This window comes from Schistocerca serialis, unplaced genomic scaffold, assembly GCF_023864345.2.
Source record: "Schistocerca serialis cubense isolate TAMUIC-IGC-003099 unplaced genomic scaffold, iqSchSeri2.2 HiC_scaffold_1435, whole genome shotgun sequence".
NCBI lineage: Eukaryota > Metazoa > Arthropoda > Insecta > Orthoptera > Acrididae > Schistocerca > Schistocerca serialis.
This window is the reverse complement of record NW_026047664.1, coordinates 46,128-182,480: the sequence shown is the minus strand read 5'-3', so window position 1 is coordinate 182,480 and position 136,353 is coordinate 46,128. Positions and strand designations below refer to the sequence as shown.

Genomic DNA, 136,353 nt, shown 5'->3' with positions numbered 1-136,353 from the left:
CAGACTTTCCCTCAGACCACAACTCAAACATGTCCTACGGACGTGAACAAACTAAAGAGTGTGACTAAAATATTGGTCAACATTTTTGCCTCGCACGAGAGCTTTTCGCTGGCCAGTACTATACTGCTCCACCTGTGTTCTTCACAAGTACACTGTAATGTCCTTTCGGACATGCATGCAAATACGGACGCATGCACGTCCGAGGAAACATTCCATCGTATTTATGAACAACACAGGAACTGCAGTATTGCATTTATCCGCCAATACCGGACAATCGATTGTCAATTAACATGTCTCACCTGTTGGGGAATATATTTAGTCTAAGTACGAGTGCAAGGGATTGCAGACATATGGTTGACGACATATGGAAATCATGGTCTGGTCTTGAAGAAAAGCACGTGAATTTACGCTAGTGGACAAGATTTTATGCGCCATATCTTTCATAACTATTTGAATGTCAATTAAACAGTTGGTAGGACACTGGCATTTATTCCTGTGTTTGTTTGTGACTGAACCTTCACATTTTTTTCATTTCTTTCCCTGTGCGACTAGCTCGTACTTCCTGTTCCACTCACACACACACACATAGTCAGAAGGTTAAGAGCTGCAAAGACGACAAATTTGTTCTTATTGAGGTAGTGGATAAGTTGCAGAACATGTCAATGAAGGAGAAGTTCCAAGTGAACAGTCAATGAAGGAGAAGTTCCAAGTGAACCCTACTCTTATTGACAAGAAGATGTACTGTTTATGGAAACATTAGGAGCGGCCGGGTTCAGACATCCTGTCCATTTCCTCCAATGTGTTGACCATCCCACCTCAACCATGCTAACCAGACACACCTTGAATCTAGCCATTCCAAAACCCAGGCAATTGTGTAAGACAAACAACCACTTTTCATCCTCATAACTACTGCCTCATGGAAATATGCTATCCAAATTACTAACTCACTAAAATACACAGAACTACGCCTCGACTGTAAAGAAACGTGAAAACTGCAAGTAAAAATCATACAAGAAAAGTGTACAACAGAAAGGTACTTCTGTAGCTACTTACTGACCAAACATGGGAATTGTATCCCTCTAACGCAATCCACACCTCCAAACCTGGGAATTGACTTGTCTCATTTTCCAGAGCTGGTATTTTCTGTGAACGCCCCCTGTGAACATCAAATGAATGACTACTGTCGAATAATGTTCAGAGAAATTTGTTGCCAACGCATTCGTCTGCCTCATTCTATAGACAAGTTGCGTAAATAGTCACTCAGAAATTCGTGAACACTTCCAATGCAACACATTGACCAGAGAAATCTGATTTGCAAATACGACATCATTCTTCTATGTTATTTCTGCAGCCTGGTCCAAGGGTGCATCGAGCACCAGGTGGGGGGGTCGCAAGTTTACTGCCTCACCACAGAACGTGCATACCTGGACAGCTTTCTCTCAGCGTTTTCGTGTCCTCGTGTGTAACAACAGTTTACTTTGGTCTCTTAGAGTGATGTGAGGGGTATACGATGTGAACGCTAGTCCACTCAATATCCTTCACAGAGTTACAGTAGGATCCGTTCAGTGGAGATGGTAGTAAAGAAGAACACTCCTTCCCATCTACAGTTTTGTGAGTACCGCATTCATACAACATATAATGAGGAAGTAGCGACGTTCTTTATCATCACCTAAAGTGTGGCTGGTGTGTGTCCTAGCATCTTCCAGAAACATGCAGGCGTGGGGCAGTCGTTGGGACTTCTGGTGTTGCAATGATTAAACAACAGAAAAACTGAGACGCCTCTAAATTTGTCTGTTCCGTTTAAGTCACCCTTTCCTACGACCTCTTACCGACTTTCTCCTGTTACTGCCATTAAGCCGATTGGTGGCCAGGATGTCCTCCCTCTTTATCCAGATGTGATGCCTGACTCCTCTCATGTGTGCCGATCAGCATTGCAAGACAGAGCGTCTGGTTCAAATTGCTTTTCAGAAAATCTGGCTAATGTTGAAGAACAACCTACGTACCTGACAGCAGTCGCTCTATTGCCTCATAGTCGCTATAAGCAACGCATCTACCCTGAGCAGGTGGTAACTCGTAAAAGGAAGATAATGGGTCCTGGCTCCAAACTAGCTATCAAGTGAATAAAAAAGTGAAATATCCCACATTGTCTGGTTTCTTGTTGCACTGATATTTTGTTTCAGCCAGTATGTTGCTAAAAACGTCCTTAATTTAAGTATTTTTGTCAGGGTCTTCCAGGAAGCCGAAGAATACCTCGCATCAAATGAATTAACTAGTGTCATAAACTTAGTATTATCAACCAAAGAAAATTAAAGGTAAGAGTTGTATCGAGCGGATGGACGTGTACGGGTATAGAGGCAACCTCATGAATCCGAGGACTCTGCATGTCAGCAGGGGCTGTTCATGCTGGTGGAGGCTCTGTAATGGTGTTGGGTGTGTGCCGTTTTTGGCTGATATGGGACCCCTGATGCGTCTAGATTCGACTCTGACAGGTGACACGTACATAAGCCTTGCAACGTGCTGTTCAGAAGAGATCTCCAGCTGCTCGTACTCTCACAGATTTATGGACAGCCCAGCAGGATTCATGGTGTTATTTCTCCCCAGAACTCATTCAGACATGAGTCGTGTTGCGGCGCTTCTGTGAGCTCACGGGGGCCCCACATGATATTAGGCCGGTGTAGCAGTTTCTTTGGCTCTTCAGTGTATAACGTAACAATTCAGAAATGTAATGGGGATGATACAGAAATGCACGACGTTTCAGTGTACAAATATGCTGATTTTGAACGCCAGGAAGAACCTGAACCTGAATGTGGATGTTCAAGGAGTGTACGCCGACCTACATATGAAGAAACGATCACCATAATAAAATAAGGGAAATCAGAGGTCGCACGGAAATATATGAGCGTTGTATTTTCCACGCTCTATACTTGATTGAAATAACAGAGAATTGTGAAGGTGGTTCTATGAACCCTCTGACAGGCACTTACATGGGACTTGCAGAGTATCCATGTAAATGTAGATGTAGATGTAGACTGCTGCTGCAGCACCTGGAGACCTGGTCAAGTCGGCATGACAGCGGCTATGGAGCAAAATCAGAGGGAGTGCTAGGACTGAGCATACGCAGAAGTAACAGAGGTGGTTGTGGCATTCAAACCGGAGTGTTTGGCAGAAGGAGGAAGTTGTTTTCGTGAAATTCTCAAAAAAATGGTTCAAGTGGCTCTCAGCAGTATGAGACAACATCTGAGGTCATCAGTCTCCTAGACTGAGAAGTATTTAAACCTAACCAAGTTAAGGACATCACACACATCCATGCCCGAGACAGGATTAGAACCTGCGACCGTAGCAGCACCGCGATTCGGGACTGAAGCCGCTAGAATAGCTCGGCCACAGCGGCTGGCGTGAAATTCAATTAGGTAAATTTACAGAAAAGGAATTCGAGGCAAAATGTGCTACATTTACGTTGAAACTATTGCACGTCTCAAGCAGGAACCTCGAGAACGAAGTAAGAGAGATTAATGTGCGTACAATGGTATCTATTCTGTCACACACACTCGCTAAATATGGCAAAGAAACAGTGGATACATTCGTTAAGGATGTTACAAAGTACCATTGACCATGCTGAATACTATTCATTGATGAATCGTCAGTGGTTGTTTGCTTAATGGTTCCTCTAAAACATGATACTCAAAAATAAGGCTTGCATGTCACTGCCAGGGGAGCTGATGGACATCAGAACAACTTGTGCCACTTATCGCAGAAAGCGACGGAAAGGCCGGTGTTCTTGTGGAACATCGTCTCCTACTCACCCAGCAGAGGCAGGACAACACACTGGACACCTGCAGAGTTCGGTAATTCCTCAGACACAGGAGGATCGTTTCATGTTAAAGTTCCCCATGCCACGAGACTGAGAGTGTATCTGATTTGTTACTTCCGAGGGAATTGTGGTGCGTATTGGAGAGTAGTGAAAGTGTATAAATGTCTTGTCCTGTTGAAAGATCACCCCCAAAAGTAGCACAGTAGTACAGCTTGGAAGAATCCACCATTGTTTAGTGTTCCCTCAGAGAACGACATGGGTTATTTTAAGTTACAGTTGGCCACAAAGGATATTTAGAAACTGATCCTTTAACCAGTAACACAGGATATGAGAAACATCTCCGTTAGAGCGGCTGTGTGATTCAAAAAGTTAGTCAGTAAGCGCTGTCCTGTTGAAACAACACATCCCAGTATAGTTGTCCAAAATGCAGCAGACCAGGCTTGTTGTATCTAGCAAATTCTGCTATTCCCGACCAAAGACCACTGGTTATTTTGGCTTATGTCTCTGTCCAGCATGAAACGCCAATATATCAGTATGTCTGGGTCAGGTGAACTCCTTGGAGAGCAGATCTGTGTAACACAATAACTGAGCAGGTGGGTGTCGTCCTGTTCAAAGATTAAATCAGCTGGTTTTGTAGGAATGGAGTTGGAACAGGTCTGGTGTATCCTGCTCCCTTCTGGGTGCCCTGAACAAGCCTCATGGGTTACCTGTGGCTACAACTGAACAAGACACGCTACCTGGATTAGCTCTTAGATGTCACAACCAGGTTTGCTGAGATACTTCAGCACGACTGGAGCTATGAGTGAGGCGCACTGTCGTGCTGGTAGATACCAGTGTTGCAGGGTCAGTACAGGCTAACGCTTCTTATGTTCTCCACAGTTCAGCGTCTCCTTAACAAACACCAAGCTTCGTTTGACCTTACGTTTCCGCACAGCATGATATATTAAAGTGGTCTTGCATGTCTTCAGGGTGGGGCACAATGAGCATTACGTCGGCTGTATCACTGCAACAGAGTATGGGAGATGAGGTAAAGCTGATAATGTAACAACGGCACCAGATCAGGCTGGATGCTCCTACTAACTTCCGTTTTACCTCAACGACCACGATATGTGACTGTCGGTTACAGATACACTCAGTAAGTTTCGTGCCATCTCATCAACAATCGGTATGTATACATTTTATGTTAAGAGGTGCTGACTATTTGATTCCAAAGACTGATCTTTTATCTCTGTGCCATAAAATCTTAGAAAATTGTGGGAGGGAGAATCAGTTCCACGCAGTATGTTAGTAAAAGCGCGTCGTCTTGCTGAAAGTAAACGTGTTGCAGAATCTTCATCGGAATCGACAGGATGTATACAGCACACTGCTGTATCATTTCAACATTAGTCTGGTGCGATTTTAGGTTGTGATTTCGCACAGCACGGTACTCAGACTTGGTCGGGTATGTAATGAACACTTCTGAGAGCAGAGCGTGGAAAGCAGTGAGTACAGTCGCGTTGTCTTGCTGGAAGCACACGTTCTAGCGACGACGTAGTGGATGAGGAAACCTAATGGGTTTTGTTTCATCCTGCACCATAAGGATCCCTCAACAGACGATAAGGCTTGTTTTGGGTTACGTTTGCTTGTGGTGTCCCCTCTATGTTTTGTACATTGTCCAGGAAACTGAATGACCAGCGGAAGGTTGGAGCTGTGTGACATGTTCAGTGAGTGATCGAGCGTTGTGCTGCTGGAAGAACACGTGCCACTTGTAACGCAACACCACAGTATGTAACACAATAATACAGCATTACAAGTGAAATACTTAATTTTGTTCTCTCTTGCCAATATGAGTTTTTTTGTTATATATAATCAGTAGCATCTGAAGTTATATACACGCGCGTGTTCTATAAATGTTTGCATTTTTCGCCATTTGGGTACTGCACGGATATGGTGGGTCGACTATTTTTTGATATAATAGAATGAATTTGTAATGCATATTACTTAATTTTTATGGTTTCAGAGTATATATTACAATAACAAACATCGTAACAGCTTTTCTTGACTTTTGGTTTGACGATTTGTGCCGAAATTGCCGAAGATGAATAATTTCGCGAGTTTTATTACAACCTCTAAACTTCACACTTGGCTCCAGCACCACAGTTCTGCACAGTGGGTGTCAGTAGAAATTAATATCCCAGGGGATTATAATTGACGTGCATCTGCTCACGGAGGCGAGTACTGGCTGTAATTATTCCATGGCAGTGAAATTTGGTAGATATGCTAATGCATTAATGCGGAAACCACTTTTTTCATGCAAGATGGGACAACAACTCAAGTCGTTGAACCCATGAAAGATCTGCTTAACGCTGCCTCCGGAATTCCGATTTTGCCCACCCGTTGCAAATCAGCTTTACATTGTTTGTATGAGGCTAATATATCAGCGTAAGAATGGAAATATCAAACCACTGTCATCTCGATTAACATTTTATTTTCAACATGTTGACATTATTTATTATCTTATTAAAACTGTTGCAGTTAAGACAGTTCACTAACGACGCAATATGGACATCACGTCAATCTAGACGTACTTGAAAATGCGACAGAGCCGAAACAGTCAATCGTAAATAAAGATTACTGATTTTTAGCAGCTATTCGGTGCATCTGCTCTAATAATCATGTCGTTACCAGACATTCATTATGCTGCTGGCCCTAAAGAAAATAAAAGAAAAACTTCTATACTTCTTTCTAGCATTCACAGCACCAGAGCTGCATCTGATGGCCAAAACTAGAACTACTTTTTTTTTGCCAGCGTAAATCATTTCTGCGTTAAGGCATTAGAATGTCTACCAACTTTCGTGACCATACGGTAATCACAGCCCACACTGGACCGCTACGAGTAATTACACTGTAATTATAACCACGCTTTACGTTCGTACAGACTATCAGACCAACTGTGTGTCTGGACTGAAGAGTTTCTAGCAAACAGAACACAACATGACACTCTAAACACAGAGAAATCGTCAGACGTTAAAGTAATTTCGAGTATGGTCCAAAAGAGTGCTAAATAACTCTTATTTTTTATCACGTAAATGACCTAGTAGATAACGTCAGAATTTCCATGAGATTTCCAAGGATGATGCTGTTGTATACAGAGAAGTCGCGAATTCAAACAATTACTGCGAAATGCTGGAAGACCTGGAGAGGATCGACGCCTGTTGCAGGGAGTGGCAGCTGACGCTCAACGTAAACGAATGTAGTGTACCGGCAATACGTAAACAAAGACTCTTTATCGTATGACGACATGACCGCGAAACAATCACCGGAAGCAGTTATTTCCGTAATATATCTAGGAGCTATGCTTATGGAGTGATTTGAAGTGGAACAGCACACAAAACAGTTTTCGGGTGAGGGAGACGCCAGAGTGTGACTCGCTGCAAGCCAACGTACTGTTTCCTCCTACATACATCTCGCGAAAAGACCACGAAGATAAAAGTAGAGAGATCTTAGCACAGACGGATGGTAACTAGTGGTCGCTCTTCCTGCGAACCATACACGGCTGGAACAGAAAAGGGGGAGGTGACAGCGTTGCGCAAAGTACCCTCCGCCACACAGCGCAAGGCCGCTTCTGCAGTATAGATGTAGATGTAGTAGTAGATATTACCACATATCGCTAACCTTACTAATTTTTCCTGAATATGCAAATCAATTATATCTAAGGCTTAAGGTCTAATTAGTACTTTAAAATACACCATGCCCAGTTTCTTGATAGTTAAATAAATAAGGCGATAACTTGCGCTATTCCTTGTCTTTCCCACAGCAAATTTATATCGATTACATCCCCCAGGTTGCAGTTCTAAAGGACATACCTTACTACTGTCTCTAGCTCCCTCCACAGCCCTGGATATATTACTTGCCATTAGCATCACGCCGTATCTGTGCTCACTTTTAATGTGCCACAGAAGCCTGCACTTTTAATAATGACAATTATAATAAAATACGCTACCTGACAAAAAAACATTAAATGTCGAGAAGGGGAGGAGAAAACGAATTGAAACTTTAGCGGTAGAGGCAGATAATCGGTGTAACTTGCAAGATCGAGTCAAATTTACAGGGGTGTGGGCATATGAGCCCAGTTATCAGTGTGACGTTCCACCGCCTCTGCTGGGATGGGTGTCATGGAGTCGCTCTGTACCCACCTGGGGCCAGCAGGCGCACAGCTGTTGATGCTGACACTGGGACGAAGCCGGCGTCCAAGGCTGCCCCACACACATTCGGTCAGGGTCAGGGAATACTTCAACACGACACTGCCCGTTCACAGAGAGACGTGTAATATGTGGTCGAGCATTGTCCTGCTGGAAAACAGCACCACAATACTGTCACACTAGAGGTAGCGCATGAGGATGCAAGTTATTTCCATTCATTAAGTAAACAGAGGTAAAATTTGTTTCATTTACGTTATCCAATATCAGTAATGCCCTGGATCTGATGGCAAATTAAAAAAAAAAACTAATAATATTCACTCTCACCTTTAAAGTTATCTTTCTCATCAGACTCTTGCAACGAATTTTGTCAATAATGCCTCACATAATAGGAAAAGTACGGCATGTAACAAATCTGTGGCTTGGGGTGGGGGCAGACACAGTAATACGGGGCGACCTCCAGAACTGGAACCTGGGGGAAGAAATCGACATAAAACTGCAGTCTCAGTACGTCCATCTCTCACTCACTTCCAGCTGTTCCATCTCATTTCATCCTCAAGCCGCGAGTTAACGTCATTCCATTCCAGTCTGGGTATCATCCGTGATATGCGAGCAAACCCAGTAATATACAGGCAGGGACAAATAAAAATGGCGCGGACGAATGGATACGATTGGACGTGAACGTGTGCACATAACAACACCCTGTGACGTATGTGCCGGCCACGTGATCCAGACCAGTTAAGAGCGCAGTGCGAGCTGTGTCAGTGCGAGTGGAGCAGCGCAAAGGAGGCGACGGTGCTCACAGAAGAGCAGCTGGTGTTGGTTGTGGAAAGTTACGTGACGAAATAGGCGGTGGAATGGTCTGGTCAGTTGTTTGTCGAAAACTTTAATAGTGTCAAAGTGCCAGCAAGAAACGCCACGCTAAGCGTAGTCCCAAAATGGCGTCAGACAGTATCAAAAACACTCTGAGACATGCCCGGACACCTGGAAATGTGATTTTAATGCACCAGAAAATACTTTAATGTTCTACAAAATTAATCCGGCGTCTGTTGCAAGAGACTGGAATGACACATCGATTATGCTGACGAATATTCTACCTGTCTCGGCACATGCATCCTTACTGAGCATCTGTTTCTCGCGCGTGATAACCAGCACTCGTTCCTTAGTGCCTCCAGTTTTGTGACTGGATGAGATAACAATGAATGGCTTGGACATGGATCCGTTCTTTATGTCTGACGAAGTGGTTGTCAACTCACAGAATCACAGGTTCTGGGCAGCAGAGAATCCGCACAGTTTCCACAACGATGGGGTTAGGTGTGCAGTGTCTGCACACCATGTTATTGGCCCCATCTGCTTTCAGCAGAGTCTGACTTCGGGGCGTTACATTGCCAACATTTTGAAATCATTTCAGGCAGCACTAACGGAGGAGGTAAACATCTACAGTTAGTTTCAACAGGATGGAGCAGCTGCCCATACAGCCATCCAATGCTAGGAGTCAAGTGTGATAGAGTTGTTAGCGCAGATTAGCCACTTCACCTGATCTAGGGTGTGTTGCAACAACCCTCATAGTCTTCAAGAACTGCAGCAGAGCATTTGGGATGATACTGCAGCAATCCCAGTGGTCCAGCTTCGGTCCACCTTCAGCAACTGAATGACCAGCACCCACAAGTGCCAAGAGCTGGACGGTGGTCACTCGTGATATCTGCCATAGTCTGGTTAGTGCTGTATTTCCTTTCCCCTGCTGTGTTTCTTTTTACCCTGGAACTCCGTTCTGTGGACCACTTTTATTTGCCCCACCATATAAGCTGCTGAACTATCTTGGAGGCTAAATTCTTCATCGAGTCTCATCGTAACGACATTTATCCTCAGATCACTAGTTTGTAGGCCGACGGCATGAAATACCTAACAATTAAAGTGATGGAAAGTTGATGATGTGCCATGAAAACTGCTCTGGGCCTCAAACTCCGTTACAACGTGCAGCTAAGTTCCTGACGATGACGTTCTTGTGTCATACGTTCTCGACATGCCGTCCATGTTCATTTTTGAAAAAAAAAAAAGTTCCAGTTCACAAGAAATATCTCCATCGTCGTTTTCAGAAACAACTGACTACCACTCTGCTACCAGACAAGAGGTCGGTGGCTGCCCCACTCTGTACATTGCCGACCTATCTCGAATGCTGTTTCCACAAGTTGTGATGTTAATAATTTGGCTCAAAAATGGTTTAAATAACTCTGAGCATTAATGGACTTAACATCTGAAGTCATCAGTCCCCTACAACTTATAACTACTTAAACCTTACTAACCTAAAGACATCACACACATCCTTGCCCGAGGCAGAATTCGAACCTGCGACCGTAGCGGTCACGCGGTTCCAAACTTAAGCGCCTAGAACCGGACGGCCAAAGCGGCCGGCAATAATTTGGCGCATTCCTTTATCGTCTCCTAGGAATAAGATAATAACCGTCATTCTGGTTAAAGTTATTGCTCTACATTCTGATGTCTACAGCCTCTTACACAGCAGAGAATGTAAGACATGAATGGTGTGTCGCATTTATTTTTATGTAGAACATCTACGTCCGTTTTCTGAGAGTTACCTGTTTCTTTCTCTTCATCTGTATTAAATATATTTTAGTTTTGTAACGTTCTTTACTTTTTCCTAGTGTATTTCTGTGGTTTTGCAAACAGCTGCATCGTACACATATTTTTATATTCAGAGGAGAAAGTTGGTGACTGAAATTTTGTGAGAAGTTCTCGTCATAAGAAAAATCATCTTTGTACAAATTACTGGCATCCCAACTCGTAGATCATATCCACGACACTCTCCACTATTTTTCGACAGTACAACACTAACTGCCCTTCATTGAACTTTTACGATGTCTTCCACCAACTCAGTCAGCAGATGGTCCCATACTGCAGAGCAAAATTTCAGGAGATATCAAGGAAGGATGTAAAACTCCCGTCATGATGGGACGTTAAGCGCCCCCAACCTGAGGCGAAAGCAAAGGGTGCGTGATGGAGGGGAAGCTGCGTTACGAGAGGCACACCTACTGTCTCTCCTGAGTTGAGTGTGGCAGTTGGGCGAGGCTATGAGGGTAAGTCTAACGACGATTCCGGAACCCCGCGGCCTGGCTGCTGCCGTTCCTCACGTCCTGGACGACGTTAAGAGTCTCCCAACCCAAGGCGAAAGCAAAGGATCCGTCGCACAGGGGGAGCGGCGCAAGAGGGACACAACATCTGTCACTTCTGGGTTCTGGGCTGAGTGGCAGTGTAGGGCCGGTGCGGCACGTTGCTGGCCTTGGCTGCGGCCTGCTGCGCCTCCCAGGCGCTGCTGCTCCCTGGAACACAGGGACGTGCCACCGTCCGTGTCTCTGCTGCTGGTGGCCTGGTTTGCTGTCGTGAAATCTTACCCCAAGTCGGCAAGTGTGCCTCGCCACTCCTCTGTCTTCCGAGGCGTGTTCTGCCAAGCCCACGGGGTGGTAACACAGACAGGGTTGGGCTAAATAGGTCCACACCCCCCAACGACTGCGTGACCAGCCCACCACCTGAGTAAGAGTGGGTCGTTGGCAGCAAGGTGGAACCTCAGGCCAGTACGGGTCGAAGGGCGAGAGGTGCGTCCGCCTCTACGGACTGCGGGCTGTACTTGCCGATGCAGGACGAGTGAAATCGGCGGTGACCAAGTACTGAAAGTGTGCTGGTAACGAGGCGTTGAACGCGGCAGCTGAGGGGTCCTCAGTCTAGGGGCGAGGCCGGCGGTGGAGCTGCAGTTTAGTCCCCCCCGCGCATGCCAGAGGAGTCGGTCCAGGTTAAGAGAAGTGGTTCCCAATCTTAGGGGCCCTGTGGAAGAAACTGACAGCTCTGGGAAAGGATTAGGTAGGGTTCCATGCCATACACGTCAAAAATTACCTCTTGGTATAGCTCGTGGTACCTCATTGCCACAATTGCGGAGACATAGGTCATATACACAAATACTGTAGCAGGAAGCCTGCATGCTCAAAGTCAAAGCTGAGGACCACTTAAGAAAAAACTACAATAAACCAGGCGTCTGTATACCATGCATGCATAGGGGCAAAAAGACCTGTGGTGCATTTGGTACAAATTGCCCAACATATAAAATGTTGGAACAGCACTTAATTTCCAGAATAGATTATGGCTGATGGTGTCACTGAGACCAGGAGAGCCAAAAAAAGAAAGTCTCTCAGGCTCCTATTGGTTTCTCCTCCTACCTCATCTGGGGGCGTACTCAAACTGATAAAGCGGAAAGATATGTTGGGCAACCAGTGGCAGTGGCTGACCAGTCATAATCCAACGCAGCCCAGTATTAGACAACAGCCCACATGCTAATACAATAAACACTGCCATGCCCGTACAAGAAGGACTTTCATAACAAATACTACAGGAAAGCACTGTTACCAGCACGATGCAGCTGCAGGCAGCACAAAGAGCTATGGGAGCAGACCCAAGAAGAGTGTACCCAAGAAGAGTGTAATGTGCTTGACATGCACGTCGTATGCATAGGGTACAAATATGGTAGAAAGGTCACCCTCTCGGCAATGGAGTCTGTAGACAGGATACAACTCAAGTCGATGAATCTCCCCACTGACTTCAGAGCCCTGCGTGACCTCATTGCAAATGTTTTTTGAAAGACGTTGGAGGAAATTTAAATACAGTGTGTCCTAGCAAACGGACACATTGCGTTAGATTGGAAAAAGACCTGACCTGATTGTAACGTACATACTTACTTTCCATAATGTCAAGTGAAATAATGATTGGACAGATAATAGTCACTAGGTCATTCAGGAAGTGCCAAGGGCAGTGGAGGAATGGAGGCTGCTTGTAGGAGCCATACTCCCAAGCTGGACAAATCTCCTTTATGGCTGCCACTTGGCACGTAATGTACACTGGGGAGGAGCCAAAAGCAGCTATAATTGTAGCAAATAAGGCCTTACGAGTTGCTGCCATAGCACAATTATCAAATAGCCACTGCAACATCGTGGAATTACAATCACCTGTAGGACTAGTGTACATCATTAACATGTACTTCCAATATAGAGGTAATTTTGACGACTTCTTGGATCATCTCACTCGAGTCACCACGGCATTGTGGGGGCAAAAGATTATTGTAACCGCCGATATGAATGCCAAATCGCCCCTATGGTAGGGCGGCACTAGAGATGCAAATGGGGAGAAGGCTGAAGAGTTAATCATGGCCTCAGAACTAGTTGTGGCAAACAGATGCGGGAATCCCCACACCTATAGAGGTGGAGGTGGATTTGGAAAAAACATAGATGTCATCCTGTCAACACCCAGTTCCATCAGCAACATCGAACTGGAGAGTCCTAGGTCAAGTCACAATGACCATAATCTGATTCTGTTTAGCCTTAGTGTCAAGGAGTGCCACTGGGACCTGGGGTGGCAGATCCAATACAACTTCAATAAGACATATTGGTAATGCTTAGCTCAGGAGTGTGACATTCATCCGTTGCCTGAGGCTGATGTAGACGTTGATAGGTATGCTGAAAAAATGGTGGGGTCTGTACTTAGAGTGGTGAAAGCTGCTGTACCACCCAGGAGGAGAGCCATTGCAGCCTCCCATCACCATGGACTGCCGAACTACAACGTATGCGCCAGTCTGTGAGACAAGCGAGGAAGTATTACCAGCAATGTGTCATCTGGCACGAAAAGCAGTTCTGGCTGCAGCGACACAGGGCAGCCAGAAAGGTCTTCCAGAAAGAACTGAGGGGGTTAGGGTTACAAGCTGGGAAATGTGCTGTACCAACTGGCCACTGCCCATAGGGGAGGCCCCTATAAGTTGGTCAGAGAGAAAAAATAAGATCTCTCAAGGTTCTCTCGACAATCAGAGATGGCGACCAAATGACAGAGTCCTGGCAGGAGTCTGCCGAGGTCGTTCTACAGATTCTGTTATCAGATGATGAGGAGAATGAGGACAATGAGATTCAATGCCATATCTGTAGGGAACATCATGTAGAGTAGAGCAACAACACCATGGTGTATCCCTTTTAGAGGGAAGAAGTGGCAGTACAAACTAAATCTTTCAGAAGGGGGAAGGCCCCAAAGCCAGATGGCATAGTAGCAGAGGTTGTACAATTCCTCCCCCCTCAGCTAATAGGACCTCTGGCAGGGCTCTTCAATGAATGCCTAAGGCTTGGTAAATTTCCGAAAATTGGGAAAAGGGCAAATTTGGTAATTATAAAGAAAGGAAAAGATAAGGACCATAAGGAAGCCAATTCCTACAGGCCGATATGTCTCCTAGATATCCTGGGGAAATTAATAGAGAAGTTTTTGGCTGACAGTCTGGCGATATACAGGATACTGCGCGGGATGAGTAACAGGCAGTTTAGCTTTTGGCTGGGGCAATCAGTGTCTGACGCAACTGCCCTGGCGGTTGAGGTCTACAGCTCAGCCCCACGCAAGTATGTGACAGGCATCTTGGTAGACATCAGTGGCGCCTTCGACAACCTGTGGTGGCCCTCGCTCTTCTCCCCCTTGTGTGAGAAGGAGTGTTCAGGGCCCCGCTGTGGCTCTCTGAGGAGCTGTTAAGAGGACAGGGAGGTTTGGCTATCATCGCCTAGCGGGAAAATAAGTAAAACCATCACGAAGGGTTGCCCCATGGATCTGTTCTGGGGACACTCTCTTGGAATGTAAATATAGAACCGCTGCTAGAGAAATTATATCTCAGCTAGGACATACTAGACGTGACAGCCTACGCAGATGACCTCCTGCTGGTTGGTGGCCATAGCCGTGAAGACCTAGAACCGAAAGTGAAAAAAAAACAATAACATCACTTTTAGAATGGTGCCGCGAAGCGAAAATAAGGATTGTACCACACAGATCCACGTATCTATTGCTGAAAGGTAGCCTGATTAGAAATCCAACCGTTAGAATGAAAGAATCACCAGTTCCACGGCGCCGCGAGGCCAGATATCTAGGGGTTGTAATTGATGAAAAGTGGAATTATACGTCAGATATAGACACCATATCTCAACGAGCCCAACAAGTTTTAAGCAATCTCATCAACATAGGACATAAAAGATTCCATCTGAAACCCAATCTCATTAAACTCTATCACAATAATATTTCAACATCAATAGTAGGTTACAGGTGTGGGGTCTGGGCACAGAGGGTCACGAGGCCTGCCATGACCGTGAAAAGGGTGCACAGGAATATGCTGTCACGCTCTGTTGGGTATATCGAACTCCTCCTGGGGAGGGGGGGGGGGCGTTGTTGGTGTTAATGGGGCTGTATCCATTAGACATCAACATACGGGAGAAGGCACACATGGTACTGGGTAACCAAAGGAAAGACCAGGGAAATCATGGGGGTACAGTTAGGTGACAAATTTGCTATCAGTGGAAGGGGGGAGGAGCTATGGCAGTAATCATGGGAAAATGAAGAAACGGGGAGTAGGGTATTTCAACTGCTCACTGATAACAAGGAAAGATTACAGATTGGTTACTTTGAGCCAAGTAGAGGAATGCTCCACTTTCTTACAGGGCATGGGCCATATCCGATATACTTACGTCGAGGTGAACGGGCTACACCAGCGTGTGAGTGTGGTGTTCGGGACGGCACACCCGAACATATCATCTATGACTGTCGAACATATGACGACGTAGCGTATGATGTAAGACAACAACCACCGAACAGAGACATCTTCTCCATAATACGACGTGCTGACACCTACCCTAAATAGTTTGGCAAACGAGGTATCACTTAAGATTATGAGGGAATTTATTAGGGACCAAAATAGTCAATAAACAGACCAACAAAGGCTGAGGGGCACCTACCCAATACCGCCGGACGCGGAATGGCCGGCCGCCGTTACGACCGAGATCGGCCGCGCTCCGGGATCAGGCAGGCAGGTGTATCAAATCTCATCAACAGTAACAGCACTTCCAATTTAGAATGTAGATTAACTAACAATACTAACAAGACTAGGGACTCCAGCGAAACGCAGTCTTTGGTTCCTTTCCCGACAACATTTTCTGTAACAGCGTTCAAATTCGAATAGTTCGTAACTGTAATTCCTAGGTATTTAGTTGAACTGACAGTTTTTATATTTGTGTGATTTATTACGTATCCGGTACGTGAAGGATTTCTTTTCGTATTCATGTGTATGACCTACCTCTGTCCATTGTTTAGAGTGAGTTGTCACTTTTGGCTAAATAAATTGGCATTTGGCGATTGGTTCTGATCTTATGTCAACTTTACTAGATGGTTAACGGCAGAATAATGTGCAAACACTCTGACAAAGCTGTTCAAATTGTCTCCTAAATAATTTATACAGATTAGGGACAGCAGACGGTTTATAACCCTTCCCTTTCGTACCCCTAATGCCATTTCTGTTTTACTCGATGACTTTCCGTCAGTTAGTACGCCCAGTGACCCTTCCGCCAGGAAATGATGGATCCAGTCGCACAACTAGGACAAAATTCAATGGGTTTGCAAAATGATTACAAGCCGTTTCTGAGAAATGGTATCAAAAGCCTTCTAGAAATCAAGAAAAGAACCAGTTCAAAGTCCGTTGTCGATAGCACTCGTTACTATGAAAGCTAGGTGTGCCTCACAAGAACGATATTTACTGAATCGGTGCTGAGTATGTCTCAATAGACCGTTTTCTTCGAGACAATTCATAATGTTCGAACCCAGTGAATGTTCCAAATCTTACTGCAGATCGACGCTACTGGTATGGGCCAGTAATTCAGGGAATTACTCCTGTTTGCTTTCGTGACTGTTGGTGTGACGTGTCGAAATTTCCACTCATGAGGGGCTTGTATTTTGTCGAGTTAGTGGTTGTAGATGATTTCTAAATATATATCACCATACGCGTAAGGGGACGTGACTGGTATACAATTCGGCCTGAAAAGTTGCCTATATTAAGTGGTTTAAGTTGCTCCTCTACATCGAGGATATCTACTTCTAACTTACTCAAGTCGGCTGCAGTGATTGACCGAATTTTGTAATATTTACCGCACTTCGTGACTCCGCTTTAGCGGCACTTTGATCAGTAACGTAACCACTGTCATCATACTGAGGTGGCACAGATTGTGTATTGCCTCTGATGTACTTTACATACGACCAGAATCTCTTTGGGTTTTTCTACCAGATGTGTAGGCAAAACTCCGTTGTGGACACTATTAAAAGCATCTCGCATTAAAGTCCGCGCAAAATTTTGAGCTTTTATAAAACATTGCCAATTTTGGTGATATTCCATAGTTTTAAAATTCCCGTGATTTTTTTCCTTTCTTCTTGAATAGTGGTCTGTCCTGTGCGCAATAGGAGATTAGTACCGTCGCTTATTAATATATTTGGTATAAATCTCTCGATCTGCGGGAAGCTACTAACGCAGGATCGCGATTTCTCGCCTCCAAGTAGTATTTGCATATTTGGACCACTACGGATGTGCGCCAGGAATACTCGACGCGTTTACGTGTGTGTGTGTGTGTGTGTGTGTGTGTGTGTGTGTGTGTGGGAAGTGCGTCATGTCTTCACTGCGATTGCATGCGGTTAGCGGTCAGTGGGCAGCTAACATCCCGTTTGTGGTCTGAGCCGCTTCCAGTTTCCGCCAGCCCGGCTGTGGGCGTCACAGCAACACAGGGCGAGGGAGGCCAGCGGGGGACACGGGCCGCGTCCACACAGTAGGGGGTGCAGCGTACGGCCCAACCCAAAATCACTGTAGTGGTGATACGTTACTTCAGGCGACTCTTGCCGGTACGTCGATAAGCAGTACAGAAAACGAAAAATAAAATTCAGAATTTTTATCGTTGTGGAGGAGTAGGGAATCGGAAGGCACTGCACACTTTTGAATCAGCACCCCCCAAAACGTTGAATCCGTCGTCCTTGCATGGCGGCACTGCGTTCTCTGCCACCTAGACCTATGGGCCTGACACCCAAGGATTTCTTGTCGTGGGGTTATGCGAAATACCTTGTGTATATGCCACATTTGCCGAAAACTATTCGCCCATTTCTGAAGCGTCGGTTACTTTACACACACTCCTAATTGTATGGCGTGACATGGTTTGTAGCTTACTTGTTACACGCGTCATCATGGGCTTCATGGAAAATACCTATAAACAATCTAAAATAATTACCTATTGGTAACCATTTCATTAAGTTTGAACTCTACATCTACAAATACATATACATAATTCGACAAATTTACATAACAACAAAACGCAAAAGAGTAATGAAAATATTAATGGGATTAAGTAGACATATAGGTATCAGAGTAGCAAATCTTACCTGGAGATTATCAGTGCAAGGGAGAGCCTGAGAAACTGTCGTACCCCAATGTCATTTGTGCACTAAGTAAAATATTCAACGTTGTAAACTAAATTAGCCCAATCCCGCCTCAACCCGCATTGTTTAGCGAAAAGACCGCCGTGGGGTGGCGTCATTACCTCAGTGATGCAATGTAGATGCAACAACATGGAAAAGGCGTCTATAAAGGAGCCAGACCAACATGGGGTTCCCAAGAGGGGCAGCAGCCTATCGTGAATAACGCTGAAGATCGGTACATCGAGTATTTAATGAACAGGTGCTGAATCGAAGTGATGAAACATATAGAAGGAATCGATTGACAGTACATGACGTGAAGTATCAAGGAATAGTGAATCAGGTAATGGAACGAAGTGCGTGGTACATAAAAAGGGAAGAAGCTAAGCACTGAATGGTTGGAGGTATCGGATATTCTTTACGTCATTAACTACAATTTAAACCATTACTTCTAGATAGTAGCATCGATATATATAATTCTGATACGCAATGCAATTTGGAATACATCGTTCATGATTTACAGTCCTGCTGATTACAAACAACTATACAAACTTTACCTCAGACCTCAACCCACAGGTGTCCTACGGACGTAAACAAACCAAAGAGTGTGCCTAAAATATTGGTTTTCCTCATCAGAATCGACAGCAAACCAACACCTACAACGATAGTTCATCTATACTTGCCGATGTTCCAAGCAGAATATGAAGATATGGAGAACATATATGAGGATACTGAACGGGTAATTCAGTATGAAAGGGGAGGGGAAACAAAATAGTTATGAGGAACTGGAATTCGGTTGTGGGGGAGGGAGTAGAAGAAAATGTTAAAGGACAAAATGGGCTTGGCAGTAACAATGAGAGAGGACAAAGACTAATGGAGTTCTTCAGTAGATTTCAGGTAGTAATAACGAAGGCTCTGTTCAGTATTTACGAGTGGTAGGGGTAGGCCTGTACTAGGAAAAGACTCGGAAATATGGGAAAAGTCCAGTTAGACGACATCATGGTCAGGCAGAGACTCCGAAATCAAAAGAGATATGGAATCCAGTATTAGAATCAAGTACACGCAGAAGCTGATGTAGACTCAGATCGCAATTTAGTAATGACGAAGAGCAGACTAAAGATAACCAATTTGGGCAGGAATAAATAATGCGCTAAGAACTGGGATACAGAAATACTCATGAATAAAGATATATGGTTGAAGATCTCTGAGGCTATAATTACAGCGCCGATGAATAGCTCAGAAGGAAATTCAATTGAAGAGGAATGGACTTTTATAAAAAGAGGGACTACACAATTTGGAAAGAGAAACATAGCTAAAAAGAAGGTAATTGAGAGGAAACAGAATCAAGGTAACAGAAGAAATACTTCAGCAGGCTGACGAAAGGAGGAAGTACAGAAACGAGCAGGCAAAATAAGGAATAAGGTAATACAAGTCACTGAGGAATGAAATAAACAGGAAATGCATGAAAGCTAAAGTGGAATGACTGCATGAAATGTGATGAAAACGAAAAAGAGATAAATAATTGGCGGAAGGAGTGACCCGGGAAATAGAAAAGTTAAAACAGCCTTCGGTGAAATTAAAAGGAAGGGCGGTAAAATTACGAGTCCAATGGGAATTCCACTGTTAAATGCAGAGGAGACAGCTGAGTACAGTAATAGAATCACAAACAGCTATGGAAGATGTAAGTTTGATCTCCCATTTTCGCCAACTGATCTATTTCAGAATTTCGCTACCAGAATGAAGATGATGGTCTCAGATTAGTGTTTGGAGTAGCAAAACAGAGGACGTAGACAGACTGAATTTCAGGAAATGTAATTTCCAGGTCGCTGTTCGGTAATCGCTCTATGGTGAACGATTGACTTGAAAAAACTAAGACCTCTTTTTTGAACGATTGGAGGAGCTGCTCATGTAATCTATAAGAAACAACATTTTAAATTAGGAATAAAATCACGTCAGTGTCGGATGAGTACCACATTGAAATGTGGAGTCTTCCCAGCTAGATATGCTGAAAATTAAAATTGGTGAGACAGTTAATAATAAAATTAAACATGTGGACTGGAGTATTTAAGTAAGTGAAGGTAAGGTAGTATATTATAATATCACTACAATTACAGGCCGTAATGGTTACATTATGGAAGTAGACTGCAGAAAGACAAGAGTCAACACCCAGGTTTTTACTATCTGCTCTTAAAAATTTTACGAGGACACAAATAAAGGTGAACGTAAATTGTGGAACCTCTGTGAAATCTCTAGGCACAGTGAATATGATAAGGTGCAACAAGTAAAACGTTTTATTCTAATCTAATTCTTTCATTTTTTAATACAACTTTTCTGAAAACAATATTATAAGATTTGCTTCTGCTGACTGTAATTATATGAAGCGTCCAAGAATCGCTGCTGCTACTCGGTTAACTGAAAAACTTTCCGAACTAATTGTTTCCTAATTCATATTTTACTCTCTTCACAAATATGCTAGTGAAGCTTGTAAATGTTTTCCCAGAGATTGGGCGACCTAGCTAGGAACATTCATAAACATTTTAAAGCAAGTGTTAGGTGACAGGAGCAACTGCATTAATTTAAAAAGTTTTTAGATATCAAAATTCATAAATTGTTGCATCCATCATAGACAAGATGGCTATCTTTGCAGGGCATGGTAGTGAGAAATTTAGAAGAGTGGAATACGTTGGAGGTGTCTCCTTTGATTCTAAGTGCAACAGCTCTCGGCCAGTCAATCGAGGGCGAAGTCAACCAGTTTCCAAGCGAACATCTTGTACAATAGCTGCACACAGAGAGGAGATGTGGGGCTCGGTACCTGTAAGAAAGCCATCGCTAATAACGCTGCACGTCTCCACTGGGCCAAACAGCACAGGAACTGTCCAGAGGCTGTCTGGAGTGTGTGGGGGGGGAGGCGAGTGCAGTGGGCTCTGAGCGGTCGCATCTTTCAAATGATGTGAGGTGTCAAGGCCACTGACAGTCCAGTGAGTTGCTTAACTCGCCCTGTGTTGAGGGCACTGTTCATGTTGCAGACGCTTCTGTGATGTTATGATAATGTACCATGAATATCACGAATATAAATCAGGTCGTTTATTTCAACATTCATGGTGACCAATTGTTGTCCTTCGTCCTACGCATTCATGACGAGTGTGCTATGAACAGTTACATCTTCCAGGTCTGTACACAAACGTTTCTGCTTTTTAGGAACCTTCAAGCACTCCATCGCACCTTGAATGGTTCACTAAGCAAACAGATCCTAATCCTGCAGATCATGCAGGGGTCATTTGGAATGCCACATCAAACCAAAAACAGTACTGAAATGTAGAGTTGCAGCCTATCTCCACGTTGAACTATCTGTTTACTAAGCAACAGGAAGAGAAGTTTCGTGAGGAACTGAAAGTTCTGGGGCGAGAAGCAAAACCCTTAAGCATTCTGCATGACACAGTCCCGCCAGCAACGCCGAAACTCATGGGGCAGCAATAGAACTGAATGGATAATATCTTGAAAACCGGTTGTAAATGATTTTCTAGCAAAGTAAAAGAGTGATAGTGGAATGTAATGAAATTAGATGAGGCGCTGCTGAACGAATTAATTTACGACACTATGTAGGCATGAGCTTTGCTCTATAGGCAACAGAATAACTGAAGATGGACGAAACAAAGGGCGACAAAATAAAAAAGTAATAGCAGGAACGAGATTTTGAAGAACGGAAAAGCCTATCTGAAAAAGAGGAATATACTACCATTGAATGTAAATAGAAATTATACGAACTTCTCCCGAAGGTATTTGTCTTATGTTGAACAGCAGTTTAGGCAAGAAGGGAGCAGAAGCTTTTAAAAAGTGGCGCCACAAAATACTGTTGACTATTTAATGGGTAGATCGAGTAACTAATGTGGAAGTACTACACTGACATGGGAAAAACGGAAACTTAAGCGGTAACTTGCTTAAGAGATTGGTTGGGTTGAGAGGTCACACTGAGACTTCAAGGAACTGTAGAGTTTCTAATGAGGGAAGTACTGGAGGTTGAAACTGCAGAGGGGGACCAACGCTCGACTACCGTGAGAAGGCTGAGATGGATGTCACGGCAGTGGCTGTACAGAAGTGCAAAGGACGTACCAGCCGGTAAAGTACCATCAGACCAGTGCCTGTACCACAAACAAGTGTTGACCAGATGTAGTGTGTAGGCGGACAACACGTGTACATGGGCACTCCGTAATTGACTCTAAAGTGCCTGGCAGAGGGTCTGTCGGACCACCTCCAGCCTATTTCTGTACACTTCCGCTCTCGAACATCGTGCATGAGAAATGACACTTCTATCTTCCCATGCTACGTCCAATTTCTTGTACGACCATCGTTCCTTCATATGTAGATGGACATCCACAAATTATTTTCATATTCGCAGGAGAATTTGTCTCGCCCCAACGAAAAACATCTTTGTCTGACTTATTGCTACCCCAAACCCGCATATCATATGCGTGGCACTCCTTCCTCTACATCTCGCTGGTACAAAACGAACTGGTTTTGAGCTTATGTTGACCTTACTGGCATCATGTGCATACACACTCAGAGGGCTGCTCAGATAGGCTCCCTAAATCGTATATACAGATCAGAAACAGCAGACGGTTTCTAACACTTCCGTTCCGTACGCCAAATATAATTTCTGTTTTGCTCGATGACTTTCCGTCAGTTTCTGGGAGGGATACACGATTACAGACGAACAACTGGGAGGATACTCCATAGGCACGCACTGTGACTACAAGCCTTTTGTGAGCAACTGTTTCAAAAGCCGTCCAGAAATGTGGAAAGGAATCCGTTTAAGGTACCTTGTCGATAGCACTCATTACTTTGAGTGAGTGAAGAGCTGGTAGTGTTCCAGAGGAGCGGTATTAACTGACTGAATCGGTGCTGAGTAAGTGATGATAAGCCCGCCCGGCTAGCCGCTCGGTCTAACGCGGACGCGTCAGCGGACTCGGAAATGGACCCTGACACAATCTGGTCACGTAATTAAGCCAGCCATGAGATCGAATTTAGCTTCTTGTTTGTTAAAGTGTGCTGGCTCATACGCTTCTTCCTTTGAATATTAATAGGGTTGTATCGGATTTGCGGCTAGCTTCTTCGTGTACATTTTTCTGTCTCTTTTTTTGCATATGTATAATGTGGCTCCCGTGTGTACTATATGTTGTTTTGCGGAGGACATTTCCATTGAAGGAATTGAAATCCTTGATAATGGTAAATGAATAAGATGAACTTTTCTTCACGTGACCATTCTCCTTTATGCGTCGTCCAGCACGTGACGCACTCTACATCTATCCGAATTTTTTTAAGGAACAGGTGATTCATTTGTTACAGAAATGTTTTTATACTATTTTGATAAGTGGTTGTTCTAACTGTGTGTTGCGTCCTGTATACCAGTTTCCTAATTTTTATTTCTGTCGGTAGTAGTAAGATTCAGTCCGTTTGTAAATATCCGACATCCTGTCAGTTTTACTTGTTTTACTGTCTCTTCTAGCAACAGGTGTCACATATTTAGTCTGACCGGACGTGTGAAAGGACTTTGGCTATCGATGTCATCCCCGCCGACCTCACGGAGCACAGTGTAGTGGATGTCACATTACGTCACACACGACTGTCGGTGAGAATGTTTTGATTCCGTTGGGTGTTGAATACGGCGCAAATGGAGATCCTTACCGTATTAAGGTGAACCCAGAAGTGTTGTACCATAGTCTCTGGTCAGCTGCGTGATAAGCCTCCGTTTTGGAATGCTGAGTTCAGAGGGCAAACCCGAGGTTCTGACAAACGTTGATACGACTGTGCGCTGATAGAGCGCGGAAATTTCAGAGGACGCAAGAATTTTACAACTCTCTCTTATGTGGCCTTTAAGAAAGTGCGCATCGGGCTCTGCTACGGACTGCAGACGTCAGGCGTGTAAAGGCGCGATTATTAGGAGTGAAGCGGCGTCAAGTGGGAGGGTTGAGGTGGCGTTCCAAACCACGTCCGCTGGGCTGTGGACCAACTGACTCCTCTGTATCATCTGGTTCGGCATCAGACTCGTCTTCCTCATGCGTGTAACACGTCTCTCCAGATCGACGAGGGCAATGTTGTGACGGCACAAAAGGACACGGTGCATGCTCTGCACCATTTCTACGTTAGGCTAAATTATGTACCCATTAATCTTTTTTTCTTTAAAGTCAGTACCGCCATTAGACTGTTGTTTATTTACAGTGTTACATTTACACTTACACAATCATGATATCGTCTTCAAAGTGCCATTATCAAGTGCCTTTTGAAAATAGGTTAGACAATAACAGTGAAATACATAACAAATGACATGGCCATATAAGAATCTATATTTGTAATGCTTACTTACAAGTGTTATAAATTTCCTAAGATGGCATACTGTCGAATTAAAATGCACTATTAGACACAGAGTCGATGGTTCTGGCAAGGCCTACTGCTTTGCTTCATAACTGAGTACACCATCTTGACTGAATGACAGTTGGCTAAGTGTCAAATTGTCTTGGTCAAAGAAATTCCTCTTACCCACACGTGACTTTTTTAAAATCTTTGGACTCAGTGTCCTGTAGGATATGATAGGTTAGGAGAAATTTATTTTCTTTGGTAGCTGTTACATCTTTGCAGTACCTGTTTATCTCAGTATACCATGAAGTTGCCAGCTCATAAACATAAACCGTAACAAACCTGTCGATAACATCCGCTGCATCCATAAATATAGCAGTCCAGTTAGTCATTGATGTTCTTTAAAGTACCCTTTCCTCCCTCTGAGATATACTACTTTAATGAGGAATCAATATACCTCACCCCCAAACTTCTGTCAATAACCAAAGGACAATCTGACTGTCTCAATAAAACCTTTTATTTTATTAAATTTATGGAATAAATTTTAGTATCACAACTATTTAACACATAAAATACTATGATACACGAATCCACACAGAGAATATACCGATACACACTTGAGCCATACCTCCACTTTGGACACATCATTCCCACACAATGACCCAACATATGCTATATTTGGTCCTAGCTTTAACATTTAAAAGTGCCCATTTACCATAGGTCTATCTTAATTTTAAAAAAGTCTGTCACTTCACATTTTTATTCTTATTCCTATAATTGTAACCCTTTTGTCCCCCCCCCCCCCCCCACTATAATAGCTTCTTCATTTTATTAGTCAAAATGGCTCTGAGCACTATGGGACTCAACTTCTGAGGTCATCAGTCCCCTAGAACTTAGAACTAGTTAAACCTAACTAACCTAACTACATCACACACATCCATGCCCGAGGCAGTATTCGAACCAGCGACCGTAGCGGTCTCGCGGTTCCAGACTGCAGTGCCAGAACCGCGCGGCCACTTCGGCCGGCTTTTTATTAGTCATTTTATAACCCACCCCCGATCCATCCTTCTATACCCTCCTCCCTTACATTTACACTCCATACGCCTACATACGTCAATGAATGATTCATAGTATTCTTGACCTTGTGTTTCTTCTCAATTGTTTATTACCGCTCTAAGTAGTAATTATGATCAATAATGTTACATTTGTGTTTGTTGTTAATGAAATACGAATTAATCCATTTGTTCGGTATTCCGTGTTCACTCAATCCACAGTTCATGTCTCTGTTATTGTGCTGCCTGCGGCTGGGGTCTCACAGCTCTTATATTTGAAGCATTCAAACCTCAGATGATTGAAGTGTTGCGAATTCAATGTAAATGGTCACCTACAATTTCAGTTTAGTATATGGCATTAATTTCCATAACATCGTAGTAGTAGGACACCTGGAATATTACCACTCAGATTTTCATAATTTGCTTCTGTCCTTCGAAACTAAGTTGTGGCATCTTATGAATCTTCAAGTCGTATACCACAGCCTACTGAGAATCAATTACTGGCAACTTAAAAACATATTATAGTATTAAATGCTTTTTATTTTTGAAGATTGCAATATTGCAGATTTATGTTCCAGATGTTGGACAGCCTTCAAATGTGCCCAATGACATCAGTCCTACAGAGAACTTGGACACAACAGAAGATGAAGTCAGCATCCTGAAGAACCTAGTACAACAGCTTCAGGCTGGAATTGAAGCTTTAAGGAGAAAACTCATCCTCTCTCAGAAAAGGGAGAGAGGAGTGTGTTTAGAAAAAGACAACCTCCTCGCCAGTGTGCATGGTTTATTCGGTGCAGAACAGTTTGCAGTATGAACAAAGGGGACACGTAAAGGTAGCAAATGGTCAGTGGAAACAACGCAGAAAGGGCTAAATATTGGACTAACTTGTGGTAGTATGGGGTACAAAGTCCTGCTGGAAAATAAATTTCCATTTCCTTCAGACAGAACCCTGAGAAGTTCACTACTGAATGTAAAATTTAGACCTGGTGTGCTGAAGGAGCTAATGAGTCCCCTGAAAGTCGAGCTTGCCCTCATGTTACCGGTGGAGAAACATCGTGCTCCCACGATGGATGAAGTTAGTATCGCTCCATCATTTGAATACAATTGAAGCAATGGCTGCTTCATTGGTACTGATATGGCACACCTCCATCAAATCTTGCCCTTCCAACTACTATAGCTTCTCAAGTATTAGTTTTTATGCTGGGTGGTACCACCTCAAGATGGAAACAAATCATAGGTTACCATTGCCTCAGATGTTAGGTCACATAGTGCTTAGAGCCATTTTACCATTACACGTGGCCATCTTTTTTCCAGTTCTCATGTCAAAGACATCATTATAAACATTATTAGAGAATCTCGGGCACTCGAACAATGTTCACTGCATCGTGTCAGATACGGCAGGGCAAAATCGAGCTGAATGGCGAGAATTTGGAATTGTTGTCGAAAGGTTTTCGAAATTAGTTTCTACCAGTATTCTTTTTTTTTGAACTGTTGAATTGGAAGATCCCTGATATGTTGTGATATGGCATTAAAAACTTTTATGGACTTGTAACTATAAAAAACACAAAAGTGCTTCTTATACAAGTCCATCAAAATTTTTAATGCCATACCCCAACATATCAGGGATCTTCCAATGTTACTTGTCAGATTCCTGTGTATTTTATCTACATTACCAACCCCTTTTGCTTTCTGTTTTAACTTTCCGCAATTTTACACTTTAAATCACCATTTTATCGCCTGTTTATCCTTGTTTCTTTCTTCTTCCTATATTTAAAAAAAGTCTATAGACTGTAGAGCAACGTAGTAAGCTGCTGCCAGCCCGCCCCCTTCGGGGGGGAATTGAAAATCAATAAAGAAAAAAAAAAGGGGGGGGATCCACTACGGGCTGGTGGTTTTTTGTGTGCGCTATTCTTTTACGGTTTTTATCTCCATTTTACAGTCGCCCCTTTTTTGTCTATTGTCTTCCATGATGTTCCCCCTTTTTTATATCTATGTTCACAATGTTTTCTCCTTTGTTTTTTTAAATGTCTTCTATTGTTTGTTCTATGTCTTTTGGCTGAAGAGCAGCGCATATGATGCTGCCAGCCCACCCCGATGGGGAACTGAAATACAATGAAGGGGGGAGGGGGGGGACATAGCGTAGTCAGGTGAATTTCTGTCATGAAAATGATCTAAAAGGAATCGACGATACCACAGTTCATCAAGAGTAGTGACTGGCATATTGTGATGAGCCAGTTGCTCGGCCACCATTGACCAGACGTTTTCAGTTGGTGAGAGATCTGGAGAATGTGCTGGCCAGGGCAGTAGTTGAACATTTTCTGTATCCAGAAAGGCCCGAGCAGGACCTGGAACATGCGGTCATGCATTATCCCGCTGAAATGTAGGGTTTCGCAGGGATCGAATGAAGGGTAGAGCTACGGGTCGTAACACGTCTGAAATGTAACGTCCGTTCCTCAAAGTGCCGTCAATGCGAACAAGAGGTGACTGAGACGTGTAACCAATGGCACCCCGTACCATCATGCCGGGTGATACGCCAGTATTGCAATGACGAATACGTGCTTCCAATGTGCGTTCACCGCCATGTCCCCAAACACGGAGGTGACCATCGTGATGCTGTAAACAGAACCTGGATTCATCCGAAAAAATTACGTTTTGCCATTCGTGCACCCAGGTTCGTTGTCGAGTACACCATGGCAGGCGCTCCTGTTTGCACTGCAGTGTCAAGGTAACCACAACCACGGTCTCCGAGCTGATAGTTCGTGCTGCTGCAAACGTCGTCGAACTGTTACTGCAGGTGGTTGTCGTCTTGCAAACGTCCCCATCTGTTGACTCAGGGATCGAACCGTGGCTGCACGATTCGTTACAGCCGTGCGGATAAGAGGCCTGCCATCGTAACTGGTAGTGATACGAGGCCGTTGGGATCCAGCACGGCGCTCCATATTACCCTCCTGAACCCACCCATTCCATATTCTGCTAACAGTCATTGGATCTCGACCGACGCGAGCAGCAGTGTCGCGATACGATAAACCGCAATCGCGATAGGCTACAGTCCGACCTTTATCAAAGTCGGAAATGTGGTGGTACGCATTTCTCCTCCAGGTAAGTGTTTATACGAATGTCTCGAGTGACATTCAGAAAATTCGTATATCAAATCAATGTGTACTAAATTCACTCCTTATTATTAGTCACAAGCACAGTTAGGGAGTAAATGGTTTAGGATGTAAGTATAAGAATTTCAGTGTTAGAATGGACAATTTTTAGATTCTAGCTGCGCTGCTTAAAAAGAAAATGCTGTAGGACAGATTTGAGTAAAATTATGCTGTCAGTCCTGTTTGTGGGCCAGTACAGTGAGAAAGATTTCCAAGTGCAAAGCAGGCAGACTGACATTCTTCGGTTGTACCAAAAGACTTAGACACTGAACAAATGTTCCAACAGTAACTAAGCTTCATTCTAGATAATTTGGTGCTGTTTTCTTGCCAATTGGCAGTCTTTGTCACCATTTACTATCAGGGGATAACGTAAGGTTATTCACACTCGGTCAGGTACTGATGCTACACCCATCTGCTTAGGCCCGTGACGTAACCGTGATGTGGTGTGTGATTTCATGCTGAGATTTGACGTTTTCGACTCTGTGAAAGGAGAGCATCGGAAAGTGGTTAATTTGTAATTACATGTGACGAAGAAGTAGCTTTTGCGTGAGTTTGTGTAATCGGTTTTTCTTTTCGGTTTGCATTTGCGTCTTTGAGTGCGTTTTTGCCTGGGACAGTAAGGTGGTATCGAGCTGAAATTGATATCACGTACTGAGGTCGGTAGTCGCTTGGCGGTGTGAGAGTTTGAAAATTGTAAGTGAAGGCATCGAGGAGTTACGGACGTTTATGCAGCATGATTTGAAACACGAAGAGCAGAGACGCGCCGCGCCGCCTGGCCCAGTGAGCGTAGTTTGCTTTGATATAGGACCGTGTGGCGACGTAAAAAAATACTAGTTTCCACAGTAGAATGAAAGGAGAGCATCGGAAAGTGGTTAATTTGTAATTACATGTGACGAAGAAGTAGCTTTTGCGTGAGTTTGTGTAATCGGTTTTTCTTTTCGGTTTGCATTTGCGTCTTTGAGTGCGTTTTTGCCTGGGACAGTAAGGTGGTATCGAGCTGAAATTGATATCACGTACTGAGGTCGGTAGTCGCTTGGCGGTGTGAGAGTTTGAAAATTGTAAGTGAAGGCATCGAGGAGTTACGGACGTTTATGCAGCATGATTTGAAACACGAAGAGCAGAGACGCGCCGCGCCGCCTGGCCCAGTGAGCGTAGTTTGCTTTGATATAGGACCGTGTGGCGACGTAAAAAAATACTAGTTTCCACAGTAGAATGAAAGGAGAGCATCGGAAAGTGGTTAATTTGTAATTACATGTGACGAAGAAGTAGCTTTTGCGTGAGTTTGTGTAATCGGTTTTTCTTTTCGGTTTGCATTTGCGTCTTTGAGTGCGTTTTTGCCTGGGACAGTAAGGTGGTATCGAGCTGAAATTGATATCACGTACTGAGGTCGGTAGTCGCTTGGCGGTGTGAGAGTTTGAAAATTGTAAGTGAAGGCATCGAGGAGTTACGGACGTTTATGCAGCATGATTTGAAACACGAAGAGCAGAGACGCGCCGCGCCGCCTGGCCCAGTGAGCGTAGTTTGCTTTGATATAGGACCGTGTGGCGACGTAAAAAAATACTAGTTTCCACAGTAGAATGAAAGGAGAGCATCGGAAAGTGGTTAATTTGTAATTACATGTGACGAAGAAGTAGCTTTTGCGTGAGTTTGTGTAATCGGTTTTTCTTTTCGGTTTGCATTTGCGTCTTTGAGTGCGTTTTTGCCTGGGACAGTAAGGTGGTATCGAGCTGAAATTGATATCACGTACTGAGGTCGGTAGTCGCTTGGCGGTGTGAGAGTTTGAAAATTGTAAGTGAAGGCATCGAGGAGTTACGGACGTTTATGCAGCATGATTTGAAACACGAAGAGCAGAGACGCGCCGCGCCGCCTGGCCCAGTGAGCGTAGTTTGCTTTGATATAGGACCGTGTGGCGACGTAAAAAAATACTAGTTTCCACAGTAGAATGAAAGGAGAGCATCGGAAAGTGGTTAATTTGTAATTACATGTGACGAAGAAGTAGCTTTTGCGTGAGTTTGTGTAATCGGTTTTTCTTTTCGGTTTGCATTTGCGTCTTTGAGTGCGTTTTTGCCTGGGACAGTAAGGTGGTATCGAGCTGAAATTGATATCACGTACTGAGGTCGGTAGTCGCTTGGCGGTGTGAGAGTTTGAAAATTGTAAGTGAAGGCATCGAGGAGTTACGGACGTTTATGCAGCATGATTTGAAACACGAAGAGCAGAGACGCGCCGCGCCGCCTGGCCCAGTGAGCGTAGTTTGCTTTGATATAGGACCGTGTGGCGACGTAAAAAAATACTAGTTTCCACAGTAGAATGAAAGGAGAGCATCGGAAAGTGGTTAATTTGTAATTACATGTGACGAAGAAGTAGCTTTTGCGTGAGTTTGTGTAATCGGTTTTTCTTTTCGGTTTGCATTTGCGTCTTTGAGTGCGTTTTTGCCTGGGACAGTAAGGTGGTATCGAGCTGAAATTGATATCACGTACTGAGGTCGGTAGTCGCTTGGCGGTGTGAGAGTTTGAAAATTGTAAGTGAAGGCATCGAGGAGTTACGGACGTTTATGCAGCATGATTTGAAACACGAAGAGCAGAGACGCGCCGCGCCGCCTGGCCCAGTGAGCGTAGTTTGCTTTGATATAGGACCGTGTGGCGACGTAAAAAAATACTAGTTTCCACAGTAGAATGAAAGGAGAGCATCGGAAAGTGGTTAATTTGTAATTACATGTGACGAAGAAGTAGCTTTTGCGTGAGTTTGTGTAATCGGTTTTTCTTTTCGGTTTGCATTTGCGTCTTTGAGTGCGTTTTTGCCTGGGACAGTAAGGTGGTATCGAGCTGAAATTGATATCACGTACTGAGGTCGGTAGTCGCTTGGCGGTGTGAGAGTTTGAAAATTGTAAGTGAAGGCATCGAGGAGTTACGGACGTTTATGCAGCATGATTTGAAACACGAAGAGCAGAGACGCGCCGCGCCGCCTGGCCCAGTGAGCGTAGTTTGCTTTGATATAGGACCGTGTGGCGACGTAAAAAAATACTAGTTTCCACAGTAGAATGAAAGGAGAGCATCGGAAAGTGGTTAATTTGTAATTACATGTGACGAAGAAGTAGCTTTTGCGTGAGTTTGTGTAATCGGTTTTTCTTTTCGGTTTGCATTTGCGTCTTTGAGTGCGTTTTTGCCTGGGACAGTAAGGTGGTATCGAGCTGAAATTGATATCACGTACTGAGGTCGGTAGTCGCTTGGCGGTGTGAGAGTTTGAAAATTGTAAGTGAAGGCATCGAGGAGTTACGGACGTTTATGCAGCATGATTTGAAACACGAAGAGCAGAGACGCGCCGCGCCGCCTGGCCCAGTGAGCGTAGTTTGCTTTGATATAGGACCGTGTGGCGACGTAAAAAAATACTAGTTTCCACAGTAGAATGAAAGGAGAGCATCGGAAAGTGGTTAATTTGTAATTACATGTGACGAAGAAGTAGCTTTTGCGTGAGTTTGTGTAATCGGTTTTTCTTTTCGGTTTGCATTTGCGTCTTTGAGTGCGTTTTTGCCTGGGACAGTAAGGTGGTATCGAGCTGAAATTGATATCACGTACTGAGGTCGGTAGTCGCTTGGCGGTGTGAGAGTTTGAAAATTGTAAGTGAAGGCATCGAGGAGTTACGGACGTTTATGCAGCATGATTTGAAACACGAAGAGCAGAGACGCGCCGCGCCGCCTGGCCCAGTGAGCGTAGTTTGCTTTGATATAGGACCGTGTGGCGACGTAAAAAAATACTAGTTTCCACAGTAGAATGAAAGGAGAGCATCGGAAAGTGGTTAATTTGTAATTACATGTGACGAAGAAGTAGCTTTTGCGTGAGTTTGTGTAATCGGTTTTTCTTTTCGGTTTGCATTTGCGTCTTTGAGTGCGTTTTTGCCTGGGACAGTAAGGTGGTATCGAGCTGAAATTGATATCACGTACTGAGGTCGGTAGTCGCTTGGCGGTGTGAGAGTTTGAAAATTGTAAGTGAAGGCATCGAGGAGTTACGGACGTTTATGCAGCATGATTTGAAACACGAAGAGCAGAGACGCGCCGCGCCGCCTGGCCCAGTGAGCGTAGTTTGCTTTGATATAGGACCGTGTGGCGACGTAAAAAAATACTAGTTTCCACAGTAGAATGAAAGGAGAGCATCGGAAAGTGGTTAATTTGTAATTACATGTGACGAAGAAGTAGCTTTTGCGTGAGTTTGTGTAATCGGTTTTTCTTTTCGGTTTGCATTTGCGTCTTTGAGTGCGTTTTTGCCTGGGACAGTAAGGTGGTATCGAGCTGAAATTGATATCACGTACTGAGGTCGGTAGTCGCTTGGCGGTGTGAGAGTTTGAAAATTGTAAGTGAAGGCATCGAGGAGTTACGGACGTTTATGCAGCATGATTTGAAACACGAAGAGCAGAGACGCGCCGCGCCGCCTGGCCCAGTGAGCGTAGTTTGCTTTGATATAGGACCGTGTGGCGACGTAAAAAAATACTAGTTTCCACAGTAGAATGAAAGGAGAGCATCGGAAAGTGGTTAATTTGTAATTACATGTGACGAAGAAGTAGCTTTTGCGTGAGTTTGTGTAATCGGTTTTTCTTTTCGGTTTGCATTTGCGTCTTTGAGTGCGTTTTTGCCTGGGACAGTAAGGTGGTATCGAGCTGAAATTGATATCACGTACTGAGGTCGGTAGTCGCTTGGCGGTGTGAGAGTTTGAAAATTGTAAGTGAAGGCATCGAGGAGTTACGGACGTTTATGCAGCATGATTTGAAACACGAAGAGCAGAGACGCGCCGCGCCGCCTGGCCCAGTGAGCGTAGTTTGCTTTGATATAGGACCGTGTGGCGACGTAAAAAAATACTAGTTTCCACAGTAGAATGAAAGGAGAGCATCGGAAAGTGGTTAATTTGTAATTACATGTGACGAAGAAGTAGCTTTTGCGTGAGTTTGTGTAATCGGTTTTTCTTTTCGGTTTGCATTTGCGTCTTTGAGTGCGTTTTTGCCTGGGACAGTAAGGTGGTATCGAGCTGAAATTGATATCACGTACTGAGGTCGGTAGTCGCTTGGCGGTGTGAGAGTTTGAAAATTGTAAGTGAAGGCATCGAGGAGTTACGGACGTTTATGCAGCATGATTTGAAACACGAAGAGCAGAGACGCGCCGCGCCGCCTGGCCCAGTGAGCGTAGTTTGCTTTGATATAGGACCGTGTGGCGACGTAAAAAAATACTAGTTTCCACAGTAGAATGAAAGGAGAGCATCGGAAAGTGGTTAATTTGTAATTACATGTGACGAAGAAGTAGCTTTTGCGTGAGTTTGTGTAATCGGTTTTTCTTTTCGGTTTGCATTTGCGTCTTTGAGTGCGTTTTTGCCTGGGACAGTAAGGTGGTATCGAGCTGAAATTGATATCACGTACTGAGGTCGGTAGTCGCTTGGCGGTGTGAGAGTTTGAAAATTGTAAGTGAAGGCATCGAGGAGTTACGGACGTTTATGCAGCATGATTTGAAACACGAAGAGCAGAGACGCGCCGCGCCGCCTGGCCCAGTGAGCGTAGTTTGCTTTGATATAGGACCGTGTGGCGACGTAAAAAAATACTAGTTTCCACAGTAGAATGAAAGGAGAGCATCGGAAAGTGGTTAATTTGTAATTACATGTGACGAAGAAGTAGCTTTTGCGTGAGTTTGTGTAATCGGTTTTTCTTTTCGGTTTGCATTTGCGTCTTTGAGTGCGTTTTTGCCTGGGACAGTAAGGTGGTATCGAGCTGAAATTGATATCACGTACTGAGGTCGGTAGTCGCTTGGCGGTGTGAGAGTTTGAAAATTGTAAGTGAAGGCATCGAGGAGTTACGGACGTTTATGCAGCATGATTTGAAACACGAAGAGCAGAGACGCGCCGCGCCGCCTGGCCCAGTGAGCGTAGTTTGCTTTGATATAGGACCGTGTGGCGACGTAAAAAAATACTAGTTTCCACAGTAGAATGAAAGGAGAGCATCGGAAAGTGGTTAATTTGTAATTACATGTGACGAAGAAGTAGCTTTTGCGTGAGTTTGTGTAATCGGTTTTTCTTTTCGGTTTGCATTTGCGTCTATGAGTGCGTTTTTGCCTGGGACAGTAAGGTGGTATCGAGCTGAAATTGATATCACGTACTGAGGTCGGTAGTCGCTTGGCGGTGTGAGAGTTTGAAAATTGTAAGTGAAGGCATCGAGGAGTTACGGACGTTTATGCAGCATGATTTGAAACACGAAGAGCAGAGACGCGCCGCGCCGCCTGGCCCAGTGAGCGTAGTTTGCTTTGATATAGGACCGTGTGGCGACGTAAAAAAATACTAGTTTCCACAGTAGAATGAAAGGAGAGCATCGGAAAGTGGTTAATTTGTAATTACATGTGACGAAGAAGTAGCTTTTGCGTGAGTTTGTGTAATCGGTTTTTCTTTTCGGTTTGCATTTGCGTCTTTGAGTGCGTTTTTGCCTGGGACAGTAAGGTGGTATCGAGCTGAAATTGATATCACGTACTGAGGTCGGTAGTCGCTTGGCGGTGTGAGAGTTTGAAAATTGTAAGTGAAGGCATCGAGGAGTTACGGACGTTTATGCAGCATGATTTGAAACACGAAGAGCAGAGACGCGCCGCGCCGCGTGGCCCAGTGAGCGTAGTTTGCTTTGATATAGGACCGTTTGGCGAGGTAAAAAAATACTAGTTTCCACAGTGGAATGAAAGGAGAGTAACGGAAAGTGTTTAATTTGCAAGTACATCAGACGAAAAAGTAGCTTTTGCGCGAGTTTGTGTAATCCGTTTTTCGGTTTGTATTTGCGTCTTTGAGTGCGTTTTTCTCAGGGACAGTAAGGTCGTATCGAGGTGAAATTTGTATGACGTACTGAGGTCGGTGGTCGCTTGGCGGTGTCAAAGTTTTAAGATTTGAAGTGAAGGCATCGAGGAGTTACGGACGTTTATGCAGCGTATTTTGAGACGGTGAGAAGAGACGCGCCGCGCCGCCTGGCCCAGTAAGTGTAGTTTGCTTTGATATAGGACCGTTTGGCGACGTAAAAAATACTAGTTTCCACAGTGGAATGAAAGGAGAGTAACGGAAAGTGTTTAATTTGCAAGTACATCAGACGAAAAAGTAGCTTTTGCGCGAGTTTGTGTAATCCGTTTTTCGGTTTGTATTTGCGTCTTTGAGTGCGTTTTTCTCAGGGACAGTAAGGTCGTATCGAGGTGAAATTTGTATGACGTACTGAGGTCGGTGGTCGCTTGGCGGTGTCAAAGTTTTAAGATTTGAAGTGAAGGCATCGAGGAGTTACGGACGTTTATGCAGCGTATTTTGAGACGGTGAGAAGAGACGCGCCGCGCCGCGCCGCCTGGCCCAGTAAGTGTAGTTTGCTTTGATATAGGACCGTTTGGCGACGTAAAAAATACTAGTTTCCACAGTGGAATGAAAGGAGAGTAACGGAAAGTGTTTAATTTGCAAGTACATCAGACGAAAAAGTAGCTTTTGCGCGAGTTTGTGTAATCCGTTTTTCGGTTTGTATTTGCGTCTTTGAGTGCGTTTTTCTCAGGGACAGTAAGGTCGTATCGAGGTGAAATTTGTATGACGTACTGAGGTCGGTGGTCGCTTGGCGGTGTCAAAGTTTTAAGATTTGAAGTGAAGGCATCGAGGAGTTACGGACGTTTATGCAGCGTATTTTGAGACGATGAGAAGAGACGCGCCGCGCCGCGTGGCCCAGTGAGCGTAGTTTGCTTTGATATAGGACCGTTTGGCGAGGTAAAAAAATACTAGTTTCCACAGTGGAATGAAAGGAGAGTAACGGAAAGTGTTTAATTTGCAAGTACATCAGACGAAAAAGTAGCTTTTGCGCGAGTTTGTGTAATCCGTTTTTCGGTTTGTATTTGCGTCTTTGAGTGCGTTTTTCTCAGGGACAGTAAGGTCGTATCGAGGTGAAATTTGTATGACGTACTGAGGTCGGTGGTCGCTTGGCGGTGTCAAAGTTTTAAGATTTGAAGTGAAGGCATCGAGGAGTTACGGACGTTTATGCAGCGTATTTTGAGACGGTGAGAAGAGACGCGCCGCGCCGCCTGGCCCAGTAAGTGTAGTTTGCTTTGATATAGGACCGTTTGGCGACGTAAAAAATACTAGTTTCCACAGTGGAATGAAAGGAGAGTAACGGAAAGTGTTTAATTTGCAAGTACATCAGACGAAAAAGTAGCTTTTGCGCGAGTTTGTGTAATCCGTTTTTCGGTTTGTATTTGCGTCTTTGAGTGCGTTTTTCTCAGGGACAGTAAGGTCGTATCGAGGTGAAATTTGTATGACGTACTGAGGTCGGTGGTCGCTTGGCGGTGTCAAAGTTTTAAGATTTGAAGTGAAGGCATCGAGGAGTTACGGACGTTTATGCAGCGTATTTTGAGACGGTGAGAAGAGACGCGCCGCGCCGCGCCGCCTGGCCCAGTAAGTGTAGTTTGCTTTGATATAGGACCGTTTGGCGACGTAAAAAATACTAGTTTCCACAGTGGAATGAAAGGAGAGTAACGGAAAGTGTTTAATTTGCAAGTACATCAGACGAAAAAGTAGCTTTTGCGCGAGTTTGTGTAATCCGTTTTTCGGTTTGTATTTGCGTCTTTGAGTGCGTTTTTCTCAGGGACAGTAAGGTCGTATCGAGGTGAAATTTGTATGACGTACTGAGGTCGGTGGTCGCTTGGCGGTGTCAAAGTTTTAAGATTTGAAGTGAAGGCATCGAGGAGTTACGGACGTTTATGCAGCGTATTTTGAGACGGTGAGAAGAGACGCGCCGCGCCGCGCCGCCTGGCCCAGTAAGTGTAGTTTGCTTTGATATAGGACCGTTTGGCGACGTAAAAAATACTAGTTTCCACAGTGGAATGAAAGGAGAGTAACGGAAAGTGTTTAATTTGCAAGTACATCAGACGAAAAAGTAGCTTTTGCGCGAGTTTGTGTAATCCGTTTTTCGGTTTGTATTTGCGTCTTTGAGTGCGTTTTTCTCAGGGACAGTAAGGTCGTATCGAGGTGAAATTTGTATGACGTACTGAGGTCGGTGGTCGCTTGGCGGTGTCAAAGTTTTAAGATTTGAAGTGAAGGCATCGAGGAGTTAGGGACGTTTATGCAGCGTATTTTGAGACGGTGAGAAGAGACGCGCCGCGCCGCCTGGCCCAGTAAGTGTAGTTTGCTTTGATATAGGACCGTTTGGCGACGTAAAAAATACTAGTTTCCACAGTGGAATGAAAGGAGAGTAACGGAAAGTGTTTAATTTGCAAGTACATCAGACGAAAAAGTAGCTTTTGCGCGAGTTTGTGTAATCCGTTTTTCGGTTTGTATTTGCGTCTTTGAGTGCGTTTTTCTCAGGGACAGTAAGGTCGTATCGAGGTGAAATTTGTATGACGTACTGAGGTCGGTGGTCGCTTGGCGGTGTCAAAGTTTTAAGATTTGAAGTGAAGGCATCGAGGAGTTACGGACGTTTATGCAGCGTATTTTGAGACGATGAGAAGAGACGCGCCGCGCCGCGTGGCCCAGTGAGCGTAGTTTGCTTTGATATAGGACCGTTTGGCGAGGTAAAAAAATACTAGTTTCCACAGTGGAATGAAAGGAGAGTAACGGAAAGTGTTTAATTTGCAAGTACATCAGACGAAAAAGTAGCTTTTGCGCGAGTTTGTGTAATCCGTTTTTCGGTTTGTATTTGCGTCTTTGAGTGCGTTTTTCTCAGGGACAGTAAGGTCGTATCGAGGTGAAATTTGTATGACGTACTGAGGTCGGTGGTCGCTTGGCGGTGTCAAAGTTTTAAGATTTGAAGTGAAGGCATCGAGGAGTTACGGACGTTTATGCAGCGTATTTTGAGACGGTGAGAAGAGACGCGCCGCGCCGCCTGGCCCAGTAAGTGTAGTTTGCTTTGATATAGGACCGTTTGGCGACGTAAAAAATACTAGTTTCCACAGTGGAATGAAAGGAGAGTAACGGAAAGTGTTTAATTTGCAAGTACATCAGACGAAAAAGTAGCTTTTGCGCGAGTTTGTGTAATCCGTTTTTCGGTTTGTATTTGCGTCTTTGAGTGCGTTTTTCTCAGGGACAGTAAGGTCGTATCGAGGTGAAATTTGTATGACGTACTGAGGTCGGTGGTCGCTTGGCGGTGTCAAAGTTTTAAGATTTGAAGTGAAGGCATCGAGGAGTTACGGACGTTTATGCAGCGTATTTTGAGACGGTGAGAAGAGACGCGCCGCGCCGCGCCGCCTGGCCCAGTAAGTGTAGTTTGCTTTGATATAGGACCGTTTGGCGACGTAAAAAATACTAGTTTCCACAGTGGAATGAAAGGAGAGTAACGGAAAGTGTTTAATTTGCAAGTACATCAGACGAAAAAGTAGCTTTTGCGCGAGTTTGTGTAATCCGTTTTTCGGTTTGTATTTGCGTCTTTGAGTGCGTTTTTCTCAGGGACAGTAAGGTCGTATCGAGGTGAAATTTGTATGACGTACTGAGGTCGGTGGTCGCTTGGCGGTGTCAAAGTTTTAAGATTTGAAGTGAAGGCATCGAGGAGTTACGGACGTTTATGCAGCGTATTTTGAGACGGTGAGAAGAGACGCGCCGCGCCGCCTGGCCCAGTAAGTGTAGTTTGCTTTGATATAGGACCGTTTGGCGACGTAAAAAATACTAGTTTCCACAGTGGAATGAAAGGAGAGTAACGGAAAGTGTTTAATTTGCAAGTACATCAGACGAAAAAGTAGCTTTTGCGCGAGTTTGTGTAATCCGTTTTTCGGTTTGTATTTGCGTCTTTGAGTGCGTTTTTCTCAGGGACAGTAAGGTCGTATCGAGGTGAAATTTGTATGACGTACTGAGGTCGGTGGTCGCTTGGCGGTGTCAAAGTTTTAAGATTTGAAGTGAAGGCATCGAGGAGTTACGGACGTTTATGCAGCGTATTTTGAGACGATGAGAAGAGACGCGCCGCGCCGCGTGGCCCAGTGAGCGTAGTTTGCTTTGATATAGGACCGTTTGGCGAGGTAAAAAAATACTAGTTTCCACAGTGGAATGAAAGGAGAGTAACGGAAAGTGTTTAATTTGCAAGTACATCAGACGAAAAAGTAGCTTTTGCGCGAGTTTGTGTAATCCGTTTTTCGGTTTGTATTTGCGTCTTTGAGTGCGTTTTTCTCAGGGACAGTAAGGTCGTATCGAGGTGAAATTTGTATGACGTACTGAGGTCGGTGGTCGCTTGGCGGTGTCAAAGTTTTAAGATTTGAAGTGAAGGCATCGAGGAGTTACGGACGTTTATGCAGCGTATTTTGAGACGGTGAGAAGAGACGCGCCGCGCCGCGCCGCCTGGCCCAGTAAGTGTAGTTTGCTTTGATATAGGACCGTTTGGCGACGTAAAAAATACTAGTTTCCACAGTGGAATGAAAGGAGAGTAACGGAAAGTGTTTAATTTGCAAGTACATCAGACGAAAAAGTAGCTTTTGCGCGAGTTTGTGTAATCCGTTTTTCGGTTTGTATTTGCGTCTTTGAGTGCGTTTTTCTCAGGGACAGTAAGGTCGTATCGAGGTGAAATTTGTATGACGTACTGAGGTCGGTGGTCGCTTGGCGGTGTCAAAGTTTTAAGATTTGAAGTGAAGGCATCGAGGAGTTACGGACGTTTATGCAGCGTATTTTGAGACGGTGAGAAGAGACGCGCCGCGCCGCGCCGCCTGGCCCAGTAAGTGTAGTTTGCTTTGATATAGGACCGTTTGGCGACGTAAAAAATACTAGTTTCCACAGTGGAATGAAAGGAGAGTAACGGAAAGTGTTTAATTTGCAAGTACATCAGACGAAAAAGTAGCTTTTGCGCGAGTTTGTGTAATCCGTTTTTCGGTTTGTATTTGCGTCTTTGAGTGCGTTTTTCTCAGGGACAGTAAGGTCGTATCGAGGTGAAATTTGTATGACGTACTGAGGTCGGTGGTCGCTTGGCGGTGTCAAAGTTTTAAGATTTGAAGTGAAGGCATCGAGGAGTTACGGACGTTTATGCAGCGTATTTTGAGACGGTGAGAAGAGACGCGCCGCGCCGCGCCGCCTGGCCCAGTAAGTGTAGTTTGCTTTGATATAGGACCGTTTGGCGACGTAAAAAATACTAGTTTCCACAGTGGAATGAAAGGAGAGTAACGGAAAGTGTTTAATTTGCAAGTACATCAGACGAAAAAGTAGCTTTTGCGCGAGTTTGTGTAATCCGTTTTTCGGTTTGTATTTGCGTCTTTGAGTGCGTTTTTCTCAGGGACAGTAAGGTCGTATCGAGGTGAAATTTGTATGACGTACTGAGGTCGGTGGTCGCTTGGCGGTGTCAAAGTTTTAAGATTTGAAGTGAAGGCATCGAGGAGTTACGGACGTTTATGCAGCGTATTTTGAGACGGTGAGAAGAGACGCGCCGCGCCGCGCCGCCTGGCCCAGTAAGTGTAGTTTGCTTTGATATAGGACCGTTTGGCGACGTAAAAAATACTAGTTTCCACAGTGGAATGAAAGGAGAGTAACGGAAAGTGTTTAATTTGCAAGTACATCAGACGAAAAAGTAGCTTTTGCGCGAGTTTGTGTAATCCGTTTTTCGGTTTGTATTTGCGTCTTTGAGTGCGTTTTTCTCAGGGACAGTAAGGTCGTATCGAGGTGAAATTTGTATGACGTACTGAGGTCGGTGGTCGCTTGGCGGTGTCAAAGTTTTAAGATTTGAAGTGAAGGCATCGAGGAGTTAGGGACGTTTATGCAGCGTATTTTGAGACGGTGAGAAGAGACGCGCCGCGCCGCCTGGCCCAGTAAGTGTAGTTTGCTTTGATATAGGACCGTTTGGCGACGTAAAAAATACTAGTTTCCACAGTGGAATGAAAGGAGAGTAACGGAAAGTGTTTAATTTGCAAGTACATCAGACGAAAAAGTAGCTTTTGCGCGAGTTTGTGTAATCCGTTTTTCGGTTTGTATTTGCGTCTTTGAGTGCGTTTTTCTCAGGGACAGTAAGGTCGTATCGAGGTGAAATTTGTATGACGTACTGAGGTCGGTGGTCGCTTGGCGGTGTCAAAGTTTTAAGATTTGAAGTGAAGGCATCGAGGAGTTACGGACGTTTATGCAGCGTATTTTGAGACGATGAGAAGAGACGCGCCGCGCCGCGTGGCCCAGTGAGCGTAGTTTGCTTTGATATAGGACCGTTTGGCGAGGTAAAAAATACTAGTTTCCACAGTGGAATGAAAGGAGAGTAACGGAAAGTGTTTAATTTGCAAGTACATCAGACGAAAAAGTAGCTTTTGCGCGAGTTTGTGTAATCCGTTTTTCGGTTTGTATTTGCGTCTTTGAGTGCGTTTTTCTCAGGGACAGTAAGGTCGTATCGAGGTGAAATTTGTATGACGTACTGAGGTCGGTGGTCGCTTGGCGGTGTCAAAGTTTTAAGATTTGAAGTGAAGGCATCGAGGAGTTACGGACGTTTATGCAGCGTATTTTGAGACGGTGAGAAGAGACGCGCCGCGCCGCCTGGCCCAGTAAGTGTAGTTTGCTTTGATATAGGACCGTTTGGCGACGTAAAAAATACTAGTTTCCACAGTGGAATGAAAGGAGAGTAACGGAAAGTGTTTAATTTGCAAGTACATCAGACGAAAAAGTAGCTTTTGCGCGAGTTTGTGTAATCCGTTTTTTCGGTTTGTATTTGCGTCTTTGAGTGCGTTTTTCTCAGGGACAGTAAGGTCGTATCGAGGTGAAATTTGTATGACGTACTGAGGTCGGTGGTCGCTTGGCGGTGTCAAAGTTTTAAGATTTGAAGTGAAGGCATCGAGGAGTTACGGACGTTTATGCAGCGTATTTTGAGACGGTGAGAAGAGACGCGCCGCGCCGCGCCGCCTGGCCCAGTAAGTGTAGTTTGCTTTGATATAGGACCGTTTGGCGACGTAAAAAATACTAGTTTCCACAGTGGAATGAAAGGAGAGTAACGGAAAGTGTTTAATTTGCAAGTACATCAGACGAAAAAGTAGCTTTTGCGCGAGTTTGTGTAATCCGTTTTTCGGTTTGTATTTGCGTCTTTGAGTGCGTTTTTCTCAGGGACAGTAAGGTCGTATCGAGGTGTGAAATTTGTATGACGTACTGAGGTCGGTGGTCGCTTGGCGGTGTCAAAGTTTTAAGATTTGAAGTGAAGGCATCGAGGAGTTAGGGACGTTTATGCAGCGTATTTTGAGACGGTGAGAAGAGACGCGCCGCGCCGCGCCGCCTGGCCCAGTAAGTGTAGTTTGCTTTGATATAGGACCGTTTGGCGACGTAAAAAATACTAGTTTCCACAGTGGAATGAAAGGAGAGTAACGGAAAGTGTTTAATTTGCAAGTACATCAGACGAAAAAGTAGCTTTTGCGCGAGTTTGTGTAATCCGTTTTTCGGTTTGTATTTGCGTCTTTGAGTGCGTTTTTCTCAGGGACAGTAAGGTCGTATCGAGGTGAAATTTGTATGACGTACTGAGGTCGGTGGTCGCTTGGCGGTGTCAAAGTTTTAAGATTTGAAGTGAAGGCATCGAGGAGTTACGGACGTTTATGCAGCGTATTTTGAGACGGTGAGAAGAGACGCGCCGCGCCGCGCCGCCTGGCCCAGTAAGTGTAGTTTGCTTTGATATAGGACCGTTTGGCGACGTAAAAAATACTAGTTTCCACAGTGGAATGAAAGGAGAGTAACGGAAAGTGTTTAATTTGCAAGTACATCAGACGAAAAAGTAGCTTTTGCGCGAGTTTGTGTAATCCGTTTTTCGGTTTGTATTTGCGTCTTTGAGTGCGTTTTTCTCAGGGACAGTAAGGTCGTATCGAGGTGAAATTTGTATGACGTACTGAGGTCGGTGGTCGCTTGGCGGTGTCAAAGTTTTAAGATTTGAAGTGAAGGCATCGAGGAGTTACGGACGTTTATGCAGCGTATTTTGAGACGGTGAGAAGAGACGCGCCGCGCCGCGCCGCCTGGCCCAGTAAGTGTAGTTTGCTTTGATATAGGACCGTTTGGCGACGTAAAAAATACTAGTTTCCACAGTGGAATGAAAGGAGAGTAACGGAAAGTGTTTAATTTGCAAGTACATCAGACGAAAAAGTAGCTTTTGCGCGAGTTTGTGTAATCCGTTTTTCGGTTTGTATTTGCGTCTTTGAGTGCGTTTTTCTCAGGGACAGTAAGGTCGTATCGAGGTGAAATTTGTATGACGTACTGAGGTCGGTGGTCGCTTGGCGGTGTCAAAGTTTTAAGATTTGAAGTGAAGGCATCGAGGAGTTAGGGACGTTTATGCAGCGTATTTTGAGACGGTGAGAAGAGACGCGCCGCGCCGCGCCGCCTGGCCCAGTAAGTGTAGTTTGCTTTGATATAGGACCGTTTGGCGACGTAAAAAATACTAGTTTCCACAGTGGAATGAAAGGAGAGTAACGGAAAGTGTTTAATTTGCAAGTACATCAGACGAAAAAGTAGCTTTTGCGCGAGTTTGTGTAATCCGTTTTTCGGTTTGTATTTGCGTCTTTGAGTGCGTTTTTCTCAGGGACAGTAAGGTCGTATCGAGGTGAAATTTGTATGACGTACTGAGGTCGGTGGTCGCTTGGCGGTGTCAAAGTTTTAAGATTTGAAGTGAAGGCATCGAGGAGTTACGGACGTTTATGCAGCGTATTTTGAGACGGTGAGAAGAGACGCGCCGCGCCGCGCCGCCTGGCCCAGTAAGTGTAGTTTGCTTTGATATAGGACCGTTTGGCGACGTAAAAAATACTAGTTTCCACAGTGGAATGAAAGGAGAGTAACGGAAAGTGTTTAATTTGCAAGTACATCAGACGAAAAAGTAGCTTTTGCGCGAGTTTGTGTAATCCGTTTTTCGGTTTGTATTTGCGTCTTTGAGTGCGTTTTTCTCAGGGACAGTAAGGTCGTATCGAGGTGAAATTTGTATGACGTACTGAGGTCGGTGGTCGCTTGGCGGTGTCAAAGTTTTAAGATTTGAAGTGAAGGCATCGAGGAGTTACGGACGTTTATGCAGCGTATTTTGAGACGGTGAGAAGAGACGCGCCGCGCCGCGCCGCCTGGCCCAGTAAGTGTAGTTTGCTTTGATATAGGACCGTTTGGCGACGTAAAAAATACTAGTTTCCACAGTGGAATGAAAGGAGAGTAACGGAAAGTGTTTAATTTGCAAGTACATCAGACGAAAAAGTAGCTTTTGCGCGAGTTTGTGTAATCCGTTTTTCGGTTTGTATTTGCGTCTTTGAGTGCGTTTTTCTCAGGGACAGTAAGGTCGTATCGAGGTGAAATTTGTATGACGTACTGAGGTCGGTGGTCGCTTGGCGGTGTCAAAGTTTTAAGATTTGAAGTGAAGGCATCGAGGAGTTAGGGACGTTTATGCAGCGTATTTTGAGACGGTGAGAAGAGACGCGCCGCGCCGCGCCGCCTGGCCCAGTAAGTGTAGTTTGCTTTGATATAGGACCGTTTGGCGACGTAAAAAATACTAGTTTCCACAGTGGAATGAAAGGAGAGTAACGGAAAGTGTTTAATTTGCAAGTACATCAGACGAAAAAGTAGCTTTTGCGCGAGTTTGTGTAATCCGTTTTTCGGTTTGTATTTGCGTCTTTGAGTGCGTTTTTCTCAGGGACAGTAAGGTCGTATCGAGGTGAAATTTGTATGACGTACTGAGGTCGGTGGTCGCTTGGCGGTGTCAAAGTTTTAAGATTTGAAGTGAAGGCATCGAGGAGTTAGGGACGTTTATGCAGCGTATTTTGAGACGGTGAGAAGAGACGCGCCGCGCCGCGCCGCCTGGCCCAGTAAGTGTAGTTTGCTTTGATATAGGACCGTTTGGCGACGTAAAAAATACTAGTTTCCACAGTGGAATGAAAGGAGAGTAACGGAAAGTGTTTAATTTGCAAGTACATCAGACGAAAAAGTAGCTTTTGCGCGAGTTTGTGTAATCCGTTTTTCGGTTTGTATTTGCGTCTTTGAGTGCGTTTTTCTCAGGGACAGTAAGGTCGTATCGAGGTGAAATTTGTATGACGTACTGAGGTCGGTGGTCGCTTGGCGGTGTCAAAGTTTTAAGATTTGAAGTGAAGGCATCGAGGAGTTACGGACGTTTATGCAGCGTATTTTGAGACGGTGAGAAGAGACGCGCCGCGCCGCGCCGCCTGGCCCAGTAAGTGTAGTTTGCTTTGATATAGGACCGTTTGGCGACGTAAAAAATACTAGTTTCCACAGTGGAATGAAAGGAGAGTAACGGAAAGTGTTTAATTTGCAAGTACATCAGACGAAAAAGTAGCTTTTGCGCGAGTTTGTGTAATCCGTTTTTCGGTTTGTATTTGCGTCTTTGAGTGCGTTTTTCTCAGGGACAGTAAGGTCGTATCGAGGTGAAATTTGTATGACGTACTGAGGTCGGTGGTCGCTTGGCGGTGTCAAAGTTTTAAGATTTGAAGTGAAGGCATCGAGGAGTTACGGACGTTTATGCAGCGTATTTTGAGACGGTGAGAAGAGACGCGCCGCGCCGCGCCGCCTGGCCCAGTAAGTGTAGTTTGCTTTGATATAGGACCGTTTGGCGACGTAAAAAATACTAGTTTCCACAGTGGAATGAAAGGAGAGTAACGGAAAGTGTTTAATTTGCAAGTACATCAGACGAAAAAGTAGCTTTTGCGCGAGTTTGTGTAATCCGTTTTTCGGTTTGTATTTGCGTCTTTGAGTGCGTTTTTCTCAGGGACAGTAAGGTCGTATCGAGGTGAAATTTGTATGACGTACTGAGGTCGGTGGTCGCTTGGCGGTGTCAAAGTTTTAAGATTTGAAGTGAAGGCATCGAGGAGTTAGGGACGTTTATGCAGCGTATTTTGAGACGGTGAGAAGAGACGCGCCGCGCCGCGCCGCCTGGCCCAGTAAGTGTAGTTTGCTTTGATATAGGACCGTTTGGCGACGTAAAAAATACTAGTTTCCACAGTGGAATGAAAGGAGAGTAACGGAAAGTGTTTAATTTGCAAGTACATCAGACGAAAAAGTAGCTTTTGCGCGAGTTTGTGTAATCCGTTTTTCGGTTTGTATTTGCGTCTTTGAGTGCGTTTTTCTCAGGGACAGTAAGGTCGTATCGAGGTGAAATTTGTATGACGTACTGAGGTCGGTGGTCGCTTGGCGGTGTCAAAGTTTTAAGATTTGAAGTGAAGGCATCGAGGAGTTACGGACGTTTATGCAGCGTATTTTGAGACGGTGAGAAGAGACGCGCCGCGCCGCGCCGCCTGGCCCAGTAAGTGTAGTTTGCTTTGATATAGGACCGTTTGGCGACGTAAAAAATACTAGTTTCCACAGTGGAATGAAAGGAGAGTAACGGAAAGTGTTTAATTTGCAAGTACATCAGACGAAAAAGTAGCTTTTGCGCGAGTTTGTGTAATCCGTTTTTCGGTTTGTATTTGCGTCTTTGAGTGCGTTTTTCTCAGGGACAGTAAGGTCGTATCGAGGTGAAATTTGTATGACGTACTGAGGTCGGTGGTCGCTTGGCGGTGTCAAAGTTTTAAGATTTGAAGTGAAGGCATCGAGGAGTTACGGACGTTTATGCAGCGTATTTTGAGACGGTGAGAAGAGACGCGCCGCGCCGCGCCGCCTGGCCCAGTAAGTGTAGTTTGCTTTGATATAGGACCGTTTGGCGACGTAAAAAATACTAGTTTCCACAGTGGAATGAAAGGAGAGTAACGGAAAGTGTTTAATTTGCAAGTACATCAGACGAAAAAGTAGCTTTTGCGCGAGTTTGTGTAATCCGTTTTTCGGTTTGTATTTGCGTCTTTGAGTGCGTTTTTCTCAGGGACAGTAAGGTCGTATCGAGGTGAAATTTGTATGACGTACTGAGGTCGGTGGTCGCTTGGCGGTGTCAAAGTTTTAAGATTTGAAGTGAAGGCATCGAGGAGTTAGGGACGTTTATGCAGCGTATTTTGAGACGGTGAGAAGAGACGCGCCGCGCCGCGCCGCCTGGCCCAGTAAGTGTAGTTTGCTTTGATATAGGACCGTTTGGCGACGTAAAAAATACTAGTTTCCACAGTGGAATGAAAGGAGAGTAACGGAAAGTGTTTAATTTGCAAGTACATCAGACGAAAAAGTAGCTTTTGCGCGAGTTTGTGTAATCCGTTTTTCGGTTTGTATTTGCGTCTTTGAGTGCGTTTTTCTCAGGGACAGTAAGGTCGTATCGAGGTGAAATTTGTATGACGTACTGAGGTCGGTGGTCGCTTGGCGGTGTCAAAGTTTTAAGATTTGAAGTGAAGGCATCGAGGAGTTAGGGACGTTTATGCAGCGTATTTTGAGACGGTGAGAAGAGACGCGCCGCGCCGCGCCGCCTGGCCCAGTAAGTGTAGTTTGCTTTGATATAGGACCGTTTGGCGACGTAAAAAATACTAGTTTCCACAGTGGAATGAAAGGAGAGTAACGGAAAGTGTTTAATTTGCAAGTACATCAGACGAAAAAGTAGCTTTTGCGCGAGTTTGTGTAATCCGTTTTTCGGTTTGTATTTGCGTCTTTGAGTGCGTTTTTCTCAGGGACAGTAAGGTCGTATCGAGGTGAAATTTGTATGACGTACTGAGGTCGGTGGTCGCTTGGCGGTGTCAAAGTTTTAAGATTTGAAGTGAAGGCATCGAGGAGTTACGGACGTTTATGCAGCGTATTTTGAGACGGTGAGAAGAGACGCGCCGCGCCGCGCCGCCTGGCCCAGTAAGTGTAGTTTGCTTTGATATAGGACCGTTTGGCGACGTAAAAAATACTAGTTTCCACAGTGGAATGAAAGGAGAGTAACGGAAAGTGTTTAATTTGCAAGTACATCAGACGAAAAAGTAGCTTTTGCGCGAGTTTGTGTAATCCGTTTTTCGGTTTGTATTTGCGTCTTTGAGTGCGTTTTTCTCAGGGACAGTAAGGTCGTATCGAGGTGAAATTTGTATGACGTACTGAGGTCGGTGGTCGCTTGGCGGTGTCAAAGTTTTAAGATTTGAAGTGAAGGCATCGAGGAGTTACGGACGTTTATGCAGCGTATTTTGAGACGGTGAGAAGAGACGCGCCGCGCCGCGCCGCCTGGCCCAGTAAGTGTAGTTTGCTTTGATATAGGACCGTTTGGCGACGTAAAAAATACTAGTTTCCACAGTGGAATGAAAGGAGAGTAACGGAAAGTGTTTAATTTGCAAGTACATCAGACGAAAAAGTAGCTTTTGCGCGAGTTTGTGTAATCCGTTTTTCGGTTTGTATTTGCGTCTTTGAGTGCGTTTTTCTCAGGGACAGTAAGGTCGTATCGAGGTGAAATTTGTATGACGTACTGAGGTCGGTGGTCGCTTGGCGGTGTCAAAGTTTTAAGATTTGAAGTGAAGGCATCGAGGAGTTACGGACGTTTATGCAGCGTATTTTGAGACGGTGAGAAGAGACGCGCCGCGCCGCGCCGCCTGGCCCAGTAAGTGTAGTTTGCTTTGATATAGGACCGTTTGGCGACGTAAAAAATACTAGTTTCCACAGTGGAATGAAAGGAGAGTAACGGAAAGTGTTTAATTTGCAAGTACATCAGACGAAAAAGTAGCTTTTGCGCGAGTTTGTGTAATCCGTTTTTCGGTTTGTATTTGCGTCTTTGAGTGCGTTTTTCTCAGGGACAGTAAGGTCGTATCGAGGTGAAATTTGTATGACGTACTGAGGTCGGTGGTCGCTTGGCGGTGTCAAAGTTTTAAGATTTGAAGTGAAGGCATCGAGGAGTTACGGACGTTTATGCAGCGTATTTTGAGACGGTGAGAAGAGACGCGCCGCGCCGCGCCGCCTGGCCCAGTAAGTGTAGTTTGCTTTGATATAGGACCGTTTGGCGACGTAAAAAATACTAGTTTCCACAGTGGAATGAAAGGAGAGTAACGGAAAGTGTTTAATTTGCAAGTACATCAGACGAAAAAGTAGCTTTTGCGCGAGTTTGTGTAATCCGTTTTTCGGTTTGTATTTGCGTCTTTGAGTGCGTTTTTCTCAGGGACAGTAAGGTCGTATCGAGGTGAAATTTGTATGACGTACTGAGGTCGGTGGTCGCTTGGCGGTGTCAAAGTTTTAAGATTTGAAGTGAAGGCATCGAGGAGTTAGGGACGTTTATGCAGCGTATTTTGAGACGGTGAGAAGAGACGCGCCGCGCCGCGCCGCCTGGCCCAGTAAGTGTAGTTTGCTTTGATATAGGACCGTTTGGCGACGTAAAAAATACTAGTTTCCACAGTGGAATGAAAGGAGAGTAACGGAAAGTGTTTAATTTGCAAGTACATCAGACGAAAAAGTAGCTTTTGCGCGAGTTTGTGTAATCCGTTTTTTCGGTTTGTATTTGCGTCTTTGAGTGCGTTTTTCTCAGGGACAGTAAGGTCGTATCGAGGTGAAATTTGTATGACGTACTGAGGTCGGTGGTCGCTTGGCGGTGTCAAAGTTTTAAGATTTGAAGTGAAGGCATCGAGGAGTTAGGGACGTTTATGCAGCGTATTTTGAGACGGTGAGAAGAGACGCGCCGCGCCGCGCCGCCTGGCCCAGTAAGTGTAGTTTGCTTTGATATAGGACCGTTTGGCGACGTAAAAAATACTAGTTTCCACAGTGGAATGAAAGGAGAGTAACGGAAAGTGTTTAATTTGCAAGTACATCAGACGAAAAAGTAGCTTTTGCGCGAGTTTGTGTAATCCGTTTTTCGGTTTGTATTTGCGTCTTTGAGTGCGTTTTTCTCAGGGACAGTAAGGTCGTATCGAGGTGAAATTTGTATGACGTACTGAGGTCGGTGGTCGCTTGGCGGTGTCAAAGTTTTAAGATTTGAAGTGAAGGCATCGAGGAGTTAGGGACGTTTATGCAGCGTATTTTGAGACGGTGAGAAGAGACGCGCCGCGCCGCGCCGCCTGGCCCAGTAAGTGTAGTTTGCTTTGATATAGGACCGTTTGGCGACGTAAAAAATACTAGTTTCCACAGTGGAATGAAAGGAGAGTAACGGAAAGTGTTTAATTTGCAAGTACATCAGACGAAAAAGTAGCTTTTGCGCGAGTTTGTGTAATCCGTTTTTCGGTTTGTATTTGCGTCTTTGAGTGCGTTTTTCTCAGGGACAGTAAGGTCGTATCGAGGTGAAATTTGTATGACGTACTGAGGTCGGTGGTCGCTTGGCGGTGTCAAAGTTTTAAGATTTGAAGTGAAGGCATCGAGGAGTTACGGACGTTTATGCAGCGTATTTTGAGACGGTGAGAAGAGACGCGCCGCGCCGCGCCGCCTGGCCCAGTAAGTGTAGTTTGCTTTGATATAGGACCGTTTGGCGACGTAAAAAATACTAGTTTCCACAGTGGAATGAAAGGAGAGTAACGGAAAGTGTTTAATTTGCAAGTACATCAGACGAAAAAGTAGCTTTTGCGCGAGTTTGTGTAATCCGTTTTTCGGTTTGTATTTGCGTCTTTGAGTGCGTTTTTCTCAGGGACAGTAAGGTCGTATCGAGGTGAAATTTGTATGACGTACTGAGGTCGGTGGTCGCTTGGCGGTGTCAAAGTTTTAAGATTTGAAGTGAAGGCATCGAGGAGTTACGGACGTTTATGCAGCGTATTTTGAGACGGTGAGAAGAGACGCGCCGCGCCGCGCCGCCTGGCCCAGTAAGTGTAGTTTGCTTTGATATAGGACCGTTTGGCGACGTAAAAAATACTAGTTTCCACAGTGGAATGAAAGGAGAGTAACGGAAAGTGTTTAATTTGCAAGTACATCAGACGAAAAAGTAGCTTTTGCGCGAGTTTGTGTAATCCGTTTTTCGGTTTGTATTTGCGTCTTTGAGTGCGTTTTTCTCAGGGACAGTAAGGTCGTATCGAGGTGAAATTTGTATGACGTACTGAGGTCGGTGGTCGCTTGGCGGTGTCAAAGTTTTAAGATTTGAAGTGAAGGCATCGAGGAGTTAGGGACGTTTATGCAGCGTATTTTGAGACGGTGAGAAGAGACGCGCCGCGCCGCGCCGCCTGGCCCAGTAAGTGTAGTTTGCTTTGATATAGGACCGTTTGGCGACGTAAAAAATACTAGTTTCCACAGTGGAATGAAAGGAGAGTAACGGAAAGTGTTTAATTTGCAAGTACATCAGACGAAAAAGTAGCTTTTGCGCGAGTTTGTGTAATCCGTTTTTCGGTTTGTATTTGCGTCTTTGAGTGCGTTTTTCTCAGGGACAGTAAGGTCGTATCGAGGTGAAATTTGTATGACGTACTGAGGTCGGTGGTCGCTTGGCGGTGTCAAAGTTTTAAGATTTGAAGTGAAGGCATCGAGGAGTTACGGACGTTTATGCAGCGTATTTTGAGACGGTGAGAAGAGACGCGCCGCGCCGCGCCGCCTGGCCCAGTAAGTGTAGTTTGCTTTGATATAGGACCGTTTGGCGACGTAAAAAATACTAGTTTCCACAGTGGAATGAAAGGAGAGTAACGGAAAGTGTTTAATTTGCAAGTACATCAGACGAAAAAGTAGCTTTTGCGCGAGTTTGTGTAATCCGTTTTTCGGTTTGTATTTGCGTCTTTGAGTGCGTTTTTCTCAGGGACAGTAAGGTCGTATCGAGGTGAAATTTGTATGACGTACTGAGGTCGGTGGTCGCTTGGCGGTGTCAAAGTTTTAAGATTTGAAGTGAAGGCATCGAGGAGTTACGGACGTTTATGCAGCGTATTTTGAGACGGTGAGAAGAGACGCGCCGCGCCGCGCCGCCTGGCCCAGTAAGTGTAGTTTGCTTTGATATAGGACCGTTTGGCGACGTAAAAAATACTAGTTTCCACAGTGGAATGAAAGGAGAGTAACGGAAAGTGTTTAATTTGCAAGTACATCAGACGAAAAAGTAGCTTTTGCGCGAGTTTGTGTAATCCGTTTTTCGGTTTGTATTTGCGTCTTTGAGTGCGTTTTTCTCAGGGACAGTAAGGTCGTATCGAGGTGAAATTTGTATGACGTACTGAGGTCGGTGGTCGCTTGGCGGTGTCAAAGTTTTAAGATTTGAAGTGAAGGCATCGAGGAGTTACGGACGTTTATGCAGCGTATTTTGAGACGGTGAGAAGAGACGCGCCGCGCCGCGCCGCCTGGCCCAGTAAGTGTAGTTTGCTTTGATATAGGACCGTTTGGCGACGTAAAAAATACTAGTTTCCACAGTGGAATGAAAGGAGAGTAACGGAAAGTGTTTAATTTGCAAGTACATCAGACGAAAAAGTAGCTTTTGCGCGAGTTTGTGTAATCCGTTTTTCGGTTTGTATTTGCGTCTTTGAGTGCGTTTTTCTCAGGGACAGTAAGGTCGTATCGAGGTGAAATTTGTATGACGTACTGAGGTCGGTGGTCGCTTGGCGGTGTCAAAGTTTTAAGATTTGAAGTGAAGGCATCGAGGAGTTAGGGACGTTTATGCAGCGTATTTTGAGACGGTGAGAAGAGACGCGCCGCGCCGCGCCGCCTGGCCCAGTAAGTGTAGTTTGCTTTGATATAGGACCGTTTGGCGACGTAAAAAATACTAGTTTCCACAGTGGAATGAAAGGAGAGTAACGGAAAGTGTTTAATTTGCAAGTACATCAGACGAAAAAGTAGCTTTTGCGCGAGTTTGTGTAATCCGTTTTTCGGTTTGTATTTGCGTCTTTGAGTGCGTTTTTCTCAGGGACAGTAAGGTCGTATCGAGGTGAAATTTGTATGACGTACTGAGGTCGGTGGTCGCTTGGCGGTGTCAAAGTTTTAAGATTTGAAGTGAAGGCATCGAGGAGTTAGGGACGTTTATGCAGCGTATTTTGAGACGGTGAGAAGAGACGCGCCGCGCCGCGCCGCCTGGCCCAGTAAGTGTAGTTTGCTTTGATATAGGACCGTTTGGCGACGTAAAAAATACTAGTTTCCACAGTGGAATGAAAGGAGAGTAACGGAAAGTGTTTAATTTGCAAGTACATCAGACGAAAAAGTAGCTTTTGCGCGAGTTTGTGTAATCCGTTTTTCGGTTTGTATTTGCGTCTTTGAGTGCGTTTTTCTCAGGGACAGTAAGGTCGTATCGAGGTGAAATTTGTATGACGTACTGAGGTCGGTGGTCGCTTGGCGGTGTCAAAGTTTTAAGATTTGAAGTGAAGGCATCGAGGAGTTACGGACGTTTATGCAGCGTATTTTGAGACGGTGAGAAGAGACGCGCCGCGCCGCGCCGCCTGGCCCAGTAAGTGTAGTTTGCTTTGATATAGGACCGTTTGGCGACGTAAAAAATACTAGTTTCCACAGTGGAATGAAAGGAGAGTAACGGAAAGTGTTTAATTTGCAAGTACATCAGACGAAAAAGTAGCTTTTGCGCGAGTTTGTGTAATCCGTTTTTCGGTTTGTATTTGCGTCTTTGAGTGCGTTTTTCTCAGGGACAGTAAGGTCGTATCGAGGTGAAATTTGTATGACGTACTGAGGTCGGTGGTCGCTTGGCGGTGTCAAAGTTTTAAGATTTGAAGTGAAGGCATCGAGGAGTTACGGACGTTTATGCAGCGTATTTTGAGACGGTGAGAAGAGACGCGCCGCGCCGCGCCGCCTGGCCCAGTAAGTGTAGTTTGCTTTGATATAGGACCGTTTGGCGACGTAAAAAATACTAGTTTCCACAGTGGAATGAAAGGAGAGTAACGGAAAGTGTTTAATTTGCAAGTACATCAGACGAAAAAGTAGCTTTTGCGCGAGTTTGTGTAATCCGTTTTTCGGTTTGTATTTGCGTCTTTGAGTGCGTTTTTCTCAGGGACAGTAAGGTCGTATCGAGGTGAAATTTGTATGACGTACTGAGGTCGGTGGTCGCTTGGCGGTGTCAAAGTTTTAAGATTTGAAGTGAAGGCATCGAGGAGTTAGGGACGTTTATGCAGCGTATTTTGAGACGGTGAGAAGAGACGCGCCGCGCCGCGCCGCCTGGCCCAGTAAGTGTAGTTTGCTTTGATATAGGACCGTTTGGCGACGTAAAAAATACTAGTTTCCACAGTGGAATGAAAGGAGAGTAACGGAAAGTGTTTAATTTGCAAGTACATCAGACGAAAAAGTAGCTTTTGCGCGAGTTTGTGTAATCCGTTTTTCGGTTTGTATTTGCGTCTTTGAGTGCGTTTTTCTCAGGGACAGTAAGGTCGTATCGAGGTGAAATTTGTATGACGTACTGAGGTCGGTGGTCGCTTGGCGGTGTCAAAGTTTTAAGATTTGAAGTGAAGGCATCGAGGAGTTACGGACGTTTATGCAGCGTATTTTGAGACGGTGAGAAGAGACGCGCCGCGCCGCGCCGCCTGGCCCAGTAAGTGTAGTTTGCTTTGATATAGGACCGTTTGGCGACGTAAAAAATACTAGTTTCCACAGTGGAATGAAAGGAGAGTAACGGAAAGTGTTTAATTTGCAAGTACATCAGACGAAAAAGTAGCTTTTGCGCGAGTTTGTGTAATCCGTTTTTCGGTTTGTATTTGCGTCTTTGAGTGCGTTTTTCTCAGGGACAGTAAGGTCGTATCGAGGTGAAATTTGTATGACGTACTGAGGTCGGTGGTCGCTTGGCGGTGTCAAAGTTTTAAGATTTGAAGTGAAGGCATCGAGGAGTTACGGACGTTTATGCAGCGTATTTTGAGACGGTGAGAAGAGACGCGCCGCGCCGCGCCGCCTGGCCCAGTAAGTGTAGTTTGCTTTGATATAGGACCGTTTGGCGACGTAAAAAATACTAGTTTCCACAGTGGAATGAAAGGAGAGTAACGGAAAGTGTTTAATTTGCAAGTACATCAGACGAAAAAGTAGCTTTTGCGCGAGTTTGTGTAATCCGTTTTTCGGTTTGTATTTGCGTCTTTGAGTGCGTTTTTCTCAGAGACAGTAAGGTCGTATCGAGGTGAAATTTGTATGACGTACTGAGGTCGGTGGTCGCTTGGCGGTGTCAAAGTTTTAAGATTTGAAGTGAAGGCATCGAGGAGTTAGGGACGTTTATGCAGCGTATTTTGAAAGAGACGCGCCGCGCACAGCTTAGTGTACGCGGACCTCTCGCTGTCACTTGGTCGGAGTGGCCGCCTTATAACGCAACTGGGACCTAGCGGAGCGCAGCGGAGTCGCATTGCAAAGTCGGTTGCTAAGTCGGGCAGGTAGGAGGGGGACATAATGCATGCTGCCAAGCCAACAGGCTGCGCACTACACTCACCCTCCGCCCTCCCCTCCCACACACACAAACGAAAACGGCCACAAACCACACCAGCGATACAAATGTGACTGTTGCTAAGTCGGGCAGCTAGGAGCGGGACATAATGCATGCTGCGAAGCCAACAGGCTGCGCACTACACTCACCCTCCCCCCCCCCCCCCCCCACACACACAAACCAAAACGGCCACAAACCACACCGGCGATACAAATGTGACTGTTGAAATAATTTGGTTGCGACATCGCTTGTTAAGTTCATCGCTTGTAAATGTGACTGTTGAAATAATTTGGTTGCGACATCGCTTGTTAAGTTCATCGCTTGTTAAGTTGGGAAGCAAGTAAGCAAGCAGTTCGTGCGCTGCCAAGCCATCAGACACACCAGCCCCCAAGCAGCAATTAACATAGTCGCCGTTAATTGTATTAGCAGGCGTGACACCCCCGCCTCTGATGGCGTGTATTACAGCGGATTTTTTTTTCCCCTGGATTTCCTTCTGGACACCCTTTCACTGCTGTCACACAGCACTGCTTGTGGTTTAATTATTATGTAATACTCCAATTATTTTAATACAGCCCAATTGCGACGATTTGTGTGTGTGTGTGATCTGTAAATTTCTGTTTTGCTTTCTCAGTCGGGAAGCTGCTGTTGCAACAATATTACATTGAAGCCTGCTAACTCAGGAAGTGCAGCCTGGAAGCAAAAAGCTGAACATGAATGTTCGCCATGTCGATATGAAAGTGCTGAGTGTGAACAGTCAAAATTTTATGGCGCCTCCAGGCGGCTGTGAGAGGCTGTGCTCATCGCTGGAATCGCACCACGGGATATCGGCCGCGAGCTGCGAATTCCGACGAATGACGGGCCGCATTTTGTGCCCCTTAACCCCCCCCCCCCCCACCACCACTCCCCCTATCGCAATACTGGACCGCGCTTTCCTACGTATTCCGTCCTTGGCGTACAACGTATCGGCTGCCCTGTGTCCCACGCTCTTCACACTTTCCTTTCTTTTATTGTTACAGTCTATAGAAATCCCTCCGCGTTTTCGGCAGGCACTTCATTTGTAACACTACGTTATGTGAATGGGCGGCACAAGTGGCAGCGTGGATTTATGCGGCATTACGCATGTCTAGCAGTTCTGATAAGTCTGTCTCTCATCTATTGTATTACAGTGGATTTATTGCCTTTGATTCTCATCTGACAACTTGTTATTTGGCACCACACAGCACAGCTTATGGTACTGATTATTGTAATGCTCCAGTCGTTGCAGCACACACTATTACTGTTCTATTAGCGAAAACTGCTGAAAGTGAAATTCTTCCTATTCATATCAATATATCTGTACATGCAAGTGTTACTGTATACAGAAAGGTTGCTGCAAATGAAACAGTTACTGAATGTACAATAGTTATGGCACTACAAGGTTAATCACAAGGTCTACTACCCTTGCAAGTTGTGCTGTCCTCTCAAGTTGTGCTGTCCTCTTGAGCTGTCCTCTCTAGTTGAGCTATCCTCTCAAGTTGAGCTGTCCTCTCCAGTTGAGCAGTCCTCTCAAGTTGAGCTGTCCTCCCAAGTTGAGCTGTCCTCTCATGTTGAGCTGTCCTCGCAAGCTGTGCTGTCCTCGCAAGCTGTGCTGTCCTCGCAAGCTGTGCTGTCCTTGCAAGCTGTGCTGTCCTCACAAGCAGTGATGTCCTCGCAAGCTGTGCTGTCCTCGCAAGCTGTGCTGTCCTCACAACCTGTGCTGTCCTCGCAACCCGTGCTGTCCTCGCAAGCCGTGCTGTCCTCGCCAGTCGACCTGTCCTCGCAAATCGTACTGTCCTCGCTAGCCGTGCTGTCCTCACAAGCTGTGCTGTCCTTGCAAGCTTTGCTATCATCGCAACTTGTGCTGTCCTCTCAAGTAGTGCTGTCCTCTCAAGTTGAGCTGTCCTCGCAAGTTGAGCTCTCCTTGCAAGCTGCGCTGTCCTCGCAAGCTGTGCTGTCCTCGCAAGCTGTGCCGTCCTCGCAAGCTGTGCTGTCCTCCCAAGTTGTGCTGTTAGTGCAAGTTGTGCTGTCCTCGCAAGTTGTACTGTCCTCTCAAGTTGTGCTGCCCTCTCAAGTTGTGCTGTCCTCCCAAGTTGTGCTGTCCTCTCAAGTGTAGCTGTCCTCTCAAGTTGAGCTGACCTCTCAATATGAGCTGTCCTCTCAAGTTGAGCTGTCCTCTCAAATCGAGCTGTCCTCTCAAGTTGAGCTGTCCTCTCAAATTGAGCTGTCCTCTCAAGTTGAGGTATCTTCTCAAGTTGAGGTGTCCTTTCAAGTTGAGGTGTTCTCTCAGGTTGAGGTGTCCTCTCAAAATGAGGTGTCCTCTCAAGTTGAGCTGTCCTCTCAAGTTGAGGTGTCCTCTCAAGTTGAGCTGACCTCTCAAGTAGAGCTGTCCTCTCAAGTAGAGCTGTCCTCTCAAGTTGAGCTATCCGCTCTAGTGGAGCTGTCCTCTCAAGTTGAACTGTCCTCTCAAGTTGTGCTGTTGTCTCAAACTGAGCTGTCGTCTCAAGTTGAGCCGTCCTCTCAAGTTGAGCTGTCTTCTCAAGTTGTGCTCTCCTCTCAAGTTGAGCTGTCCTGGCAGGTTGAGCTGTTCTCGTAAGTCTAGCTGTCCTAGCAAGTTGAGCTGTCCTCGCAAGTTGAGCTGTCCTCTCAAGTTGATCTGTCCTCTCTAGTTGATCTGTCCTCTCTAGTTGAGCACTCCTCTCAAGTTTAGCTGTCCCCGCAAGCTGTGCTGTCCCCACAAGGTGTGCTGTTCTCGCAAGCTATGCTGTCCTCGCAAGCTGTGCTGTCCTCGCAAGCTGTGCAGTTCTCGCAAGCTATGCTGTCCTCACAAGCTGTGCTGCCCTCGCAATCTGTGCTGTCCTCGCAAGCTGTGCTGTCCTCGCAAGCTGTGCTGTCCTCACAAGATGTGCTCTCCTCGCAAGCTGTGCAGTCCTTGCAAGCTGTGCTGTCTTCGCAAGCTGTGCTGTCCACGCAAGCTGTGCTGTCCTCGCAAGCTGTGCTGTCATCGGAAGCTTTGCTGTCCTCGGAAGCTGTGCTGTCCTCGGAAGCTGTGCTGTCCTTGGAAGCTTTGCTGTCCTCGCAATCTGTGCTGTCCTCACAACCTGTGCTGTCCTCGCAAGCCATGCTGTCCTCGCTTGCCGTGCTGTCCTCGCAACCCGTGCTGTCCTCGCAACCCGTGCTGTCCTCACACGCCGTGCTGTCCTCGCAAGCCGTGCTGTCTTTGCAAGCCGTGCTGTCCTGGAAAGGCGTGCTGTCCTCGCAAGCCGTGCTGTCATCACAAACTTTGCTGTCCTCTCAAGCTTTGCTGTCCTCGCAAGCTTTGCTGTCCTCGCAAGTTGTGCTGTCCTCGCAAGTTGTGCTGTCCTCTCAAGTTGAGCTGTCCTCTCAAGTTGAGCTGTCCTCTCTAGTTGAGCTGTTCTCTCACGTTGAGCTGTCCTCACAAGTTGAGCTGTTCTCTCAAGTTGAGCTGTCCTATCAAGCAGTGCTGTCCTCGCAAGCTGTGCTGTCCTCGCAAACTGTGCTGTCCTCGCAAGCTGTGCTGTCCTCACAAGCTGTGCTGTCCTCGCAAGCTGTGCTGTCCTCACAAGCTGTGCTGTCCTTGCAAGCTGTGCTGTCCTCGCAAGCTGTGCTGTCCTCGCAAGCTGTGCTGTCCTCACAAGCTGTGCTGTCCTCGCAAGCTGTGCTGTCCTAGAAAGCCGTGCTGTCCCGGCAAGCTGTGCTGTCCTCACAAGCTTTGCTGTCCTCGCAAGTTGTGCTTTCCTCTCAAGTAGTGCTGTCCTCTCAAGTTGAGCTGTACTCTCAAGTTAAGCAGTCCTCTCAGGTTGAGCTGTCCTCTCAAGTTGAGCTGTCCTGTCAAGTTGAGCTGTCCTCTCAAGTTGTGCTGTCCTTTCATGTTGTGCCGTCCTCTCAAGTTGAGCTGTCTTCTCAAGTTGAGCTGTCCTCTCAAGTTGAGCTGTCCTCTCAACTTGAGCTGTCCTCTCAAGTTGAGCTGTCCTCTCAAGTTGAGCTGTCCTCTCAACTTGAGCTGTCCTCTCAACTTGAGCTGACCTCTCAAGTTGCGCTGTCTTCTCTAGTTGAGCTGTCCTCTCAACTTGGGCTGTCCTCTGAAGTTGAGCTGTCCTCTGAAGTTGAGCTGTCCTCTCAAGTTAAGCTGTCCTCTCAAGTTGAGCTGTCCTCTCAAGTTGAGATGTCCTCTTAAGTTGACCTCTCCTTCAAGTTGAGCTGTCCTCTGATGTTGAGCTGTCCTCTCTAGATGAGCTGTCCTCTCCAGATGAGCTGTCCTCTCTAGATGAGCTGTCCTCTCAAGTTGAGCTGTCCTCTCAAGTTGAGCTGTCCTCTCAAGTTAAGCTGTCCACTCAAGTTGAGCTGTCCTCTCAAGTTGAGCTGTCCTCTCAAGTTGAGCTGTCCTCTCAAAATGAGGTGTCCTTGCAAGCCGTGCTGTCCTCGCAAGCCATGCTGTCCTTGCAAGCCGTGCTGTCCTTGCAAGCCGTGCTGTCCTCGCAAGCTGTGCTGTCCTCGCAAGCCGTGCTGTCCTCGCAAGCCGTGCTGTCCTCGGAAGACGTGCTGTCCACGCAAGCCTTGCTGTCCTCGCAAGCCATGCTGTCATCACAAACTTTGCTGTCCTCTCAAGCTTTGCTGTCCTCGCAAGCTTTGCTGTCCTCGCAAGTTGTGCTGTCCTCGCAAGTTGTGCTGTCCTCTCAAGTTGAGCTGTCCTCTCAAGTTGAGCTGTCCTCTACAGTTGAGCTGTCCTCTACAGTTGGACTGTCCTCTCAAGTTGAGCTGTCCTCTCAGGTTGAGGTGTCCTCTCAGGTTGAGATTTCCTCTCAAGTTGAGCTGTACACTCAAGTTGAGCTGCCCTCTCAAGTTGAGCTGCCCTCTCAAGTTGAACTGCCCTCTCAAGTTGAGCTGCCCTCTCAAGTTGAGCTGCCCTCCCAAGTTGAGCTGTCCTCTCAAGTTGAGCTGTCCTCTCAAGTTGAGCTGTCCTCTCAAGATGAGCTGCCCTCTCTAGTTGAGCTGTCCTCTCAAGTTGAGCTGTCCTCTCAAGTTGAGCTGTCCTCTCAAGTTGAGATGTCCTCTCAAGTTGACCTCTCCTTCAAGTTGAGCTGTCCTCTGATGTTGAGCTGTCCTCTCTAGATGAGCTGTCCTCTGTAGATGAGCTGTCCTCTCAAGTTGAGCTGTCCTCTCAAGTTGAGCTGCCCTCTCAAGTTGAGCTGTCCTCTCAAGTTAAGCTGTCCTCTCAAGTTGAGCTGTCCTGTCAGGTTGAGCTGTCCTCTCAAGTTGAGCTGTCCTCTCAAGTTGAGCTGTCCTCTCAAGTTGAGATGTCCTCGCAAGCCGTGCTGTCCTCGCAAGTTGTGCTGTCATCGCAAGCTGTGCTGTCCTCGCAAGCTGTGCTGTCCTCGCAAGCTGTGCTGTCCTCGCAAGCTGTGCTGTCCTAGCAAGCCGTGCTGTCCTCGCAAGCCGTGCTGTCCTCGCAAGCCATGCTGTCCTCACAAGCCGTGCTGTCCTCGCAAGCCGTGCTGTCCTCGGAAGCCATGCTGTCCACGCAAGCCTTGCTGTCCTCGCAAGCCGTGCTGTCCTCACAAGTTTTGCTGTCCACACAAGCTTTGCTGTCCTCGCAAGCTTTGCTGTCCTCGCAAGTTGTGCTGTCCTCGCAAGTTGTGCTGTCCTCTCAAGTTGTGCTGTCCTCTCAAGTTGAGCTGTCCTCTCAAGTTGAGCTGTCCTCTCAAGTTGAGCTGTCCTCTCAAGTTGAGCTGTCCTCTCAAGTTCAGGTGTCCTCTCAAGTTGAGCTGTCCTCTACAGTTCTGCTGTCCTCTACAGTTCTGCTGTCCTCTACAGTTGGACTGTCCTCTCAAGTTGAGCTGTCCTCTCAGGTTGAGGTGTCCTCTCAGCTTGAGATTTCCTCTCAAGTTGAGCTGTACACTCAAGTTGAGCTACCCTCTCAAGTTGAGCTGCCCTATCAAGTTGAGCTGCCCTCTCAGGTTGAGCTGCCCTCTGAAGTTGAGCTCCCCTTTTAAGTTGAGCTCTCCTCTTAAGTTGAGCTGTCCTCTCAAGTTGAGCTATCCTCTCAAGATGAGCTGTCCTCTCTAGATGAGCTGTCCTCTCAAGTTGAGCTGTACACTCAAGTTGAGCTGCCCTCTCAAGTTGAGCTGCCCTCTCAAGTTGAGCTGCCCTCTCAAGTTGAGCTGCCCTCTGAAGTTGAGCTGCCCTTTTAAGTTGAGCTGTCCTCTTAAGTTGTGCTGTCCTCTCTAGTTGAGCTGTCCTCTCAAGTTCAGCTGTCCTCTCAAGTTGAGCTGCCCTATCAAGTTGAGCTGCCCTCTCAAGTTGAGCTGCCCTCTGAAGTTGAGCTGCCCTTTTAAGTTGAGCTGTCCTCTCAAGTTGAGCTGTCCTCTCAAGATGAGATTTCCTCTCAAGTTGAGCTGTACACTCAAGTTGAGCTGCCCTCTCAAGTTGAGCTGCGTTCTCAAGTTGAGCTGCCCTCTCAAGTTGAGCTGCCCTCTGAAGTTGAGCTGCCCTTTTAAGTTGACCTGTCCTCTCAAGTTGAGCTGCTCTCGCAACCTGTGCTGTCCTCGCAAGCCGTGCTGTCCTCACAAGCCGTGCTGTCGTCGCAATCCGTGCTGTCCTCGCAAGCCGTGCTGTCCTTGCAAGCTTTGCTGTCAGTGCAAGCTTTGCTGTCGGCGCAAGCTGTGGTGTCCGCCCAAGTTGTGCTGTCCTCGCAAGTTGTGCTGTCCTCTCAAGTTGTGCTGTCCTCTCAAATTGAGCTGTCCTCTCAAGTTGAGCTGCCCTCTCAAGTTGAGCTGCCCTCTCAAGCTGAGCTGCCCTCTGAAGTTGAGCTGCCCTCTGAAGTTGAGCTGCCCTCTCAAGTTGAGCTGCCCTCTCAAGTTGAGCTGTCCTCTCAAGTTGAGCTGTCCTCTCAAGTTGAGCTGTCCTCTAAAGTTGAGCTGTCCTCTCTAGTTGAGCTGTCCTCTCAGGTTGAGCTTTCCTCTCAGGTTGAGCTGTCCTCTCAAGTTGAGCTGTCCTCGCAATCTGTGCTGTCCCCGCAAGGTGTGCTGTCCCCGCAAGCTGTGCTGTCCCCGCAAGCTGTGCTGTCCCCGCAACCTGTGTTGTCCTCGCAAGCTGTGCTGTCCCTGCAAGCTGTGCTGCTCTCTCAAGCTGTGCTGTCCTCGCAAGCCGTGCTGTCCTCGCAAGCCGTGCTGTCGTCGCAATCCGTGCTGTCTTAGCAAGCCGTGCTGTCCTTGCAAGCTTTGCTGTCGGTGCAAGCTTTGCTGTCGGTGCAAGCTGTGCTGTCCGCACAAGTTGTGCTGTCCTCGCAAGTTGTGCTGTCCTCTCAAGTTGAGCTGTCCTCTCTAGTTGAGCTGTCCTCTCTAGTTGAGCTGTCCTCTCAAGTTGAGCTGTCCTCTCAAGTTGAGCTGTCCTCTCAAGTTGAGCTGTCATCTCAGGTTGAGCTGTCCTCTCAAGTTGAGCTGTCCTCTCAAGTTGAGCTGTCCTCTCAAGTTGAGCTGTCCTCTAAAGTTAAGCTGTCCTCTCAAGTTGAGCTGTCTTGTCTAGTTGATCTGTCCTCTCTAGTTGAGCTGTCCTCTCTAGTTGAGCTGTCTTCCCTAGTTGAGCTGTCCTCTCTAGTTGAGCTGTCCTCTCTAGTTGAGCTGTCCTCTACTGTTGAGCTGTCCTCTACAGTTGGACTGTCCTCTCAAGTTGAGCTGTCCTCTCAGGTTGAGGTGTCCTCTCAGGTTGAGATTTTCTCTCAAGTTGAGCTGTACACTCAAGTTGAGCTGCCCTCTCAAGTTGAGCTGCCCTCTCAAGTTGAGCTGCCCTCTCAAGTTGAGCTGCCCTCTCGTTGAGCTGCCCTCTCAAGTTGAGCTGCCCTCTCAAGTTGAGCTGCCCTCTCAAGTTGAGCTGCCCTCTCAAGTTGAGCTGTCCTCTGATGTTGATCCGTCCTCTCAAGTTGAGCTGTCCTCTCAAGATGAGCTGCCCTCTCTAGTTGTGCTGTCCTCTCTAGTTGAGCTGTCCTCTCAAGTTGAGCTGTCCTCTCATGTTGAGCTGTCCTCAAAAGTTAAGCTGTCCTCTCAAGTTGAGCTGTCCTCTCAAGTTGAGATGTCATCTCAAGTTGACCTCTCCTTCAAGTTGAGCTGTCCTCTGATGTTGAGCTGTCCTCTCTAGATGAGCTGTCCTCTCTAGATGAGCTGTCCTCTCAAGTTGAGCTGTCCTCTCAAGTTGAGCTGCCCTCTCAAGTTCAGCTGTCCTCTCAAGTTAAGCTGTCCTCTGAAGTTGAGCTGTCCTCTGAAGTTCAGCTGTCCTCTTAAGTTGAGCTATCCTCGCATGCTGTGCTCTCCTCGCAAGCTGTGCTGTCCTCGCAAGCCGTGCTGTCCTTGCAAGCCATGCTATCCTCGCAAGCTGTGCTGTCCTCGCAAGTCGTGCTGTCCTCGCAAGTCGTGCTGTCCTCACAAGCTTTGCTGTCCTTGCAAGCTTTGCTGTCCTCGCAAGTTGTGCTGTCCTCGCAAGTTGTGCTGTCCTCTCAAGTTGAGCTGTCCTCTAAAGTTGAGCTGTCCTCTCTAGCTGAGTTGTAATCTCAGGTTGAGCTTTCCTCTCAGGTTGAGCTGTCCTCCCAAGTTGAGCTGTCCTCGCAATCTGTGCTGTCCCCGCAAGGTGTGCTGTCCCCGCAAGCTGTGCTGTCCCCACAAGCTGTGCTGACCCCGCAAGCTGTGCCGTCCCCGCAAGCTGTGCCGTCCCTGCAAGCTGTGCTGTCCCCGCCAGCTGTGCTGTCCCCACAGGCTGTGCTGTCCTCGCAAGCTGTGCTGTCCCTGCAAGCTGTGCTGCTCTCGCAAGCTGTGCTGTCCTCGCAAGCTGTGCTGTCCTCGCAGGCTGTGGTTTTCTCTCAAGCTGTGCTGTCCTAGAAAGCCGTGCTGTCCTGGCAAGCTGTGCTGTCCACGCAAGCTTTGCTGTCCTCGCAAGTTGTGCTGTCCTCGCAAGTTGTGCTTTCCTCTCAAGTAGTGCTGTCCTCTCAAGTTGAGCTGCCCTCTCAAGTTGAGCTGTCATCTCAAGTTAAGCTGTCCTCTCAGGTTGAGCTGTCTTCTCAAGTTGAGCTGTCCTCTCAAGTTGAGCTGTCCTCTCAAGTTGTGCTGTCCTTTCAAGTTGTGCCGTCCTCTCAAGTTGAGCTGTCCACTCAAGATGAGCTGCCCTCTCAAAATGAGCTGCCCTCTCAAGTTGAGCTGCCCTCTCAAGTTGAGCTGCCCTCTCAAGTTGAGCTGCCCTCTCAAGTTGAGCTGCCCTCTCAAGTTGAGCTGTCCTCTTAAGTTGAGCTGTCCTCTCAAGTTGAGCTTCCCTCTCTAGTTGAGCTGACCTCTCTAGTTGAGATGCCCTCTCTAGTTGAGCTGCCCTCTCTAGTTGAGCTGTCCTCTCAAGTTGAGCTGTCCTCTCAAGTTGAGCTGTCCTCTCAAGTTAAGCTGTCCTCTCAAGTTGAGCTGTCCTCACAAGTTGAGATGTCCTCTCAAGTTGACTTCTCCTTCAAGTTGAGCTGTCCTCTGATGTTGAGCTGTCCTCTCTAGATGAGCTGTCCTCTCTAGATGAGCTATTCTCTCAAGGTGGGCTGTCCTCTCATGTTTAGCTGTCCTCTCAAGTTGAGCTGTCCTCTCAAGTTGAGCTGTCCTCGCAAGCCGTGCTGTCCTCGCAAGTTGTGCTGTCATCACAAGCTGTGCTGTCCTCGAAAGCTGTGCTGTCCTCTTAAGCTGTGCTGTCCTCGCAAGCTGTGCTGTCCTCGCAAGCTGTGCTGTCCTCGCAAGCCGTGCTGTCCTTGCAAGCCATGCTGTCATCGCAAGCTGTGCTGTCCTTGCAAGCTGTGCTGTCCTCACAAGCTGTGCTGTCCTCGCAAGCCGTGCTGTCCTCGGAAGCCATGCTGTCCACGCAAGACTTGCTGTCCTCGCAAGCCGTGCTGTCCTCACAAGCTTTGCTGTCCTCACAAGCTTTGCTATCCTCGCAAGCTTTGCTGTCCTCGCAAGTTGTGCTGTCCTCGCAAGTTGTGCTGTCCTCTCAAATTGAGCTGTCCTCTCAATTTGAGCTGTCCTCTCAAGTTGAGCTGTCCTCTACAGTTGAGCTGTCCTCTACAGTTGGACTGTCCGCTCAAGTATAGCTGTCCTCTCAGGTTGAGGTGTCCTCTTAGGTTGAGATTTCCTCTCAAGTTGAGCTGTACACTCAAGTTGAGCTGCCCTCTCAAGTTGAGCTGTCCTCTCAAGTTGAGCTGTCCTCTCAAGATGAGCTGTCCTCTCTAGTTGAGCTGTCCTCTCAAGTTGAGCTGTCATCTCAAGTTGAGCTGTCCTCTAAAATTGAGCTGTCCTCTCTAGTTGAGCTGTCCTTTCAGGTTGAGCTTTCCTCTCAGGCTGAGCTGTCCTCTCAAGTTGAGCTGTCCTCGTAATATGTGCTGTCCCCGCAAGGTGTGCTGTCCCCGCAAGCTGTGCTGTCCCCGCAAGCTGTGCTGTCCCCGCAAGCTGTGCTGTCCCTGCAAGCTGTGCTGTCCCCTCAAGCTGAGCTGTCCCCGCAAGCTGTGCTGTCCTCGCAAGCTGTGCTGTAGCTGCAAGCTGTGCTGCTCTCGCAAGCTGTGCTGTCCTTGCAAGCCGTGCTGTCCTCGCAAGCCGTGCTGTCGTCGCAATCCGTGCTGTCCTCGCAAGCCGTGCTGTCCTTGCAAGCTTTGCTGTCGGTGCAAGCTTTGCTGTCGGCGCAAGCTGTGCTGTCCGCCCAAGTTGTGCTGCCCTCCCAAGTTGTGCTGTCCTCTCAAGTTGTGCTGTCCTCTCAAGTTGAGCTGTCGTCTCAGGTTGAGCTGTCCTCTCAAGTTGAGCTGTCCTCTCAAGTTGAGCTGTCCTCTCAACTTGAGCTGTCCTCTAAAGTTGAGCTGTCTTCTCTAGTTGATCTGTCCTCTCTAGTTGAGCTGTCCTCTGTAGTTGAGCTGTCTTCCCTAGTTGAGCTGTCGTCTCTAGTTGAGCTGTCCTCTCTAGTTGAGCTGTTCTCTCACGTTGAGCTGTCCTCACAAGTTGAGCTGTCCTCTCAAGTTGAGCTGTCCTCACAAGCAGTGCTGTCCTCGCAAGCTGTGCTGTCCTCGCAAGCTGTGCTGTCCTCGTAAGCTGTGCTGTCCTCACAAGCTGTGCTTTCCTCGCAAGCTGTGCTTTCCTCGCAAGCTGTGCTGTGCTCGCAAGCTGTGCTGTCCTAGAAAGCCGTGCTGTCCTGGCAAGCTGTGCTGTCCTCACAAGCGTTGCTGTCCTCGCAAGTTGTGCTTTCCTCTCAAGTAGCGCTGTCCTCTCAAGTTGGGCTGTCCTCTCCCGTTGAGCTGACCTCTCAAGTTGAGCTGTCCTCTGAGGTTGAGCTGTCCTCTCAAGTTGAGCTGTCCTCTCAAGTTGAGCTGTCCTCTCAGGTTGAGCTGTCCTCGCAGGCTGTGCCGTCCACGCAAGCTGTGCCGTCTTCGCAAGGTGTGCTGTCCTCGCAAGCTGTGCTGTCCTCGCAAGCTGTGCTGTCCTTGCAAGCTGTACTGTCCTCGCAAGCTGTGCTGTCCTCGCAAGCTGTGCTGTCCTCGCAAGCTGTGCTGTCCCCGCAAGCCGTGCTGACCTCGCAAGCTGTGCTGTCCTCGCAAGCTGTGCTGTCCTCACAAGCTGTGCTGTCCTCACAAGCTGTGCTGTCCTCGCAAGCTGTGCTGTCCTCGCAAGCTGTGCTGTCCTCGCAAGCTGTGCTGTCCTCGCAAGCTGTGCTGTCCTAGAAAGCCGTGCTGTCTTGGCAAGCTGTGCTGTCCTCGCAAGCTTTGCTGTCCTCGCAAGTTGTGCTTTCCTCTCAAGTAGTGCTGTCCTCTCAAGTTGAGCTGTCCTCTCAAGTTGAGCTGTCCTCTCAAGTTAAGCTGTCCTCTCAGGATGATCTGTCCTCTCAAGTTGAGCTGTCCTGTCAAGTTGAGCTGTCCTCTCAAGTTGTGCTGTCCTTTCAAGTTGTGCCGTCCTCTCAAGTTGAGCTATCCTCTCAAGTTGAGCTGTCCTCTCAAGTTGAGCTGTCCTCTCAGATTGAGCTGTCCTCTCAAGATGAGCTGTCCTCTCAACTTGAGCTGTCCTCTCAACTTGAGCTGACCTCCCAAGTTGTGCCGTCCTCTCTAGTTGAGCTGTCCTCTCAACTTGAGCTGTCCTCTGAAGTTGAGCTGTCCTCTCAAGTTAAGCTGTCCTCTCAAGTTGAGCTGTCCTCTCAAGTTGAGCTGTCCTCTCAAGTTAAGCTGTCCTCTCAAGTTGAGCTGTCCTCTCAAGTTGAGCTGTCCTCTCAAGCTGAGCTGTCCTCTCAAGTTGAGCTATCCTCGCAAGCGGTGCTGTCCACGCAAGCCTTGCTGTCCTTGCAAGCCGTGCTGTCCTCGCAAGCTTTGCTGTCCTCGCAAGCTTTGCTGTCCTATCAAGTTGAGCTGTCCTCTCAAGTTGAGCTTTCCTCTCAAGTAGAGCTGTCCTCGCAAGCTGTGCCGTCCACGCAAGCTGTGCCGTCCTCAAAAGGTATGCCGTCCTCGAAAGCTGTGCTGTCCTCGCAAGCTGTGCTGTCCTCGAAAGCTGTGCTGTCCTCGCAAGCTGTGCTGTCCTCGCAATCTGTGCTGTCCTCGCAAGCCGTGCTGTCCTCGGAAGCCGTGCTGTCCACGCAAGCCTTGCTGTCCTCGCAAGCCATGCTGTCCTCACAAGCTTTGCTGTCCTCACAAGCTTTGCTGTCCTCGCAAGCTTTGCTGTCCTCGCAAGTTGTGCTGTCCTCGCAAGTTGTGCTGTCCTCTCAAGTTGAGCTGTCCTCTCTAGTTGAGCTGTCCTCTCTAGTTGAGCTGTCCTCTCAAGTTGAGCTGTCCTCTCAAGTTGAGCTGTCCTCTCAAGTTGAGCTGTCCTCTCAAGTTGAGCTAACCTCTCAGTTTGAGGTGTCCTCTCAGGTTGAGATTTCCTCTCAAGTTGAGCTGTACACTCAAGTTGAGCTGCCCTCTCAAGTTGAGCTGCCCTCTCAAGTTGAGCTGCCCTCTCAAGTTGAGCTGCCCTCTCAAGTTGAGCTGCCCTCTCTAGTTGAGCTGCCCTCTCAAGTTGAGCTGCCCTCTCAAGTTGAGCTGCCCTCTCAAGTTGAGCTGCCCTCTGAAGTTGAGCTGCCCTCTGAAGTTGAGCTGCCCTCGCAAGTTGAGCTGTCCTCTCAAGTTGAGCTGTCCTCTCAAGTTGAGCTGTCCTCTCAAGATGAGCTGTCCTCTCTAGTTGAGTTGTCCTCTCAAGTTGAGCTGTCCTCTCAAGTTGAGCTGTCCTCTCAAGTTGAGCTGTCCTCTCAATTTGACCTGCCCTCTCAAGTTGAGCTGTCCTCTCAAGTTGAGCTGTCCTCTCAAGTTTAGCGGTCCTCTCAAGTTGAGCTGTCCTCTAAAGTTAAGCTGTCGTCTCAAGTTGAGCTGTCTTCTCTAGTTGATCTGTCCTCTCTAGTTGAGCTGTTCTCTCTAGTTGAGCTGTCTTCCCTAGTTGAGCTGTCCTCTCTAGTTGAGCTGTCTTCCCTAGTTGAGCTGTCCTCTCTAGTTGAGCTGTCCTCTCTAGTTGAGCTGTCCTCTCTAGTTGAGCTGTTCTCTCACGTTGAGCTGTCCTCACAAGTTGAGCTGTCCTCTCAAGTTGAGCTGTCCTCGCAAGCAGTGCTGTCCTCGCAAGCTGTGCTGTCCTCGCAAGCTGTGCTGTCCTCGCAAGCTGTGCTGTCCTCACAAGCTGTGCTGTACTCGCAAGCTGTGCTGTCCTAGAAAGCCGTGCTGTCCTGGCAAGCTGTGCTGTCCTCGCAAGCGTTGCTGTCCTCACAAGTTGTGCTTTCCTCTCAAGTAGTGCTGTCCTCTCAAGTTGGGCTGTCCTCTCAAGTTGAGCTGTCCTCTCAAGTTGAGCTGTCCTCTCAGGTTGAGCTGTCCTCTCAAGTTGAGCTGTCCTCTCAAGATGAGCTGTCCTCTCAAGTTGAGCTGTCTTCGCAAGCTCTGCCGTCGACGCAAGCTGTGCCGTCCTCGCAAGGTGTGCTGTCCTCGCAAGCTGTGCTGTCCTCGCAAGCTGTGCTGTCCTCGCAAGCTGTGCTGTCCTCGCAAGCTGTGCTGTCCTCGCAAGCTGTGCTGTCCTCGCAAGCTGTGCTGTCCTCGCAAGCTGTGCTCTCCTCGCAAGCTGTGCTGTCCTCGCATGCTGTGCTGTCCTCGCAAGCTGTGCTGTCCTCGCAAGCTGTGCTGTCCTCACAAGCTGTGCTGTCCTCGCAAGCTGTGCTGTCCTCGCAAGCAGTGCTGTCCTCGGAAGCTGTGCTGTCCTCGGAAGCTGTGCTGTCCTTGGAAGCTTTGCTGTCCTCGCAATCTGTGCTGTCCTCACAACCTGTGCTGTCCTCGCAAGCCATGCTGTCCTCGCTTGCCGTGCTGTCCTCGCAACCCGTGCTGTCCTCGCAACCCGTGCTGTCCTCACACGCCGTGCTGTCCTCGCAAGCCGTGCTGTCTTTGCAAGCCGTGCTGTCCTGGAAAGGCGTGCTGTCCTCGCAAGCCGTGCTGTCATCACAAACTTTGCTGTCCTCTCAAGCTTTGCTGTCCTCGCAAGCTTTGCTGTCCTCGCAAGTTGTGCTGTCCTCGCAAGTTGTGCTGTCCTCTTAAGTTGAGCTGTCCTCTCAAGTTGAGCTGTCCTCTCTAGTTGAGCTGTTCTCTCACGTTGAGCTGTCCTCACAAGTTGAGCTGTTCTCTCAAGTTGAGCTGTCCTATCAAGCAGTGCTGTCCTCGCAAGCTGTGCTGTCCTCGCAAACTGTGCTGTCCTCGCAAGCTGTGCTGTCCTCACAAGCTGTGCTGTCCTCGCAAGCTGTGCTGTCCTCACAAGCTGTGCTGTCCTTGCAAGCTGTGCTGTCCTCGCAAGCTGTGCTGTCCTCGCAAGCTGTGCTGTCCTCACAAGCTGTGCTGTCCTCGCAAGCTGTGCTGTCCTAGAAAGCCGTGCTGTCCCGGCAAGCTGTGCTGTCCTCACAAGCTTTGCTGTCCTCGCAAGTTGTGCTTTCCTCTCAAGTAGTGCTGTCCTCTCAAGTTGAGCTGTACTCTCAAGTTAAGCAGTCCTCTCAGGTTGAGCTGTCCTCTCAAGTTGAGCTGTCCTGTCAAGTTGAGCTGTCCTCTCAAGTTGTGCTGTCCTTTCATGTTGTGCCGTCCTCTCAAGTTGAGCTGTCTTCTCAAGTTGAGCTGTCCTCTCAAGTTGAGCTGTCCTCTCAACTTGAGCTGTCCTCTCAAGTTGAGCTGTCCTCTCAAGTTGAGCTGTCCTCTCAACTTGAGCTGTCCTCTCAACTTGAGCTGACTTCTCAAGTTGCGCTGTCTTCTCTAGTTGAGCTGTCCTCTCAACTTGGGCTGTCCTCTGAAGTTGAGCTGTCCTCTGAAGTTGAGCTGTCCTCTCAAGTTAAGCTGTCCTCTCAAGTTGAGCTGTCCTCTCAAGTTGAGATGTCCTCTTAAGTTGACCTCTCCTTCAAGTTGAGCTGTCCTCTGATGTTGAGCTGTCCTCTCTAGATGAGCTGTCCTCTCCAGATGAGCTGTCCTCTCTAGATGAGCTGTCCTCTCAAGTTGAGCTGTCCTCTCAAGTTGAGCTGTCCTCTCAAGTTAAGCTGTCCACTCAAGTTGAGCTGTCCTCTCAAGTTGAGCTGTCCTCTCAAGTTGAGCTGTCCTCTCAAAATGAGGTGTCCTTGCAAGCCGTGCTGTCCTCGCAAGCCATGCTGTCCTTGCAAGCCGTGCTGTCCTTGCAAGCCGTGCTGTCCTCGCAAGCTGTGCTGTCCTCGCAAGCCGTGCTGTCCTCGCAAGCCGTGCTGTCCTCAGAAGACGTGCTGTCCACGCAAGCCTTGCTGTCCTCGCAAGCCATGCTGTCATCACAAACTTTGCTGTCCTCTCAAGCTTTGCTGTCCTCGCAAGCTTTGCTGTCCTCGCAAGTTGTGCTGTCCTCGCAAGTTGTGCTGTCCTCTCAAGTTGAGCTGTCCTCTCAAGTTGAGCTGTCCTCTACAGTTGAGCTGTCCTCTACAGTTGGACTGTCCTCTCAAGTTGAGCTGTCCTCTCAGGTTGAGGTGTCCTCTCAGGTTGAGATTTCCTCTCAAGTTGAGCTGTACACTCAAGTTGAGCTGCCCTCTCAAGTTGAGCTGCCCTCTCAAGTTGAACTGCCCTCTCAAGTTGAGCTGCCCTCTCAAGTTGAGCTGCCCTCCCAAGTTGAGCTGTCCTCTCAAGTTGAGCTGTCCTCTCAAGTTGAGCTGTCCTCTCAAGATGAGCTGCCCTCTCTAGTTGAGCTGTCCTCTCAAGTTGAGCTGTCCTCTCAAGTTGAGCTGTCCTCTCAAGTTGAGATGTCCTCTCAAGTTGACCTCTCCTTCAAGTTGAGCTGTCCTCTGATGTTGAGCTGTCCTCTCTAGATGAGCTGTCCTCTGTAGATGAGCTGTCCTCTCAAGTTGAGCTGTCCTCTCAAGTTGAGCTGCCCTCTCAAGTTGAGCTGTCCTCTCAAGTTAAGCTGTCCTCTCAAGTTGAGCTGTCCTGTCAGGTTGAGCTGTCCTCTCAAGTTGAGCTGTCCTCTCAAGTTGAGCTGTCCTCTCAAGTTGAGATGTCCTCGCAAGCCGTGCTGTCCTCGCAAGTTGTGCTGTCATCGCAAGCTGTGCTGTCCTCGCAAGCTGTGCTGTCCTCGCAAGCTGTGCTGTCCTCGCAAGCTGTGCTGTCCTAGCAAGCCGTGCTGTCCTCGCAAGCCGTGCTGTCCTCGCAAGCCATGCTGTCCTCACAAGCCGTGCTGTCCTCGCAAGCCGTGCTGTCCTCGGAAGCCATGCTGTCCACGCAAGCCTTGCTGTCCTCGCAAGCCGTGCTGTCCTCACAAGTTTTGCTGTCCACACAAGCTTTGCTGTCCTCGCAAGCTTTGCTGTCCTCGCAAGTTGTGCTGTCCTCGCAAGTTGTGCTGTCCTCTCAAGTTGTGCTGTCCTCTCAAGTTGAGCTGTCCTCTCAAGTTGAGCTGTCCTCTCAAGTTGAGCTGTCCTCTCAAGTTGAGCTGTCCTCTCAAGTTCAGGTGTCCTCTCAAGTTGAGCTGTCCTCTACAGTTCTGCTGTCCTCTACAGTTCTGCTGTCCTCTACAGTTGGACTGTCCTCTCAAGTTGAGCTGTCCTCTCAGGTTGAGGTGTCCTCTCAGCTTGAGATTTCCTCTCAAGTTGAGCTGTACACTCAAGTTGAGCTACCCTCTCAAGTTGAGCTGCCCTATCAAGTTGAGCTGCCCTGTCAGGTTGAGCTGCCCTCTGAAGTTGAGCTCCCCTTTTAAGTTGAGCTCTCCTCTTAAGTTGAGCTGTCCTCTCAAGTTGAGCTATCCTCTCAAGATGAGCTGTCCTCTCTAGTTGAGCTGTCCTCTCAAGTTGAGCTGTACACTCAAGTTGAGCTGCCCTCTCAAGTTGAGCTGCCCTCTCAAGTTGAGCTGCCCTCTCAAGTTGAGCTGCCCTCTGAAGTTGAGCTGCCCTTTTAAGTTGAGCTGTCCTCTTAAGTTGTGCTGTCCTCTCTAGTTGAGCTGTCCTCTCAAGTTGAGCTGTCCTCTCAAGTTGAGCTGCCCTATCAAGTTGAGCTGCCCTCTCAAGTTGAGCTGCCCTCTGAAGTTGAGCTGCCCTTTTAAGTTGAGCTGTCCTCTCAAGTTGAGCTGTCCTCTCAAGATGAGATTTCCTCTCAAGTTGAGCTGTACACTCAAGTTGAGCTGCCCTCTCAAGTTGAGCTGCGTTCTCAAGTTGAGCTGCCCTCTCAAGTTGAGCTGCCCTCTGAAGTTGAGCTGCCCTTTTAAGTTGACCTGTCCTCTCAAGTTGAGCTGCTCTCGCAACCTGTGCTGTCCTCGCAAGCCGTGCTGTCCTCACAAGCCGTGCTGTCGTCGCAATCCGTGCTGTCCTCGCAAGCCGTGCTGTCCTTGCAAGCTTTGCTGTCAGTGCAAGCTTTGCTGTCGGCGCAAGCTGTGGTGTCCGCCCAAGTTGTGCTGTCCTCGCAAGTTGTGCTGTCCTCTCAAGTTGTGCTGTCCTCTCAAATTGAGCTGTCCTCTCAAGTTGAGCTGCCCTCTCAAGTTGAGCTGCCCTCTCAAGCTGAGCTGCCCTCTGAAGTTGAGCTGCCCTCTGAAGTTGAGCTGCCCTCTCAAGTTGAGCTGCCCTCTCAAGTTGAGCTGTCCTCTCAAGTTGAGCTGTCCTCTCAAGTTGAGCTGTCCTCTAAAGTTGAGCTGTCCTCTCTAGTTGAGCTGTCCTCTCAGGTTGAGCTTTCCTCTCAGGTTGAGCTGTCCTCTCAAGTTGAGCTGTCCTCGCAATCTGTGCTGTCCCCGCAAGGTGTGCTGTCCCCGCAAGCTGTGCTGTCCCCGCAAGCTGTGCTGTCCCCGCAACCTGTGTTGTCCTCGCAAGCTGTGCTGTCCCTGCAAGCTGTGCTGCTCTCTCAAGCTGTGCTGTCCTCGCAAGCCGTGCTGTCCTCGCAAGCCGTGCTGTCGTCGCAATCCGTGCTGTCTTAGCAAGCCGTGCTGTCCTTGCAAGCTTTGCTGTCGGTGCAAGCTTTGCTGTCGGTGCAAGCTGTGCTGTCCGCACAAGTTGTGCTGTCCTCGCAAGTTGTGCTGTCCTCTCAAGTTGAGCTGTCCTCTCTAGTTGAGCTGTCCTCTCTAGTTGAGCTGTCCTCTCAAGTTGAGCTGTCCTCTCAAGTTGAGCTGTCCTCTCAAGTTGAGCTGTCATCTCAGGTTGAGCTGTCCTCTCAAGTTGAGCTGTCCTCTCAAGTTGAGCTGTCCTCTCAAGTTGAGCTGTCCTCTAAAGTTAAGCTGTCCTCTCAAGTTGAGCTGTCTTGTCTAGTTGATCTGTCCTCTCTATTTGAGCTGTCCTCTCTAGTTGAGCTGTCTTCCCTAGTTGAGCTGTCCTCTCTAGTTGAGCTGTCCTCTCTAGTTGAGCTGTCCTCTACTGTTGAGCTGTCCTCTACAGTTGGACTGTCCTCTCAAGTTGAGCTGTCCTCTCAGGTTGAGGTGTCCTCTCAGGTTGAGATTTTCTCTCAAGTTGAGCTGTACACTCAAGTTGAGCTGCCCTCTCAAGTTGAGCTGCCCTCTCAAGTTGAGCTGCCCTCTCAAGTTGAGCTGCCCTCTCGTTGAGCTGCCCTCTCAAGTTGAGCTGCCCTCTCAAGTTGAGCTGCCCTCTCAAGTTGAGCTGCCCTCTCAAGTTGAGCTGTCCTCTGATGTTGATCCGTCCTCTCAAGTTGAGCTGTCCTCTCAAGATGAGCTGCCCTCTCTAGTTGTGCTGTCCTCTCTAGTTGAGCTGTCCTCTCAAGTTGAGCTGTCCTCTCATGTTGAGCTGTCCTCAAAAGTTAAGCTGTCCTCTCAAGTTGAGCTGTCCTCTCAAGTTGAGATGTCATCTCAAGTTGACCTCTCCTTCAAGTTGAGCTGTCCTCTGATGTTGAGCTGTCCTCTCTAGATGAGCTGTCCTCTCTAGATGAGCTGTCCTCTCAAGTTGAGCTGTCCTCTCAAGTTGAGCTGCCCTCTCAAGTTCAGCTGTCCTCTCAAGTTAAGCTGTCCTCTGAAGTTGAGCTGTCCTCTGAAGTTCAGCTGTCCTCTTAAGTTGAGCTATCCTCGCATGCTGTGCTCTCCTCGCAAGCTGTGCTGTCCTCGCAAGCCGTGCTGTCCTTGCAAGCCATGCTATCCTCGCAAGCTGTGCTGTCCTCGCAAGTCGTGCTGTCCTCGCAAGTCGTGCTGTCCTCACAAGCTTTGCTGTCCTTGCAAGCTTTGCTGTCCTCGCAAGTTGTGCTGTCCTCGCAAGTTGTGCTGTCCTCTCAAGTTGAGCTGTCCTCTAAAGTTGAGCTGTCCTCTCTAGCTGAGTTGTAATCTCAGGTTGAGCTTTCCTCTCAGGTTGAGCTGTCCTCCCAAGTTGAGCTGTCCTCGCAATCTGTGCTGTCCCCGCAAGGTGTGCTGTCCCCGCAAGCTGTGCTGTCCCCACAAGCTGTGCTGACCCCGCAAGCTGTGCCGTCCCCGCAAGCTGTGCCGTCCCTGCAAGCTGTGCTGTCCCCGCCAGCTGTGCTGTCCCCACAGGCTGTGCTGTCCTCGCAAGCTGTGCTGTCCCTGCAAGCTGTGCTGCTCTCGCAAGCTGTGCTGTCCTCGCAAGCTGTGCTGTCCTCGCAGGCTGTGGTTTTCTCTCAAGCTGTGCTGTCCTAGAAAGCCGTGCTGTCCTGGCAAGCTGTGCTGTCCACGCAAGCTTTGCTGTCCTCGCAAGTTGTGCTGTCCTCGCAAGTTGTGCTTTCCTCTCAAGTAGTGCTGTCCTCTCAAGTTGAGCTGCCCTCTCAAGTTGAGCTGTCATCTCAAGTTAAGCTGTCCTCTCAGGTTGAGCTGTCTTCTCAAGTTGAGCTGTCCTCTCAAGTTGAGCTGTCCTCTCAAGTTGTGCTGTCCTTTCAAGTTGTGCCGTCCTCTCAAGTTGAGCTGTCCACTCAAGATGAGCTGCCCTCTCAAAATGAGCTGCCCTCTCAAGTTGAGCTGCCCTCTCAAGTTGAGCTGCCCTCTCAAGTTGAGCTGCCCTCTCAAGTTGAGCTGCCCTCTCAAGTTGAGCTGTCCTCTTAAGTTGAGCTGTCCTCTCAAGTTGAGCTTCCCTCTCTAGTTGAGCTGACCTCTCTAGTTGAGATGCCCTCTCTAGTTGAGCTGCCCTCTCTAGTTGAGCTGTCCTCTCAAGTTGAGCTGTCCTCTCAAGTTGAGCTGTCCTCTCAAGTTAAGCTGTCCTCTCAAGTTGAGCTGTCCTCACAAGTTGAGATGTCCTCTCAAGTTGACTTCTCCTTCAAGTTGAGCTGTCCTCTGATGTTGAGCTGTCCTCTCTAGATGAGCTGTCCTCTCTAGATGAGCTGTTCTCTCAAGGTGGGCTGTCCTCTCATGTTTAGCTGTCCTCTCAAGTAGAGCTGTCCTCTCAAGTTGAGCTGTCCTCGCAAGCCGTGCTGTCCTCGCAAGTTGTGCTGTCATCACAAGCTGTGCTGTCCTCGAAAGCTGTGCTGTCCTCTTAAGCTGTGCTGTCCTCGCAAGCTGTGCTGTCCTCGCAAGCTGTGCTGTCCTCGCAAGCCGTGCTGTCCTTGCAAGCCATGCTGTCATCGCAAGCTGTGCTGTCCTTGCAAGCTGTGCTGTCCTCACAAGCTGTGCTGTCCTCGCAAGCCGTGCTGTCCTCGGAAGCCATGCTGTCCACGCAAGACTTGCTGTCCTCGCAAGCCGTGCTGTCCTCACAAGCTTTGCTGTCCTCACAAGCTTTGCTGTCCTCGCAAGCTTTGCTGTCCTCGCAAGTTGTGCTGTCCTCGCAAGTTGTGCTGTCCTCTCAAATTGAGCTGTCCTCTCAATTTGAGCTGTCCTCTCAAGTTGAGCTGTCCTCTACAGTTGAGCTGTCCTCTACAGTTGGACTGTCCGCTCAAGTATAGCTGTCCTCTCAGGTTGAGGTGTCCTCTTAGGTTGAGATTTCCTCTCAAGTTGAGCTGTACACTCAAGTTGAGCTGCCCTCTCAAGTTGAGCTGTCCTCTCAAGTTGAGCTGTCCTCTCAAGATGAGCTGTCCTCTCTAGTTGAGCTGTCCTCTCAAGTTGAGCTGTCATCTCAAGTTGAGCTGTCCTCTAAAATTGAGCTGTCCTCTCTAGTTGAGCTGTCCTTTCAGGTTGAGCTTTCCTCTCAGGCTGAGCTGTCCTCTCAAGTTGAGCTGTCCTCGTAATATGTGCTGTCCCCGCAAGGTGTGCTGTCCCCGCAAGCTGTGCTGTCCCCGCAAGCTGTGCTGTCCCCGCAAGCTGTGCTGTCCCCGCAAGCTGTGCTGTCCCCTCAAGCTGAGCTGTCCCCGCAAGCTGTGCTGTCCTCGCAAGCTGTGCTGTAGCTGCAAGCTGTGCTGCTCTCGCAAGCTGTGCTGTCCTTGCAAGCCGTGCTGTCCTCGCAAGCCGTGCTGTCGTCGCAATCCGTGCTGTCCTCGCAAGCCGTGCTGTCCTTGCAAGCTTTGCTGTCGGTGCAAGCTTTGCTGTCGGCGCAAGTTGTGCTGTCCGCCCAAGTTGTGCTGCCCTCCCAAGTTGTGCTGTCCTCTCAAGTTGTGCTGTCCTCTCAAGTTGAGCTGTCGTCTCAGGTTGAGCTGTCCTCTCAAGTTGAGCTGTCCTCTAAAGTTGAGCTGTCTTCTCTAGTTGATCTGTCCTCTCTAGTTGAGCTGTCCTCTGTAGTTGAGCTGTCTTCCCTAGTTGAGCTGTCGTCTCTAGTTGAGCTGTCCTCTCTAGTTGAGCTGTTCTCTCACGTTGAGCTGTCCTCACAAGTTGAGCTGTCCTCTCACGTTGAGCTGTCCTCACAAGTTGAGCTGTCCTCTCAAGTTGAGCTGTCCTCACAAGCAGTGCTGTCCTCGCAAGCTGTGCTGTCCTCGCAAGCTGTGCTGTCCTCGTAAGCTGTGCTGTCCTCACAAGCTGTGCTTTCCTCGCAAGCTGTGCTTTCCTCGCAAGCTGTGCTGTGCTCGCAAGCTGTGCTGTCCTAGAAAGCCGTGCTGTCCTGGCAAGCTGTGCTGTCCTCACAAGCGTTGCTGTCCTCGCAAGTTGTGCTTTCCTCTCAAGTAGCGCTGTCCTCTCAAGTTGGGCTGTCCTCTCCCGTTGAGCTGACCTCTCAAGTTGAGCTGTCCTCTGAGGTTGAGCTGTCCTCTCAAGTTGAGCTGTCCTCTCAAGTTGAGCTGTCCTCTCAAGTTGAGCTGTCCTCGCAGGCTGTGCCGTCCACGCAAGCTGTGCCGTCTTCGCAAGGTGTGCTGTCCTCGCAAGCTGTGCTGTCCTCGCAAGCTGTGCTGTCCTTGCAAGCTGTACTGTCCTCGCAAGCTGTGCTGTCCTCGCAAGCTGTGCTGTCCTCGCAAGCTGTGCTGTCCCCGCAAGCCGTGCTGACCTCGCAAGCTGTGCTGTCCTCGCAAGCTGTGCTGTCCTCACAAGCTGTGCTGTCCTCACAAGCTGTGCTGTCCTCGCAAGCTGTGCTGTCCTCGCAAGCTGTGCTGTCCTCGCAAGCTGTGCTGTCCTCGCAAGCTGTGCTGTCCTAGAAAGCCGTGCTGTCTTGGCAAGCTGTGCTGTCCTCGCAAGCTTTGCTGTCCTCGCAAGTTGTGCTTTCCTCTCAAGTAGTGCTGTCCTCTCAAGTTGAGCTGTCCTCTCAAGTTGAGCTGTCCTCTCAAGTTAGGCTGTCCTCTCAGGATGATCTGTCCTCTCAAGTTGAGCTGTCCTGTCAAGTTGAGCTGTCCTCTCAAGTTGTGCTGTCCTTTCAAGTTGTGCCGTCCTCTCAAGTTGAGCTATCCTCTCAAGTTGAGCTGTCCTCTCAAGTTGAGCTGTCCTCTCAGATTGAGCTGTCCTCTCAAGATGAGCTGTCCTCTCAACTTGAGCTGTCCTCTCAACTTGAGCTGACCTCCCAAGTTGTGCCGTCCTCTCTAGTTGAGCTGTCCTCTCAACTTGAGCTGTCCTCTGAAGTTGAGCTGTCCTCTCAAGTTAAGCTGTCCTCTCAAGTTGAGCTGTCCTCTCAAGTTGAGCTGTCCTCTCAAGTTAAGCTGTCCTCTCAAGTTGAGCTGTCCTCTCAAGTTGAGCTGTCCTCTCAAGCTGAGCTGTCCTCTCAAGTTGAGCTATCCTCGCAAGCGGTGCTGTCCACGCAAGCCTTGCTGTCCTTGCAAGCCGTGCTGTCCTCGCAAGCTTTGCTGTCCTCGCAAGCTTTGCTGTCCTATCAAGTTGAGCTGTCCTCTCAAGTTGAGCTTTCCTCTCAAGTAGAGCTGTCCTCGCAAGCTGTGCCGTCCACGCAAGCTGTGCCGTCCTCAAAAGGTATGCCGTCCTCGAAAGCTGTGCTGTCCTCGCAAGCTGTGCTGTCCTCGAAAGCTGTGCTGTCCTCGCAAGCTGTGCTGTCCTCGCAATCTGTGCTGTCCTCGCAAGCCGTGCTGTCCTCGGAAGCCGTGCTGTCCACGCAAGCCTTGCTGTCCTCGCAAGCCATGCTGTCCTCACAAGCTTTGCTGTCCTCACAAGCTTTGCTGTCCTCGCAAGCTTTGCTGTCCTCGCAAGTTGTGCTGTCCTCGCAAGTTGTGCTGTCCTCTCAAGTTGAGCTGTCCTCTCTAGTTGAGCTGTCCTCTCTAGTTGAGCTGTCCTCTCAAGTTGAGCTGTCCTCTCAAGTTGAGCTGTCCTCTCAAGTTGAGCTGTCCTCTCAAGTTGAGCTAACCTCTCAGTTTGAGGTGTCCTCTCAGGTTGAGATTTCCTCTCAAGTTGAGCTGTACACTCAAGTTGAGCTGCCCTCTCAAGTTGAGCTGCCCTCTCAAGTTGAGCTGCCCTCTCAAGTTGAGCTGCCCTCTCAAGTTGAGCTGCCCTCTCAAGTTGAGCTGCCCTCTCAAGTTGAGCTGCCCTCTCAAGTTGAGCTGCCCTCTCAAGTTGAGCTGCCCTCTGAAGTTGAGCTGCCCTCTGAAGTTGAGCTGCCCTCGCAAGTTGAGCTGTCCTCTCAAGTTGAGCTGTCCTCTCAAGTTGAGCTGTCCTCTCAAGATGAGCTGTCCTCTCTAGTTGAGTTGTCCTCTCAAGTTGAGCTGTCCTCTCAAGTTGAGCTGTCCTCTCAAGTTGAGCTGTCCTCTCAATTTGACCTGCCCTCTCAAGTTGAGCTGTCCTCTCAAGTTGAGCTGTCCTCTCAAGTTTAGCGGTCCTCTCAAGTTGAGCTGTCCTCTAAAGTTAAGCTGTCGTCTCAAGTTGAGCTGTCTTCTCTAGTTGATCTGTCCTCTCTAGTTGAGCTGTTCTCTCTAGTTGAGCTGTCTTCCCTAGTTGAGCTGTCCTCTCTAGTTGAGCTGTCTTCCCTAGTTGAGCTGTCCTCTCTAGTTGAGCTGTCCTCTCTAGTTGAGCTGTCCTCTCTAGTTGAGCTGTTCTCTCGCGTTGAGCTGTCCTCACAAGTTGAGCTGTCCTCTCAAGTTGAGCTGTCCTCGCAAGCAGTGCTGTCCTCGCAAGCTGTGCTGTCCTCGCAAGCTGTGCTGTCCTCGCAAGCTGTGCTGTCCTCACAAGCTGTGCTGTACTCGCAAGCTGTGCTGTCCTAGAAAGCCGTGCTGTCCTGGCAAGCTGTGCTGTCCTCGCAAGCGTTGCTGTCCTCACAAGTTGTGCTTTCCTCTCAAGTAGTGCTGTCCTCTCAAGTTGGGCTGTCCTCTCAAGTTGAGCTGTCCTCTCAAGTTGAGCTGTCCTCTCAGGTTGAGCTGTCCTCTCAAGTTGAGCTGTCCTCTCAAGATGAGCTGTCCTCTCAAGTTGAGCTGTCTTCGCAAGCTCTGCCGTCGACGCAAGCTGTGCCGTCCTCGCAAGGTGTGCTGTCCTCGCAAGCTGTGCTGTCCTCGCAAGCTGTGCTGTCCTCGCAAGCTGTGCTGTCCTCGCAAGCTGTGCTGTCCTCGCAAGCTGTGCTGTCCTCGCAAGCTGTGCTGTCCTCGCAAGCTGTGCTCTCCTCGCAAGCTGTGCTGTCCTCGCATGCTGTGCTGTCCTCGCAAGCTGTGCTGTCCTCGCAAGCTGTGCTGTCCTCACAAGCTGTGCTGTCCTCGCAAGCTGTGCTGTCCTCGCAAGCAGTGCTGTCCTCGGAAGCTGTGCTGTCCTCGGAAGCTGTGCTGTCCTTGGAAGCTTTGCTGTCCTCGCAATCTGTGCTGTCCTCACAACCTGTGCTGTCCTCGCAAGCCATGCTGTCCTCGCTTGCCGTGCTGTCCTCGCAACCCGTGCTGTCCTCGCAACCCGTGCTGTCCTCACACGCCGTGCTGTCCTCGCAAGCCGTGCTGTCTTTGCAAGCCGTGCTGTCCTGGAAAGGCGTGCTGTCCTCGCAAGCCGTGCTGTCATCACAAACTTTGCTGTCCTCTCAAGCTTTGCTGTCCTCGCAAGCTTTGCTGTCCTCGCAAGTTGTGCTGTCCTCGCAAGTTGTGCTGTCCTCTCAAGTTGAGCTGTCCTCTCAAGTTGAGCTGTCCTCTCTAGTTGAGCTGTTCTCTCACGTTGAGCTGTCCTCACAAGTTGAGCTGTTCTCTCAAGTTGAGCTGTCCTATCAAGCAGTGCTGTCCTCGCAAGCTGTGCTGTCCTCGCAAACTGTGCTGTCCTCGCAAGCTGTGCTGTCCTCACAAGCTGTGCTGTCCTCGCAAGCTGTGCTGTCCTCACAAGCTGTGCTGTCCTTGCAAGCTGTGCTGTCCTCGCAAGCTGTGCTGTCCTCGCAAGCTGTGCTGTCCTCACAAGCTGTGCTGTCCTCGCAAGCTGTGCTGTCCTAGAAAGCCGTGCTGTCCCGGCAAGCTGTGCTGTCCTCACAAGCTTTGCTGTCCTCGCAAGTTGTGCTTTCCTCTCAAGTAGTGCTGTCCTCTCAAGTTGAGCTGTACTCTCAAGTTAAGCAGTCCTCTCAGGTTGAGCTGTCCTCTCAAGTTGAGCTGTCCTGTCAAGTTGAGCTGTCCTCTCAAGTTGTGCTGTCCTTTCATGTTGTGCCGTCCTCTCAAGTTGAGCTGTCTTCTCAAGTTGAGCTGTCCTCTCAAGTTGAGCTGTCCTCTCAACTTGAGCTGTCCTCTCAAGTTGAGCTGTCCTCTCAAGTTGAGCTGTCCTCTCAACTTGAGCTGTCCTCTCAACTTGAGCTGACCTCTCAAGTTGCGCTGTCTTCTCTAGTTGAGCTGTCCTCTCAACTTGGGCTGTCCTCTGAAGTTGAGCTGTCCTCTGAAGTTGAGCTGTCCTCTCAAGTTAAGCTGTCCTCTCAAGTTGAGCTGTCCTCTCAAGTTGAGATGTCCTCTTAAGTTGACCTCTCCTTCAAGTTGAGCTGTCCTCTGATGTTGAGCTGTCCTCTCTAGATGAGCTGTCCTCTCCAGATGAGCTGTCCTCTCTAGATGAGCTGTCCTCTCAAGTTGAGCTGTCCTCTCAAGTTGAGCTGTCCTCTCAAGTTAAGCTGTCCACTCAAGTTGAGCTGTCCTCTCAAGTTGAGCTGTCCTCTCAAGTTGAGCTGTCCTCTCAAAATGAGGTGTCCTTGCAAGCCGTGCTGTCCTCGCAAGCCATGCTGTCCTTGCAAGCCGTGCTGTCCTTGCAAGCCGTGCTGTCCTCGCAAGCTGTGCTGTCCTCGCAAGCCGTGCTGTCCTCGCAAGCCGTGCTGTCCTCGGAAGACGTGCTGTCCACGCAAGCCTTGCTGTCCTCGCAAGCCATGCTGTCATCACAAACTTTGCTGTCCTCTCAAGCTTTGCTGTCCTCGCAAGCTTTGCTGTCCTCGCAAGTTGTGCTGTCCTCGCAAGTTGTGCTGTCCTCTCAAGTTGAGCTGTCCTCTCAAGTTGAGCTGTCCTCTACAGTTGAGCTGTCCTCTACAGTTGGACTGTCCTCTCAAGTTGAGCTGTCCTCTCAGGTTGAGGTGTCCTCTCAGGTTGAGATTTCCTCTCAAGTTGAGCTGTACACTCAAGTTGAGCTGCCCTCTCAAGTTGAGCTGCCCTCTCAAGTTGAACTGCCCTCTCAAGTTGAGCTGCCCTCTCAAGTTGAGCTGCCCTCCCAAGTTGAGCTGTCCTCTCAAGTTGAGCTGTCCTCTCAAGTTGAGCTGTCCTCTCAAGATGAGCTGCCCTCTCTAGTTGAGCTGTCCTCTCAAGTTGAGCTGTCCTCTCAAGTTGAGCTGTCCTCTCAAGTTGAGATGTCCTCTCAAGTTGACCTCTCCTTCAAGTTGAGCTGTCCTCTGATGTTGAGCTGTCCTCTCTAGATGAGCTGTCCTCTGTAGATGAGCTGTCCTCTCAAGTTGAGCTGTCCTCTCAAGTTGAGCTGCCCTCTCAAGTTGAGCTGTCCTCTCAAGTTAAGCTGTCCTCTCAAGTTGAGCTGTCCTGTCAGGTTGAGCTGTCCTCTCAAGTTGAGCTGTCCTCTCAAGTTGAGCTGTCCTCTCAAGTTGAGATGTCCTCGCAAGCCGTGCTGTCCTCGCAAGTTGTGCTGTCATCGCAAGCTGTGCTGTCCTCGCAAGCTGTGCTGTCCTCGCAAGCTGTGCTGTCCTCGCAAGCTGTGCTGTCCTAGCAAGCCGTGCTGTCCTCGCAAGCCGTGCTGTCCTCGCAAGCCATGCTGTCCTCACAAGCCGTGCTGTCCTCGCAAGCCGTGCTGTCCTCGGAAGCCATGCTGTCCACGCAAGCCTTGCTGTCCTCGCAAGCCGTGCTGTCCTCACAAGTTTTGCTGTCCACACAAGCTTTGCTGTCCTCGCAAGCTTTGCTGTCCTCGCAAGTTGTGCTGTCCTCGCAAGTTGTGCTGTCCTCTCAAGTTGTGCTGTCCTCTCAAGTTGAGCTGTCCTCTCAAGTTGAGCTGTCCTCTCAAGTTGAGCTGTCCTCTCAAGTTGAGCTGTCCTCTCAAGTTCAGGTGTCCTCTCAAGTTGAGCTGTCCTCTACAGTTCTGCTGTCCTCTACAGTTCTGCTGTCCTCTACAGTTGGACTGTCCTCTCAAGTTGAGCTGTCCTCTCAGGTTGAGGTGTCCTCTCAGCTTGAGATTTCCTCTCAAGTTGAGCTGTACACTCAAGTTGAGCTACCCTCTCAAGTTGAGCTGCCCTATCAAGTTGAGCTGCCCTCTCAGGTTGAGCTGCCCTCTGAAGTTGAGCTCCCCTTTTAAGTTGAGCTCTCCTCTTAAGTTGAGCTGTCCTCTCAAGTTGAGCTATCCTCTCAAGATGAGCTGTCCTCTCTAGATGAGCTGTCCTCTCAAGTTGAGCTGTACACTCAAGTTGAGCTGCCCTCTCAAGTTGAGCTGCCCTCTCAAGTTGAGCTGCCCTCTCAAGTTGAGCTGCCCTCTGAAGTTGAGCTGCCCTTTTAAGTTGAGCTGTCCTCTTAAGTTGTGCTGTCCTCTCTAGTTGAGCTGTCCTCTCAAGTTCAGCTGTCCTCTCAAGTTGAGCTGCCCTATCAAGTTGAGCTGCCCTCTCAAGTTGAGCTGCCCTCTGAAGTTGAGCTGCCCTTTTAAGTTGAGCTGTCCTCTCAAGTTGAGCTGTCCTCTCAAGATGAGATTTCCTCTCAAGTTGAGCTGTACACTCAAGTTGAGCTGCCCTCTCAAGTTGAGCTGCGTTCTCAAGTTGAGCTGCCCTCTCAAGTTGAGCTGCCCTCTGAAGTTGAGCTGCCCTTTTAAGTTGACCTGTCCTCTCAAGTTGAGCTGCTCTCGCAACCTGTGCTGTCCTCGCAAGCCGTGCTGTCCTCACAAGCCGTGCTGTCGTCGCAATCCGTGCTGTCCTCGCAAGCCGTGCTGTCCTTGCAAGCTTTGCTGTCAGTGCAAGCTTTGCTGTCATCGCAAGCTGTGGTGTCCGCCCAAGTTGTGCTGTCCTCGCAAGTTGTGCTGTCCTCTCAAGTTGTGCTGTCCTCTCAAATTGAGCTGTCCTCTCAAGTTGAGCTGCCCTCTCAAGTTGAGCTGCCCTCTCAAGCTGAGCTGCCCTCTGAAGTTGAGCTGCCCTCTGAAGTTGAGCTGCCCTCTCAAGTTGAGCTGCCCTCTCAAGTTGAGCTGTCCTCTCAAGTTGAGCTGTCCTCTCAAGTTGAGCTGTCCTCTAAAGTTGAGCTGTCCTCTCTAGTTGAGCTGTCCTCTCAGGTTGAGCTTTCCTCTCAGGTTGAGCTGTCCTCTCAAGTTGAGCTGTCCTCGCAATCTGTGCTGTCCCCGCAAGGTGTGCTGTCCCCGCAAGCTGTGCTGTCCCCGCAAGCTGTGCTGTCCCCGCAACCTGTGTTGTCCTCGCAAGCTGTGCTGTCCCTGCAAGCTGTGCTGCTCTCTCAAGCTGTGCTGTCCTCGCAAGCCGTGCTGTCCTCGCAAGCCGTGCTGTCGTCGCAATCCGTGCTGTCTTAGCAAGCCGTGCTGTCCTTGCAAGCTTTGCTGTCGGTGCAAGCTTTGCTGTCGGTGCAAGCTGTGCTGTCCGCACAAGTTGTGCTGTCCTCGCAAGTTGTGCTGTCCTCTCAAGTTGAGCTGTCCTCTCTAGTTGAGCTGTCCTCTCTAGTTGAGCTGTCCTCTCAAGTTGAGCTGTCCTCTCAAGTTGAGCTGTCCTCTCAAGTTGAGCTGTCATCTCAGGTTGAGCTGTCCTCTCAAGTTGAGCTGTCCTCTCAAGTTGAGCTGTCCTCTCAAGTTGAGCTGTCCTCTAAAGTTAAGCTGTCCTCTCAAGTTGAGCTGTCTTGTCTAGTTGATCTGTCCTCTCTAGTTGAGCTGTCCTCTCTAGTTGAGCTGTCTTCCCTAGTTGAGCTGTCCTCTCTAGTTGAGCTGTCCTCTCTAGTTGAGCTGTCCTCTACTGTTGAGCTGTCCTCTACAGTTGGACTGTCCTCTCAAGTTGAGCTGTCCTCTCAGGTTGAGGTGTCCTCTCAGGTTGAGATTTTCTCTCAAGTTGAGCTGTACACTCAAGTTGAGCTGCCCTCTCAAGTTGAGCTGCCCTCTCAAGTTGAGCTGCCCTCTCAAGTTGAGCTGCCCTCTCGTTGAGCTGCCCTCTCAAGTTGAGCTGCCCTCTCAAGTTGAGCTGCCCTCTCAAGTTGAGCTGCCCTCTCAAGTTGAGCTGTCCTCTGATGTTGATCCGTCCTCTCAAGTTGAGCTGTCCTCTCAAGATGAGCTGCCCTCTCTAGTTGTGCTGTCCTCTCTAGTTGAGCTGTCCTCTCAAGTTGAGCTGTCCTCTCATGTTGAGCTGTCCTCAAAAGTTAAGCTGTCCTCTCAAGTTGAGCTGTCCTCTCAAGTTGAGATGTCATCTCAAGTTGACCTCTCCTTCAAGTTGAGCTGTCCTCTGATGTTGAGCTGTCCTCTCTAGATGAGCTGTCCTCTCTAGATGAGCTGTCCTCTCAAGTTGAGCTGTCCTCTCAAGTTGAGCTGCCCTCTCAAGTTCAGCTGTCCTCTCAAGTTAAGCTGTCCTCTGAAGTTGAGCTGTCCTCTGAAGTTCAGCTGTCCTCTTAAGTTGAGCTATCCTCGCATGCTGTGCTCTCCTCGCAAGCTGTGCTGTCCTCGCAAGCCGTGCTGTCCTTGCAAGCCATGCTATCCTCGCAAGCTGTGCTGTCCTCGCAAGTCGTGCTGTCCTCGCAAGTCGTGCTGTCCTCACAAGCTTTGCTGTCCTTGCAAGCTTTGCTGTCCTCGCAAGTTGTGCTGTCCTCGCAAGTTGTGCTGTCCTCTCAAGTTGAGCTGTCCTCTAAAGTTGAGCTGTCCTCTCTAGCTGAGTTGTAATCTCAGGTTGAGCTTTCCTCTCAGGTTGAGCTGTCCTCCCAAGTTGAGCTGTCCTCGCAATCTGTGCTGTCCCCGCAAGGTGTGCTGTCCCCGCAAGCTGTGCTGTCCCCACAAGCTGTGCTGACCCCGCAAGCTGTGCCGTCCCCGCAAGCTGTGCCGTCCCTGCAAGCTGTGCTGTCCCCGCCAGCTGTGCTGTCCCCACAGGCTGTGCTGTCCTCGCAAGCTGTGCTGTCCCTGCAAGCTGTGCTGCTCTCGCAAGCTGTGCTGTCCTCGCAAGCTGTGCTGTCCTCGCAGGCTGTGGTTTTCTCTCAAGCTGTGCTGTCCTAGAAAGCCGTGCTGTCCTGGCAAGCTGTGCTGTCCACGCAAGCTTTGCTGTCCTCGCAAGTTGTGCTGTCCTCGCAAGTTGTGCTTTCCTCTCAAGTAGTGCTGTCCTCTCAAGTTGAGCTGCCCTCTCAAGTTGAGCTGTCATCTCAAGTTAAGCTGTCCTCTCAGGTTGAGCTGTCTTCTCAAGTTGAGCTGTCCTCTCAAGTTGAGCTGTCCTCTCAAGTTGTGCTGTCCTTTCAAGTTGTGCCGTCCTCTCAAGTTGAGCTGTCCACTCAAGATGAGCTGCCCTCTCAAAATGAGCTGCCCTCTCAAGTTGAGCTGCCCTCTCAAGTTGAGCTGCCCTCTCAAGTTGAGCTGCCCTCTCAAGTTGAGCTGCCCTCTCAAGTTGAGCTGTCCTCTTAAGTTGAGCTGTCCTCTCAAGTTGAGCTTCCCTCTCTAGTTGAGCTGACCTCTCTAGTTGAGATGCCCTCTCTAGTTGAGCTGCCCTCTCTAGTTGAGCTGTCCTCTCAAGTTGAGCTGTCCTCTCAAGTTGAGCTGTCCTCTCAAGTTAAGCTGTCCTCTCAAGTTGAGCTGTCCTCACAAGTTGAGATGTCCTCTCAAGTTGACTTCTCCTTCAAGTTGAGCTGTCCTCTGATGTTGAGCTGTCCTCTCTAGATGAGCTGTCCTCTCTAGATGAGCTATTCTCTCAAGGTGGGCTGTCCTCTCATGTTTAGCTGTCCTCTCAAGTTGAGCTGTCCTCTCAAGTTGAGCTGTCCTCGCAAGCCGTGCTGTCCTCGCAAGTTGTGCTGTCATCACAAGCTGTGCTGTCCTCGAAAGCTGTGCTGTCCTCTTAAGCTGTGCTGTCCTCGCAAGCTGTGCTGTCCTCGCAAGCTGTGCTGTCCTCGCAAGCCGTGCTGTCCTTGCAAGCCATGCTGTCATCGCAAGCTGTGCTGTCCTTGCAAGCTGTGCTGTCCTCACAAGCTGTGCTGTCCTCGCAAGCCGTGCTGTCCTCGGAAGCCATGCTGTCCACGCAAGACTTGCTGTCCTCGCAAGCCGTGCTGTCCTCACAAGCTTTGCTGTCCTCACAAGCTTTGCTATCCTCGCAAGCTTTGCTGTCCTCGCAAGTTGTGCTGTCCTCGCAAGTTGTGCTGTCCTCTCAAATTGAGCTGTCCTCTCAATTTGAGCTGTCCTCTCAAGTTGAGCTGTCCTCTACAGTTGAGCTGTCCTCTACAGTTGGACTGTCCGCTCAAGTATAGCTGTCCTCTCAGGTTGAGGTGTCCTCTTAGGTTGAGATTTCCTCTCAAGTTGAGCTGTACACTCAAGTTGAGCTGCCCTCTCAAGTTGAGCTGTCCTCTCAAGTTGAGCTGTCCTCTCAAGATGAGCTGTCCTCTCTAGTTGAGCTGTCCTCTCAAGTTGAGCTGTCATCTCAAGTTGAGCTGTCCTCTAAAATTGAGCTGTCCTCTCTAGTTGAGCTGTCCTTTCAGGTTGAGCTTTCCTCTCAGGCTGAGCTGTCCTCTCAAGTTGAGCTGTCCTCGTAATATGTGCTGTCCCCGCAAGGTGTGCTGTCCCCGCAAGCTGTGCTGTCCCCGCAAGCTGTGCTGTCCCCGCAAGCTGTGCTGTCCCTGCAAGCTGTGCTGTCCCCTCAAGCTGAGCTGTCCCCGCAAGCTGTGCTGTCCTCGCAAGCTGTGCTGTAGCTGCAAGCTGTGCTGCTCTCGCAAGCTGTGCTGTCCTTGCAAGCCGTGCTGTCCTCGCAAGCCGTGCTGTCGTCGCAATCCGTGCTGTCCTCGCAAGCCGTGCTGTCCTTGCAAGCTTTGCTGTCGGTGCAAGCTTTGCTGTCGGCGCAAGCTGTGCTGTCCGCCCAAGTTGTGCTGCCCTCCCAAGTTGTGCTGTCCTCTCAAGTTGTGCTGTCCTCTCAAGTTGAGCTGTCGTCTCAGGTTGAGCTGTCCTCTCAAGTTGAGCTGTCCTCTCAAGTTGAGCTGTCCTCTCAACTTGAGCTGTCCTCTAAAGTTGAGCTGTCTTCTCTAGTTGATCTGTCCTCTCTAGTTGAGCTGTCCTCTGTAGTTGAGCTGTCTTCCCTAGTTGAGCTGTCGTCTCTAGTTGAGCTGTCCTCTCTAGTTGAGCTGTTCTCTCACGTTGAGCTGTCCTCACAAGTTGAGCTGTCCTCTCAAGTTGAGCTGTCCTCACAAGCAGTGCTGTCCTCGCAAGCTGTGCTGTCCTCGCAAGCTGTGCTGTCCTCGTAAGCTGTGCTGTCCTCACAAGCTGTGCTTTCCTCGCAAGCTGTGCTTTCCTCGCAAGCTGTGCTGTGCTCGCAAGCTGTGCTGTCCTAGAAAGCCGTGCTGTCCTGGCAAGCTGTGCTGTCCTCACAAGCGTTGCTGTCCTCGCAAGTTGTGCTTTCCTCTCAAGTAGCGCTGTCCTCTCAAGTTGGGCTGTCCTCTCCCGTTGAGCTGACCTCTCAAGTTGAGCTGTCCTCTGAGGTTGAGCTGTCCTCTCAAGTTGAGCTGTCCTCTCAAGTTGAGCTGTCCTCTCAAGTTGAGCTGTCCTCGCAGGCTGTGCCGTCCACGCAAGCTGTGCCGTCTTCGCAAGGTGTGCTGTCCTCGCAAGCTGTGCTGTCCTCGCAAGCTGTGCTGTCCTTGCAAGCTGTACTGTCCTCGCAAGCTGTGCTGTCCTCGCAAGCTGTGCTGTCCTCGCAAGCTGTGCTGTCCCCGCAAGCCGTGCTGACCTCGCAAGCTGTGCTGTCCTCGCAAGCTGTGCTGTCCTCACAAGCTGTGCTGTCCTCACAAGCTGTGCTGTCCTCGCAAGCTGTGCTGTCCTCGCAAGCTGTGCTGTCCTCGCAAGCTGTGCTGTCCTCGCAAGCTGTGCTGTCCTAGAAAGCCGTGCTGTCTTGGCAAGCTGTGCTGTCCTCGCAAGCTTTGCTGTCCTCGCAAGTTGTGCTTTCCTCTCAAGTAGTGCTGTCCTCTCAAGTTGAGCTGTCCTCTCAAGTTGAGCTGTCCTCTCAAGTTAAGCTGTCCTCTCAGGATGATCTGTCCTCTCAAGTTGAGCTGTCCTGTCAAGTTGAGCTGTCCTCTCAAGTTGTGCTGTCCTTTCAAGTTGTGCCGTCCTCTCAAGTTGAGCTATCCTCTCAAGTTGAGCTGTCCTCTCAAGTTGAGCTGTCCTCTCAGATTGAGCTGTCCTCTCAAGATGAGCTGTCCTCTCAACTTGAGCTGTCCTCTCAACTTGAGCTGACCTCCCAAGTTGTGCCGTCCTCTCTAGTTGAGCTGTCCTCTCAACTTGAGCTGTCCTCTGAAGTTGAGCTGTCCTCTCAAGTTAAGCTGTCCTCTCAAGTTGAGCTGTCCTCTCAAGTTGAGCTGTCCTCTCAAGTTAAGCTGTCCTCTCAAGTTGAGCTGTCCTCTCAAGTTGAGCTGTCCTCTCAAGCTGAGCTGTCCTCTCAAGTTGAGCTATCCTCGCAAGCGGTGCTGTCCACGCAAGCCTTGCTGTCCTTGCAAGCCGTGCTGTCCTCGCAAGCTTTGCTGTCCTCGCAAGCTTTGCTGTCCTATCAAGTTGAGCTGTCCTCTCAAGTTGAGCTTTCCTCTCAAGTAGAGCTGTCCTCGCAAGCTGTGCCGTCCACGCAAGCTGTGCCGTCCTCAAAAGGTATGCCGTCCTCGAAAGCTGTGCTGTCCTCGCAAGCTGTGCTGTCCTCGAAAGCTGTGCTGTCCTCGCAAGCTGTGCTGTCCTCGCAATCTGTGCTGTCCTCGCAAGCCGTGCTGTCCTCGGAAGCCGTGCTGTCCACGCAAGCCTTGCTGTCCTCGCAAGCCATGCTGTCCTCACAAGCTTTGCTGTCCTCACAAGCTTTGCTGTCCTCGCAAGCTTTGCTGTCCTCGCAAGTTGTGCTGTCCTCGCAAGTTGTGCTGTCCTCTCAAGTTGAGCTGTCCTCTCTAGTTGAGCTGTCCTCTCTAGTTGAGCTGTCCTCTCAAGTTGAGCTGTCCTCTCAAGTTGAGCTGTCCTCTCAAGTTGAGCTGTCCTCTCAAGTTGAGCTAACCTCTCAGTTTGAGGTGTCCTCTCAGGTTGAGATTTCCTCTCAAGTTGAGCTGTACACTCAAGTTGAGCTGCCCTCTCAAGTTGAGCTGCCCTCTCAAGTTGAGCTGCCCTCTCAAGTTGAGCTGCCCTCTCAAGTTGAGCTGCCCTCTCAAGTTGAGCTGCCCTCTCAAGTTGAGCTGCCCTCTCAAGTTGAGCTGCCCTCTCAAGTTGAGCTGCCCTCTGAAGTTGAGCTGCCCTCTGAAGTTGAGCTGCCCTCGCAAGTTGAGCTGTCCTCTCAAGTTGAGCTGTCCTCTCAAGTTGAGCTGTCCTCTCAAGATGAGCTGTCCTCTCTAGTTGAGTTGTCCTCTCAAGTTGAGCTGTCCTCTCAAGTTGAGCTGTCCTCTCAAGTTGAGCTGTCCTCTCAATTTGACCTGCCCTCTCAAGTTGAGCTGTCCTCTCAAGTTGAGCTGTCCTCTCAAGTTTAGCGGTCCTCTCAAGTTGAGCTGTCCTCTAAAGTTAAGCTGTCGTCTCAAGTTGAGCTGTCTTCTCTAGTTGATCTGTCCTCTCTAGTTGAGCTGTTCTCTCTAGTTGAGCTGTCTTCCCTAGTTGAGCTGTCCTCTCTAGTTGAGCTGTCTTCCCTAGTTGAGCTGTCCTCTCTAGTTGAGCTGTCCTCTCTAGTTGAGCTGTCCTCTCTAGTTGAGCTGTTCTCTCACGTTGAGCTGTCCTCACAAGTTGAGCTGTCCTCTCAAGTTGAGCTGTCCTCGCAAGCAGTGCTGTCCTCGCAAGCTGTGCTGTCCTCGCAAGCTGTGCTGTCCTCGCAAGCTGTGCTGTCCTCACAAGCTGTGCTGTACTCGCAAGCTGTGCTGTCCTAGAAAGCCGTGCTGTCCTGGCAAGCTGTGCTGTCCTCGCAAGCGTTGCTGTCCTCACAAGTTGTGCTTTCCTCTCAAGTAGTGCTGTCCTCTCAAGTTGGGCTGTCCTCTCAAGTTGAGCTGTCCTCTCAAGTTGAGCTGTCCTCTCAGGTTGAGCTGTCCTCTCAAGTTGAGCTGTCCTCTCAAGATGAGCTGTCCTCTCAAGTTGAGCTGTCTTCGCAAGCTCTGCCGTCGACGCAAGCTGTGCCGTCCTCGCAAGGTGTGCTGTCCTCGCAAGCTGTGCTGTCCTCGCAAGCTGTGCTGTCCTCGCAAGCTGTGCTGTCCTCGCAAGCTGTGCTGTCCTCGCAAGCTGTGCTGTCCTCGCAAGCTGTGCTGTCCTCGCAAGCTGTGCTCTCCTCGCAAGCTGTGCTGTCCTCGCATGCTGTGCTGTCCTCGCAAGCTGTGCTGTCCTCGCAAGCTGTGCTGTCCTCACAAGCTGTGCTGTCCTCGCAAGCTGTGCTGTCCTCGCAAGCAGTGCTGTCCTCGGAAGCTGTGCTGTCCTCGGAAGCTGTGCTGTCCTTGGAAGCTTTGCTGTCCTCGCAATCTGTGCTGTCCTCACAACCTGTGCTGTCCTCGCAAGCCATGCTGTCCTCGCTTGCCGTGCTGTCCTCGCAACCCGTGCTGTCCTCGCAACCCGTGCTGTCCTCACACGCCGTGCTGTCCTCGCAAGCCGTGCTGTCTTTGCAAGCCGTGCTGTCCTGGAAAGGCGTGCTGTCCTCGCAAGCCGTGCTGTCATCACAAACTTTGCTGTCCTCTCAAGCTTTGCTGTCCTCGCAAGCTTTGCTGTCCTCGCAAGTTGTGCTGTCCTCGCAAGTTGTGCTGTCCTCTTAAGTTGAGCTGTCCTCTCAAGTTGAGCTGTCCTCTCTAGTTGAGCTGTTCTCTCACGTTGAGCTGTCCTCACAAGTTGAGCTGTTCTCTCAAGTTGAGCTGTCCTATCAAGCAGTGCTGTCCTCGCAAGCTGTGCTGTCCTCGCAAACTGTGCTGTCCTCGCAAGCTGTGCTGTCCTCACAAGCTGTGCTGTCCTCGCAAGCTGTGCTGTCCTCACAAGCTGTGCTGTCCTTGCAAGCTGTGCTGTCCTCGCAAGCTGTGCTGTCCTCGCAAGCTGTGCTGTCCTCACAAGCTGTGCTGTCCTCGCAAGCTGTGCTGTCCTAGAAAGCCGTGCTGTCCCGGCAAGCTGTGCTGTCCTCACAAGCTTTGCTGTCCTCGCAAGTTGTGCTTTCCTCTCAAGTAGTGCTGTCCTCTCAAGTTGAGCTGTACTCTCAAGTTAAGCAGTCCTCTCAGGTTGAGCTGTCCTCTCAAGTTGAGCTGTCCTGTCAAGTTGAGCTGTCCTCTCAAGTTGTGCTGTCCTTTCATGTTGTGCCGTCCTCTCAAGTTGAGCTGTCTTCTCAAGTTGAGCTGTCCTCTCAAGTTGAGCTGTCCTCTCAACTTGAGCTGTCCTCTCAAGTTGAGCTGTCCTCTCAAGTTGAGCTGTCCTCTCAACTTGAGCTGTCCTCTCAACTTGAGCTGACTTCTCAAGTTGCGCTGTCTTCTCTAGTTGAGCTGTCCTCTCAACTTGGGCTGTCCTCTGAAGTTGAGCTGTCCTCTGAAGTTGAGCTGTCCTCTCAAGTTAAGCTGTCCTCTCAAGTTGAGCTGTCCTCTCAAGTTGAGATGTCCTCTTAAGTTGACCTCTCCTTCAAGTTGAGCTGTCCTCTGATGTTGAGCTGTCCTCTCTAGATGAGCTGTCCTCTCCAGATGAGCTGTCCTCTCTAGATGAGCTGTCCTCTCAAGTTGAGCTGTCCTCTCAAGTTGAGCTGTCCTCTCAAGTTAAGCTGTCCACTCAAGTTGAGCTGTCCTCTCAAGTTGAGCTGTCCTCTCAAGTTGAGCTGTCCTCTCAAAATGAGGTGTCCTTGCAAGCCGTGCTGTCCTCGCAAGCCATGCTGTCCTTGCAAGCCGTGCTGTCCTTGCAAGCCGTGCTGTCCTCGCAAGCTGTGCTGTCCTCGCAAGCCGTGCTGTCCTCGCAAGCCGTGCTGTCCTCAGAAGACGTGCTGTCCACGCAAGCCTTGCTGTCCTCGCAAGCCATGCTGTCATCACAAACTTTGCTGTCCTCTCAAGCTTTGCTGTCCTCGCAAGCTTTGCTGTCCTCGCAAGTTGTGCTGTCCTCGCAAGTTGTGCTGTCCTCTCAAGTTGAGCTGTCCTCTCAAGTTGAGCTGTCCTCTACAGTTGAGCTGTCCTCTACAGTTGGACTGTCCTCTCAAGTTGAGCTGTCCTCTCAGGTTGAGGTGTCCTCTCAGGTTGAGATTTCCTCTCAAGTTGAGCTGTACACTCAAGTTGAGCTGCCCTCTCAAGTTGAGCTGCCCTCTCAAGTTGAACTGCCCTCTCAAGTTGAGCTGCCCTCTCAAGTTGAGCTGCCCTCCCAAGTTGAGCTGTCCTCTCAAGTTGAGCTGTCCTCTCAAGTTGAGCTGTCCTCTCAAGATGAGCTGCCCTCTCTAGTTGAGCTGTCCTCTCAAGTTGAGCTGTCCTCTCAAGTTGAGCTGTCCTCTCAAGTTGAGATGTCCTCTCAAGTTGACCTCTCCTTCAAGTTGAGCTGTCCTCTGATGTTGAGCTGTCCTCTCTAGATGAGCTGTCCTCTGTAGATGAGCTGTCCTCTCAAGTTGAGCTGTCCTCTCAAGTTGAGCTGCCCTCTCAAGTTGAGCTGTCCTCTCAAGTTAAGCTGTCCTCTCAAGTTGAGCTGTCCTGTCAGGTTGAGCTGTCCTCTCAAGTTGAGCTGTCCTCTCAAGTTGAGCTGTCCTCTCAAGTTGAGATGTCCTCGCAAGCCGTGCTGTCCTCGCAAGTTGTGCTGTCATCGCAAGCTGTGCTGTCCTCGCAAGCTGTGCTGTCCTCGCAAGCTGTGCTGTCCTCGCAAGCTGTGCTGTCCTAGCAAGCCGTGCTGTCCTCGCAAGCCGTGCTGTCCTCGCAAGCCATGCTGTCCTCACAAGCCGTGCTGTCCTCGCAAGCCGTGCTGTCCTCGGAAGCCATGCTGTCCACGCAAGCCTTGCTGTCCTCGCAAGCCGTGCTGTCCTCACAAGTTTTGCTGTCCACACAAGCTTTGCTGTCCTCGCAAGCTTTGCTGTCCTCGCAAGTTGTGCTGTCCTCGCAAGTTGTGCTGTCCTCTCAAGTTGTGCTGTCCTCTCAAGTTGAGCTGTCCTCTCAAGTTGAGCTGTCCTCTCAAGTTGAGCTGTCCTCTCAAGTTGAGCTGTCCTCTCAAGTTCAGGTGTCCTCTCAAGTTGAGCTGTCCTCTACAGTTCTGCTGTCCTCTACAGTTCTGCTGTCCTCTACAGTTGGACTGTCCTCTCAAGTTGAGCTGTCCTCTCAGGTTGAGGTGTCCTCTCAGCTTGAGATTTCCTCTCAAGTTGAGCTGTACACTCAAGTTGAGCTACCCTCTCAAGTTGAGCTGCCCTATCAAGTTGAGCTGCCCTGTCAGGTTGAGCTGCCCTCTGAAGTTGAGCTCCCCTTTTAAGTTGAGCTCTCCTCTTAAGTTGAGCTGTCCTCTCAAGTTGAGCTATCCTCTCAAGATGAGCTGTCCTCTCTAGTTGAGCTGTCCTCTCAAGTTGAGCTGTACACTCAAGTTGAGCTGCCCTCTCAAGTTGAGCTGCCCTCTCAAGTTGAGCTGCCCTCTCAAGTTGAGCTGCCCTCTGAAGTTGAGCTGCCCTTTTAAGTTGAGCTGTCCTCTTAAGTTGTGCTGTCCTCTCTAGTTGAGCTGTCCTCTCAAGTTGAGCTGTCCTCTCAAGTTGAGCTGCCCTATCAAGTTGAGCTGCCCTCTCAAGTTGAGCTGCCCTCTGAAGTTGAGCTGCCCTTTTAAGTTGAGCTGTCCTCTCAAGTTGAGCTGTCCTCTCAAGATGAGATTTCCTCTCAAGTTGAGCTGTACACTCAAGTTGAGCTGCCCTCTCAAGTTGAGCTGCGTTCTCAAGTTGAGCTGCCCTCTCAAGTTGAGCTGCCCTCTGAAGTTGAGCTGCCCTTTTAAGTTGACCTGTCCTCTCAAGTTGAGCTGCTCTCGCAACCTGTGCTGTCCTCGCAAGCCGTGCTGTCCTCACAAGCCGTGCTGTCGTCGCAATCCGTGCTGTCCTCGCAAGCCGTGCTGTCCTTGCAAGCTTTGCTGTCAGTGCAAGCTTTGCTGTCGGCGCAAGCTGTGGTGTCCGCCCAAGTTGTGCTGTCCTCGCAAGTTGTGCTGTCCTCTCAAGTTGTGCTGTCCTCTCAAATTGAGCTGTCCTCTCAAGTTGAGCTGCCCTCTCAAGTTGAGCTGCCCTCTCAAGCTGAGCTGCCCTCTGAAGTTGAGCTGCCCTCTGAAGTTGAGCTGCCCTCTCAAGTTGAGCTGCCCTCTCAAGTTGAGCTGTCCTCTCAAGTTGAGCTGTCCTCTCAAGTTGAGCTGTCCTCTAAAGTTGAGCTGTCCTCTCTAGTTGAGCTGTCCTCTCAGGTTGAGCTTTCCTCTCAGGTTGAGCTGTCCTCTCAAGTTGAGCTGTCCTCGCAATCTGTGCTGTCCCCGCAAGGTGTGCTGTCCCCGCAAGCTGTGCTGTCCCCGCAAGCTGTGCTGTCCCCGCAACCTGTGTTGTCCTCGCAAGCTGTGCTGTCCCTGCAAGCTGTGCTGCTCTCTCAAGCTGTGCTGTCCTCGCAAGCCGTGCTGTCCTCGCAAGCCGTGCTGTCGTCGCAATCCGTGCTGTCTTAGCAAGCCGTGCTGTCCTTGCAAGCTTTGCTGTCGGTGCAAGCTTTGCTGTCGGTGCAAGCTGTGCTGTCCGCACAAGTTGTGCTGTCCTCGCAAGTTGTGCTGTCCTCTCAAGTTGAGCTGTCCTCTCTAGTTGAGCTGTCCTCTCTAGTTGAGCTGTCCTCTCAAGTTGAGCTGTCCTCTCAAGTTGAGCTGTCCTCTCAAGTTGAGCTGTCATCTCAGGTTGAGCTGTCCTCTCAAGTTGAGCTGTCCTCTCAAGTTGAGCTGTCCTCTCAAGTTGAGCTGTCCTCTAAAGTTAAGCTGTCCTCTCAAGTTGAGCTGTCTTGTCTAGTTGATCTGTCCTCTCTATTTGAGCTGTCCTCTCTAGTTGAGCTGTCTTCCCTAGTTGAGCTGTCCTCTCTAGTTGAGCTGTCCTCTCTAGTTGAGCTGTCCTCTACTGTTGAGCTGTCCTCTACAGTTGGACTGTCCTCTCAAGTTGAGCTGTCCTCTCAGGTTGAGGTGTCCTCTCAGGTTGAGATTTTCTCTCAAGTTGAGCTGTACACTCAAGTTGAGCTGCCCTCTCAAGTTGAGCTGCCCTCTCAAGTTGAGCTGCCCTCTCAAGTTGAGCTGCCCTCTCGTTGAGCTGCCCTCTCAAGTTGAGCTGCCCTCTCAAGTTGAGCTGCCCTCTCAAGTTGAGCTGCCCTCTCAAGTTGAGCTGTCCTCTGATGTTGATCCGTCCTCTCAAGTTGAGCTGTCCTCTCAAGATGAGCTGCCCTCTCTAGTTGTGCTGTCCTCTCTAGTTGAGCTGTCCTCTCAAGTTGAGCTGTCCTCTCATGTTGAGCTGTCCTCAAAAGTTAAGCTGTCCTCTCAAGTTGAGCTGTCCTCTCAAGTTGAGATGTCATCTCAAGTTGACCTCTCCTTCAAGTTGAGCTGTCCTCTGATGTTGAGCTGTCCTCTCTAGATGAGCTGTCCTCTCTAGATGAGCTGTCCTCTCAAGTTGAGCTGTCCTCTCAAGTTGAGCTGCCCTCTCAAGTTCAGCTGTCCTCTCAAGTTAAGCTGTCCTCTGAAGTTGAGCTGTCCTCTGAAGTTCAGCTGTCCTCTTAAGTTGAGCTATCCTCGCATGCTGTGCTCTCCTCGCAAGCTGTGCTGTCCTCGCAAGCCGTGCTGTCCTTGCAAGCCATGCTATCCTCGCAAGCTGTGCTGTCCTCGCAAGTCGTGCTGTCCTCGCAAGTCGTGCTGTCCTCACAAGCTTTGCTGTCCTTGCAAGCTTTGCTGTCCTCGCAAGTTGTGCTGTCCTCGCAAGTTGTGCTGTCCTCTCAAGTTGAGCTGTCCTCTAAAGTTGAGCTGTCCTCTCTAGCTGAGTTGTAATCTCAGGTTGAGCTTTCCTCTCAGGTTGAGCTGTCCTCCCAAGTTGAGCTGTCCTCGCAATCTGTGCTGTCCCCGCAAGGTGTGCTGTCCCCGCAAGCTGTGCTGTCCCCACAAGCTGTGCTGACCCCGCAAGCTGTGCCGTCCCCGCAAGCTGTGCCGTCCCTGCAAGCTGTGCTGTCCCCGCCAGCTGTGCTGTCCCCACAGGCTGTGCTGTCCTCGCAAGCTGTGCTGTCCCTGCAAGCTGTGCTGCTCTCGCAAGCTGTGCTGTCCTCGCAAGCTGTGCTGTCCTCGCAGGCTGTGGTTTTCTCTCAAGCTGTGCTGTCCTAGAAAGCCGTGCTGTCCTGGCAAGCTGTGCTGTCCACGCAAGCTTTGCTGTCCTCGCAAGTTGTGCTGTCCTCGCAAGTTGTGCTTTCCTCTCAAGTAGTGCTGTCCTCTCAAGTTGAGCTGCCCTCTCAAGTTGAGCTGTCATCTCAAGTTAAGCTGTCCTCTCAGGTTGAGCTGTCTTCTCAAGTTGAGCTGTCCTCTCAAGTTGAGCTGTCCTCTCAAGTTGTGCTGTCCTTTCAAGTTGTGCCGTCCTCTCAAGTTGAGCTGTCCACTCAAGATGAGCTGCCCTCTCAAAATGAGCTGCCCTCTCAAGTTGAGCTGCCCTCTCAAGTTGAGCTGCCCTCTCAAGTTGAGCTGCCCTCTCAAGTTGAGCTGCCCTCTCAAGTTGAGCTGTCCTCTTAAGTTGAGCTGTCCTCTCAAGTTGAGCTTCCCTCTCTAGTTGAGCTGACCTCTCTAGTTGAGATGCCCTCTCTAGTTGAGCTGCCCTCTCTAGTTGAGCTGTCCTCTCAAGTTGAGCTGTCCTCTCAAGTTGAGCTGTCCTCTCAAGTTAAGCTGTCCTCTCAAGTTGAGCTGTCCTCACAAGTTGAGATGTCCTCTCAAGTTGACTTCTCCTTCAAGTTGAGCTGTCCTCTGATGTTGAGCTGTCCTCTCTAGATGAGCTGTCCTCTCTAGATGAGCTGTTCTCTCAAGGTGGGCTGTCCTCTCATGTTTAGCTGTCCTCTCAAGTTGAGCTGTCCTCTCAAGTTGAGCTGTCCTCGCAAGCCGTGCTGTCCTCGCAAGTTGTGCTGTCATCACAAGCTGTGCTGTCCTCGAAAGCTGTGCTGTCCTCTTAAGCTGTGCTGTCCTCGCAAGCTGTGCTGTCCTCGCAAGCTGTGCTGTCCTCGCAAGCCGTGCTGTCCTTGCAAGCCATGCTGTCATCGCAAGCTGTGCTGTCCTTGCAAGCTGTGCTGTCCTCACAAGCTGTGCTGTCCTCGCAAGCCGTGCTGTCCTCGGAAGCCATGCTGTCCACGCAAGACTTGCTGTCCTCGCAAGCCGTGCTGTCCTCACAAGCTTTGCTGTCCTCACAAGCTTTGCTGTCCTCGCAAGCTTTGCTGTCCTCGCAAGTTGTGCTGTCCTCGCAAGTTGTGCTGTCCTCTCAAATTGAGCTGTCCTCTCAATTTGAGCTGTCCTCTCAAGTTGAGCTGTCCTCTACAGTTGAGCTGTCCTCTACAGTTGGACTGTCCGCTCAAGTATAGCTGTCCTCTCAAGTTGAGCTGTCCTCTCAAGTTGAGCTGTCCTCTCAAGTTGAGCTGCCCTCTCAAGTTCAGCTGTCCTCTCAAGTTAAGCTGTCCTCTGAAGTTGAGCTGTCCTCTGAAGTTCAGCTGTCCTCTTAAGTTGAGCTATCCTCGCATGCTGTGCTCTCCTCGCAAGCTGTGCTGTCCTCGCAAGCCGTGCTGTCCTTGCAAGCCATGCTATCCTCGCAAGCTGTGCTGTCCTCGCAAGTCGTGCTGTCCTCGCAAGTCGTGCTGTCCTCACAAGCTTTGCTGTCCTTGCAAGCTTTGCTGTCCTCGCAAGTTGTGCTGTCCTCGCAAGTTGTGCTGTCCTCTCAAGTTGAGCTGTCCTCTAAAGTTGAGCTGTCCTCTCTAGCTGAGTTGTAATCTCAGGTTGAGCTTTCCTCTCAGGTTGAGCTGTCCTCCCAAGTTGAGCTGTCCTCGCAATCTGTGCTGTCCCCGCAAGGTGTGCTGTCCCCGCAAGCTGTGCTGTCCCCACAAGCTGTGCTGACCCCGCAAGCTGTGCCGTCCCCGCAAGCTGTGCCGTCCCTGCAAGCTGTGCTGTCCCCGCCAGCTGTGCTGTCCCCACAGGCTGTGCTGTCCTCGCAAGCTGTGCTGTCCCTGCAAGCTGTGCTGCTCTCGCAAGCTGTGCTGTCCTCGCAAGCTGTGCTGTCCTCGCAGGCTGTGGTTTTCTCTCAAGCTGTGCTGTCCTAGAAAGCCGTGCTGTCCTGGCAAGCTGTGCTGTCCACGCAAGCTTTGCTGTCCTCGCAAGTTGTGCTGTCCTCGCAAGTTGTGCTTTCCTCTCAAGTAGTGCTGTCCTCTCAAGTTGAGCTGCCCTCTCAAGTTGAGCTGTCATCTCAAGTTAAGCTGTCCTCTCAGGTTGAGCTGTCTTCTCAAGTTGAGCTGTCCTCTCAAGTTGAGCTGTCCTCTCAAGTTGTGCTGTCCTTTCAAGTTGTGCCGTCCTCTCAAGTTGAGCTGTCCACTCAAGATGAGCTGCCCTCTCAAAATGAGCTGCCCTCTCAAGTTGAGCTGCCCTCTCAAGTTGAGCTGCCCTCTCAAGTTGAGCTGCCCTCTCAAGTTGAGCTGCCCTCTCAAGTTGAGCTGTCCTCTTAAGTTGAGCTGTCCTCTCAAGTTGAGCTTCCCTCTCTAGTTGAGCTGACCTCTCTAGTTGAGATGCCCTCTCTAGTTGAGCTGCCCTCTCTAGTTGAGCTGTCCTCTCAAGTTGAGCTGTCCTCTCAAGTTGAGCTGTCCTCTCAAGTTAAGCTGTCCTCTCAAGTTGAGCTGTCCTCACAAGTTGAGATGTCCTCTCAAGTTGACTTCTCCTTCAAGTTGAGCTGTCCTCTGATGTTGAGCTGTCCTCTCTAGATGAGCTGTCCTCTCTAGATGAGCTGTTCTCTCAAGGTGGGCTGTCCTCTCATGTTTAGCTGTCCTCTCAAGTTGAGCTGTCCTCTCAAGTTGAGCTGTCCTCGCAAGCCGTGCTGTCCTCGCAAGTTGTGCTGTCATCACAAGCTGTGCTGTCCTCGAAAGCTGTGCTGTCCTCTTAAGCTGTGCTGTCCTCGCAAGCTGTGCTGTCCTCGCAAGCTGTGCTGTCCTCGCAAGCCGTGCTGTCCTTGCAAGCCATGCTGTCATCGCAAGCTGTGCTGTCCTTGCAAGCTGTGCTGTCCTCACAAGCTGTGCTGTCCTCGCAAGCCGTGCTGTCCTCGGAAGCCATGCTGTCCACGCAAGACTTGCTGTCCTCGCAAGCCGTGCTGTCCTCACAAGCTTTGCTGTCCTCACAAGCTTTGCTGTCCTCGCAAGCTTTGCTGTCCTCGCAAGTTGTGCTGTCCTCGCAAGTTGTGCTGTCCTCTCAAATTGAGCTGTCCTCTCAATTTGAGCTGTCCTCTCAAGTTGAGCTGTCCTCTACAGTTGAGCTGTCCTCTACAGTTGGACTGTCCGCTCAAGTATAGCTGTCCTCTCAGGTTGAGGTGTCCTCTTAGGTTGAGATTTCCTCTCAAGTTGAGCTGTACACTCAAGTTGAGCTGCCCTCTCAAGTTGAGCTGTCCTCTCAAGTTGAGCTGTCCTCTCAAGATGAGCTGTCCTCTCTAGTTGAGCTGTCCTCTCAAGTTGAGCTGTCATCTCAAGTTGAGCTGTCCTCTAAAATTGAGCTGTCCTCTCTAGTTGAGCTGTCCTTTCAGGTTGAGCTTTCCTCTCAGGCTGAGCTGTCCTCTCAAGTTGAGCTGTCCTCGTAATATGTGCTGTCCCCGCAAGGTGTGCTGTCCCCGCAAGCTGTGCTGTCCCCGCAAGCTGTGCTGTCCCCGCAAGCTGTGCTGTCCCCGCAAGCTGTGCTGTCCCCTCAAGCTGAGCTGTCCCCGCAAGCTGTGCTGTCCTCGCAAGCTGTGCTGTAGCTGCAAGCTGTGCTGCTCTCGCAAGCTGTGCTGTCCTTGCAAGCCGTGCTGTCCTCGCAAGCCGTGCTGTCGTCGCAATCCGTGCTGTCCTCGCAAGCCGTGCTGTCCTTGCAAGCTTTGCTGTCGGTGCAAGCTTTGCTGTCGGCGCAAGTTGTGCTGTCCGCCCAAGTTGTGCTGCCCTCCCAAGTTGTGCTGTCCTCTCAAGTTGTGCTGTCCTCTCAAGTTGAGCTGTCGTCTCAGGTTGAGCTGTCCTCTCAAGTTGAGCTGTCCTCTAAAGTTGAGCTGTCTTCTCTAGTTGATCTGTCCTCTCTAGTTGAGCTGTCCTCTGTAGTTGAGCTGTCTTCCCTAGTTGAGCTGTCGTCTCTAGTTGAGCTGTCCTCTCTAGTTGAGCTGTTCTCTCACGTTGAGCTGTCCTCACAAGTTGAGCTGTCCTCTCACGTTGAGCTGTCCTCACAAGTTGAGCTGTCCTCTCAAGTTGAGCTGTCCTCACAAGCAGTGCTGTCCTCGCAAGCTGTGCTGTCCTCGCAAGCTGTGCTGTCCTCGTAAGCTGTGCTGTCCTCACAAGCTGTGCTTTCCTCGCAAGCTGTGCTTTCCTCGCAAGCTGTGCTGTGCTCGCAAGCTGTGCTGTCCTAGAAAGCCGTGCTGTCCTGGCAAGCTGTGCTGTCCTCACAAGCGTTGCTGTCCTCGCAAGTTGTGCTTTCCTCTCAAGTAGCGCTGTCCTCTCAAGTTGGGCTGTCCTCTCCCGTTGAGCTGACCTCTCAAGTTGAGCTGTCCTCTGAGGTTGAGCTGTCCTCTCAAGTTGAGCTGTCCTCTCAAGTTGAGCTGTCCTCTCAAGTTGAGCTGTCCTCGCAGGCTGTGCCGTCCACGCAAGCTGTGCCGTCTTCGCAAGGTGTGCTGTCCTCGCAAGCTGTGCTGTCCTCGCAAGCTGTGCTGTCCTTGCAAGCTGTACTGTCCTCGCAAGCTGTGCTGTCCTCGCAAGCTGTGCTGTCCTCGCAAGCTGTGCTGTCCCCGCAAGCCGTGCTGACCTCGCAAGCTGTGCTGTCCTCGCAAGCTGTGCTGTCCTCACAAGCTGTGCTGTCCTCACAAGCTGTGCTGTCCTCGCAAGCTGTGCTGTCCTCGCAAGCTGTGCTGTCCTCGCAAGCTGTGCTGTCCTCGCAAGCTGTGCTGTCCTAGAAAGCCGTGCTGTCTTGGCAAGCTGTGCTGTCCTCGCAAGCTTTGCTGTCCTCGCAAGTTGTGCTTTCCTCTCAAGTAGTGCTGTCCTCTCAAGTTGAGCTGTCCTCTCAAGTTGAGCTGTCCTCTCAAGTTAAGCTGTCCTCTCAGGATGATCTGTCCTCTCAAGTTGAGCTGTCCTGTCAAGTTGAGCTGTCCTCTCAAGTTGTGCTGTCCTTTCAAGTTGTGCCGTCCTCTCAAGTTGAGCTATCCTCTCAAGTTGAGCTGTCCTCTCAAGTTGAGCTGTCCTCTCAGATTGAGCTGTCCTCTCAAGATGAGCTGTCCTCTCAACTTGAGCTGTCCTCTCAACTTGAGCTGACCTCCCAAGTTGTGCCGTCCTCTCTAGTTGAGCTGTCCTCTCAACTTGAGCTGTCCTCTGAAGTTGAGCTGTCCTCTCAAGTTAAGCTGTCCTCTCAAGTTGAGCTGTCCTCTCAAGTTGAGCTGTCCTCTCAAGTTAAGCTGTCCTCTCAAGTTGAGCTGTCCTCTCAAGTTGAGCTGTCCTCTCAAGCTGAGCTGTCCTCTCAAGTTGAGCTATCCTCGCAAGCGGTGCTGTCCACGCAAGCCTTGCTGTCCTTGCAAGCCGTGCTGTCCTCGCAAGCTTTGCTGTCCTCGCAAGCTTTGCTGTCCTATCAAGTTGAGCTGTCCTCTCAAGTTGAGCTTTCCTCTCAAGTAGAGCTGTCCTCGCAAGCTGTGCCGTCCACGCAAGCTGTGCCGTCCTCAAAAGGTATGCCGTCCTCGAAAGCTGTGCTGTCCTCGCAAGCTGTGCTGTCCTCGAAAGCTGTGCTGTCCTCGCAAGCTGTGCTGTCCTCGCAATCTGTGCTGTCCTCGCAAGCCGTGCTGTCCTCGGAAGCCGTGCTGTCCACGCAAGCCTTGCTGTCCTCGCAAGCCATGCTGTCCTCACAAGCTTTGCTGTCCTCACAAGCTTTGCTGTCCTCGCAAGCTTTGCTGTCCTCGCAAGTTGTGCTGTCCTCGCAAGTTGTGCTGTCCTCTCAAGTTGAGCTGTCCTCTCTAGTTGAGCTGTCCTCTCTAGTTGAGCTGTCCTCTCAAGTTGAGCTGTCCTCTCAAGTTGAGCTGTCCTCTCAAGTTGAGCTGTCCTCTCAAGTTGAGCTAACCTCTCAGTTTGAGGTGTCCTCTCAGGTTGAGATTTCCTCTCAAGTTGAGCTGTACACTCAAGTTGAGCTGCCCTCTCAAGTTGAGCTGCCCTCTCAAGTTGAGCTGCCCTCTCAAGTTGAGCTGCCCTCTCAAGTTGAGCTGCCCTCTCAAGTTGAGCTGCCCTCTCAAGTTGAGCTGCCCTCTCAAGTTGAGCTGCCCTCTCAAGTTGAGCTGCCCTCTGAAGTTGAGCTGCCCTCTGAAGTTGAGCTGCCCTCGCAAGTTGAGCTGTCCTCTCAAGTTGAGCTGTCCTCTCAAGTTGAGCTGTCCTCTCAAGATGAGCTGTCCTCTCTAGTTGAGTTGTCCTCTCAAGTTGAGCTGTCCTCTCAAGTTGAGCTGTCCTCTCAAGTTGAGCTGTCCTCTCAATTTGACCTGCCCTCTCAAGTTGAGCTGTCCTCTCAAGTTGAGCTGTCCTCTCAAGTTTAGCGGTCCTCTCAAGTTGAGCTGTCCTCTAAAGTTAAGCTGTCGTCTCAAGTTGAGCTGTCTTCTCTAGTTGATCTGTCCTCTCTAGTTGAGCTGTTCTCTCTAGTTGAGCTGTCTTCCCTAGTTGAGCTGTCCTCTCTAGTTGAGCTGTCTTCCCTAGTTGAGCTGTCCTCTCTAGTTGAGCTGTCCTCTCTAGTTGAGCTGTCCTCTCTAGTTGAGCTGTTCTCTCGCGTTGAGCTGTCCTCACAAGTTGAGCTGTCCTCTCAAGTTGAGCTGTCCTCGCAAGCAGTGCTGTCCTCGCAAGCTGTGCTGTCCTCGCAAGCTGTGCTGTCCTCGCAAGCTGTGCTGTCCTCACAAGCTGTGCTGTACTCGCAAGCTGTGCTGTCCTAGAAAGCCGTGCTGTCCTGGCAAGCTGTGCTGTCCTCGCAAGCGTTGCTGTCCTCACAAGTTGTGCTTTCCTCTCAAGTAGTGCTGTCCTCTCAAGTTGGGCTGTCCTCTCAAGTTGAGCTGTCCTCTCAAGTTGAGCTGTCCTCTCAGGTTGAGCTGTCCTCTCAAGTTGAGCTGTCCTCTCAAGATGAGCTGTCCTCTCAAGTTGAGCTGTCTTCGCAAGCTCTGCCGTCGACGCAAGCTGTGCCGTCCTCGCAAGGTGTGCTGTCCTCGCAAGCTGTGCTGTCCTCGCAAGCTGTGCTGTCCTCGCAAGCTGTGCTGTCCTCGCAAGCTGTGCTGTCCTCGCAAGCTGTGCTGTCCTCGCAAGCTGTGCTGTCCTCGCAAGCTGTGCTCTCCTCGCAAGCTGTGCTGTCCTCGCATGCTGTGCTGTCCTCGCAAGCTGTGCTGTCCTCGCAAGCTGTGCTGTCCTCACAAGCTGTGCTGTCCTCGCAAGCTGTGCTGTCCTCGCAAGCAGTGCTGTCCTCGGAAGCTGTGCTGTCCTCGGAAGCTGTGCTGTCCTTGGAAGCTTTGCTGTCCTCGCAATCTGTGCTGTCCTCACAACCTGTGCTGTCCTCGCAAGCCATGCTGTCCTCGCTTGCCGTGCTGTCCTCGCAACCCGTGCTGTCCTCGCAACCCGTGCTGTCCTCACACGCCGTGCTGTCCTCGCAAGCCGTGCTGTCTTTGCAAGCCGTGCTGTCCTGGAAAGGCGTGCTGTCCTCGCAAGCCGTGCTGTCATCACAAACTTTGCTGTCCTCTCAAGCTTTGCTGTCCTCGCAAGCTTTGCTGTCCTCGCAAGTTGTGCTGTCCTCGCAAGTTGTGCTGTCCTCTCAAGTTGAGCTGTCCTCTCAAGTTGAGCTGTCCTCTCTAGTTGAGCTGTTCTCTCACGTTGAGCTGTCCTCACAAGTTGAGCTGTTCTCTCAAGTTGAGCTGTCCTATCAAGCAGTGCTGTCCTCGCAAGCTGTGCTGTCCTCGCAAACTGTGCTGTCCTCGCAAGCTGTGCTGTCCTCACAAGCTGTGCTGTCCTCGCAAGCTGTGCTGTCCTCACAAGCTGTGCTGTCCTTGCAAGCTGTGCTGTCCTCGCAAGCTGTGCTGTCCTCGCAAGCTGTGCTGTCCTCACAAGCTGTGCTGTCCTCGCAAGCTGTGCTGTCCTAGAAAGCCGTGCTGTCCCGGCAAGCTGTGCTGTCCTCACAAGCTTTGCTGTCCTCGCAAGTTGTGCTTTCCTCTCAAGTAGTGCTGTCCTCTCAAGTTGAGCTGTACTCTCAAGTTAAGCAGTCCTCTCAGGTTGAGCTGTCCTCTCAAGTTGAGCTGTCCTGTCAAGTTGAGCTGTCCTCTCAAGTTGTGCTGTCCTTTCATGTTGTGCCGTCCTCTCAAGTTGAGCTGTCTTCTCAAGTTGAGCTGTCCTCTCAAGTTGAGCTGTCCTCTCAACTTGAGCTGTCCTCTCAAGTTGAGCTGTCCTCTCAAGTTGAGCTGTCCTCTCAACTTGAGCTGTCCTCTCAACTTGAGCTGACCTCTCAAGTTGCGCTGTCTTCTCTAGTTGAGCTGTCCTCTCAACTTGGGCTGTCCTCTGAAGTTGAGCTGTCCTCTGAAGTTGAGCTGTCCTCTCAAGTTAAGCTGTCCTCTCAAGTTGAGCTGTCCTCTCAAGTTGAGATGTCCTCTTAAGTTGACCTCTCCTTCAAGTTGAGCTGTCCTCTGATGTTGAGCTGTCCTCTCTAGATGAGCTGTCCTCTCCAGATGAGCTGTCCTCTCTAGATGAGCTGTCCTCTCAAGTTGAGCTGTCCTCTCAAGTTGAGCTGTCCTCTCAAGTTAAGCTGTCCACTCAAGTTGAGCTGTCCTCTCAAGTTGAGCTGTCCTCTCAAGTTGAGCTGTCCTCTCAAAATGAGGTGTCCTTGCAAGCCGTGCTGTCCTCGCAAGCCATGCTGTCCTTGCAAGCCGTGCTGTCCTTGCAAGCCGTGCTGTCCTCGCAAGCTGTGCTGTCCTCGCAAGCCGTGCTGTCCTCGCAAGCCGTGCTGTCCTCGGAAGACGTGCTGTCCACGCAAGCCTTGCTGTCCTCGCAAGCCATGCTGTCATCACAAACTTTGCTGTCCTCTCAAGCTTTGCTGTCCTCGCAAGTTTTGCTGTCCTCGCAAGTTGTGCTGTCCTCGCAAGTTGTGCTGTCCTCTCAAGTTGAGCTGTCCTCTCAAGTTGAGCTGTCCTCTACAGTTGAGCTGTCCTCTACAGTTGGACTGTCCTCTCAAGTTGAGCTGTCCTCTCAGGTTGAGGTGTCCTCTCAGGTTGAGATTTCCTCTCAAGTTGAGCTGTACACTCAAGTTGAGCTGCCCTCTCAAGTTGAGCTGCCCTCTCAAGTTGAACTGCCCTCTCAAGTTGAGCTGCCCTCTCAAGTTGAGCTGCCCTCCCAAGTTGAGCTGTCCTCTCAAGTTGAGCTGTCCTCTCATGTTGAGCTGTCCTCTCAAGATGAGCTGCCCTCTCTAGTTGAGCTGTCTTCTCAAGTTGAGCTGTCCTCTCAAGTTGAGCTGTCCTCTCAAGTTGAGATGTCCTCTCAAGTTGACCTCTCCTTCAAGTTGAGCTGTCCTCTGATGTTGAGCTGTCCTCTCTAGATGAGCTGTCCTCTGTAGATGAGCTGTCCTCTCAAGTTGAGCTGTCCTCTCAAGTTGAGCTGCCCTCTCAAGTTGAGCTGTCCTCTCAAGTTAAGCTGTCCTCTCAAGTTGAGCTGTCCTGTCAGGTTGAGCTGTCCTCTCAAGTTGAGCTGTCCTCTCAAGTTGAGCTGTCCTCTCAAGTTGAGATGTCCTCGCAAGCCGTGCTGTCCTCGCAAGTTGTGCTGTCATCGCAAGCTGTGCTGTCCTCGCAAGCTGTGCTGTCCTCGCAAGCTGTGCTGTCCTCGCAAGCTGTGCTGTCCTAGCAAGCCGTGCTGTCCTCGCAAGCCGTGCTGTCCTCGCAAGCCATGCTGTCCTCACAAGCCGTGCTGTCCTCGCAAGCCGTGCTGTCCTCGGAAGCCATGCTGTCCACGCAAGCCTTGCTGTCCTCGAAAGCCGTGCTGTCCTCACAAGTTTTGCTGTCCACACAAGCTTTGCTGTCATCGCAAGCTTTGCTGTCCTCGCAAGTTGTGCTGTCCTCGCAAGTTGTGCTGTCCTCTCAAGTTGTGCTGTCCTCTCAAGTTGAGCTGTCCTCTCAAGTTGAGCTGTCCTCTCAAGTTGAGCTGTCCTCTCAAGTTGAGCTGTCCTCTCAAGTTCAGGTGTCCTCTCAAGTTGAGCTGTCCTCTACAGTTCTGCTGTCCTCTACAGTTCTGCTGTCCTCTACAGTTGGACTGTCCTCTCAAGTTGAGCTGTCCTCTCAGGTTGAGGTGTCCTCTCAGCTTGAGATTTCCTCTCAAGTTGAGCTGTACACTCAAGTTGAGCTACCCTCTCAAGTTGAGCTGCCCTATCAAGTTGAGCTGCCCTCTCAGGTTGAGCTGCCCTCTGAAGTTGAGCTCCCCTTTTAAGTTGAGCTCTCCTCTTAAGTTGAGCTGTCCTCTCAAGTTGAGCTATCCTCTCAAGATGAGCTGTCCTCTCTAGTTGAGCTGTCCTCTCAAGTTGAGCTGTACACTCAAGTTGAGCTGCCCTCTCAAGTTGAGCTGCCCTCTCAAGTTGAGCTGCCCTCTCAAGTTGAGCTGCCCTCTCAAGTTGAGCTGCCCTCTGAAGTTGAGCTGCCCTTTTAAGTTGAGCTGTCCTCTTAAGTTGTGCTGTCCTCTCTAGTTGAGCTGTCCTCTCAAGTTGAGCTGTCCTCTCAAGTTGAGCTGCCCTATCAAGTTGAGCTGCCCTCTCAAGTTGAGCTGCCCTCTGAAGTTGAGCTGCCCTTTTAAGTTGAGCTGTCCTCTCAAGTTGAGCTGTCCTCTCAAGATGAGATTTCCTCTCAAGTTGAGCTGTACACTCAAGTTGAGCTGCCCTCTCAAGTTGAGCTGCGTTCTCAAGTTGAGCTGCCCTCTCAAGTTGAGCTGCCCTCTGAAGTTGAGCTGCCCTTTTAAGTTGACCTGTCCTCTCAAGTTGAGCTGCTCTCGCAACCTGTGCTGTCCTCGCAAGCCGTGCTGTCCTCACAAGCCGTGCTGTCGTCGCAATCCGTGCTGTCCTCGCAAGCCGTGCTGTCCTTGCAAGCTTTGCTGTCAGTGCAAGCTTTGCTGTCGGCGCAAGCTGTGGTGTCCGCCCAAGTTGTGCTGTCCTCGCAAGTTGTGCTGTCCTCTCAAGTTGTGCTGTCCTCTCAAATTGAGCTGTCCTCTCAAGTTGAGCTGCCCTCTCAAGTTGAGCTGCCCTCTCAAGCTGAGCTGCCCTCTGAAGTTGAGCTGCCCTCTGAAGTTGAGCTGCCCTCTCAAGTTGAGCTGCCCTCTCAAGTTGAGCTGCCCTCTCAAGCTGAGCTGCCCTCTGAAGTTGAGCTGCCCTCTGAAGTTGAGCTGTCCTCTCAAGTTGAGCTGTCCTCTCAAGTTGAGCTGCCCTCTCAAGTTGTGCTGTCCTCTCTAGTTGAGCTGTCCTCTCAAGTTGAGCTGTCCTCTCATGTTGAGCTGTCCTCAAATGTTAAGCTGTCCTCTCAAGTTGAGCTGTCCTCTCAAGTTGAGATGTCATCTCAAGTTGACCTCTCCTTCAAGTTGAGCTGTCCTCTGATGTTGAGCTGTCCTCTCTAGATGAGCTGTCCTCTCTAGATGAGCTGCCCTCTCAAGTTGAGCTGCGTTCTCAAGTTGAGCTGCCCTCTCAAGTTGAGCTGCCCTCTGAAGTTGAGCTGCCCTTTTAAGTTGACCTGTCCTCTCAAGTTGAGCTGCTCTCGCAACCTGTGCTGTCCTCGCAAGCCGTGCTGTCCTCACAAGCCGTGCTGTCGTCGCAATCCGTGCTGTCCTCGCAAGACGTGCTGTCCTTGCAAGCTTTGCTGTCAGTGCAAGCTTTGCTGTCGGCGCAAGCTGTGGTGTCCGCCCAAGTTGTGCTGTCCTCTCAAGTTGTGCTGTCCTCTCAAATTGAGCTGTCCTCTCAAGTTGAGCTGCCCTCTCAAGTTGAGCTGCCCTCTCAAGCTGAGCTGCCCTCTGAAGTTGAGCTGCCCTCTGAAGTTGAGCTGCCCTCTCAAGTTGAGCTGCCCTCTCAAGTTGAGCTGCCCTCTCAAGCTGAGCTGCCCTCTGAAGTTGAGCTGCCCTCTGAAGTTGAGCTGTCCTCTCAAGTTGAGCTGTCCTCTCAAGTTGAGATGTCATCTCAAGTTGACCTCTCCTTCAAGTTGAGCTGTCCTCTGATGTTGATCCGTCCTCTCAAGTTGAGCTGTCCTCTCAAGATGAGCTGCCCTCTCTAGTTGTGCTGTCCTCTCTAGTTGAGCTGTCCTCTCAAGTTGAGCTGTCCTCTCATGTTGAGCTGTCCTCAAATGTTAAGCTGTCCTCTCAAGTTGAGCTGTCCTCTCAAGTTGAGATGTCATCTCAAGTTGACCTCTCCTTCAAGTTGAGCTGTCCTCTGATGTTGAGCTGTCCTCTCTAGATGAGCTGTCCTCTCTAGATGAGCTGTCCTCTCAAGTTGAGCTGTCCTCTCAAGTTGAGCTGCCCTCTCAAGTTCAGCTGTCCTCTCAAGTTAAGCTGTCCTCTGAAGTTGAGCTGTCCTCTGAAGTTCAGCTGTCCTCTTAAGTTGAGCTATCCTCGCATGCTGTGCTCTCCTCACAAGCTGTGCTGTCCTCGCAAGCCGTGCTGTCCTTGCAAGCCATGCTATCCTCGCAAGCTGTGCTGTCCTCGCAAGTCGTGCTGTCCTCGCAAGTCGTGCTGTCCTCACAAGCTTTGCTGTCCTTGCAAGCTTTGCTGTCCTCGCAAGTTGTGCTGTCCTCGCAAGTTGTGCTGTCCTCTCAAGTTGAGCTGTCCTCTAAAGTTGAGCTGTCCTCTCTAGCTGAGTTGTAATCTCAGGTTGAGCTTTCCTCTCAGGTTGAGCTGTCCTCCCAAGTTGAGCTGTCCTCGCAATCTGTGCTGTCCCCGCAAGGTGTGCTGTCCCCGCAAGCTGTGCTGTCCCCGCCAGCTGTGCTGTCCCCACAGGCTGTGCTGTCCTCGCAAGCTGTGCTGTCCCTGCAAGCTGTGCTGCTCTCGCAAGCTGTGCTGTCCTCGCAAGCTGTGCTGTCCTCGCAGGCTGTGGTTTTCTCTCAAGCTGTGCTGTCCTAGAAAGCCGTGCTGTCCTGGCAAGCTGTGCTGTCCTCGCAAGCTTTGCTGTCCTCGCAAGTTGTGCTGTCCTCGCAAGTTGTGCTTTCCTCTCAAGTAGTGCTGTCCTCTCAAGTTGAGCTGCCCTCTCAAGTTGAGCTGTCATCTCAAGTTAAGCTGTCCTCTCAGGTTGAGCTGTCTTCTCAAGTTGAGCTGTCCTCTCAAGTTGAGCTGTCCTCTCAAGTTGTGCTGTCCTTTCAAGTTGTGCCGTCCTCTCAAGTTGAGCTGTCCACTCAAGATGAGCTGCCCTCTCAAAATGAGCTGCCCTCTCAAGTTGAGCTGCCCTCTCAAGTTGAGCTGCCCTCTCAAGTTGAGCTGCCCTCTCAAGTTGAGCTGCCCTCTCAAGTTGAGCTGTCCTCTTAAGTTGAGCTGTCCTCTCAAGTTGAGCTTCCCTCTCTAGTTGAGCTGACCTCTCTAGTTGAGATGCCCTCTCTAGTTGAGCTGCCCTCTCTAGTTGAGCTGTCCTCTCAAGTTGAGCTGTCCTCTCAAGTTGAGCTGTCCTCTCAAGTTAAGCTGTCCTCTCAAGTTGAGCTGTCCTCACAAGTTGAGATGTCCTCTCAAGTTGACTTCTCCTTCAAGTTGAGCTGTCCTCTGATGTTGAGCTGTCCTCTCTAGATGAGCTGTCCTCTCTAGATGAGCTGTTCTCTCAAGGTGGGCTGTCCTCTCATGTTTAGCTGTCCTCTCAAGTTGAGCTGTCCTCTCAAGTTGAGCTGTCCTCGCAAGCCGTGCTGTCCTCGCAAGTTGTGCTGTCATCACAAGCTGTGCTGTCCTCGAAAGCTGTGCTGTCCTCGCAAGCTGTGCTGTCCTCGCAAGCTGTGCTGTCCTCGCAAGCTGTGCTGTCCTCGCAAGCCGTGCTGTCCTTGCAAGCCATGCTGTCATCGCAAGCTGTGCTGTCCTTGCAAGCTGTGCTGTCCTCACAAGCTGTGCTGTCCTCGCAAGCCGTGCTGTCCTCGGAAGCCATGCTGTCCACGCAAGACTTGCTGTCCTCGCAAGCCGTGCTGTCCTCACAAGCTTTGCTGTCCTCACAAGCTTTGCTGTCCTCGCAAGCTTTGCTGTCCTCGCAAGTTGTGCTGTCCTCGCAAGTTGTGCTGTCCTCTCAAATTGAGCTGTCCTCTCAATTTGAGCTGTCCTCTCAAGTTGAGCTGTCCTCTACAGTTGAGCTGTCCTCTACAGTTGGACTGTCCGCTCAAGTTTAGCTGTCCTCTCAGGTTGAGGTGTCCTCTTAGGTTGAGATTTCCTCTCAAGTTGAGCTGTACACTCAAGTTGAGCTGCCCTCTCAAGTTGAGCTGTCCTCTCAAGTTGAGCTGTCCTCTCAAGATGAGCTGTCCTCTCTAGTTGAGCTGTCCTCTCAAGTTGAGCTGTCATCTCAAGTTGAGCTGTCCTCTAAAATTGAGCTGTCCTCTCTAGTTGAGCTGTCCTTTCAGGTTGAGCTTTCCTCTCAGGCTGAGCTGTCCTCTCAAGTTGAGCTGTCCTCGTAATATGTGCTGTCCCCGCAAGGTGTGCTGTCCCCGCAAGCTGTGCTGTCCCCGCAAGCTGTGCTGTCCCCGCAAGCTGTGCTGTCCCCGCAAGCTGTGCTGTCCCCTCAAGCTGAGCTGTCCCCGCAAGCTGTGCTGTCCTCGCAAGCTGTGCTGTAGCTGCAAGCTGTGCTGCTCTCGCAAGCTGTGCTGTCCTTGCAAGCCGTGCTGTCCTCGCAAGCCGTGCTGTCGTCGCAATCCGTGCTGTCCTCGCAAGCCGTGCTGTCCTTGCAAGCTTTGCTGTCGGTGCAAGCTTTGCTGTCGGCGCAAGTTGTGCTGTCCGCCCAAGTTGTGCTGCCCTCCCAAGTTGTGCTGTCCTCTCAAGTTGTGCTGTCCTCTCAAGTTGAGCTGTCGTCTCAGGTTGAGCTGTCCTCTCAAGTTGAGCTGTCCTCTAAAGTTGAGCTGTCTTCTCTAGTTGATCTGTCCTCTCTAGTTGAGCTGTCCTCTGTAGTTGAGCTGTCTTCCCTAGTTGAGCTGTCGTCTCTAGTTGAGCTGTCCTCTCTAGTTGAGCTGTTCTCTCACGTTGAGCTGTCCTCACAAGTTGAGCTGTCCTCTCAAGTTGAGCTGTCCTCACAAGCAGTGCTGTCCTCGCAAGCTGTGCTGTCCTCGCAAGCTGTGCTGTCCTCGTAAGCTGTGCTGTCCTCACAAGCTGTGCTTTCCTCGCAAGCTGTGCTTTCCTCGCAAGCTGTGCTGTGCTCGCAAGCTGTGCTGTCCTAGAAAGCCGTGCTGTCCTGGCAAGCTGTGCTGTCCTCACAAGCGTTGCTGTCCTCGCAAGTTGTGCTTTCCTCTCAAGTAGCGCTGTCCTCTCAAGTTGGGCTGTCCTCTCCCGTTGAGCTGACCTCTCAAGTTGAGCTGTCCTCTGAGGTTGAGCTGTCCTCTCAAGTTGAGCTGTCCTCTCAAGTTGAGCTGTCCTCTCAAGTTGAGCTGTCCTCGCAGGCTGTGCCGTCCACGCAAGCTGTGCCGTCTTCGCAAGGTGTGCTGTCCTCGCAAGCTGTGCTGTCCTCGCAAGCTGTGCTGTCCTTGCAAGCTGTACTGTCCTCGCAAGCTGTGCTGTCCTCGCAAGCTGTGCTGTCCTCGCAAGCTGTGCTGTCCCCGCAAGCCGTGCTGACCTCGCAAGCTGTGCTGTCCTCGCAAGCTGTGCTGTCCTCACAAGCTGTGCTGTCCTCACAAGCTGTGCTGTCCTCGCAAGCTGTGCTGTCCTCGCAAGCTGTGCTGTCCTCGCAAGCTGTGCTGTCCTCGCAAGCTGTGCTGTCCTAGAAAGCCGTGCTGTCTTGGCAAGCTGTGCTGTCCTCGCAAGCTTTGCTGTCCTCGCAAGTTGTGCTTTCCTCTCAAGTAGTGCTGTCCTCTCAAGTTGAGCTGTCCTCTCAAGTTGAGCTGTCCTCTCAAGTTAAGCTGTCCTCTCAGGATGATCTGTCCTCTCAAGTTGAGCTGTCCTGTCAAGTTGAGCTGTCCTCTCAAGTTGTGCTGTCCTTTCAAGTTGTGCCGTCCTCTCAAGTTGAGCTATCCTCTCAAGTTGAGCTGTCCTCTCAAGTTGAGCTGTCCTCTCAGATTGAGCTGTCCTCTCAAGATGAGCTGTCCTCTCAACTTGAGCTGTCCTCTCAACTTGAGCTGACCTCCCAAGTTGTGCCGTCCTCTCTAGTTGAGCTGTCCTCTCAACTTGAGCTGTCCTCTGAAGTTGAGCTGTCCTCTCAAGTTAAGCTGTCCTCTCACGTTGAGCTGTCCTCTTAAGTTGAGATATCCTCTTAAGTTGGCCTCTCCTTCAAGTTGAGCTGTCCTCTAATGTTGAGCTGTCCTCTCTAGATGAGCTGTCCTCTCAAGTTGAGCTGTCCTCTCAAGTTGAGCTGTCCTCTCAAGTTAAGCTGTCCTCTCAAGTTGAGCTGTCCTCTCAAGTTGAGCTGTCCTCTCAAGCTGAGCTGTCCTCTCAAGTTGAGCTATCCTCGCAAGCGGTGCTGTCCACGCAAGCCTTGCTGTCCTTGCAAGCCGTGCTGTCCTCGCAAGCTTTGCTGTCCTCGCAAGCTTTGCTGTCCTATCAAGTTGAGCTGTCCTCTCAAGTTGAGCTTTCCTCTCAAGTAGAGCTGTCCTCGCAAGCTGTGCCGTCCACGCAAGCTGTGCCGTCCTCACAAGGTATGCCGTCCTCGAAAGCTGTGCTGTCCTCGCAAGCTGTGCTGTCCTCGAAAGCTGTGCTGTCCTCGCAAGCTGTGCTGTCCTCGCAATCTGTGCTGTCCTCGCAAGCCGTGCTGTCCTCGGAAGCCGTGCTGTCCACGCAAGCCTTGCTGTCCTCGCAAGCCATGCTGTCCTCACAAGCTTTGCTGTCCTCACAAGCTTTGCTGTCCTCGCAAGCTTTGCTGTCCTCGCAAGTTGTGCTGTCCTCGCAAGTTGTGCTGTCCTCTCAAGTTGAGCTGTCCTCTCTAGTTGAGCTGTCCTCTCTAGTTGAGCTGTCCTCTCAAGTTGAGCTGTCCTCTCAAGTTGAGCTGTCCTCTCAAGTTGAGCTGTCCTCTCAAGTTGAGCTAACCTCTCAGTTTGAGGTGTCCTCTCAGGTTGAGATTTCCTCTCAAGTTGAGCTGTACACTCAAGTTGAGCTGCCCTCTCAAGTTGAGCTGCCCTCTCAAGTTGAGCTGCCCTCTCAAGTTGAGCTGCCCTCTCAAGTTGAGCTGCCCTCTCAAGTTGAGCTGCCCTCTCAAGTTGAGCTGCCCTCTCAAGTTGAGCTGCCCTCTCAAGTTGAGCTGCCCTCTGAAGTTGAGCTGCCCTCTGAAGTTGAGCTGCCCTCGCAAGTTGAGCTGTCCTCTCAAGTTGAGCTGTCCTCTCAAGTTGAGCTGTCCTCTCAAGATGAGCTGTCCTCTCTAGTTGAGTTGTCCTCTCAAGTTGAGCTGTCCTCTCAAGTTGAGCTGTCCTCTCAAGTTGAGCTGTCCTCTCAATTTGACCTGCCCTCTCAAGTTGAGCTGTCCTCTCAAGTTGAGCTGTCCTCTCAAGTTTAGCGGTCCTCTCAAGTTGAGCTGTCCTCTAAAGTTAAGCTGTCGTCTCAAGTTGAGCTGTCTTCTCTAGTTGATCTGTCCTCTCTAGTTGAGCTGTTCTCTCTAGTTGAGCTGTCTTCCCTAGTTGAGCTGTCCTCTCTAGTTGAGCTGTCTTCCCTAGTTGAGCTGTCCTCCCTAGTTGAGCTGTCCTCTCTAGTTGAGCTGTCCTCTCTAGTTGAGCTGTTCTCTCACGTTGAGCTGTCCTCACAAGTTGAGCTGTCCTCTCAAGTTGAGCTGTCCTCGCAAGCAGTGCTGTCCTCGCAAGCTGTGCTGTCCTCGCAAGCTGTGCTGTCCTCGCAAGCTGTGCTGTCCTCACAAGCTGTGCTGTACTCGCAAGCTGTGCTGTCCTAGAAAGCCGTGCTGTCCTGGCAAGCTGTGCTGTCCTCACAAGCGTTGCTGTCCTCACAAGTTGTGCTTTCCTCTCAAGTAGTGCTGTCCTCTCAATTTGGGCTGTCCTCTCAAGTTGAGCTGTCCTCTCAAGTTGAGCTGTCCTCTCAGGTTGAGCTGTCCTCTCAAGTTGAGCTGTCCTCTCAAGATGAGCTGTCCTCTCAAGTTGAGCTGTCTTCGCAAGCTCTGCCGTCGACGCAAGCTGTGCCGTCCTCGCAAGGTGTGCTGTCCTCGCAAGCTGTGCTGTCCTCGCAAGCTGTGCTGTCCTCGCAAGCTGTGCTGTCCTCGCAAGCTGTGCTGTCCTCGCAAGCTGTGCTGTCCTCGCAAGCTGTGCTGTCCTCGCAAGCTGTGCTCTCCTCGCAAGCTGTGCTGTCCTCGCATGCTGTGCTGTCCTCGCAAGCTGTGCTGTCCTCGCAAGCTGTGCTGTCCTCACAAGCTGTGCTGTCCTCGCAAGCTGTGCTGTCCTCGCAAGCAGTGCTGTCCTCGCAAGCTGTGCTGTCCTCGCAAGCTGTGCTGTCCTAGAAAGCCGTGCTGTCCTGGCAAGCCATGCTGTCCTCGCAAGCTTTGCTGTCCTCGCAAGTTGTGCTTTCCTCTCAAGTAGTGCTGTCCTCTCAAGTTGAGCTGTCCTCTCAAGTTGACCTCTCCTTCAAGTTGAGCTGTCCTCTGATGTTGGGCTGTCCTCTCTAGATGAGCTGTCCTCTCTAGATGAGCTGTCCTCTCAAGTTGAGCTGCCCTCTCAAGTTGAGCTGCCCTCTCTAGTTGAGCTGTCCTCTCAAGTTGAGCTGTCCTCTCAAGTTGAGCTGTCCTTTCACGTTGAGCTGTCCTCTCAAGTTAAGCTGTCCTCTCAAGTTGAGCTGTCCTCTCAAGTTGAGATGTCCTCTCAAGATGACCTCTCCCTTAAGTTGAGCTGTCCTCTGATGTTGAGCTGTCCTCTCTAGATGAGCTGTCCTCTCTAGATGAGCTGTTCTCTCAAGTTGAGCTGCCCTCTGAAGTTGAGCTGTCCTTTCAGGTTAAGCTGTCCTCTCAAGTTGAGCTGTCCTCTCAAGTTGAGCTGTCCTCACAAGTTGAGCTGTCCTCTCAAGTTGAGCTGTCCTCTCAAGTTGAGCTGTCGTCGCAAGCCGTGCTGTCCTCGCAAGTTGTGCTGTCATCACAAGCTGTGCTGTCCTCGAAAGCCGTGCTGCTCTCGCAAGCTGTGCTGTCCTCGCAAGCCGTTCTGTCTTCGCAAGCCGTGCTGTAGTCGCAATCCGTGCTGTCCTAGCAAGCCATGCTGTCCTTGCAAGCTTTGCTGTCGGTGCAAGCTTTCCTGTCGGCGCAAGCTGTGCTGTCCGCGCAAGTTGTGCTGTCCTCACAAGCTGAGCTGTCCTCTCAAGTTGAGCTGTCGTCTCAGGTTGAGCTGTCCTCTCAAGTTGAGCTGTCCTCTCAAGTTGAGCTGTCCTCTCAAGTTGAGCTGTCCTCTAAAGTTAAGCTGTCCTCTCAAGTTGAGCTGTCTTCTCTAGTTGATCTGTCCTCTCTAGTTGAGCTGTTCTCTCTAGTTGAGCTGTCTTCCCTAGTTGAGCTGTCCTCTCTAGTTGAGCTGTCTTCCCTAGTTGAGCTGTCCTCTCTAGTTGAGCTGTCCTCTCTAGTTGAGCTGTCCTCTCTAGTTGAGCTGTTCTCTCGCGTTGAGCTGTCCTCACAAGTTGAGCTGTCCTCTCAAGTTGAGCTGTCCTCGCAAGCAGTGCTGTCCTCGCAAGCTGTGCTGTCCTCGCAAGCTGTGCTGTCCTCGCAAGCTGTGCTGTCCTCACAAGCTGTGCTGTACTCGCAAGCTGTGCTGTCCTAGAAAGCCGTGCTGTCCTGGCAAGCTGTGCTGTCCTCGCAAGCGTTGCTGTCCTCACAAGTTGTGCTTTCCTCTCAAGTAGTGCTGTCCTCTCAAGTTGGGCTGTCCTCTCAAGTTGAGCTGTCCTCTCAAGTTGAGCTGTCCTCTCAGGTTGAGCTGTCCTCTCAAGTTGAGCTGTCCTCTCAAGATGAGCTGTCCTCTCAAGTTGAGCTGTCTTCGCAAGCTGTGCCGTCCACGCAAGCTGTGCCGACCTCGCAAGGTGTGCTGTCCTCGCAAGCTGTGCTGTCCTCGCAAGCTGTGCTGTCCTCGCAAGGTGTGCTTTCCTCGCAAGCTGTGCTGTCCTCGCAAGCTGTGCTGTCCTCGCAAGCTGTGCTGTCCTCGCAAGCTGTGCTCTCCTCGCAAGCTGTGCTGTCCTCGCATGCTGTGCTGTCCTCGCAAGCTGTGCTGTCCTCGCAAGCTGTGCTGTCCTCACAAGCTGTGCTGTCCTCGCAAGCTGTGCTGTCCTCTCAAGCTGTGCTGTCCTCGCAAGCTGTGCTGTCCTCGCAAGCTGTGCTGTCCTAGAAAGCCGTGCTGTCCTGGCGAGCCGTGCTGTCCTCGCAAGTTGTGCTTTCCTCTCAAGTAGTGCTGTCCTCTGAAGTTGAGCTGCCCTCTGAAGTTGAGCTGCCCTCGCAAGTTGAGCTGTCCTCTCAAGTTGAGCTGTCCTCTCAAGTTGAGCTGTCCTCTCAAGATGAGCTGTCCTCTCTAGTTGAGCTGTCCTCTCAAGTTGAGCTGTCCTCTCAAGTTGAGCTGTCCTCTCAAGTTGAGCTGTCCTCTCAAGTTGACCTGCCCTCTCAAGTTGAGCTGTCCTCTCAAGTTGAGCTGTCCTCTCAAGTTTAGCGGTCCTCTCAAGTTGAGCTGTCCTCTAAAGTTAAGCTGTCGTCTCAAGTTGAGCTGTCTTCTCTAGTTGATCTGTCCTCTCTAGTTGAGCTGTTCTCTCTAGTTGAGCTGTCTTCCCTAGTTGAGCTGTCCTCTCTAGTTGAGCTGTCTTCCCTAGTTGAGCTGTCCTCTCTAGTTGAGCTGTCCTCTCTAGTTGAGCTGTCCTCTCTAGTTGAGCTGTTCTCTCACGTTGAGCTGTCCTCACAAGTTGAGCTGTCCTCTCAAGTTGAGCTGTCCTCGCAAGCAGTGCTGTCCTCGCAAGCTGTGCTGTCCTCGCAAGCTGTGCAGTCCTCGCAAGCTGTGCTGTCCTCACAAGCTGAGCTGTACTCGCAAGCTGTGCTGTCCTAGAAAGCTGTGCTGTCCTGGCAAGATGTGCTGTCCTCGCAAGCATTGCTGTCCTCACAAGTTGTGCTTTCCTCTCAAGTAGTGCTGTCCTCTCAAGTTGGGCTGTCCTCTCAAGTTGAGCTGTCCTCTCAAGTTGAGCTGTCCTCTCAGGTTGAGCTGTCCTCTCAAGTTGAGCTGTCCTCTCAAGATGAGCTGTCCTCTCAAGTTGAGCTGTCTTCGCAAGCTGTGCCGTCCACGCAAGCTGTGCCGTCCTCGCAAGGTGTGCTGTCCTCGCAAGCTGTGCTGTCCTCGCAAGCTGTGCTGTCCTTGCAAGGTGTGCTGTCCTCGCAAGCTGTGCTGTCCTCGCAAGCTGTGCTGTCCTCGCAAGCTGTGCTGTCCTCGCAAGCTGTGCTCTCCTCGCAAGCTGTGCTGTCCTTGCATGCTGTGCTGTCCTCGCAAGCTGTGCTGTCCTCGCAAGCTGTGCTGTCCTCACAAGCTGTGCTGTCCTCGCAAGCTGTGCTGTCCTCGCAAGCAGTGCTGTCCTCGCAAGCTGTGCTGTCCTCGCAAGCTGTGCTGGCCTCGCAAGCTGTGCTGTACTCGCAAGCTGTGCTGTCCTCGCAAGCTGTGCTGTCCTCGCAAGCTGTGCTGTCCTCGCGAGCTGAGCTGTCCTCGCAAGCTGTGCTGTCCTCCCAAGCTGTGCTGTCCTAGAAAGCCGTGCTGTACTGGCAAGCTGTGCTGTCCTCACAAGCGTTGCTGTCCTTGCAAGTTGTGCTTTCCTCTCAAGTAGTGCTGTCCTCTCACGTTGGGCTGTCCTCTCAAGTTGAGCTGTCCTCTCAAGTGGAGCTGTCCTCTCAAGTTGAGCTGTCCTCTAAAGTTAAGCTGTCCTCTCTAGTTGAGCTGTCCTCTCTAGTTGAGCTGTCCTCTCTAGTTGAGCTGTTCTCTCACGTTGAGCTGTCCTCACAAGTTGAGCTGTCCTCTCAAGTTGAGCTGTCCTCGCAAGCTGTGCTGTCCTCACAAGCTGTGCTGTCCTCGCAAGCTGTGCTGTCCTAGAAAGCCGTGCTGTTCTGGCAAGCCGTGCTGCCCTCGCAAGCTTTGCTGTCCTCGCAAGTTGTGCTTTCCTCTCAAGTAGTGCTGTCCTCTCAAGTTGAGCTGTCCTCTCAAGTTGAGCTGTCCTCTCAAGTTGACCTCTCCCTCAAGTTGAGCTGTCCTCTGATGTTGGGCTGTCCTCTCTAGATGAGCTGTCCTCTCTAGATGAGCTGTCCACTCAAGTTGAGCTGCCCTCTCAAGTTGAGCTGCCCTCTCTAGTTGAGCTGTCCTCTCAAGTTGAGCTGTCCTCTCAAGTTGAGCTGTCCTCTCACGTTGAGCTGTCCTCTCAAGTTAAGCTGTCCTCTCAAGTTGAGCTGTCCTCTCAAGTTGAGATGTCCTCTCAAGTTGACCTCTCCTTCAAGTTGAGCTGTCCTCTGATGTTGAGCTGTCCTCTCTAGATGAGCTGTCCTCTCTAGATGAGCTGTTCTCTCAAGTTGAGCTGCCCTCTCAAGTTGAGCTGTCCTTTCAGGTTAAGCTGTCCTCTCAAGTTGAGCTGTCCTCTCAAGTTGAGCTGTCCTCTCAAGTTGAGCTGTCCTCTCAAGTTGAGCTGTCCTCTCAAGTTGAGCTGTCGTCGCAAGCTGTGCTGTCCTCGCAAGTTGTGCTGTCATCACAAGCTGTGCTGTCCTCGAAAGCCGTGCTGCTCTCGCAAGCTGTGCTGTCCTCGCAAGCCGTGCTGTCTTCGCAAGCCGTGCTGTAGTCGCAATCCGTGCTGTCCTAGCAAGCCGTGCTGTCCTTGCAAGCTTTACTGTCGGTGCAAGCTTTCCTGTCGGCGCAAGCAGTGCTGTCCGCCCAAGTTGTGCTGTCCTCGCAAGCTGAGCTGTCCTCTCAAGTTGAGCTGTCGTCTCAGGTTGAGCTGTCCTCTCAAGTTGAGCTGTCCTCTCAAGTTGAGCTGTCCTCTCAAGTTGAGCTCTCCTCTAAAGTTAAGCTGTCCTCTCAAGTTAAACTGTCTTCTCTAGTTGATCTGTCCTCTCTAGTTGAGCTGTCCTCTCTAGTTGAGCTGTTCTCTCACGTTGAGCTGTCCTCACAAGTTGAGCTGTCCTCTCAAGTTGAGCTGTCCTCGCAAGCAGTGCTGTCCTCGCAAGCTGTGCTGTCCTCGCAAGCTGTGCTGTCCTCACAAGCTGTTCTGTCCTTGCAAGCTGTGCTGTCCTCGCAAGCTGTGCTCTCCTCGCAAGCTGTGCTGTCCTCGCAAGCTGTGCTGACCTCGCAAGCTGTGCTGTCCTCGCAAGCTGTGCTGTCCTCGCAAGCTCTGCTGTCCTCGCAAGCTGTGCTGTCCTCGCAAGCTGTGCTGACCTCGCAAGCTGTGCTGTCCTCGCAAGCTGTGCTGTCCTCGCAAGCTGTGCTGTCCTCGCAAGCTGTGCTGTCCTCGCAAGCTGTGCTGTCCTCGCAAGCTGTGCTGACCTCGCAAGCTGTGCTGTCCTCGCAAGCTGTGCTGTCCTCGCAAGCTGTGCTGTCCTCGCAAGCTGTGCTGTCCTCGCAAGCTGTGCTGTCCTCGCAAGCTTTGCTGTCCTCGCAAGCTTTGCTGTCCTCGCAAGCTTTGCTGTCCTCGCAATTTGTGCTGCCTTCGCAAGTTGTGCTGTCCTCTCAAGTTGAGCAGTCCCCTCAAGTTGAGCTGTCCTCTACAGTTGAGCTGTCCTCTACAGATGGACTGTCCTGTCAAGTTGACCTGTCCTCTCAGGTTGAGATTTCCTCTCAAGTTGAGCTGTACACTCAAGTTGAGCTGTACACTCAAGTTGAGCTGCCCTCTCAAGTTGAGCTGCCCTCTCAAGTTGAGCTGCCCTCTCAAGTTGAGCTGCCCTCTCAAGTTGAGCTGTCCTCTCAAGATGAGCTGCCCTCTCTAGTTGAGCTGTCCTCTCTAGTTGAGCTGTCCTCTCAAGTTGAGCTGTCCTCTCAAGTTGAGCTGTCCTCTCAAGTTGAGCTGTCATCTCAGGTTGAGCTGTCCTCTCAAGTTGAGCTGTCCTCTCAAGTTGAGCTGTCCTCTCAAGTTGAGCTGTCCTCTAAAGTTAAGCTGTCCTCTCAAGTTGAGCTGTCTTGTCTAGTTGATCTGTCCTCTCTAGTTGAGCTGTCCTCTCTAGTTGAGCTGTCTTCCCTAGTTGAGCTGTCCTCTCTAGTTGAGCTGTCCTCTCTAGTTGAGCTGTCCTCTACTGTTGAGCTGTCCTCTACAGTTGGACTGTCCTCTCAAGTTGAGCTGTCCTCTCAGGTTGAGGTGTCCTCTCAGGTTGAGATTTTCTCTCAAGTTGAGCTGTACACTCAAGTTGAGCTGCCCTCTCAAGTTGAGCTGCCCTCTCAAGTTGAGCTGCCCTCTCAAGTTGAGCTGCCCTCTCGTTGAGCTGCCCTCTCAAGTTGAGCTGCCCTCTCAAGTTGAGCTGCCCTCTCAAGTTGAGCTGCCCTCTCAAGTTGAGCTGTCCTCTGATGTTGATCCGTCCTCTCAAGTTGAGCTGTCCTCTCAAGATGAGCTGCCCTCTCTAGTTGTGCTGTCCTCTCTAGTTGAGCTGTCCTCTCAAGTTGAGCTGTCCTCTCATGTTGAGCTGTCCTCAAAAGTTAAGCTGTCCTCTCAAGTTGAGCTGTCCTCTCAAGTTGAGATGTCATCTCAAGTTGACCTCTCCTTCAAGTTGAGCTGTCCTCTGATGTTGAGCTGTCCTCTCTAGATGAGCTGTCCTCTCTAGATGAGCTGTCCTCTCAAGTTGAGCTGTCCTCTCAAGTTGAGCTGCCCTCTCAAGTTCAGCTGTCCTCTCAAGTTAAGCTGTCCTCTGAAGTTGAGCTGTCCTCTGAAGTTCAGCTGTCCTCTTAAGTTGAGCTATCCTCGCATGCTGTGCTCTCCTCGCAAGCTGTGCTGTCCTCGCAAGCCGTGCTGTCCTTGCAAGCCATGCTATCCTCGCAAGCTGTGCTGTCCTCGCAAGTCGTGCTGTCCTCGCAAGTCGTGCTGTCCTCACAAGCTTTGCTGTCCTTGCAAGCTTTGCTGTCCTCGCAAGTTGTGCTGTCCTCGCAAGTTGTGCTGTCCTCTCAAGTTGAGCTGTCCTCTAAAGTTGAGCTGTCCTCTCTAGCTGAGTTGTAATCTCAGGTTGAGCTTTCCTCTCAGGTTGAGCTGTCCTCCCAAGTTGAGCTGTCCTCGCAATCTGTGCTGTCCCCGCAAGGTGTGCTGTCCCCGCAAGCTGTGCTGTCCCCACAAGCTGTGCTGACCCCGCAAGCTGTGCCGTCCCCGCAAGCTGTGCCGTCCCTGCAAGCTGTGCTGTCCCCGCCAGCTGTGCTGTCCCCACAGGCTGTGCTGTCCTCGCAAGCTGTGCTGTCCCTGCAAGCTGTGCTGCTCTCGCAAGCTGTGCTGTCCTCGCAAGCTGTGCTGTCCTCGCAGGCTGTGGTTTTCTCTCAAGCTGTGCTGTCCTAGAAAGCCGTGCTGTCCTGGCAAGCTGTGCTGTCCACGCAAGCTTTGCTGTCCTCGCAAGTTGTGCTGTCCTCGCAAGTTGTGCTTTCCTCTCAAGTAGTGCTGTCCTCTCAAGTTGAGCTGCCCTCTCAAGTTGAGCTGTCATCTCAAGTTAAGCTGTCCTCTCAGGTTGAGCTGTCTTCTCAAGTTGAGCTGTCCTCTCAAGTTGAGCTGTCCTCTCAAGTTGTGCTGTCCTTTCAAGTTGTGCCGTCCTCTCAAGTTGAGCTGTCCACTCAAGATGAGCTGCCCTCTCAAAATGAGCTGCCCTCTCAAGTTGAGCTGCCCTCTCAAGTTGAGCTGCCCTCTCAAGTTGAGCTGCCCTCTCAAGTTGAGCTGCCCTCTCAAGTTGAGCTGTCCTCTTAAGTTGAGCTGTCCTCTCAAGTTGAGCTTCCCTCTCTAGTTGAGCTGACCTCTCTAGTTGAGATGCCCTCTCTAGTTGAGCTGCCCTCTCTAGTTGAGCTGTCCTCTCAAGTTGAGCTGTCCTCTCAAGTTGAGCTGTCCTCTCAAGTTAAGCTGTCCTCTCAAGTTGAGCTGTCCTCACAAGTTGAGATGTCCTCTCAAGTTGACTTCTCCTTCAAGTTGAGCTGTCCTCTGATGTTGAGCTGTCCTCTCTAGATGAGCTGTCCTCTCTAGATGAGCTGTTCTCTCAAGGTGGGCTGTCCTCTCATGTTTAGCTGTCCTCTCAAGTTGAGCTGTCCTCTCAAGTTGAGCTGTCCTCGCAAGCCGTGCTGTCCTCGCAAGTTGTGCTGTCATCACAAGCTGTGCTGTCCTCGAAAGCTGTGCTGTCCTCTTAAGCTGTGCTGTCCTCGCAAGCTGTGCTGTCCTCGCAAGCTGTGCTGTCCTCGCAAGCCGTGCTGTCCTTGCAAGCCATGCTGTCATCGCAAGCTGTGCTGTCCTTGCAAGCTGTGCTGTCCTCACAAGCTGTGCTGTCCTCGCAAGCCGTGCTGTCCTCGGAAGCCATGCTGTCCACGCAAGACTTGCTGTCCTCGCAAGCCGTGCTGTCCTCACAAGCTTTGCTGTCCTCACAAGCTTTGCTATCCTCGCAAGCTTTGCTGTCCTCGCAAGTTGTGCTGTCCTCGCAAGTTGTGCTGTCCTCTCAAATTGAGCTGTCCTCTCAATTTGAGCTGTCCTCTCAAGTTGAGCTGTCCTCTACAGTTGAGCTGTCCTCTACAGTTGGACTGTCCGCTCAAGTATAGCTGTCCTCTCAGGTTGAGGTGTCCTCTTAGGTTGAGATTTCCTCTCAAGTTGAGCTGTACACTCAAGTTGAGCTGCCCTCTCAAGTTGAGCTGTCCTCTCAAGTTGAGCTGTCCTCTCAAGATGAGCTGTCCTCTCTAGTTGAGCTGTCCTCTCAAGTTGAGCTGTCATCTCAAGTTGAGCTGTCCTCTAAAATTGAGCTGTCCTCTCTAGTTGAGCTGTCCTTTCAGGTTGAGCTTTCCTCTCAGGCTGAGCTGTCCTCTCAAGTTGAGCTGTCCTCGTAATATGTGCTGTCCCCGCAAGGTGTGCTGTCCCCGCAAGCTGTGCTGTCCCCGCAAGCTGTGCTGTCCCCGCAAGCTGTGCTGTCCCCGCAAGCTGTGCTGTCCCCTCAAGCTGAGCTGTCCCCGCAAGCTGTGCTGTCCTCGCAAGCTGTGCTGTAGCTGCAAGCTGTGCTGCTCTCGCAAGCTGTGCTGTCCTTGCAAGCCGTGCTGTCCTCGCAAGCCGTGCTGTCGTCGCAATCCGTGCTGTCCTCGCAAGCCGTGCTGTCCTTGCAAGCTTTGCTGTCGGTGCAAGCTTTGCTGTCGGTGCAAGCTGTGCTGTCCGCCCAAGTTGTGCTGCCCTCCCAAGTTGTGCTGTCCTCTCAAGTTGTGCTGTCCTCTCAAGTTGAGCTGTCGTCTCAGGTTGAGCTGTCCTCTCAAGTTGAGCTGTCCTCTCAAGTTGAGCTGTCCTCTCAACTTGAGCTGTCCTCTAAAGTTGAGCTGTCTTCTCTAGTTGATCTGTCCTCTCTAGTTGAGCTGTCCTCTGTAGTTGAGCTGTCTTCCCTAGTTGAGCTGTCGTCTCTAGTTGAGCTGTCCTCTCTAGTTGAGCTGTTCTCTCACGTTGAGCTGTCCTCACAAGTTGAGCTGTCCTCTCAAGTTGAGCTGTCCTCACAAGCAGTGCTGTCCTCGCAAGCTGTGCTGTCCTCGCAAGCTGTGCTGTCCTCGTAAGCTGTGCTGTCCTCACAAGCTGTGCTTTCCTCGCAAGCTGTGCTTTCCTCGCAAGCTGTGCTGTGCTCGCAAGCTGTGCTGTCCTAGAAAGCCGTGCTGTCCTGGCAAGCTGTGCTGTCCTCACAAGCGTTGCTGTCCTCGCAAGTTGTGCTTTCCTCTCAAGTAGCGCTGTCCTCTCAAGTTGGGCTGTCCTCTCCCGTTGAGCTGACCTCTCAAGTTGAGCTGTCCTCTGAGGTTGAGCTGTCCTCTCAAGTTGAGCTGTCCTCTCAAGTTGAGCTGTCCTCTCAAGTTGAGCTGTCCTCGCAGGCTGTGCCGTCCACGCAAGCTGTGCCGTCTTCGCAAGGTGTGCTGTCCTCGCAAGCTGTGCTGTCCTCGCAAGCTGTGCTGTCCTTGCAAGCTGTACTGTCCTCGCAAGCTGTGCTGTCCTCGCAAGCTGTGCTGTCCTCGCAAGCTGTGCTGTCCCCGCAAGCCGTGCTGACCTCGCAAGCTGTGCTGTCCTCGCAAGCTGTGCTGTCCTCACAAGCTGTGCTGTCCTCACAAGCTGTGCTGTCCTCGCAAGCTGTGCTGTCCTCGCAAGCTGTGCTGTCCTCGCAAGCTGTGCTGTCCTCGCAAGCTGTGCTGTCCTAGAAAGCCGTGCTGTCTTGGCAAGCTGTGCTGTCCTCGCAAGCTTTGCTGTCCTCGCAAGTTGTGCTTTCCTCTCAAGTAGTGCTGTCCTCTCAAGTTGAGCTGTCCTCTCAAGTTGAGCTGTCCTCTCAAGTTAAGCTGTCCTCTCAGGATGATCTGTCCTCTCAAGTTGAGCTGTCCTGTCAAGTTGAGCTGTCCTCTCAAGTTGTGCTGTCCTTTCAAGTTGTGCCGTCCTCTCAAGTTGAGCTATCCTCTCAAGTTGAGCTGTCCTCTCAAGTTGAGCTGTCCTCTCAGATTGAGCTGTCCTCTCAAGATGAGCTGTCCTCTCAACTTGAGCTGTCCTCTCAACTTGAGCTGACCTCCCAAGTTGTGCCGTCCTCTCTAGTTGAGCTGTCCTCTCAACTTGAGCTGTCCTCTGAAGTTGAGCTGTCCTCTCAAGTTAAGCTGTCCTCTCAAGTTGAGCTGTCCTCTCAAGTTGAGCTGTCCTCTCAAGTTAAGCTGTCCTCTCAAGTTGAGCTGTCCTCTCAAGTTGAGCTGTCCTCTCAAGCTGAGCTGTCCTCTCAAGTTGAGCTATCCTCGCAAGCGGTGCTGTCCACGCAAGCCTTGCTGTCCTTGCAAGCCGTGCTGTCCTCGCAAGCTTTGCTGTCCTCGCAAGCTTTGCTGTCCTATCAAGTTGAGCTGTCCTCTCAAGTTGAGCTTTCCTCTCAAGTAGAGCTGTCCTCGCAAGCTGTGCCGTCCACGCAAGCTGTGCCGTCCTCAAAAGGTATGCCGTCCTCGAAAGCTGTGCTGTCCTCGCAAGCTGTGCTGTCCTCGAAAGCTGTGCTGTCCTCGCAAGCTGTGCTGTCCTCGCAATCTGTGCTGTCCTCGCAAGCCGTGCTGTCCTCGGAAGCCGTGCTGTCCACGCAAGCCTTGCTGTCCTCGCAAGCCATGCTGTCCTCACAAGCTTTGCTGTCCTCACAAGCTTTGCTGTCCTCGCAAGCTTTGCTGTCCTCGCAAGTTGTGCTGTCCTCGCAAGTTGTGCTGTCCTCTCAAGTTGAGCTGTCCTCTCTAGTTGAGCTGTCCTCTCTAGTTGAGCTGTCCTCTCAAGTTGAGCTGTCCTCTCAAGTTGAGCTGTCCTCTCAAGTTGAGCTGTCCTCTCAAGTTGAGCTAACCTCTCAGTTTGAGGTGTCCTCTCAGGTTGAGATTTCCTCTCAAGTTGAGCTGTACACTCAAGTTGAGCTGCCCTCTCAAGTTGAGCTGCCCTCTCAAGTTGAGCTGCCCTCTCAAGTTGAGCTGCCCTCTCAAGTTGAGCTGCCCTCTCAAGTTGAGCTGCCCTCTCAAGTTGAGCTGCCCTCTCAAGTTGAGCTGCCCTCTCAAGTTGAGCTGCCCTCTGAAGTTGAGCTGCCCTCTGAAGTTGAGCTGCCCTCGCAAGTTGAGCTGTCCTCTCAAGTTGAGCTGTCCTCTCAAGTTGAGCTGTCCTCTCAAGATGAGCTGTCCTCTCTAGTTGAGTTGTCCTCTCAAGTTGAGCTGTCCTCTCAAGTTGAGCTGTCCTCTCAAGTTGAGCTGTCCTCTCAATTTGACCTGCCCTCTCAAGTTGAGCTGTCCTCTCAAGTTGAGCTGTCCTCTCAAGTTTAGCGGTCCTCTCAAGTTGAGCTGTCCTCTAAAGTTAAGCTGTCGTCTCAAGTTGAGCTGTCTTCTCTAGTTGATCTGTCCTCTCTAGTTGAGCTGTTCTCTCTAGTTGAGCTGTCTTCCCTAGTTGAGCTGTCCTCTCTAGTTGAGCTGTCTTCCCTAGTTGAGCTGTCCTCTCTAGTTGAGCTGTCCTCTCTAGTTGAGCTGTCCTCTCTAGTTGAGCTGTTCTCTCACGTTGAGCTGTCCTCACAAGTTGAGCTGTCCTCTCAAGTTGAGCTGTCCTCGCAAGCAGTGCTGTCCTCGCAAGCTGTGCTGTCCTCGCAAGCTGTGCTGTCCTCGCAAGCTGTGCTGTCCTCACAAGCTGTGCTGTACTCGCAAGCTGTGCTGTCCTAGAAAGCCGTGCTGTCCTGGCAAGCTGTGCTGTCCTCGCAAGCGTTGCTGTCCTCACAAGTTGTGCTTTCCTCTCAAGTAGTGCTGTCCTCTCAAGTTGGGCTGTCCTCTCAAGTTGAGCTGTCCTCTCAAGTTGAGCTGTCCTCTCAGGTTGAGCTGTCCTCTCAAGTTGAGCTGTCCTCTCAAGATGAGCTGTCCTCTCAAGTTGAGCTGTCTTCGCAAGCTCTGCCGTCGACGCAAGCTGTGCCGTCCTCGCAAGGTGTGCTGTCCTCGCAAGCTGTGCTGTCCTCGCAAGCTGTGCTGTCCTCGCAAGCTGTGCTGTCCTCGCAAGCTGTGCTGTCCTCGCAAGCTGTGCTGTCCTCGCAAGCTGTGCTGTCCTCGCAAGCTGTGCTCTCCTCGCAAGCTGTGCTGTCCTCGCATGCTGTGCTGTCCTCGCAAGCTGTGCTGTCCTCGCAAGCTGTGCTGTCCTCACAAGCTGTGCTGTCCTCGCAAGCTGTGCTGTCCTCGCAAGCAGTGCTGTCCTCGGAAGCTGTGCTGTCCTCGGAAGCTGTGCTGTCCTTGGAAGCTTTGCTGTCCTCGCAATCTGTGCTGTCCTCACAACCTGTGCTGTCCTCGCAAGCCATGCTGTCCTCGCTTGCCGTGCTGTCCTCGCAACCCGTGCTGTCCTCGCAACCCGTGCTGTCCTCACACGCCGTGCTGTCCTCGCAAGCCGTGCTGTCTTTGCAAGCCGTGCTGTCCTGGAAAGGCGTGCTGTCCTCGCAAGCCGTGCTGTCATCACAAACTTTGCTGTCCTCTCAAGCTTTGCTGTCCTCGCAAGCTTTGCTGTCCTCGCAAGTTGTGCTGTCCTCGCAAGTTGTGCTGTCCTCTTAAGTTGAGCTGTCCTCTCAAGTTGAGCTGTCCTCTCTAGTTGAGCTGTTCTCTCACGTTGAGCTGTCCTCACAAGTTGAGCTGTTCTCTCAAGTTGAGCTGTCCTATCAAGCAGTGCTGTCCTCGCAAGCTGTGCTGTCCTCGCAAACTGTGCTGTCCTCGCAAGCTGTGCTGTCCTCACAAGCTGTGCTGTCCTCGCAAGCTGTGCTGTCCTCACAAGCTGTGCTGTCCTCACAAGCTGTGCTGTCCTCGCAAGCTGTGCTGTCCTAGAAAGCCGTGCTGTCCCGGCAAGCTGTGCTGTCCTCACAAGCTTTGCTGTCCTCGCAAGTTGTGCTTTCCTCTCAAGTAGTGCTGTCCTCTCAAGTTGAGCTGTACTCTCAAGTTAAGCAGTCCTCTCAGGTTGAGCTGTCCTCTCAAGTTGAGCTGTCCTGTCAAGTTGAGCTGTCCTCTCAAGTTGTGCTGTCCTTTCATGTTGTGCCGTCCTCTCAAGTTGAGCTGTCTTCTCAAGTTGAGCTGTCCTCTCAAGTTGAGCTGTCCTCTCAACTTGAGCTGTCCTCTCAAGTTGAGCTGTCCTCTCAAGTTGAGCTGTCCTCTCAACTTGAGCTGTCCTCTCAACTTGAGCTGACTTCTCAAGTTGCGCTGTCTTCTCTAGTTGAGCTGTCCTCTCAACTTGGGCTGTCCTCTGAAGTTGAGCTGTCCTCTGAAGTTGAGCTGTCCTCTCAAGTTAAGCTGTCCTCTCAAGTTGAGCTGTCCTCTCAAGTTGAGATGTCCTCTTAAGTTGACCTCTCCTTCAAGTTGAGCTGTCCTCTGATGTTGAGCTGTCCTCTCTAGATGAGCTGTCCTCTCCAGATGAGCTGTCCTCTCTAGATGAGCTGTCCTCTCAAGTTGAGCTGTCCTCTCAAGTTGAGCTGTCCTCTCAAGTTAAGCTGTCCACTCAAGTTGAGCTGTCCTCTCAAGTTGAGCTGTCCTCTCAAGTTGAGCTGTCCTCTCAAAATGAGGTGTCCTTGCAAGCCGTGCTGTCCTCGCAAGCCATGCTGTCCTTGCAAGCCGTGCTGTCCTTGCAAGCCGTGCTGTCCTCGCAAGCTGTGCTGTCCTCGCAAGCCGTGCTGTCCTCGCAAGCCGTGCTGTCCTCGGAAGACGTGCTGTCCACGCAAGCCTTGCTGTCCTCGCAAGCCATGCTGTCATCACAAACTTTGCTGTCCTCTCAAGCTTTGCTGTCCTCGCAAGCTTTGCTGTCCTCGCAAGTTGTGCTGTCCTCGCAAGTTGTGCTGTCCTCTCAAGTTGAGCTGTCCTCTCAAGTTGAGCTGTCCTCTACAGTTGAGCTGTCCTCTACAGTTGGACTGTCCTCTCAAGTTGAGCTGTCCTCTCAGGTTGAGGTGTCCTCTCAGGTTGAGATTTCCTCTCAAGTTGAGCTGTACACTCAAGTTGAGCTGCCCTCTCAAGTTGAGCTGCCCTCTCAAGTTGAACTGCCCTCTCAAGTTGAGCTGCCCTCTCAAGTTGAGCTGCCCTCCCAAGTTGAGCTGTCCTCTCAAGTTGAGCTGTCCTCTCAAGTTGAGCTGTCCTCTCAAGATGAGCTGCCCTCTCTAGTTGAGCTGTCCTCTCAAGTTGAGCTGTCCTCTCAAGTTGAGCTGTCCTCTCAAGTTGAGATGTCCTCTCAAGTTGACCTCTCCTTCAAGTTGAGCTGTCCTCTGATGTTGAGCTGTCCTCTCTAGATGAGCTGTCCTCTGTAGATGAGCTGTCCTCTCAAGTTGAGCTGCCCTCTCAAGTTGAGCTGCCCTCTCAAGTTGAGCTGTCCTCTCAAGTTAAGCTGTCCTCTCAAGTTGAGCTGTCCTGTCAGGTTGAGCTGTCCTCTCAAGTTGAGCTGTCCTCTCAAGTTGAGCTGTCCTCTCAAGTTGAGATGTCCTCGCAAGCCGTGCTGTCCTCGCAAGTTGTGCTGTCATCGCAAGCTGTGCTGTCCTCGCAAGCTGTGCTGTCCTCGCAAGCTGTGCTGTCCTCGCAAGCTGTGCTGTCCTAGCAAGCCGTGCTGTCCTCGCAAGCCGTGCTGTCCTCGCAAGCCATGCTGTCCTCACAAGCCGTGCTGTCCTCGCAAGCCGTGCTGTCCTCGGAAGCCATGCTGTCCACGCAAGCCTTGCTGTCCTCGCAAGCCGTGCTGTCCTCACAAGTTTTGCTGTCCACACAAGCTTTGCTGTCCTCGCAAGCTTTGCTGTCCTCGCAAGTTGTGCTGTCCTCGCAAGTTGTGCTGTCCTCTCAAGTTGTGCTGTCCTCTCAAGTTGAGCTGTCCTCTCAAGTTGAGCTGTCCTCTCAAGTTGAGCTGTCCTCTCAAGTTGAGCTGTCCTCTCAAGTTCAGGTGTCCTCTCAAGTTGAGCTGTCCTCTACAGTTCTGCTGTCCTCTACAGTTCTGCTGTCCTCTACAGTTGGACTGTCCTCTCAAGTTGAGCTGTCCTCTCAGGTTGAGGTGTCCTCTCAGCTTGAGATTTCCTCTCAAGTTGAGCTGTACACTCAAGTTGAGCTACCCTCTCAAGTTGAGCTGCCCTATCAAGTTGAGCTGCCCTGTCAGGTTGAGCTGCCCTCTGAAGTTGAGCTCCCCTTTTAAGTTGAGCTCTCCTCTTAAGTTGAGCTGTCCTCTCAAGTTGAGCTATCCTCTCAAGATGAGCTGTCCTCTCTAGTTGAGCTGTCCTCTCAAGTTGAGCTGTACACTCAAGTTGAGCTGCCCTCTCAAGTTGAGCTGCCCTCTCAAGTTGAGCTGCCCTCTCAAGTTGAGCTGCCCTCTGAAGTTGAGCTGCCCTTTTAAGTTGAGCTGTCCTCTTAAGTTGTGCTGTCCTCTCTAGTTGAGCTGTCCTCTCAAGTTGAGCTGTCCTCTCAAGTTGAGCTGCCCTATCAAGTTGAGCTGCCCTCTCAAGTTGAGCTGCCCTCTGAAGTTGAGCTGCCCTTTTAAGTTGAGCTGTCCTCTCAAGTTGAGCTGTCCTCTCAAGATGAGATTTCCTCTCAAGTTGAGCTGTACACTCAAGTTGAGCTGCCCTCTCAAGTTGAGCTGCGTTCTCAAGTTGAGCTGCCCTCTCAAGTTGAGCTGCCCTCTGAAGTTGAGCTGCCCTTTTAAGTTGACCTGTCCTCTCAAGTTGAGCTGCTCTCGCAACCTGTGCTGTCCTCGCAAGCCGTGCTGTCCTCACAAGCCGTGCTGTCGTCGCAATCCGTGCTGTCCTCGCAAGCCGTGCTGTCCTTGCAAGCTTTGCTGTCAGTGCAAGCTTTGCTGTCGGCGCAAGCTGTGGTGTCCGCCCAAGTTGTGCTGTCCTCGCAAGTTGTGCTGTCCTCTCAAGTTGTGCTGTCCTCTCAAATTGAGCTGTCCTCTCAAGTTGAGCTGCCCTCTCAAGTTGAGCTGCCCTCTCAAGCTGAGCTGCCCTCTGAAGTTGAGCTGCCCTCTGAAGTTGAGCTGCCCTCTCAAGTTGAGCTGCCCTCTCAAGTTGAGCTGTCCTCTCAAGTTGAGCTGTCCTCTCAAGTTGAGCTGTCCTCTAAAGTTGAGCTGTCCTCTCTAGTTGAGCTGTCCTCTCAGGTTGAGCTTTCCTCTCAGGTTGAGCTGTCCTCTCAAGTTGAGCTGTCCTCGCAATCTGTGCTGTCCCCGCAAGGTGTGCTGTCCCCGCAAGCTGTGCTGTCCCCGCAAGCTGTGCTGTCCCCGCAACCTGTGTTGTCCTCGCAAGCTGTGCTGTCCCTGCAAGCTGTGCTGCTCTCTCAAGCTGTGCTGTCCTCGCAAGCCGTGCTGTCCTCGCAAGCCGTGCTGTCGTCGCAATCCGTGCTGTCTTAGCAAGCCGTGCTGTCCTTGCAAGCTTTGCTGTCGGTGCAAGCTTTGCTGTCGGTGCAAGCTGTGCTGTCCGCACAAGTTGTGCTGTCCTCGCAAGTTGTGCTGTCCTCTCAAGTTGAGCTGTCCTCTCTAGTTGAGCTGTCCTCTCTAGTTGAGCTGTCCTCTCAAGTTGAGCTGTCCTCTCAAGTTGAGCTGTCCTCTCAAGTTGAGCTGTCATCTCAGGTTGAGCTGTCCTCTCAAGTTGAGCTGTCCTCTCAAGTTGAGCTGTCCTCTCAAGTTGAGCTGTCCTCTAAAGTTAAGCTGTCCTCTCAAGTTGAGCTGTCTTGTCTAGTTGATCTGTCCTCTCTAGTTGAGCTGTCCTCTCTAGTTGAGCTGTCTTCCCTAGTTGAGCTGTCCTCTCTAGTTGAGCTGTCCTCTCTAGTTGAGCTGTCCTCTACTGTTGAGCTGTCCTCTACAGTTGGACTGTCCTCTCAAGTTGAGCTGTCCTCTCAGGTTGAGGTGTCCTCTCAGGTTGAGATTTTCTCTCAAGTTGAGCTGTACACTCAAGTTGAGCTGCCCTCTCAAGTTGAGCTGCCCTCTCAAGTTGAGCTGCCCTCTCAAGTTGAGCTGCCCTCTCGTTGAGCTGCCCTCTCAAGTTGAGCTGCCCTCTCAAGTTGAGCTGCCCTCTCAAGTTGAGCTGCCCTCTCAAGTTGAGCTGTCCTCTGATGTTGATCCGTCCTCTCAAGTTGAGCTGTCCTCTCAAGATGAGCTGCCCTCTCTAGTTGTGCTGTCCTCTCTAGTTGAGCTGTCCTCTCAAGTTGAGCTGTCCTCTCATGTTGAGCTGTCCTCAAAAGTTAAGCTGTCCTCTCAAGTTGAGCTGTCCTCTCAAGTTGAGATGTCATCTCAAGTTGACCTCTCCTTCAAGTTGAGCTGTCCTCTGATGTTGAGCTGTCCTCTCTAGATGAGCTGTCCTCTCTAGATGAGCTGTCCTCTCAAGTTGAGCTGTCCTCTCAAGTTGAGCTGCCCTCTCAAGTTCAGCTGTCCTCTCAAGTTAAGCTGTCCTCTGAAGTTGAGCTGTCCTCTGAAGTTCAGCTGTCCTCTTAAGTTGAGCTATCCTCGCATGCTGTGCTCTCCTCGCAAGCTGTGCTGTCCTCGCAAGCCGTGCTGTCCTTGCAAGCCATGCTATCCTCGCAAGCTGTGCTGTCCTCGCAAGTCGTGCTGTCCTCGCAAGTCGTGCTGTCCTCACAAGCTTTGCTGTCCTTGCAAGCTTTGCTGTCCTCGCAAGTTGTGCTGTCCTCGCAAGTTGTGCTGTCCTCTCAAGTTGAGCTGTCCTCTAAAGTTGAGCTGTCCTCTCTAGCTGAGTTGTAATCTCAGGTTGAGCTTTCCTCTCAGGTTGAGCTGTCCTCCCAAGTTGAGCTGTCCTCGCAATCTGTGCTGTCCCCGCAAGGTGTGCTGTCCCCGCAAGCTGTGCTGTCCCCACAAGCTGTGCTGACCCCGCAAGCTGTGCCGTCCCCGCAAGCTGTGCCGTCCCTGCAAGCTGTGCTGTCCCCGCCAGCTGTGCTGTCCCCACAGGCTGTGCTGTCCTCGCAAGCTGTGCTGTCCCTGCAAGCTGTGCTGCTCTCGCAAGCTGTGCTGTCCTCGCAAGCTGTGCTGTCCTCGCAGGCTGTGGTTTTCTCTCAAGCTGTGCTGTCCTAGAAAGCCGTGCTGTCCTGGCAAGCTGTGCTGTCCACGCAAGCTTTGCTGTCCTCGCAAGTTGTGCTGTCCTCGCAAGTTGTGCTTTCCTCTCAAGTAGTGCTGTCCTCTCAAGTTGAGCTGCCCTCTCAAGTTGAGCTGTCATCTCAAGTTAAGCTGTCCTCTCAGGTTGAGCTGTCTTCTCAAGTTGAGCTGTCCTCTCAAGTTGAGCTGTCCTCTCAAGTTGTGCTGTCCTTTCAAGTTGTGCCGTCCTCTCAAGTTGAGCTGTCCACTCAAGATGAGCTGCCCTCTCAAAATGAGCTGCCCTCTCAAGTTGAGCTGCCCTCTCAAGTTGAGCTGCCCTCTCAAGTTGAGCTGCCGTCTCAAGTTGAGCTGCCCTCTCAAGTTGAGCTGTCCTCTTAAGTTGAGCTGTCCTCTCAAGTTGAGCTTCCCTCTCTAGTTGAGCTGACCTCTCTAGTTGAGATGCCCTCTCTAGTTGAGCTGCCCTCTCTAGTTGAGCTGTCCTCTCAAGTTGAGCTGTCCTCTCAAGTTGAGCTGTCCTCTCAAGTTAAGCTGTCCTCTCAAGTTGAGCTGTCCTCACAAGTTGAGATGTCCTCTCAAGTTGACTTCTCCTTCAAGTTGAGCTGTCCTCTGATGTTGAGCTGTCCTCTCTAGATGAGCTGTCCTCTCTAGATGAGCTGTTCTCTCAAGGTGGGCTGTCCTCTCATGTTTAGCTGTCCTCTCAAGTTGAGCTGTCCTCTCAAGTTGAGCTGTCCTCGCAAGCCGTGCTGTCCTCGCAAGTTGTGCTGTCATCACAAGCTGTGCTGTCCTCGAAAGCTGTGCTGTCCTCTTAAGCTGTGCTGTCCTCGCAAGCTGTGCTGTCCTCGCAAGCTGTGCTGTCCTCGCAAGCCGTGCTGTCCTTGCAAGCCATGCTGTCATCGCAAGCTGTGCTGTCCTTGCAAGCTGTGCTGTCCTCACAAGCTGTGCTGTCCTCGCAAGCCGTGCTGTCCTCGGAAGCCATGCTGTCCACGCAAGACTTGCTGTCCTCGCAAGCCGTGCTGTCCTCACAAGCTTTGCTGTCCTCACAAGCTTTGCTGTCCTCGCAAGCTTTGCTGTCCTCGCAAGTTGTGCTGTCCTCGCAAGTTGTGCTGTCCTCTCAAATTGAGCTGTCCTCTCAATTTGAGCTGTCCTCTCAAGTTGAGCTGTCCTCTACAGTTGAGCTGTCCTCTACAGTTGGACTGTCCGCTCAAGTATAGCTGTCCTCTCAGGTTGAGGTGTCCTCTTAGGTTGAGATTTCCTCTCAAGTTGAGCTGTACACTCAAGTTGAGCTGCCCTCTCAAGTTGAGCTGTCCTCTCAAGTTCA

At 49.9% G+C, this 136,353-nt stretch overlaps 1 protein-coding gene across 1 annotated transcript; it reads left to right on the top strand.

Annotated features, from left to right (window-relative positions):
* Positions 1–56,556: 56,556 nt before the first annotated feature.
* Positions 56,557–122,789, top strand: LOC126443283 (fibrous sheath CABYR-binding protein-like). Its single transcript, XM_050090894.1, has 8 exons — positions 56,557–56,608; positions 60,597–60,901; positions 63,277–63,564; positions 63,656–63,940; positions 65,991–66,188; positions 68,745–69,176; positions 71,876–72,127; positions 122,391–122,789. Exons 1-8 carry the CDS (start codon positions 56,557–56,559, stop codon positions 122,787–122,789), a joined length of 2,211 nt encoding a protein of 736 aa, XP_049946851.1.
* The last annotated feature ends 13,564 nt before the right edge of the window (positions 122,790–136,353 follow it).

Excerpts from the sequence above, each read along its gene's own strand:
- LOC126443283 (XM_050090894.1), top strand. The coding sequence starts at position 56,557 with ATGAAAGTGCTGAGTGTGAACAGTCAAAATTTTATGGCGCCTCCAGGC. Across the intron at positions 63,565-63,655 it reads AGGTTGAGGTGTCCTCTCAG|TTGAGCTGCCCTCTCGTTGA; the intron begins GTTGAGATTTTC and ends TGCCCTCTCAAG. Across the intron at positions 63,941-65,990 it reads AAGTTGAGATGTCATCTCAA|GTTGAGATTTCCTCTCAAGT; the intron begins GTTGACCTCTCC and ends GTGTCCTCTTAG.